This window comes from Nuphar pumila, chromosome 11, assembly GCF_984573655.1.
Source record: "Nuphar pumila chromosome 11, dmNupPumi1.hap1.1, whole genome shotgun sequence".
NCBI classification, from domain to species: Eukaryota; Viridiplantae; Streptophyta; class Magnoliopsida; order Nymphaeales; family Nymphaeaceae; genus Nuphar; species Nuphar pumila.
The window spans coordinates 38781641-38903536 of record NC_143259.1 but is presented as its reverse complement, the minus strand read 5'-3'; the positions used below and the strand labels follow the sequence as shown (position 1 = coordinate 38903536).

The 121896-nt window shown below is 40.3% G+C and overlaps 1 protein-coding gene across 2 annotated transcripts; it reads right to left on the bottom strand.

Annotated features, from left to right (window-relative positions):
* Positions 1–463: 463 nt before the first annotated feature.
* Positions 464–117624, bottom strand: LOC149822284 (signal peptide peptidase-like 4). Of its 2 annotated transcripts, XM_089980967.1 has the most exons (14): positions 117261–117624; positions 108075–108233; positions 107837–107948; positions 70112–70231; positions 67067–67218; positions 66731–66913; positions 53293–53327; positions 52594–52750; positions 52271–52324; positions 5538–5630; positions 5313–5455; positions 2386–2456; positions 990–1073; positions 464–929 (listed from the first exon to the last, which is right to left on the bottom strand). In XM_089980967.1, the coding sequence occupies exons 1-14, from the start codon at positions 117390–117392 to the stop codon at positions 829–831; spliced, it is 1596 nt and encodes a 531-aa protein (XP_089837093.1). In that variant the 5' UTR covers positions 117393–117624; the 3' UTR covers positions 464–828. The 2 variants fall into 2 exon arrangements, with proteins under 2 accessions (XP_089837093.1, XP_089837094.1); XM_089980968.1 differs by lacking the exon at positions 5538–5630.
* Positions 117625–121896: the final 4272 nt, after the last annotated feature.

Below are 121896 nucleotides of genomic sequence, written 5' to 3'. Positions count from 1 at the left end.
GAAGCAAAGCAATTCATGTTGATTTGAGCCATTTGACTTGCCAGTGCAAAAAAAAAAGATTGATTTTAGCACTGCAAGATTGGAGTGTGGGTAGATTAGTGCCACAGTAAATTCATACCAGCAGCATTTCGGCCCTGCCAGGCTGTTAAACGATGCTCTCCCCAAATAGGCATGTGATTCACTCCCTGGTCAAAATTTGCCGAGCAGAAAATCCTAGTAGTTATACACTATATGAGCATTTCTCGGCCCTGACCACCAAACAAATTAAGCAGCCAAAACATGTGGTCATGATGCGAAGCTTGAGGAGCCGACATTTCTTGTGTTTCTCCTGTGGAGGCAACAGGTTTGAAATTTTCTGGTCTTGTAGTTTTATACTGAACAAAGAAACCAGTAGGTCATCACGTTAGAAGACAATATTGATCCGCATATTTGTTTGGAAACTCGTCATGCAACTACTTGGGAATTTTCGCAACCACCACAATCCCATGATATGTAATTTGATGCAGAAACCAACTGTTTCCACGAGAATATGTTATGAATATGTTATCTAACATAAACTACACTTCCACTCAAGGTGGTGAGACATAATATCCTGATTTTGCAGAACATACAAAACCCTGGTATGAGAAGTTCACTATAGAACACACCTCTGCACTGATCTGCAGAACCAACTAGACTTGGAAATGTACATGACTAACTGTATAGATTGCTTAAGCCCTACATAAGTTCTTGATACATTAAATAGCTATGCTCAAGGCCCTACGAGTGGGCCACAAATTGGAGCTGGACCTACATATTCATGCTTCCCAATTTCGGCAACATAGGTACTCATTGGTTAAGTTGGATATGTGGGCACACCCTTTCTGGTTCTCCTCTCGTCCACAGGTTATGCAGTTCACCTCGTTTCCATCCCAGAGTCAAAACAATACCTGAGAGAGAGAGAGAGTAAATAAATGGAACAAGAGAAATAAAATTCGTAATCAACTTACCAAGTGTGAAAGGAACTATAAAGAGAAGGGCTGGCTGACCGGCACCATCCATTAAAGTCAGAGCAACATATGTAGTAAAAAGACCTGCTCGTGTAGGTTTTAGTTAGAGGCTGATTGCCACAGCTGACAAAGATTATATAACATTTCAATACAAAACAGTTCAAACATGTGGTTAAATCTATGGAGTAGAACAAAAGCATGCTTAAATCTATTAGAGAATTGTAGTGATGGTTTAAATCGATAAATCTATTAGAGGATTGTACTGATGGTTTAAATCGATTTAAGGATAGCTCACATACAAAAACTCTGCCTTATTCAGATCTCTGCATGCCTACTGTATACTTGACAGAGCTTATAATTCATTCTAGTATTTTCTGCTAATTGCATATTACATTGGAACATGATTGCTTACTGGACAGGTCTGAAAAACAAGAGCAGACAGTATACTGCCATGTGTAAGGGTGGCTGTTTACCCAACATGATACCTTGCTTTTCCAATTCAATTAGCAGTTGCCATGTCACAATCTAAAATTCCTGGGCATCAAGATATTAAATAAACAGACCAAATTACATGAGCAACATCATTCAATGTGGGGATTCTAAGGGAAGTCACTCTGTTCTGAATCAAGCTCTCACATACAGTCCCAACTATCAAACCTAAACCAAACAGAAGCATGTCAGTTCTATAATTTAATTATGGTTGAAATCTTATCCTGAGTTCAGTTGTGTACTACAGGTCCTTAATGTATTGCATCGGAGAGAAGGGACAGTGAAACTGGACATAGAAATGCTAAGAATAGGAAGTGTATCTAGTAAGATATACATGGACTCCCTAAGAGAAATGATATGGATGAATTACCTGGCCATATATTGACTGCTGAGAAAGTATCAGAAACAAGAGTAAAGGACTAAACTCAAATGAAACGTACAAAGACATGAAAGTTGCAGACAATTAAACTACATTTATACATGGATATCTAGATTTAGATCAGACATGAAAATTTCAGACTTGCAAAAGAGATAAAAGAGCTGCTGATTCATATCAATTCAGCTTATTTCAAGCAGAGATTTCTCCTAATTGTTCTAAATGTTGCTATGACCAAGGGTTTGACACTTTAGCTAATATTACCATTATCAGATCCATTTCAGAATATTTGTAAAGTTATCTACAAGAAAAGAATCTGCCAAGTAAACATATCAGTCACACTTATAAAGCTAGTTTTGGTGTATACACTCATCATGATAAAAGAAAATGACAAAACAAAAGTCCAAAGTTCAAAACTACATAAAAGAAATACTAAACCATAGTTTTTCAGAAAAACACAACACAGTTCACTTTTTCTTTATTTATTTGTTAACTTTTTTGTGTTCTATCAACAAAATGAACATTTCTTACCAAATCCATAGGCAACCAGCGACCATAGAAAATATCCATATCGCAATCTTTTCTTGGAAGCCCAATCATATCTGAAAATTTGCATCAAATACAATAACTAGATTAAGAAAATCCCCAATAAAAGAAAAGTATGTAGGTGTTTAAAATGACAATGAAACCCACAAAACATCAAAAAGAGAAACCATAACCCATGATTATGAAGCAAAGACATCACGTGGAGTCTAGGATAAAAATAACAACACTTCAGGGCATCAACACTAGGGGAAATCCTGGCATGATTATCTTGAGTGGAAACCAGAGTTCGAGAAGTATTAGATTATATTTACAGTTAATTGTTAACTGAGCTTTCAAAAATTTTGTAGTTGTGTGGTGTTCCATTGTGCCTTGTGTTTGTGCTATTGAAGACTCTTGGATTCACGACTCTTCAGTGGACATCACATTACACTCTCTCGATGCACCCATTTTGTATATTTTAGTGTTTTTCTTGTTTTTATTTTATATGGCTCTTAATACTAGATATTTTGTTTTGTTAGTTATTACATATCATTTCACATGTTTTAGTAGTTCACATCTATGTTTAGTTGATCATAATGCCTAAACTTGATTTTTTTTTATTGCATCCTATGTTCTTAGTTTTTTTTAAGGTTTTTTCTGTTTTTTGTAATTTTTTAAATTGTTTTTTTTTAGTATCGTATAATACAATACAATACACTTGTATCCCAAGACCTTCTGGTATGAGTTCCAATATGCTCTTTACAACATTACCACAACATTGCCAACTATGATGATGTTACATATAAGAGAATAGTGAATCTAGCACTACCAATTACTAAGAACTACAATAAAGACTAGCATAGTAACAATATCACTTTCAGATATGCTACCAACTGTTGATGCTATTGTTCATAACCTCAAGTTGTGCATATGTAATGACCAAATGATACCAAAATATGGATCATGCATGACTTCTAGGTCAGAACAGCTATTTACTAGTCATGAGCTGAGAGTTCACGACTTCATGCATTCTAGGCAACCGCAATCACATCCATTTAGAAAACTCTTTAGATATCTAAAATCGCTACATGTTTGTTTGAGGAACTTGTTCAAGCTACTAGATCAAACACTAAAGCAGAAGGGGACTGCGTGATTATGTCTAAAAATTGTGGATTATTATTTTATATTGGGAGAATGTTGTCCAAAAAATTGAAATGACAAACTACATACTCTGCCGACAGATATCTTTGTTAAGTCTCTGGAAACAATACACCATTGCAAGATAGAGGTTCTTTGTGGAAAACCAGCATAACACATCCTTGCGCCACCTTGAAGGGCAATCTTAAATGTTTTAAAAGGGATAGGATTAATAAAGTGAATTTGGGAGGTTTATTTTTTACAGTCACTCCATCTTGGAGAGACGTTGCTTGGTGAGATGGTGAAGTGCTCTCACTGCTAGCATGGAAATACGGGTTCGAGTCTGAGATCAGCGAATTTGTGCAGAAGGCTAGGATCGTCCCAAATGTGCCTATCTCTAGCATCATGGAATACTGAATTGCACTGGGTATATGTCTCTCCCCCTTTTTGTCTCTCGATCTCACTATTCTCATAGAGTAAGACTACAGAAGCATGAAAAGAAAATTCAAAATTAAGCAACAGCTGAAAAATAAAAAAAAAAGTGATACCAAATATTAGTGCATAAATGGTCACACGGGCAAAGATATGAATACAAACCACACCAAATGCAGTACCAGATATGTCCTGCACTCCCAAATGGGAGTACCCCTTATGCATGCACCAAAGAATCGAAAAATTGGAATCATATCCCCGCTCTATGTTTGTCATTTGGCATATGATGTTCTTATGAACATACATTAGAAAGTTGGCAAACCGAAGAGGGACAAATTTATAGAGATAGGAAGAACATTATACTTCAAAGCCAAGCATTGTATGAACAGACTATAATAACAAACATAAAATCATTTTAAATGCTTTTGAGTTTTCTATCTTGACACTTGTCATAATGATGATTCTTTCTTTATATCAACGAGCAAAAATAATGATGACTGACCTTCAACGGAAAATTCAAATAATCTCAAAACTATTCCAAAATAATCAAACTTCACTGATATTGCTTGCTAGGGGTGCACACGAGCTGAGTTTGATCCGAGCCTGATCTGGTCGAACCTGGCTTGCTTAAAAATTCCTATGTTTAAGATTGGCTCGAGCTCGGAGTCGAGCTGGAACAGCCTTGTCCAGACTCCGCTTGGTTCCAAGCTTGAGCTGAGCCAAGCTTGTCCATAGTTTTAATTTTGTTTTATCATTTTAAGGTGAGATTTGATCCTCCACCTCCCCAGAAAGTGGACAACAGCCTCACCGTGGCTGGCAATCTTGTTTATTGTGACCCAAAATAATTTTACACATAGAAAATGACTAGATTATTGTAAAAATATGAAAAGCTTTAAAAGTAGGAGATTCAATCTCTCCACCTTTTGGGGAGTCTAACACCCTATCAATAGGAAAACACTGACTTTTCTTTTAGTTTGGCAAACATATTTTATACATACTATTTATATGAGCTTAATTGAGTTCAGCAACTTGATCAAGCTCGCTCGTTTATGTAGACCGAGCCTGGACCTGTGTTCAAGCTCAGCTCATTTACTTTCATGAACAAGCTCGAGTTGAGCTTAAACAAGCTAAGCTCGAGCTAGCTCGGTTTTTTGTGCACCCCTATTACTTGCATAAAGGTTGTTTCACTATGAATAACCTCAAAACAACATCAGCTACAATTCCAAAGTAATCAAAAGACCGGAAAAAGGGATTTCTCTATCTCCAAAGTCCACCAAAGGCTAATCTCATACATCAAAGCTAGTGGCTCCTTTGCATGTGCAGGAGTAAAAAGGAAGCATGAATCATGAAAACTAAGGTTCTACCTTAATGAAAATCCAATTAATAATCCTGGCAGAAGAATGTCACCAAAACCAATGATGCCGTAACCACCCCATGGATCAAACATACGTGGTATTTTCAATAGCATTGGAACACCATCTTCTCCACTTTTATCTCCTCGAGCTACCTACAATGAATGACCTGTCATATGACTTTCAACTACACAGTTAACAGTTTTAAGTACAAATCTAACAGAATTTTTTGCTTACCACAATCATCACACTGTCATGAAACCACCTCGGAGAAAGATATACCCAGAAGATGTCATACAGAAAGGCACAACCAAGAAGGACTGTAGCAACCTAATTTCCACATTCAAATATAAATTCAAAGAAGAAGAAAATGCTTTGAAGTATACAAGAGGCTATTTAGATGCAAAATGTGATACACAGAAAATAATCATTCTATTAAAGAGGGCAAAGGTTTGCCTGGAAAGAGCAAAATATGAAGCAAACATTATAACATATATACATATATATATATAGAGAGAGAGAGAGGGAGGGAAAAGTTCTAATGGTGATAATGATATGTACAAGAATATTAAGGGTATGTTTGTTAAAATGTATATATACTATATATATGTATGTATTTATCTATAATGTATACATGTTCAAATATGTATATACATATATTAGATATATATGCATATACATATATGTATAATATCCTTTTTGTATTTTATCTTTCCTTTTTCTCTATTTTCTAGTCAACAGGCTGTTGACTAGCTGTTAGACATGGTCTAACAGCTAGATTTCTAGCTGTTAAACTGTGTAAGTCTAACAGCTAGTTGTTGCTCCCTCTTGTGAGTATAAATAAGGGGTGTTTACCCCATTGTAGGTATGCTTCTTGCATACTTGTGATCAATCAATCATATAATATTTTTTTATATTGTGAGCTTTACTTGTGTGTGCCCTGAGTGTGCCCTTAGTGGCCATTTTTTGTGTTTGCCTATTTTGATTCTTGGTGGACACTTTGTTTGTGATTGAAGGCCCTTGGTTCTTTACATGGTATCAGAGAATGGTTGCACTTGCTCATTTGTGATTGACGTTCAAGTGTTCATGTGATCGTGTATTGCCCTCTTAAAGATTGGCTTGATTCTTTAGTTCGGGTGCTCGTGGATCCTACTCAAAGTTCGTGGTGTGGTGCTCACACTCTCTTTCTCTACATCTATCTATTTTTTCACTTCATCTATTTCTCTCTCTCTCTCTCTCTCTCTCTCTCTCTCTCTCTCTCTCTCTCTCTCTCTCTTCCACTTTGTAAGAATGGATGACAAAGAAAATGTCACCATTATGCCCATTAAACTTAACAATACCAACTATATAATGTGGTTTTCAATTATAAAGCACCATATTTAGATAAAAGGATTCTGGAGATTAGTGGATGGATCCGACGCAGAGCCTCAACTAATTCTCACTAAGGTGGATAACGAGAATGAAGCTTCTCTTTTAGATGAGGAAAGAACTAAGGTCATATCCGACTATGAGAGAAAATGGAATGAGTGGATAATGAGACATGCCAAGATTATATCTTGGCTCATTAATTGTGTTGATATTAAAAAATGCTCTAATCTTGCAAAATTTGAGCATGCTAATAATGCTTGAAAATACCTCAAAAATATGTATTCCCTTAATGATATTATACATGTGTGCAATTTACAAGACAAGGTTTGAATCATGACCTAAGGTGATAAATGTAATGAAATGGGATCTTCCACAAAAGCACGAAAACTCACAAAGGGTGTCTATTGGAGACACTACAAGCACAACCCATAAAAGGGTATAAATGAAAGAACACAATAAAAATAATAATCTTTTATTTCTCACAAGAAATGCTTAAGAAGCATTGATTTACAATGGAAGGAATCACCCCTATTTATACAAGAAAAGGAAGAGTAGAGGAGAGCTCTCCTTTAGAGTTATTGGACCTAGTCCAACGACTCTAATTATAGCCGTTGGACTAGGTCCAACGACTATATGTCTACTCAAGTTCTAATTAAAACTTGACTAGATTCTAATTCTAATTCAAAATGAACTAGATAAAAATAAAAAATAAAGACAGAAAAAGAAATATTATATTATTATATATATTACATTTTATATTTTAACACTCCCCCTCAAACTTACGGGACAATGAGCGAAAGTTTGTTTAAGAGGAAGTGAAATCTAGGAGTAGCGAGAGGTTTGGTAAAAAAGTCCGCTAATTGATATTCTGATGGCAGATCAATGGTTCCACGTAGATATTCCTCTCTGACATAGTGACAGTCCATCTCAATATGTTTGGTGCGTTCATGAAAAAGAAGAAGTAGATTATAACTTATTTGATTTCTTACCACAAGAAGAATTAACCTCTTGTGGTGTTTCTTTGAATGATAATTCCTTAGTGATAATAATGGACATTCTAATATTGAAAATAATGAATCAAGTAATGATAATATTATTGATAAACCAATACAAGTGTATACCTGAGGTGAGCAAAGAAACCCTCTAAGTGCCTTAGAAAAATATATACATAATTCCTCTATAGAAAAAAACACACTTAGAAGATCCAATCATATCTCTATTCCACATAGTAGGTTTGTATCGTATGATACTTTGACACCAAATTATAGAGCATGCTTAATAGCATTACATTATTACTATGAACCATCACACTATAATGATGCTAAAAATATTCTATAATGGGTTGAAGGCTTAAAGCAATGAATGTAGAATTAGATGCTCTTAAAATGGCTAATACTTGGAAAGTAACTTCATTACCCTTAGGAAAGAAAGCTATAGGATGTAGATGGGTTTTTAAGGTTAAAACCAAGAGTGATGAAACTCTAGAAAGATATAAAGCCAGATTAGTCGCCAAAGGATATTCTCAAGAATATGAGAGTGACTATGAGTAAACCTTTCCACCAGTAGCTAGAAAGACCAGTGTTGAGACCCTCGTAGCAGTGACTTCAATTAAAAAATGGCCCATATATCAACTTGATGTTAACAATGCTTTTCTTAACGAGGAATTAAATGAGGTTTATATGAACCCTCCATCGGGAGTCAGTATTGAAAATGATAAAACTCTTAAACTGAAAAAGGCCTTGTATGGTCTTAAACAAGCTCCAAAGGCCTGGTATGATAGATTTAGTAGTGTCATGTCTTCTTTGAGTTTTTATTCCTGTTATATTGGCACTGCTCTTTTTATTAAAAATAAGGTATCAAAGCAGTTATACTTCTGCTTTACGTAGATGATATGACAATAACTAGGAGTGACAAACAGGGAGTCAGTGATATTAAAAATATTTTATAAGAAAATTTTGACATGTCTGACTTGGGTTATTTGAGATATTTTCTAGGCATTGAAGTTGATTACTCTTCTATAGGGTACATTTTGTCCCAAATGAAGCTTGTTGCTGACATTTGTGAAGAGTCTAAAATTTCAGATGATTAGAAACCCCAAAAGTGATCAATGCTAAGTTAAGGTTTGAAGATGAAACTCTCCTTGAAGATCCTACACTCTATTGTCTGCTGAACAGGAAACTCATTTATCCATCACCAGACTAGATATAGCTCATGCAATTCATTCTGTCAGTCAGTTTCAGCATGCTCCGACTACTGTGCATATGAGTTTTGTGTTAAGAATTATCAGATACATCAAGAATACCATCACTAAAAGGCTTTTCTTATCCTATTCCTCTTCTTCCTCTCTGGATTTATTTGCTTATACTGATGTTGATTGGAGAGGAATGTTAAAATAAATAATTAAAATGTATTTATATATATATAGTAAAATATACATGTATACCTTTATAATTAGTTATAACCCATAAGGGTATTTTGATCTTTTTATTGGATCTATAAATAGAATAATCTACTAGGGACTATATTGTAATTGTCCTTTTTCTTTGTTTTTGGTTTGACCAAGGCCTTTTTGGGCAACTCATAGAGCCCTTGGGAGCCACCCCAACGGTCACAAATATGACCGTTGGGGGGCTCCCAACGCCTCCCTTGGTCTCCCTTTTGTGTATAAATAGAGGGGATTGGACCCTCTTTACATTATTGCTTTTTCTCAAGCTATCTCAATAAATGCTATTATTTTTTATGTTTGTCTTCTTGTGTTTGGCTTAACCTTATTAGCAATTTCTTATGTATGAAGGCTATTGTCTTTATGTGTTTGTCCTCTTGTGTTTGGCTTTGTGCTTATCTTCTTGTAGTTGGCTCTTTGTAAGCCTTCCTACCAGTTTTGTGCTTGTCTTCTTGTGCATTGGCTCTTGTATAGTCCCTTAGTGGGCTGTTTTGTGCTTGTGCACTTATGTTTCATTACAAAGAAATCTCAATGATATAATCTCAACTACAGTTTTTTGTGTTTTTAAGAGATTCTTTAATTTCGTGGAGATGCAAGAAGCAACAAAAGGTATCCTTGTCCTCAACCGAAGCTGAATACATTAAGATAGATTGCCATTATGTCAGAGATGAATATTTGAGAGGAAATATTACATTTTCGTATGTCACATTAAAATACCAGCTTGTGGATGTTAAGATTAAATGTATATATATATATGTATGTATATATGTATATTGACTATTTGTATATATACTTATGCATATAGTATAGCATATATGTATACATTCACATGTATACGTATATATTTCTATATATGTACAATATGTATATATATATATATATATATATATATATATATATATATTTACAATATATATATATATATATATTTACAATATATATATATATATATTGGGGACTAAGTAAAATAAGTTGACTTAGTCCCAATGGCTAGAAATTCTATTTGTTGGGAGGCTTCTCCTTGGCTTATTTTCCCTACTTCTTTCTCCTCCTCTCCTCTATAAATAAAGGGTGTCTATGAATGCGTAAGGTTGAGAGAGTGATGGTTAGTATTAGGGTTTTGTATTGTTTTTCGTTGAGTGAATTATAGTGAGGCTTGAATGTAATTTTATTTTTGTATTTCTTTTAATGTGCATTGGAATCCGCACCATTTCGTGACAGCGGATTTCTTCACCAAAGCTCTTTCTACACCTCGTTTTATTTTTCTCCTTAACAAACTTTCGGTTATTTCACCGTAAATTTGAGGGGGAGTGTTAAAATATATGTGTACATGCATATATTCATATATATAATTATTAGTCTTGTAATAGTTAAATGTCCTATAGGGGCATTTTAGTCATTTTCCTTGTAATAAAATTGTTTATTAAAATAAATTTTTTCTTTTATTTATTTTTAGTTTTTTTATTTTTGTAATTAGTAGATCCATTGGGGGCTTTATGGTCTTTTTGACCATAGAGTCGTAATATGACCGTTGGGACTCCCAACAATTAGAAATATGACCATTGGGAGCTGTCAACGACTCTATAGGGAGCTCCCAATGGTCTCTCTTCTCTCATTTTTCATGTATAAATAGGGGTGTAATTCCCCCTATTCTTTATTCTTTTGCTCAAGCACTTCTTCAATAAAATCCTACATAATTTTACTCTTGTGTTTGCCCTTTGTTGGCTATTTGTGTTGTCCCATATTGTGCAAATTGTGAGTGTGATCTTGTTAGGCCCTAGTAGTATTAGCTTGTGCTTGTGTATACTTTTTGTGATTGCAATCCTGTAAGCCCTTAGTGGCATTGTTTTTATCATTTCCACTATTTCATTACATAGCCTTGCTCCTTGGCTCTTCTCTCCACCACCCCCTCTGCTGGGAATAGAAATCAGAGCAGCAGCAAGCAAAGTTGCAGATGCTGCTACTCCTTATCACTCAACTGAACTCACTCGGTTAACCATGCAACAAAACCCCCATGCCTTTCTTCCTCCCCTGACCCTGTGTTTGATTGAATCATCAATCAAACACCCGATTGCCTATACATTTTGGTTAATTGCCAGAACTTGTAAGAAAAGGAAAAAAAGAAAGAATTAAAGAAAAGCCAAATTCAAAAACACAAGAAGAGAACACCCTTCACCTGAGAGACAAATCCTTTCAAGCCAACCCCATGTCTCCTCTCTTTTGGCCTTGGTCAGTTTCCTGTCTGATAAAGAATGCGAGAAGAGATTTTTAACAAGGCCAGGGCTAGGATGGCAGCTGCCAATTGTAGTTGCAGGGCGTTCATGATCAGGTTCTGCCACCCAACTCCACTGGAGAGTCCCAAATCCCGGCAATGAATTTATGGGGAAAGGAGGAAGAAGACATTTGGGCTATGAAAGCCCCAATGTTCATTTTTTGGCAGACACCCCATGAATGAACACTAAGGGGTGTGATTTGGAATCATACGATTCAAAATGTAATATAGTGTGTTTTTATAATATATTAAATGCTAGGATTTAAAAAAAATTGGCTAAGTGTTGTAGTAACATATGTAAAATACTCGATATTAGGTGGCGTCAATTGAATCTGGGTTCGGCCCAGGTCTCATTGACAAGACCAATACGAGCCAAACAACATACGATAAAAACTTTTATTTTTGATCTTTCAAATCAAGCGAAAATCGAGTAAAATTCATGTTAAATTCAGGCGAAAATCGGGGTCAAAAATCAATATATATATATTTAGATGCGTCTCAAGATTTTGAATTCATCGATATTTTACTTTTCTGAATTCGAGCTACGGTTGGCTCGAAAATCACATTTTTTCAAAAAAGGCCCGCCTCAATGAGACCGGGTCTGATCCATATGATCCAAGTTAATATAGATCTGGACCCAGTCTAAGACCGATATTAATTAAGATCTGATCCAATTCAAGATCCATATGGATTTTGGATATGGATCCAAATCCAAAATCTAGGTCCAATGAAATTAAAGCTTTAAATTCAGTATAAAGGTTTAATTTAAGGAAAGTTAAAGTTAAAAAGACTCTCAGAGGGGTAAGACACCCTTTTAAACTTTCCGGACATTTATTAATTAATAAATAATTAATAATTAATTAATTAAATATTAATAATTAATTAATTCCAAAAATTATTATAAATATGGTAGTTACCAAATAAGTAGGGTTTTCACAGGAGGGCGTCACCCTCTAGAAGAGCCCAATTTGATAAGAAAACAAAAAGGTAAGTAGAGAAAAAAAAGAGAAAGCAAGAAAAGTCAACAATGTTTTTTTGAGAAGAATAAGAAAGAAAGTTGGAGATAGAATCCCATGTGGGGGAGGACTCTATCTCCCAATTCAAATGAGAAATTAGAGGGGCGTCACCCTCTTGAGGATCCCATCCTCTATAAAAAAACAAAAAAAAAGTAAAAAAGAAAGAAAGAAAGAAAGAAAGAAAGAAAGGAGAAAGAGAGAGTGTAATATCGCGTATTTTCACACTTAGTTAAATTTGAGATTTTTGAGAATTTGGCTAAGTATAGAAGAAAAATCGTTTAAACCTCGATCTTAAACAGATGCTTTTGAGTCTGGGCTTGGCCCAGATTTCATCAGCTAGGTCGAGACGAGCCAATCGGAACATGAGAATGAGTTTTATTATCAACCTTTAAATTCAAGTGAAATTCGAGCAAAATTCGTGTTATTTTTTAGCAAAATTCAAAATTTATATTCATGTAATATACTGTTGGATGTGTCTCGAAATACTGATTGCAACGATATATTACTTTTTAGAATTTAAGTTCCGGTTGGCCCGAAAATCGTATTTTTTTTTTAAAAAAAAAGAGCAATTTATCCAGTGTCGAGCGGGCACGCCTGCCCAAAGTGAGATCGCTGGCATCTGGGGCATACGCTGCCAGCCTGCTGCTTGGCTGGAGGGTTGCCTTGTGGCCGCTGACGCTTCGAAGGAGGATATCGTTTCCTTCCTCCTTCGCTCTTTACAGGAAGGAACGGTCGTTTGCCTGGGTCGCCAGAAGGTGTCTTCGGCTCACCACCCGTAGCGGGTGACCTCCTGCCCTGAGCACTCTTAGTGCGCTCCCAGGCTTCACTCAGAATGGTGGCGGCAGCAACTGCCATAGAGAAGGTCGAGGGCATGCTCGTAAGGACCCGATGCATGAGTCCCTCCTTCAGCCCCCGAACAAACTTTCCTGCTCGTTCACGATCATCTGCGAACAGGTTGGGACACTAGGGTTCCAAACTCTGGAATTTGGCGATGTAATCCGTCAAACTCGAATTGCCCTGACAGAGCTCCAAGAACTCCACCTTCTTCTTCTCCCTCGCGTGAGGCGGGAAGTAGTTTTCCAAGAAAGCCTTTCTGAAAGCTTCCCAAGGAATGGGCGAAATTCTCGAAAACTGCACACCCCGGGCCATGTCCCACCAACTGCGGGCATTCCCTTTCAACCTGAAGGTCCCGAATAGCGTCTTCTTGTCATCGGGCACTGACAAGACCTCGAACACTCGTTTCATCTCCTTCACCCAGTTATCGGCCATGTCTGGGTCGGGCTTGCCATCGAAGGTCGGGGGGTCAAGCTTCAGAAATTTCTCATACGTCACTGCGGTATGCGGGATCAGCTCAGGAACGGGCGTTGGTTCCCTTTGGGAACGAATCTGGTCTCGCATAGCCGTTGCCAGGGAACCTAGGGAATCCATCACGAATCCCCGCTGATCTGACCATTCGTCAGCAGACCCTTCGTTCGAGTTCCTTGCCATCCTTAGAGTAAACAAGGAATACCAATAATTAGAAATTTTAGGAAGCTCAAAACAAGCAAAAACATAAGTACTATTCATGTTTAACATGAGTAGTTTATGTAACCCCAGCTGGTACATAAGCAAAACGTGTCAAGCCACTTAACTTAACAATGCAATGTGCACCTACTAAGAAAGAGGAAAAGTATACTCACAGCGCGATGCGGATGCTCAATGGTCAAGAATCTTTGTTTCCTTTAGCTCTGATACCAAGTTGTAACACCCCAAAATTTCAAACTTGCAAACCTTTCAGAAAAACAGACAAGAGACTAAAAAGGAATCTCTTCATCTCAGAGATGGTTTACGAAATCAGCGGAAGACTATACTTTTGTTAATTTCAGAAAGGCAAGCTGACAACTTTGGGCGCGTTAGCTAAAAGGACCAAAACGCACATATCATGTTACTTGCAAACACTTGGAAAAGAACCGCTTTCATTTAAGAAGTTCTCCAAATAGTACAAAATTCGGATATCCCAAGGAAAATCCGTTACAAAAACCCCAAACAACAGGACGCGAGCTAAGAGCAGGAAGAAGGACGTCTTGGAGTCATCTTGTCATCGCGCCATCGCTTGTGGTGTACCTAATCATCACCTGTACCCATAGAATGGGTTAGTTTCGCGAAAAACTAGTAGGTGCACAAGAGAGACTACAAGGAACTGAATTATGTAAATTTAATTCAGTAGGTTACGCAGTTTAAAGCAGATATGCAGTTAAACGGGTAAGCAATGCACGCAAATAACTAGTGCAACCGCGTAAGTAGTGCAATCGAACAAGTAGTGCAAGCAAACAAGTAGTGCAAGCGAATAAGTAGTGCAAGCGAGTCAGTAGTGCAAACGAGTCAGTAGTGCAAGCGAATCAGTAGTGCAAGCGAATCGATAGTGCAAGCGAATCGATAGTGCAAGCGAATCGATAGTGCAAGCGAATCAGTAGTGCAAGCGAATTAGTAGTGCAAGCGAGTCTCGCGACCCAACAACCAGTAGTGCAAGCGAATCAGTAGTGCAAGCGAATCGATAGTGCAAGCGAATCGATAGTGCAAACGAATCGATAGTGCAAGCGAATCAGTAGTGCAAGCGAATTAGTAGTGCAAGCGAGTCTCGCGACCCAACAACCAATGTGAACAGACTTTATGTTCTGATATTACTGGCCTGCGGGTACGCGCATGCAAAACGTAGAAACAACTGAAACTAGTTCGGGCGTCTGTTATTCTATGTATTTTCAATAACCCGAATAGCTAGTTGAGTCCGCTCCAAAGGGGACGACTTTAGCCGAGAGAGGATTCCCCAGAGACTGAAAAGCAGTGCCACGGACGCATCCAACTTCTGCAGAAGTGTTGAGCTAACTAATGTAGCCCCTTTCCCCTAACTCCAATGACTGGGGAGGCCGGATCGTTGCCCGTAGGGTGGTTGTTAACAACCTGTCCATTGGAGTTTGTACCGCTCTGTCCTCTCCCTTGACAGACACAAAGAAGCGAATAGGTACGTTAGGGGTTGCTTAACTAACGACCCATTCTATGCTGTGGTATTTAAACCACTCGAGCATCTTGCCTGTGAAGGCGAATGTGAGGCCATTTATGTGATTACAACATTTTGCATTTAGCGTTGTTCGAGGTCGCACGACCGTCTCATCCGATCATCGCAGTACTAGACGTGTCGTGCATGACTACAAGTACTCTAGGATGAAGGGGGTATAGCTCCTCAATAGAAGCCTCAACAGGAGTGTTTCACAAAGATGTAAAGTTTATCAACTTTAATCTATCTTTTGAAACAGCAGTACCTTGTGCCAACATGATGCATGTGATTATCTCGAATCACATCCGTTATCGGGGTATCTACATGTCTCGCATGACTCGATACCGGCCTCGATAGACGGGATACGGGTTTCTCAACAGAACACCCGCTAAGAAGTTCGCTTGAACCCCCAATCCGGGATCACCCGAGATATGCCAAAAAGGCGAGCAGAACCGGTCAGTCACATCCTGCCAAATGCTTTGATTTGGAGCAGTCTTTGATGCTTTTGCGCAGCTCTCTAAAATCTCAAGTCGACTCTGCAGGACTGCGCACACGAAGAGCTAGGATCCTTGCAAGGTATCCCTCTCCTTAGACGAGGATGTGTCGCTCGCTCCCGACTGAACTCTTGTCGCAAGAGGGAGAGGGGTAAATGCCCCTTGCATCCTCCACGAGGATGCCTTTAAGGCATACACAAAGAGCAAGAACCTGCACGTCATCTGCAATAGCAAGGCAATACCAACACATATGCAAAGGCAAAAGCCTAGGCGCAAAGCGCGACGGCAAAGTAAAGGTGGTAAGCAGAAGTGCAACGCAAAACCTTCGCGCGATGCGCGACGACAAAGTAAAGGACAAGGATCGCGAAACCGCGTCCTTGAGTTAAATGTGTACTCGTATAAATATATATATATTTCTATATATATATATATATATATATATATATATTTATTTAATGGTCCCTTTTTAGTTAATTAAACTTAATTCAATTGTCCAAGTCTTCTGTGCAATCTTCCCCTACCTTTGAGAGTTGCAAGCTTGTTGTCGTCCGCGGATGTACGCGATTGGCGGCTCGGGTCGCGGAGCGCGAGCTGGACCCGTCGTACGAGCTGCAAAAGTAACGATCTTAGCAAGCTAATACCAAATTAGAAAGTCAGGGGCACTAACGTCGTCCTGACGTAAAGGAAGCAGAGGCAGGGACATCGTGCACATGCACACCTCCTATAAGCGCAAGAAGCAGGGGCAAGGGATGCGAGCCCCTGCTGACTTGCTGTCAGCGGACTCCGAGGAGACAGGGTGGTTGCACCCCTGCCCTCATAAAGCGAGGGCAAGCAGGGTTGCGCCCCTGCCTGACAAAGTAGAAGAGAGGCAAGGGCAGAGCCCCTGCCTGTCAGCAACGAAGGGGAGGCAGGGGGCTTCGCCCCTGCCAAACGACATAGAAAGAGGGAGGCAGGGGGCCTTGCCCCTGCCTGCCGAAGAACAACAGAGGCAGGGGGGATGCCCCTGCCTAAAGAGAGAAAAGGCACAGGGAGGGGGCTCGACCCCTCCCCTGAACGACGAGGGCACAGGGAGGGGGATTGACCCCTCCCCTGACCAAAAGAGGAAGCAGGGAGGGTTCGACCCTCCCCTGCTGTCAAAGGGAGCAGGGAGGGGTCGACCCTCCCCTGCTGTCAAAAGGGAGCAGGGAGGGGTCGACCCTCCCCTGCTGTCAAAAGGGAGCAGGGAGGGGTTGACCCTCCCCCTGCTGTAAGGAGACGCACGGAGGAGGGGCTCGGCCCCTTCCCTTGTCAACACAAAGAGCAGGGAGGGGGCTCAGCCCCTCCCCTGCCGTGATAGGGAGCAAGGAGGGGGTTCAGCCCCTCCCCTACCTAAAGGAAATGCAGGGAGGGGCTCGACCCCACCCATGCAACCAGAGGGCATCGGGAGGGGAACCGGCCCCTCCCTTACCAAGCACAACACAGGGAGGGGCTCCGCCCCTCCCTCGCTAAAAAGCGCCGCAGGGAGGGGGCTTTGCCCCTCCCCTGCGATCTAGGGCAGCAGGGAGGCAGCTCGGCCACCCTCCCTGCGCAACGGAGAGGTGAGGGAGAATTTGAAGGGCGAAGAGGCGGAAAGAAAAGGAGAAAGAAGGTGAGGGTACATACCTGGAGGTCGCCGGGGGTGGTGGCCGACGGCGGATGGGGGCCTCCAGCGGGATGACGAGGAGGCGAGAAGGAGAGTGCAGAGAGAACGAGAGAGCATCGGGGGGGAGAGGTGCAGAGAGAGACGGTGAGGGGGGGTTCGTATATGAAACCCCCTTGCCTCTCTATCTAATGAAGGCTCGAGGGAGGCGGTGAGGCTGTGCCCGACCGCCTCACCCTTTTGGATCCGGGTCGGGTCCAAATCTGGATCCAACCCGGGTCAAACAAATTTTTTTTATACGGGTTATTACACCTTCCCTACCGTACGGAAGCAGGGAAGAGGGGCTCGGCCCCTCCCCTGCCGTACGAAAGTAGGGAGGAGGCTCTGCCCCTCCCCTGTCATACGAAAGCAGGGAGGAGGCTCAGCCCTCCCCTCCCTGCGTAACGGAGAAACGAGGGGGAAGGAATGAGAGAGAGAGAGAGAGAGAGAGAGAGAGAGAGACGGAAAGAGGAGAAGAGGAAGAACGTACCTGGGGAGGCTGCCGAAGAGAAGCCCGTCGGAGTACGCGTGTCGCCGATGGTCGCGGGTCACCTGCGTCGGCGACTATGGACGAGCGAGAGGGAGAGAGTCGGGAAGAGACGAGAGGGTGAGAGGCGGTGAGGGGGTTTCGTAACCCCCCTCCCCCTGCCTTGCTGTCTTAAAAGGCAGGCGAGAGGCGGTGGTCTGGGTCGGGTCCAGATCCGGCCCGAACCAAAACAAATTTTTTTTTTCGTTACATGCCCGATAAGTCTGGAGCAAAAGAGGGATACAGGGGTTAGGGTTCTGAGAGAGAACCCTAACGGTATCGCATGGGGGAAAAAGGGGAGGAGGCCTTGAAGCGCCGCCGGCGGGAGGTTCGGCCCCGACTTTGTCGGGATATCCCTTTCAAAAGCAAGGGGTTCTTGAGTCGGTTTCCCCCTCTCGCTCTTTTTGTTTCCCCAAATCTCTCTCTCTCTCTCTCTCTCTCTCTCTCTCTCTCTCTCTCTCTCTCTCTCTCGCTGTGTGTGCGCACGCCGGAGGAAGGAGCCCATTACCAGCGAATCCCCGACCATCCGCAGGCGTCAAGGGCCCCTCGAGCATCTGTAACGCTCCAAAAATCCAGGACTTGTAACTTTTTAGAATAGTTAGGAAGCTTTGAAATCATACAATAATCAGAGTTTAAATAATACTTCAGCGAAAAATGATATTTTTAAAACCACAAGTCAATGGACCTTGAGCGCATTACAGCGTAAACTTTCCTTTTGTCAAATCCCGCACAACCATTGAAATCAAATGGTTTAGAAACGGAGTTTCAATAACTGAGAATTCGTTTGTTGAAACCAAAAAGAAGCTTACTAAAACAGTTTTATCAATTCACGGTTTAATAAAAGATAAATTTTGAAACACACTTTATACCAAATTCACCAACATGTCCTCAGGAGCGAAACGTCAGGGAAAAAGCTCTATCTTGACCTCATCACGCCATCGTGCCATCGCAGACTGTATTACCTATCCAAAACTTGCCCATAAAATGGGTCAGTTTCACTAAAAACTGGTAGGTGCACAGACATGACAATATTAAACATAATTAAGCAGAATAATTTAATATGTCAAGTAGACAGACAATTATATAGCAATTTAATTTCAACAGATTCACAGAGCAACTATCATGAACACAATGTTAAAATTATTACAAGCATTTTACTGGCACAAGTCGGCTAACTATTACAAGCAAAGTGCACAAGAAAGTTAACTAGCAAAATACAATGCTTCATCAACCACACACACACAATTCCATAAGTATTGAACCTGTTGTACCCTATAACTTTCATACGTGCATAACTGAACACATTGTGTGATCGGATTTAAATTATGTTTCGATATTAACTGGCCAAGCGGGTACGCACAAGGCACGACTCTAGAAACAGCCTAGACTGATCCGGGGGTTTATTATGCTATGTATTTTATGATAACCCGGATAGCTGACTGAGTCCGCACCTAAGGGGACGGTCAGTGACCAAGAGAAATCCCCAAAGCAGCATAAACAATGGATGCATCCCAAACATGGAGAGCTACCACCTAGGATAATTATGGTAGTCCCATTCCCCTAACTCCGATGACTGGGGAAGCCGAGTCTTTTGCTCGTAACTGCCATTAATGGCCTGTCTATCGAAATTTCGTACCTTCATGTCCTCTCTCCTGACAGGAGTCAGCGATTCGAATGAGTACATCAGGGGTAGTTAACTGAAGACTTATTCTACATACTCTGGTCTTTCGACCCACTCGAGTATCTTGCCGGTGAAGGCGAAAACATCACTTATTTAGGTGATCACAACATTTTGTTATTTGCGCTCATCGAGGTTGCCACAACCTACTCATCTAATCATCGCAACGTAAGAAGACGTACTTGTCAAAAAGTACGGTCGTACATGTCATAAGTACGACTACGATGAAAGGGATATGGTTCCACAAAAGAAACCCCAACAGATGTTATCTGCAAAAGAATTTATACAACACAGCCTGGCAAGATAAATCTTGAATTCACTTCAACAACATTTTTTATATTTCATGATGCAAGGTCATCTCGGATCTCTCGTCCGATCAACAAAGTACTTAACATGTTGTGCATGTCTAAAAGTACGCTATACTGAACCAGGGAGGTCTGTGGGCTTCTCAAAAGGAATACCCAACACACAACTTTATAACAACTCAAAGAATATAGGAGTGCTCATTTGACACGAAAAGCCATAATGCCACATTAAGTCATTCACACAAGACACAACACTATCAATCTTACATCCAAAATTTATCTTAGTATCGACATGTTACACTAGATTGATACATAAAGAATGGGTCCTTCAACAGAACCCCACTCATTCATATGCTCATGCCCCTGATCGGGGTTATTCGAATTGAGCCGCAACTTGAATCAAGGTTGTAAAACATTTCTCCCAAGTGTGTGGACTTGGGAGGGGCCAAATGTGACTTCGCGATCCTGCAAGACTTAATCATACTTTGCAAAAGTTGTGCATTTTGAAGAGTACCAAGTTCGCAGAAGGAAACTCGTTTTTAGAGATCTGAAATGCACAAGCACAACTTCTAGTGTTTTGAAAACAAGTGAAATCAGGATAGACGCAAGACTACATTTATGTAAGTACATATTTACCATAGGTGTGAGCGTATGCAGATTATAACATGACAACAAGCGACTCTCGACTTGCAATGCCACACCGAGCGAAAATACATAAGTAACACACGAGGTACCAAAACCATACCTTGACCACTTAGATAGGCAAACACATAAGGTCATGAGTAATACACGAGACACAAAGTCGTACCTTACTCAAAGGAACCGTGCAGGCAAAAATGGATGCAAGCAAACAAGGGCATATGTATTTCAAGAAATATGAAACCACACCTCAACTCAGAATCAACTTATGCAAAATAATGATCAAAGAATGAAATTGTACATCGACCCATAGGAACGAACAGGCAAGCATATATGCAAGCAATTAAGGGCATAAGTATTGCAAAAAGTACGAAACCACCTTCAACCACATAAGCAAATACGCAAATTAATACTCAAAGAGTAAAATCATACATCGACTTATAAATATGCAGACAAGAAAATATGCAATGCAGAAGCAATATAAATCTAAGCATATCTAGCATGGGAATCTTAATTATTTCAACTTAAATACGTTCACCAATTGCCCTTTGTGCGACTTTACCCTACCTTGGGATGTTGTGCAGCTGTGTACGCCTACGCGTGAGGATAATATGAGGGTTGAGCCGCGGAGTACGATCGAGACCTGTTGCGTAAATCTGCAAAAGTGCGAAACATTTAATTAAGCTAATCTAATTAATGGTGCGACGAGGACATGGGTAGGTTTAGGCGACAGGGACGAGCCACTGCCGAAAACAGCAAGGCGGCAGGGGCCCTCGGCTCCTTCCGACAGAACAATAAAATAGCAGGGGCTTCGGCCCCTGCCTGACGAGGAAGCGAAGGGCAGGGGCCTCTACCCCTGCCAAACAAGGTCACGCATGGCAGGGGCATCGGCCCCTACCTGACAAAACAGCTGACAGGGGCCTCGGCCCCTGCCTCACGAAGGTAACAACTGCCAGGGACACTGGTCCCTGCGTGCCAGCTCAGAATGGCAGGGGTTTCGGCCCCTGCCAGACAGAATAATGAAGGGCAGGGGTATCGGCCCCTACCCCGCAGAACAGAGAACGGCAGGGGCCTCGGCGCCCTTGCCTGAAGAACAGGATATGGCAGGGGCCTTGGCCCCTGCCTGACAAAAATAGGGAATGGTAGGGGCCCCAGTCCCTGCCTGACGAATCAAGGGACAGCAAGGTCCTCGGTCCCTGCCTGCAGAACCAACAAATGGCAGGGGCCTCGACCCCTGCCTGACAAATCCACGGAGCCGTAGGGGGTGACAAGCCCCCTGCGTGCCGAGAAACAAGAGGCAGCAGGGGGGATATCCTCTGCCCTCTCAGAAGCCAAGAGGCGGCAGGGGGTGAGCCCCTGCCAACCCAGCAAAACAAAAGGGCGACAGGGGCATCGCCCCTGCCAGCCGGAAAAACAGGAAATGGCAGGGGCATTGCCCCTGCCCACCGGAGATTGAGAGGAGGCAGGGGGGCTAACCCCTACCAGAGAGAGAGCTCGGGACGAGGGTGACATGGGGCAACCGACCTCCCGTCGGTTTCCCTATCACCCACAGGGGTGAGGAGGTCTTGCAGGGGCCATTGGCCCCCTGCCGGCACGCCGGCGAACCCCCACATGAGAGAAGGGGACGACAGGGGCCCTGTAGGCCCCCTGTCGGGTTTCCAATGGGCAAGGAGGGAGGTGGGAGGGCGCGACAGAGGCCGTGCGCCGCCTGTCGGCGTCCTGGCGAGGTGACAGAGAGAGATGGGAGGGGGAGGAGGAGAAGGTGGAGGCTGCATACCTGGAAGGAGAGGAGGCGAGGTGGCTGGCGGTCGGCGGCGTGCGCAGGGAAGGAGGAGGCGTCGATCGGGGTTGCCGGCGAGGTTGTGGCCTGCAGGGAACGAGAAGGGGGGCGGGGCATCGATCCTCCCCTCCCGCAACGCTCTTAAAGAGCTCGGGGAGGGACGACAAAAGGGGAAACCCCGATGGGTTTCCCTTATCGGGTCGAATGCACGGAGGGGGGCGCGGCGCACAGGAGAAGACCTCCTCTGTCGGGTTTTAAAACCCTAACGAAGATGGGCTCGGGTCGGGTCCGGACCCGACCCGGCCCGGGTCCGCTTTTTTTTTTTTTTCGGGTTTTACATCCTACCCCTCTTAAAAGAATTTCGTCCGCGAAATATTTATTAAAAGATTATTTGCGACAATCTGGTTCTTAGATAATCGTTGTTAATAAGGATACACTATATGTGTGAGTGATCTTGAAACACGTATGCTTATTAAAGTAATCAGGATAGCACATAATAAATTTTTGAGAAAGGTTCGAAGCCAACAACTCGATCGAACAAAATGTGAGCAATTTTGTTAATAATTTATGTCTTCGCAAGAGTTTATACGGAGTCACAAAAAGGGTTTGGCAGAAGACTGTAAGAATGTTTATTCGTCACCTTCTACTAGATTCGATACGAATGAAGAGACACAACAAGACATTGCTCTAGTTTGTTTACGTTCCTTGAACGGAGGTTTCTGTACTTTATCATAATCAAGTTGTCGTTCGTTACCCTTACTAATTCTAACAGACTCCTAGTCCGGAATAGCCACAACTTATCCCCATAACTCAAGGCCTTACATGGCCAGTTGTCCTAACTTCGCTTAAGTTATCATCCGTAGAATGGCCCTAACTTTCATAGAAGACAAAAACATAACCTCGCATCAAGATCTAGAATCAACAAGGATCCGATTCTCTAATCTAAAACCAGTATATAATCATGCTACAATAGAAAGCCAAATTTAAAGATTCATAACTAGCTATATCAAATGCTCTCAGAAGAGCATCGAAACACACCATAATTTCCTACGAAATCAAAATCTACAAGTTCCACGCTGGATCACCTGGTCTGGGAAATGTATGACCTCACAAGGAATTACCGCCCTAGATGGTTTACCTGGTCTTGGACAATATACTTCCTCACAGGAATTCGCCGTCTTTGCGGCTACCCGATCTTGGACAGTGTACTTCCTCACAGAGATTCACCACTCTAGTCGGATTACCTGATCTTGATCATACATACCCTTCACAGAGAATCCTTTGCGGACAAGGACCTCAACAGGTACCGAAATCAATGATACATGCATCAAAACAAACGACGACTCTCAGAGTCGATAGCCACCAATAATGAGCAAAAGTATATATATATCATCAATATGCATCATCACTTCATCTCATATGGTATTCAATTCATGAAATCACTCATTTCACCAATAAGGTTCCATGAACCATAGCTCACTCAAACATATATCGCATACTTTCAAAATTTGAGGTCACATGCATTTCAATCATATCATACAAAAGCATATTATCCTATGCATTATATCATTGCCACCAGGAGCATTGCATTTTCCAAATCTAACCTCAAAGCATGAGTTTTATACAATGTGATCATGTAATATCAAGAATCTTACTAAACCTCAAGATACGTAACTTGCACACAGGATTCAAATCATATATGCATCTAAGAGATCCAAATCATGGCACCATCATATGCATATATATTTACCTCAAAGCACATCGCATTCGACCATATCAGTGTGAAACACACGCACAGATCTACAAGACATTTTAGTCTAATATGATATCCATCAATCATGCTATACAGGTATGACATATTCTCACAAATAATCATAATGCAACACCCTGCAACACCGCTACGTAGGCGTGATGTATCATAAAAAAAAAACTAAGTGTTTGTAGTCGTGAGGTGTCATTCCTCTAAATAGTCTAACTAATGATTTGTAGGCGTATAAGTCAACAACCTAAAAGTTAATCATTTGTAGGCGTAACAAGTTAACTACTCAAAAACTAATCAGTTGTAGGCGTAACATGTCATTTACCTGCATAAGCATCATAATCATAAGGGTAAAGGCCAGACAAAAATTCATACGTAACTTCATTAATAAACTTTTACTACAAGGTCCGTACTGGAAAATAAAAAGTCTTACCCGAACTTATTAAAGTGTCTATTTGCTAATTCTCTACCTAACCTGTCATGATGAAAATAAAAATGGTTCTCTAGTTTCATTGCTACTAGTGAGGCAGCTTGGGTTGTTGCTGGCTTTCCTTCGTGGTTCGCTTCTTTAGATCTGCTTCCTTCTTGCGACAAACTCTGGCGAAATGTCCCATCTTTCCGCAATAAAAACAACTTCCAGTGTCTCGAGGGCATAGTTGTCCCGGATGGCCATAATTACACTTCGAGCATTTACGACTAGACGATCGATGTAGCTTGATTCCTTTGCCTTGCTTTTGTTTCTTAGATGGGGATCCCTGCATTCTATCATTGGCAAGTCGGCATTTGCTAACTTCCTTACTATCAACTGACTTTTTGATCTGAATATCTTTAACTTGCTTCCCTTGCTTCAAGCCTTGTGTGGCCAGTTGCCACCCATCGTACTTTCGCTTATGGCGACATTCTTTCCCTGAATGGTCCACGTTACCACAGAAAGAGCAAACAATAGAATTTCGGGAGTACAATAGATTAGGGGTAACTTGATGGTTATCCATCTGTTTATCGCACTGACCCTGAAAGGTGTTCTCGCAAGCCACACTATGACTCAGGTTCTGAACCATAGATTGGAGATGCATAACGGCTCCAGTCAAAACATTTATTGCCTCGCTCATCTCATTATACGACATCTAAATCGAAGCAAGATATTTTAATCAAATTAAGTACAAAACAACAAAATCAATAGTACTTACTGTGCGATGCAGATGTCGGATGGTCAAGAATCACTATTTCCCTGTCGCTCTGATACCAAGTTGTAACGCCCCAAAAATCCAGGACTTGTAACTTTTTAGAATAGTTTAGGAAGCTTTGAAATCATACAATAATCAGAGTTTAAATAATACTTCAGCGGAAAATGATATTTTTAAAACCACAAGTCAATGGACCTTGAGCGCATTACAGCGTAAACTTTCCTTTTGTCAAATCCCGCACAACCATTGAAATCAAATGGTTTAGAAACGGAGTTTCAATAACTGAGAATTCGTTTGTTGAAACCAAAAAGAAGCTTACTAAAACAGTTTTATCAATTCACGGTTTAATAAAAGATAAATTTTGAAACACACTTTATACCAAATTCACCAACATGTCCTCAGGAGCGAAACGTCAGGGAAAGAGCTCTATCTTGACCTCATCACGCCATCGTGCCATCGCAGACTGTATTACCTATCCAAAACCTGCCCATAAAATGGGTCAGTTTCACTAAAAACTGGTAGGTGCACAGACATGACAATATTAAACATAATTAAGCAGAATAATTTAATATGTCAAGTAGACAGACAATTATATAGCAATTTAATTTCAACAGATTCACAGAGCAACTATCATGAACACAATGTTAAAATTATTACAAGCATTTTACTGGCACAAGTCGGCTAACTATTACAAGCAAAGCACTGCACAAGAAAGTTAACTAGCAAAATACAATGCTTCATCAACCACACACACACAATTCCATAAGTATTGAACCTGTTGTACCCTATAACTTTCATACGTGCATAACTGAACACATTGTGTGATCGGATTTAAATTATGTTTCGATATTAACTGGCCAAGCGGGTACGCACAAGGCACGACTCTAGAAACAGCCTAGACTGATCCGGGGGTTTATTATGCTATGTATTTTATGATAACCCGGATAGCTAACTGAGTCCGCACCTAAGGGGACGGTCAGTGACCAAGAGAGAAATCCCCAAAGCAGCATAAACAATGGATGCATCCCAAACATGGAGAGCTACCACCTAGGATAATTATGGTAGTCCCATTCCCCTAACTCCGATGACTGGGGAAGCCGAGTCTTTTGCTCGTAACTGCCATTAATGGCCTGTCCATCGAAGTTTCGTACCTTTCTGTCCTCTCTCCTGACAGGAGTCAGCGATTCGAATGAGTACATCAGGGGTAGTTAACTGAAGACTTATTCTACATACTCTGGTCTTTCGACCCACTCGAGTATCTTGCCGGTGAAGGCGAAAACATCACTTATTTAGGTGATCACAACATTTTGTTATTTGCGCTCATCGAGGTTGCCACAACCTACTCATCTAATCATCGCAACGTAAGAAGACGTACTTGTCAAAAAGTACGGTCGTACATGTCATAAGTACGACTACGATGAAAGGGATATGGTTCCACAAAAGAAACCCCAACAGATGTTATCTGCAAAAGAATTTATACAACACAACCTGGCAAGATAAATCTTGAATTCACTTCAACAACATTTTTCATATTTCATGATGCAAGGTCATCTCGGATCTCTCGTCCGATCAACAAAGTACTTAACATGTTGTGCATGTCTAAAAGAACGCTATACTGAACCAGGGAGGTCTGTGGGCTTCTCAAAAGGAATACCCAACACACAACTTCATAACAACTCAAAGAATATAGGAGTGCTCATTTGGCACGAAAAGCCATAATGCCACATTAAGTCATTCACACAAGACACAACACTATCAATCTTACATCCAAAATTTATCTTAGTATCGACATGTTACACTAGATTGATACATAAAGAATGGGTCCTTCAACAGAACCCCACTCATTCATATGCTCATGCCCCTGATCGGGGTTATTCGAATTGAGCCGCAACTTGAATCAAGGTTGTAAAACATTTCTCCCAAGTGTGTGGACTTGGGAGGGGCCAAATGTGACTTCGCGATCCTGCAAGACTTAATCATACTTTGCAAAAGTTGTGCATTTTGAAGAGTACCAAGTTCGCAGAAGGAAACTCGTTTTTAGAGAACTGAAATGCACAAGCACAACTTCTAGTGTTTTGAAAACAAGTGAAATCAGGATAGACGCAAGACTACATTTATGTAAGTACATATTTACCATAGGTGTGAGCGTATGCAGATTATAACATGACAACAAGCGACTCTCGACTTGCAATGCCACACCGAGCGAAAATACATAAGTAACACACGAGGTACCAAAACCATACCTTGACCACTTAGATAGGCAAACACATAAGGTCATGAGTAATACACGAGACACAAAGTCGTACCTTACTCAAAGGAACCGTGCAGGCAAAAATGGATGCAAGCAAACAAGGGCATATGTATTTCAAGAAATACGAAACCACACCTCAACTCATAATCAACTTATGCAAAATAATGATCAAAGAATGAAATTGTACATCGACCCATAGGAACGAACAGGCAAACATATATGCAAGCAATTAAGGGCATAAGTATTGCAAAAAGTACGAAACCACCTTCAACCACATAAGCAAATACGCAAATTAATACTCAAAGAGTAAAATCATACATCGACTCATAAATATGCAGACAAGAAAATATGCAATGCAGAAGCAATATAAATCTAAGCATATCTAGCATGGGAATCTTAATTATTTCAACTTAAATACGTTCACCAATTGCCCTTTGTGCGACTTTACCCTACCTTGGGATGTTGTGCAGCTGTGTACGCCTACGCGTGAGGATAATATGAGGGTTGAGCCGCGGAGTACGATCGAGACCTGTTGCGTAAATCTGCAAGATTGCGAAACATTTAATTAAGCTAATCTAATTAATGGTGCGACGAGGACATGGGTAGGTTTAGGCGACAGGGACGAGCCACTGCCGAAAACAGCAAGGCGGCAGGGGCCCTCGGCTCCTTCCGACAGATCAATAAAATAGCAGGGGCTTCGGCCCCTGCCTGACGAGGAAGCGAAGGGCAGGGGCCTCTACCCCTGCCAAACAAGGTCACGCATGGCAAGCGCATCGGCCCCTACCTGACAAAACAGCTGACAGGGGCCTCGGCCCCTGCCTCACGAAGGTAACAAGTGCCAGGGACACTGGTCCCTACGTGCCAGCTCAGAATGGCAGGGGTTTCGGCCCCTGCCAGACATAATAATGAAGGGCAGGGGTATCGGCCCCTACCCCGCAGAACAGAGAACGGCAGGGGCCTCGACCCCCTTGCCTGAAGAACAGGATATGGCAGGGGCCTTGGCCCCTGCCTGACAAAAATAGGGAATGGCAGGGGGCCCAGTCCCTGCCTGACGAATCAAGGGACAGCAAGGGCCTCGGTCCCTGCCTGGAGAACCAACAAATGGCAGGGGCCTCGACCCCTGCCTGACAAATCCATGGAGCCGCAGGGGGTGACAAGCCCCCTGCGTGCCGAGAAACAAGAGGCAGCAGGGGGGATATCCCCTGCCCTCTCAGAAGCCAAGAGGCGGCAGGGGGTGAGCCCCTGCCAGCCCAGCAAAACAAAAGGGCGACAGGGGCATCGCCCCTGCCAGCCGGAAAAACAGGAAATGGCAGGGGCATTGCCCCTGCCCACCGGAGATTGAGAGGAGGCAGGGGGGCTAACCCCTGCCAGAGAGAGAGCTCGGGACGAGGGTGACAGGGGGCAACCGACCTCCCGTCGGTTTCCCTATCACCCACAGGGGTGAGGAGGTGTTGCAGGGGCCATTGGCCCCCTGCCGGCACGCCGGCGAACCCCCACATGAGAGAAGGGGACGACAGGGACCCTGTTGGCCCCCTGTCGGGTTTCCAATGGGCAAGGAGGGAGGTGGGAGGGCGCGGCAGAGGCCGTGCGCCGCCTGTCGGCGTCCTGGCGAGGTGACAGAGAGAGATGGGAGGGGGAGGAGGAGAAGGTGGAGGCTGCATACCTGGAAGGAGAGGAGGCGAGGTGGCTGGCGGTCGGCAGCGTGCGCAGGGAAGGAGGAGGCGTCGATCGGGGTTGCCGGCGAGGTTGTCGCCTGCAGGGAACGAGAAGGGGGGCGGGGCATCGATCCTCTCCTCCCGTAACGCTCTTAAAGAGCTCGGGGAGGGGCGACAAAAGGGGAAACCCCGATGGGTTTCCCTTATCGGGTCGAATGCACGGAGGGGGGCGCGGCGCACAGGAGAAGACCTCCTCTGTCGGGTTTTAAAACCCTAACGGCGATGGGCTCGGGTCGGGTCCGGACCCGACCCGGCCCGGGTCCGATTTTTTTTTTGTTTTTTGTTTTTTTTTATTTTGCGGGTTTTACAGCATCTCCTTTCACGGCAGTTGGAAGGAGCGTCACCAGTCGGCACCCCTCTGTGACAGCCGTCTCCGGCCACCGAAAAAAAAAAAACAACGTAAGAGGTACGGGTCCCCTCTTGTGAAAATGGGTGAGAAATCAAATTCAGGTTCGATTTTGTGTGGTTTCTTTTGATGGATTTTGTTTCCTGTGGGAGGGAAACTACGAACACAGCCGACTAGGGTCGACTGGGCTTGATGGATACCCTAGCCGACTGGGTCTAATTGAAACCTCAGTCGACTACGCCTGACTGGGCCTGGTGGAAACCCCAGCCGACTGGGTCGGCTAGATGAAAAAAAATAAAATAATAGATAAATAAAATAAATATAGAGTTTCAAAAAAAAAAAAGGGAGATTTTCTCTATGTTGTAGGTCTTGACAGCATACACATGCCCAGACCGGGCATGTGCATATGCTGTCAGACCCAGCCGACAGAGTCGGCTGGGCTGGATTTGTTTAAAAAAAAAAAAGATTTGGCAACTTATGGGGTAGGATTATTGTGTTGTTGAGGGGTATTGTCCAAGGATATCATGGTTGCAATACAACCCCCATGAATGGACTACGGCTGTGCAGAACCTTGGTTCAGTGTGTTTATTGATTATCGTAAAAGGGTTTTTACGTATATTGATTTTTTTTAAATCCTAAATTTTTATCCTCTGCCCTTTCCATTGGAGTGTGCTGGACCTTGTATGCATAATATGGATTACTCGATAATTTTTTTTGGTCTTGTATGTTTGGTTGCTTCAAGTAGGTTGTAGTTATATGTTTCAACTGTTGTTGGTGAAGAGATGGATAATAGTGACTTATGATTAGTATGTGGTTGAGAACTGATTGGTATGCTAATATTCACTCTTATTGTTGCTCGTTGGGTCTGGAAGTTTAAACTAATCGGTTTTTGAACTGTTACATTGAACCATATAACCTGGATATTACATTCCACCAGTCTAGTTAAAATATAACATGCTACGTTAATCCATGTAAGTAGGAATACTGAACACTTTTGTTTTACTTGAAAAAGGGCATGTGAGATGTCCATTAGGTGAAAGCAAGAATTACCTGTTTAGTGGTCGGGGTTGGGATGAAATCAGACTCTATGAAATTCTTTTCAAATGTGATAGTTGTGGAAAACTAGTTGCTACACAAGGTAATACCTGCCTAAGTTTGACTGCTTCCTGTGGAAGAGCTGTAAGACATATTAAAGAAATGTCCTTCTTTGGAATCGGTTGTGGCATGTAGTCAAGTTGATTGCTGAATGACCAATGGCTGGTAAATAGCCTGGTAGCCACAAGGGTGTAGGAAACAGAGTGTGATTGACTGTGGTTTTCTTATGGGAGTTTTTTTTTATAGATGCAGATTTTGATGGAAATGAGCAATGTTATGAGTATACCTGTAAAATGTATAGTCATGCTTCTATTAGATTAGTGATGCCTCATTTAACATAAGTGTGCGAAATTGGGGTTTTTTTCGCATGCACACACTCGTAGGAAATGTGCATTCGGGGATACCCGTATGGGATGGAGGTAGTCCATGTAGTGAGAATGTATATGATTAAAAAAAAAAACACATGCTTATGATTGACCTTGTTTTGTATGGTGCACATGCATTTGGCACAATAGTATGATGTTATATAACACATCACTTTGGTTTTGTTGTGTGATGCATTGATGGCCTTATGGATCATCACCGGTCTGGAGAGCCGTGAACTTGGTTGTGTTCTTATATGTTTAATTTGCCTCACTTTAACCACACAAGTTGGTAGGGCACACTACTACACTGTTCCCGTTGTCCTCATGGGCTGGAGTCCCGTAAGGGTTCCCGCAAGGGAGGATGCGGGTTTTCACTTTACTTTTGCATATGGTGTTGCAAACTTAAAGAATCGACTTTAATAAAAATATAAGAAATAAGAACAGTGTAACTTATGTTCTGGGATCTTCCATCTGGAGAATGACGATCTTAGAAACTCGGTCTTGGGGAGACTGTGAGGATACAAAAACTCTGTGTGCTTAAAATAGGTCCCCTGAACCCGATATTGAGGTTCCTTCTCCTGACCACGGTTTTAAGTAGAGTCCACCACTGTACCTGGAGGTGGTGTGTTTGTCACAGTTGTGATTGTTATGGTACCAAGGAAGTGACACTTGTGGGCGTGGGGTGTCCCTTGTGTCATCGGCATTAGATGTGGAGGTCTAATGTTCCGAAGGTGATTCGGTCGAGGGTTAAGTTGGAACCCAGTAATAAAATACAAATTTGTGTGCTAAGCTACCCTGGGAACCTAACTTGACCTCGGGGATTTTATCCGTTTGGTGTATCCGCAGGCGATGGAAATTAAAAAGAGAAACTTAAATTATATGCATTTAATAGGGCATGCATATGGAAACATGAACTTAAATGAAAGAAAATAAGGTGTTCATACATTACATATATATCATGCATAACCTTGCTATGCATTAATTTGATCATGCATAATTTTGCGTTTCTTCACTGATATATGTGTTGGATGAGTGATGGTTACTGTATGTGCAATACCTTGCTTACTCAAAGTGAATACCTGTTATTGATTAAAGTTTTTGCATATTTAAAAGATGTTGCATGAATGCTTAAGTTGGATTGAGTAAATGTAATAATTGTTTTTCCTCAAAGAGAATTGCATAAAATTGTACTTGTGTTCTTTATGCTCATTTATTTTCATTAGAGGGATCTGTACACAGAATCCTTCGGATTTTTGACCCCTCATTTTTATGTTTTTTCACAGGAGCAGGAACTCAGTGAAGCGACTGGTGTCTGGGCAAGTCACGGGTGTCACGCACTTCTGGATAAATCACAGAGGGACATCATGGCTCTACTTTTGTTTTCCCTTTTTGTTCATTTAATCGTTATTGCACTCTGAATAATTCATTTATGCAAGTGTCTCTAGACATATTTATTAGTATTTCAATAAATGAATAATGGTTTGTTTTGGTATGGAAGATAAGTGTAAGCTTTATTGTGGTGTGTGGTTATCCAGCGGTGAGTGGAACTGTAAAGACCCCAGGTCTCTGGGAATATTTTCACCGCTAGAAAAAAAAAATCCGCATTTTCGAGGGGCATGAGTTGGGGTCGTTACAGTTTCTTAGTTGCGGTGGAACTGTAAAGGCCCGGGTCTCTAGGAAGATTTTCGCAATTGATTTAAAAAAAGAAAAAAAATTCCGCACTTTTTCAAGGTATGAATTGGGGTCGTTACAGAGAGAGAGAGGAGAAAGAAAGGGAAAAGAAAAGAAAAAGGAGGAAGGGACCTTCTTCCTCTCTGATCTTTCGACGCATCTTTATTTTTTTTTTCGTTTCTCAAGAAAGGTACGGGTTCCTCTAACGATTTGAACGGGAAAAATGGCCTAAGTCGAACTTATGTGAAGTTTTTGTGGAAAAGAAAGTTAGGAACCTGATTTTTTATGAGTATGTATATATATATATATATATGCCAATTTGCACATGTGAAGGGCGAGTTTTTCCTATGCATTGAATATGTAGAGGCTTTGGTTTTCATGTACAGAATTGATAGGCATAACGATTATTTTTTTTAGCCTATGTCACATGGGTGCGGATGCGACACGGGTGCGGCGCAATTTTAAAATTTTTGGACACGGGGACTCGGCTATATATATATATATTATTTTTTTTAAAAAGTGCACAGACACACAATCTGTGTCTGTGACTGCAGCACTGTGCACAACACAGCACAACACAGACTGTGCACAGCACTGCACTGTGCACAACACTGCACTATGCACAGCACTGCACTGTGCACTGACTCTTTTTATTTATTTATTTTAAATAAAAAATGAAAAAAAATCGTTTTTAGGGACAAATGGACATTTTTGGACTCGGTCAAAGTTGACCGAGTCCAAAATGTGGACGGACTCGGCCTCGACTCGTTGACCGAGTCCGACTCGGCGTTGACCGAGTCTGACTCGGCGTTGACCGAGTCCGACTCGGTGTTGACCGAGTCCAGGCCAAGTCCGAAGCCGCACCCGTGTCGGGGCGTGTTGACTCGTGTGCGGCACCTCCCTAGCCGAGTCCGTGTGACATAGTTTTTAGCATATTCATAGAAAAAATAGGGCAAAAAGATATTTTGTACATGTCCTTAAGGACAGAACTTTCCGATTCTTCACATGGACAGACCTGTCCGGTCCCGCGCAGGAACAGATCTGACGTTATCCACCTACTGGCAGATCTGGTCCAGATCTGCAGATATTTTCAGTTTGGATCGAGTGTAAGGCTGCCAGTGTTGATGAAAAAAAATATAACAAAATATATATTCATGTGACTGTTTATGTATGTTATTATAAGACTGTTCACGTTTTATAAAGTACCACCAAAACACATGTTCATGTGACTGTTTATGCATGTTATAATAAGACTATTCATGTTTTATAAAGTGTCACAAAAATACATATTCATGTGATTGTTTATGCATGTTATTATACGACTATTCATGTTTTGTAAAGTGTCACCAAAATACATATTCATGTGACTGCTTATGTATGTTATTATAAGACTGTTTGTAATAACCTTAATTTTTAGGTTTTTATTTAAATATATTATGATATATATTTCTTAACAATGTGATTTGGGCCCGGGATCCAAGTCGCAGATCCGGGATCCATAAAGGGGTCTTTATATATGTATTTATCTCGTAAAACATATATGTAATTACATAAGTGCAAAAATTTTCAATTTGGCGAATTATTTAAGAGATAACTACGTATATAATGTATGTATGGGCATGGGATCCACATTTCGGATCCGATACCCAGATAGGACCCATTTGGATATAGGTAAAATACCCTATATATTCGTATACCTGATTAAATATATATAAAAATATATATTATATGAGAATTTTTAGGGGGATCCACGATTGGATCCAATCCATGGATCCATACCAAGTGGGAGGCAAGGGTCCGGTCGGGTTTGGATCCTGAGCCGCAGGTCGCAGACCCGGACCCGACCCTCTCGTTAAAAGAAAAAATTAAAAATTTAATTTAAAATGCAAGAAGCTCTTGGACCCGGGTCGGACCCGACCCGGATCCGTAACCCGATAGGGTTTTTAAAACCCTATATCGGGTTGTTTTGTTTTAAAAGAAGGAAAGAGCATGAATCGTGCTTAGGGCACGATTCCTGCCCTTTCTAAAGGAGGAAAGGATGGTAAGGGAGGGGGGGGTCGGCTGGCGTAACCGATCCCCACCCATCTCGGCTGGAAAAAGGGGGGGGGGGGGGGATCTACCGATAAGAGGGAGTGGAGAGGGGATCTCTTCCCTCGTCGCCCTCGTTTCTCCCTTCCCTCATCTCTCTCTACCCTCGTTTCTCTCTCTCCCTCGTGTGGACGTGTGTTGGGGAGGTGGAGGTCGCCGGACAGCCGCAGCCACCAGCAGCTACCGCAGCCACGATAGGTGCCCTCGTCACAGCTGCCGCAAGGGGCGATTCCAGCCGGCCCTACCCACACGATTGCAGCCGTTGATCGCCGGAAATTTCTTAAATAGGTACGGGTTCTCCTTTTATTTCGAATAGGGTGAGAAGCACATATTTGTATTCTGTGCAATATTTTAGAAGAAGATTTCCAGAGAGAAGTAAGTTGAGTACTTACTCTTATAAGAGTTTGATAGCCCTATCTTTTGAACTATATTTTGGGAAGAATATGTACTTGTGAGGACCTTGTTCGTGGATCCCTAAATCAGGATAGCTTCACATTTTATTTTCATACGCAAATCAGGTCCAGTTTTAGAATATGTAAGATCGTGGGTGTATGATGCAAGAATGAGCATTAGCATGCATACTTGCTAAGATACATACAGGAGCATGGAATTTTAGCTTAGAGATTCATGAAATGTATTCCAGATTTTTGATTACTTGTATAGATACATAATAAGAAGAAAACCTGTGTGTTCTGATTTATGCATGTGGGTAAAACCATATTAGTGTAAGCTATTTCCTGGGTAAACCAGAAATCTTGTCTGTGTTTTATAATTGAGAACATTTGTATTAAGTGGAATGTTTATTTTTCTCTTTGGAGTACTTGTAGAAAAAGTTTGGATTCAAAGGCCTATGTAAGCCTGTGGGGTTATGAAGTGAACCCACAACAGTTGTCATGGTTTCGTGTCAGATGTGCATGATTTGTCATGGTGAATGTCATTGGAGCACTTCGTTTTAGATCACATATTAAAAGGTAGCAGTTTTGGAAACAAATGGGTTGATCTATTGTGCAGGACTGACCTGGCACTGATACTTATTTCCATCGGTTTTATAGTGCATCTTCCCAGTTTATGTTATTCACAATCTTTTGTTTTGTTTGAGTCAGGAATTTATCTCTACATGTTTATTTTATTCAATTGGCATGGTTATTTCCTGTTTTATTTGGTGGTCTCATATTTTTCTAATTTTGTTTCTTGAACTTGTTTTGTACATTAATATCAAAGGCTAAGTTGCATTATTTCTCTAGACATATAGCATTTTTTTTATGATTCATAATTATTCGTTGTTAACTTAAATCCCTTCCTCGAACATCATAGGATGGATGCTGGTCAGGCTGAACCAGACCCATCTCCGTACCAGATGGACACCTGGCAGCCCAGCCGAGTGGTCGGTTTGGGCATGCCTGTAAAACCCACGTTTTTCAAAAAAAAAAAAAATTTATCGGACCCGGGCCGGGTCCGGACCCGACCCGGGCCCGCCTGCGATAGGGTTTTAATAACCCGACTCAGGAAGAGGATTTTAAATCCTCTTCCCGAGCACCACCCCCCTTCCACCTTCGTTTTCGGAAGATTAGGGAAACCCATCAGGGTTTCCCCATTCGTCGCCCCCCTGAGGCTTTTAAAAGCACTGCAGGGGGCGGGGGAAGGCACACAGCCCTTCGGCCCCCCTGTGCGTCTCCTCCTTCCCTGCGCACGCCGTCGATCGCCAGCCACCTCGCCTCCCAGGTACGCCCTCTATCTCAGTCTCCTCCTCCCTCTTCTCCCCCTCCCATCTCCCTCTCTGACACCTCGTCGGGATGCCGGCAGGCGGCGCACGGCCCCTGCCGCGCCCTCCCACCTTCCTCCTTGCCTTTGGAGACCCGACAGGGGGCCTACAAGGCCCCTGTCATCCCCTTCCCTCTTTTGGGGGTTCGCCGGAGTGCCGGCAGGGGGCCAAGGGCCCCTGCGACACCCCTTCGCCCCGATCTCTCTCTCTCTCTCTCTCTCTCTCTCTCTCTCTCTCTCTCTCTCTCTCTTCGGCAGGGGTTTGTTTCCCTGCCATTGTCCTTTCGCCGGACGGCAGGGGCTCGACCCCTGCCGATTCGCTGTCGTCGGCAGGGGTGTGACCCCCTGCCGTCTCTGTGTTGTCGGCAGGGGAGCGACCCCTGCCGATTCGTGGCTGTCGGCAGGGGCTAGCCCCCTTCCGATTCGCAGTCGTCGGCAGGGGTGCGACCCCCCTGCCGTTTCAGTGTGGTCGGCAGGGGAGCGACCCCTGCCGATTCATTTCTGTCAGCAGGGGCTAGCCCCTTGCCGATTCGCAGTCGTCGGCAGGGGTGCGACCCCCTGCCGTTTCAGTGTGGTCGGCAGGGGAGCGACCCCTGCCGATTCGTTGCTGTCGGCAGGGGCTAGCCCCCTGGCGATTCGCTATCGTCGGCAGGGGTGCGACCCCCTGCCGTTTCAGTGTGGTCGGCAGGGGAGCGACCCCTGCCGATTCGTTGCTGTCGGCAGGGGCTAGCCCCCTGCCGATTCGCTGTCGTCGGCAGGGGTGCGCCCCCCTGCCGTTTCAGTGTTGTCGGCAGGGGCTAGCCCCCTGCCGATTCGCTGTCGTCGGCAGGGGTGCGACCCCCTGCCGTTTCAGTGTGGTCGGCAGGGGAGCGACCCCTGCCGATTCGTTGTTGTCGGCAGCGGCTAGCCCCCTGCCGCTTCGCTGCCGTCGGCAGGGGTGCGACCCCTGCCACTTTAGTATGGTCGGTAGGGGCTAGCCCCCTGCCGATTCGTTGTTGTCGGCAGTGGCTAGCCCCTGCCACTTCGCTGCTGTCGGCAAGGGTGCGACCCCTGCCACTTCAGTGCTGTCTGCAGGGGCTGACCCCCTGCCGCCTCGCTGTTTTTGACAGTGGCTCATTCCCTGTCGCACCGTTGTCGTCGGTGCCGCCATTGCCTAATTCTACCCTTGCCCCGTTGCACCATTAATTATATTAACATAATTGAATATTTAACACTCTTGCCTATTTACGCAACAGGTCCCGATCGTGCTCCACGGCTCAACCCTCGTATTATCCTCTCGCGTAGGCGTACGCAGCTGCACGACATCCCAAGGTAGGGTAAAGTCGCACAAGGGGCAATAAGATCTAATTAAGTTGAAATAATTAAAATGTCTATGCTAGTTGTACTTAGATTTATACTGTTGTTGCGTGACTTATTATTCTTGTCTCCATGTTTATGAGTCGAGGTACGGTTTTACTCTTCGAGTATTAATTTGTGTATTTGCTTACGTGTTGAAGGTGGTTTCGCACTTTTTGCAATACTTATGCCCTAAATTGCTTGCATGTATACTTGCATGTACCTTTCTATGGGTGGATGTACAATTTCATTTTTCGATTATTATTTTGCGTAGTGTTTATGAATTTGAGGTGTGGTTTCGTATTTCTTGAAATACATATGCCCTTGTTTGCTTGCATCCATTTTTGCCTGCACGTTTCCTTTGAGTGAGGTACGACCTTGTGTCTCGTGTATTACTTATGACCTTATGTGTTTGCCTGTCTAAGGGGTCAATGTATGGTTTTGGTACCTCATGTATTACTTATGTGCTTTTCCCTCGATGTGCGGCATCGCAAGTCGAGAGTTGTTTGTTGAAGTTGTTTGTTGACATGTTATAACCTGCATATGCTCACACTCGTGGTAAATGTGTACTTACATAAATGTAGTCTTGTGCCTATCCTGTTATCACCTGTTTTCAAAACACTAGAAGTTGCACTTGTGCACTATAGTTCCTTTAAAGAGGATTTCCTTCTGCAAACCCAGGGCTCTTCAAAATGCACAACTTTTGCAAAGTATGATTAAGTCTTGCAGGATTGCGAAGTCACATTTGGCCCCTCCCAAGTCCACACACTTGGGAGAAATGTTTTATAACCTTGACTCAAGTTGCGGCTCATTTTGAATAACCCCGATCAGGGGCATGAGCATATGAATGAGTGGGGTTCTGTTGAAGGACCCATTCTTTATGTATCAATCTAGTGTAACATGTCGATACTAAGATAAATTTTGGATGTAAGATTGATAGTGTTGTGTCTTGTGTGAATGACTTAATGTGGCATTATGGCTTTTAAGGATGAATCGTGCCAAATGAGCACTCCTATATTCTTTGAATTGTTATGAATTGTGTGTTGGGTATTCCTTTTGAGAAGCCCACAGACCTCCCTGGTTCAGTATAGCGTACTTTTAGACATGCACAACATGTTAAGTACTTTGTTGATCGGACGAGAGATCCGAGATGACCTTGCATCATGAAATATGAAAAATGTTGTTGAAGTGAATTCAAGATTTATCTTGCCAGGCTGTGTTGTATTAATTCTTTTGCAGATAACATCTGTTGGGGTTTCTTTTGTGGAACCATATCCCTTTCATCGTAGTCGCACTTATGACATGTACGACCGTACTTTTTGACAAGTATGTCTTCTTACGTTGCGATGATTGGATGAGTAGGTTGTGGCAACCTCGATGAGCGCAAATAACAAAATGTTGTGATCACCTAAATAAGTGATGTTTTCGCCTTCACCGGCAAGATACTCGAGTGGGTCGAAAGACCAGAGTATGTAGAATGAGTCTTCAGTTAACTACCCCTGATGTACTCATTTGAATCGCTGACTCCTGTCAGGAGAGAGGACAGGAAGGTACAAAACTTCGATGGACAGGCCATTAATGGCAGTTACGAGCAAAAGACTCGGCTTCCCCAGTCATCGGAGTTAGGGGAATGAGACTACCATAATTATCCTAGGTGGTAGCTCTCCATGTTTGGGATGCATCCATTGTTTATGCTGCTTTGGGGATTTCTCTCTTGGTCACCGACCGTCCCCTTAGGTGCGGACTCAGTCAGCTATCCGGGTTATCATAAAATACATAGCATAATAAACCCCCGGATCAGTCTAGGCTGTTTCTAGAGTCGTGCCTTGTGCGTACCCGCTTGGCCAGTTAATATCGAAACATAATTTAAATCTGATTACACAATGTGTTCAGTTATGCACGTATGAAAGTTATAGGGTACAATATGTTCAATACTTATGGAAGTGTGTGTGTGTGGTTGATGAAGCATTGTATTTTGCTAGTTAACTTTCTTGTGCAGTGTTTTGCTTGTAATAGTTAGCTTACTTGTGCCAGTAAAATGCTAGTAATAATTTTAGCATTATGCTCATGATAGTTTGCTCTATGGCTCTGCTGAAATTAAATTGCTATTTAATTGTCTGTCTACTTGACATATTAAATTATTTTGCTTAACTATGTTCTATATTGTCCTGTCTGTGCACCTACCAGTTTTTAGTGAAACTGACCCGTTTTATGGGCAGGTGATGGATAGGTAATACAGTCTGCGATGGCACGATGGCGTGATGAGGTCAAGATAGAGCTCTTTCCCTGACGTTTCGCTCCTGAGGACATGTTGGTGAATTTGGTATAAAGTGTGTTTCAAAATTTATCTTTTATTAAACCGTGAGTTAATAAAACTGTTTTAATAAGCTTCTTTTTTGTTTCAACAAACGAATTCTCAATTATTGAAACTCCGTTTCTAAACCATTTGATTTCAATGGTTGTGCAGGATTTGACAAAAGGAAAGTTTACGCTGTAATGCGCTCAAGGTCCATTGACTTGTGGTTTTAAAAATATCATTTTCCGCTGAAGTATTATTTAAACTCTGATTATTGTATGATTTCAAAGCTTCCTAAACTATTCTAAAAAGTTATAAGTCCTGGATTTTTGGGGCGTAACAATGCCAGGCCTTGTGAGGCTTAGTCCAGACCGGTTGGACTGGTGCAAGCTGGGCAGCATTCTGCCCGGCCTTGGCAGTGTACTCACTGGCCCAGCTGGGTGTGTATGGTGACTGCCAAGCTCAGCCGACCGAGTCAGCTGGGCTGGAGCCGAGTCCCAGCCGACTGTTTGTCAGCTGGGTGCTGGAGCAGTCTCCCTTTTTAAAAGCATATATATATATATATACATATATGTATATATATATATATAATATATATATGCAGTTTGGTATTGGACAGGCCCAAATTCTCTGTTTATGAAAAATGAATTGGTTAGGCTATGCCTGCAAATATTTCAGATTATGTTAAGTGTATTGAGCTTAATCATATGCATACAAAAGGGGTGTTTTTCCTTATGTGAATGAACTTGTTGTATAATACTTATTCAAAATTGTTGTTGCAAGTAGGCTTACTTGTGCAGGTACATATACGAAATTTAGGTGCTTTTGCAAGATCAAAATAGCATGAGTGTTCGTACGTTTTAACTGAAATAATTCATTAATGAAATCATGCAATTGGCAGGGATTGTGCAATGAATGAAAGTATGCATTGCATTGTTGGTGTGGAAACTCGTGCTCATGTATTAAAATATTATTGATTTTGGTCGCAGAAGAATGTGCATTGAAAAGTGTGTGATAAGAATGCCTAAGTGACATACTCTTGATGATTTTTGCTTATGAAGGCATTGATGGTCAATTGGATCATCAGGGGCTGGGTGAGCCTCGAGAACCAGTTGTTCTCTATTTTAGTTATTTTTGATGCATTGCAACAAATCAAAGGTGATATTATTGTTCTACCACACTGTTCTATGTGATCACGGGCTGTGGTCCCATGAAAAAGCTTAGCATGCTGATGTGCAAGCTTATGTTATTAATTCTGCATGTAAATTTGCAAATGTAAAAGGAATGAATTAATAACCAGATAAAAGAAAATAAAGAACAGTGTAATTCACTTTTTCCTTGATGTCCCTGCTTTAGCGTGGGAATCTTGGATATTGCGGTTTAGGGGAAACCGTGAGGATACAAAAACTCCGTGTGCGTTTTGTTGCCCCTGAACCCGATATTGAGGTTCTTCTCCTGGCCACGGTTTTAGGGAGAATCCGCCACTTTACCCGGGAGTGGTGTGTTAGTCACAACTGTGAGTTTGTTTTGGTATACCAAGAAAGTGGCGCCAGTGGATGCTGTTTTCCCTGGTGTCCCCGACTTTGGATGTTGTTTTCCAAGGTTCCGATGGATGGTGTTGTTTCCTGATATCGGTCGAGGGCTAAGTTTGGAACGCGGTAATAAAATACAAATTGTGTGTGAAGCTACCCCGGGAACCCTACTTGACCTCGGGGATTGTACCCGTTTGGTGTATCCGCGGCCACTGTAATTAAAAAGAGGAACTTAAGGACGTGTGCATTAAATAGGACATACATATGGAAAGAGGGGGGCTTAAATGAAAGATAATATGGGTTCATGCATTATACATAAATCATGCATATTCTTACTCTGCATTAGTTCATGCATGATGTTGATCTTTGTTGCATTAAATTTCCTTTTTGATTAAGTTGTAATTAATGTTAATTACTTAGCGTTCCCTCATGCTAAATATTTATTTTATTATGCATAACTGGTTAATTGCCTTATAATTTGGTTATAGTTGTAACTTCCTAAAATATTACCTGAATCTTATTTATGCTATTTTCCTTATTTGATTCATTAGGGAAACCTGTACGCAGAATTCTTCGAATTTCTAACCCTCTTATTTTATTGGTTTTTCCCAGGCACAGGTGATCAGTGAAGTCGACTAGCTTCTGAGGGATACGAGGGTCACATTTATTTCAGACGGCTTCACTTACGGACAGAGTGGCTCTACTGTTATTTTCTTTTAGTTCTTCTGATTTCCTGCAATTTGATATTTCACTTTTGACATGGAACATATTACTCTTATTGATTCATTAATAAAAGAATTCAGTGGATTGGTTATGATTGATAGATGTAAGTTGCTTTGTGGTGTGTGATTTGGAACTGTAGGGACCCCAAGTCTCTGGGAAGTTTTCCGCGACTCTTAGAAAAAAAAATATTCCGCATTTTTCAAAGGTAGGAGTTGGGGTCGTTACAGGTTTGGTATCAGAGCAACCACAAAGACTTACACTTTTATCGTCTTTCTTGTGTTAAATTTCTAAATTTTGGTATATGAGCCCTGTCCTGAAGCGTCTACAAGTGTGACTCGTCCTCCAGAGCAGTCTTCTTCACTGGTATGGCTATTTAATACTTTTACTTTAAGTATGTGAATTTTGTGCGATTGATTGAAATTATAGTTTAATATTCTATTGGTATGAATTTAATAAGTCTTGGTATGATTACGGGAACGATCATTTTTCGTGATCAACCCTAAGGGGGTAGGATAAGTAGGAGTCTAATTTGTAGAAAGGATGTACGTTGTAGATGTCGCATTATACTCGCAGAGGTGCTTCGTCCTCTACTGCTGCTCCCTCAGACTGGCAGGAGGAAAGGGATTTCATGATGGAAGCCATTCATACTTTGACAAAGACTATGACGGCTCAAGCAACACAAACACCGCAGGCGCTGCAAGCGGCCCAAAACCTCCAGGCGGCACAGGCTGCACAAACGGCGCAAGCGGCACAGGCTGCCCAGGCAGCTGCGCAGGCAGCCGCACAAGCAGCAGCTCGAGATCCTCCTGTCAATATTGTTCCAAACGTGGGTGGAGTTTCCTTTGAAAAGTTCCTGAAGTTGGATCCGCCAACTTTTTCAGGAGAGGCAAACCCAGAGGCAGCGGAGAACTGGGTTGAGGAGTTGGAACGGGTGTTCGACGTCTTGTCTGTTCCTGAAGACAGAAAGACATCTTTTGGCACGTACCGTCTGAAGGGCGATGCCAAGAAGTGGTGGGACACCCTGCGGAGAGTGAAATTCGCCGATTGGGACGAAATCCCCTGGGAGACGTTCAGGGAAGAGTTTCTGGACACGTATTTCCCCGCGTACGCCGAGGAACAGATGCAACGGGAGTTCCTTGATCTGACTCAGGGAACCATGAGTCTGGTAGATTACACTACCAAGTTCCGGAACCTCGAGAGGTACTGTCCGAACCTCTTCAGAAATGAGAAGGCAAGAGCGTCGAAGTTCGTGCACGGACTAAAGGATGGATTACGAGCTCGTGTACTGTCAGGTTGGCCTCCTACCTTGGCCGATGCGATCGAGTCAGCCACGGTTCTGATCAAGGACTGGGAGAGGTCTAGGAATGTATCACAAAAGGGAGGCACGGATGGAGGGAATGCTTCGGGCGGAAAAAGGAAGGACCCGCCGATAGGCGAAAAGACTCAGGTTGGCAAAAGGCAGCGGACCCAGGAAGGACGTCAGCAGGGTGCGCATCAGGGACAACCTCAGCAGAGGCAACAACAGGGGAAAGCCCAATCAATGTGTCGCAGATGTAATGAGAGTCATCCTCAGGGTTTTTGTCCGATGTTCAAGGGAGTTTGCTACCGGTGCCAGCAGCCAGGGCACATCGCTCCCTACTGTCCAAACCCGCCAGCAGCTCAGAGAGGACAGCAGCAGCTACAACAGCAACAACAGAGACCTCAACAACAAGGAAAAAGAAAGACCAACGGGAGAGTTTATGTTGTTACAACCTCTACGCAGGAGGATGGGACTGTTTTGATCGAAGGTATCCTCTTGGTTATCGACCTTTAGGCCTATGATATATTTAATTTTGGTACTACTCACCTTTAGTATGTTCTAATTTCGCAGACGAAATTCTTTTAAGGGGGTAGGGATGTAATAACCTTAATTTTTAGGTTTTTATTTAAATATATTATGATATATATTTCTTAACAATGTGATTTGGGCCCGGGATCCAAGTCGCGGATCCGGGATCCATAAAGGGGTCTTTATATATGTATTTATCTCGTAAAACATATATGTAATTACATAAGTGCAAAAATTTTCAATTTGGCGAATTATTTAAGAGATAACTACGTATATAATGTATGTATGGGGGTGGGATCGACATTTCGGATCCGATACCCAGATAGGACCCATTTGGATATAGGTAAAATACCCTATATATTCGTATAACTGATTAAATATATATAAAAATATATATTATATGAGAATTTTTAGGGGGATCCACGATTGGATCCAATCCATGGATCCATACCAAGTGGGAGGCAAGGGTCCGGTCGGGTTTGGATCCTGAGCCGCAGGTTGCAGACCCGGACCTGACCCTCTCGTTAAAAGAAAAAATTAAAAATTTAATTTAAAATGCAAGAAGCTCTTGGACCCGGGTCGGACCCGACCCGGATCCATAACCCGATAGGGTTTTTAAAACCCTATATCGGGTTGTTTTGTTTTAAAAGAAGGAAAGAGCATGAATCGTGCTTAGGGCACGATTCCTGCCCTTTCTAAAGGAGGAAAGGATGGTAAGGGAGGGGGGGGGGTCGGCTGGCGTAACCGATCCCCACCCATCTCGGCTGGAAAAAGGGGGGGGGGGATCTACCGATAAGAGGGAGTGGAGAGGGGATCTCTTCCCTCGTCGCCCTCGTTTCTCCCTTCCCTCATCTCTCTCTACCCTCGTTTCTCTCTCTCCCTCGTGTGGACGTGTGTTGGGGAGGTGGAGGTCGCCGGACAGCCGCAGCCACCAGCAGCTACCGCAGCCACGATAGGTGCCCTCGTCACAGCTGCCGCAAGGGGCGATTCCAGCCGGCCCTACCCACACGATTGCAGCTGTTGATCGCCGGAAATTTCTTAAATAGGTACGGGTTCTCCTTTTATTTCGAATAGGGTGAGAAGCACATATTTGTATTCTGTGCAATATTTTAGAAGAAGATTTCCAGAGAGAAGTAAGTTGAGTACTTACTCTTATAAGAGTTTGATAGCCCTATCTTTTGAACTATATTTTGGGAAGAATATGTACTTGTGAGGACCTTGTTCGTGGATCCCTAAATCAGGATAGCTTCACATTTTATTTTCATACGCAAATCAGGTCCAGTTTTAGAATATGTAAGATCGTGGGTGTATGATAGAATGAGCATTAGCATGCATACTTGCTAAGATACATACAGGAGCATGGAATTTTAGCTTAGAGATTCATGAAATGTATTCCAGATTTTTGATTACTTGTATAGATACATAATAAGAAGAAAACCTGTGTGTTCTGATTTATGCATGTGGGTAAAACCATATTAGTGTAAGCTATTTCCTGGGTAAACCAGAAATCTTGTCTGTGTTTTATAATTGAGAACATTTGTATTAAGTGGAATGTTTATTTTTCTCTTTGGAGTACTTGTAGAAAAAGTTTGGATTCAAAGGCCTATGTAAGCCTGTGGGGTTATGAAGTGAACCCACAACAGTTGTCAGATGTGCATGATTTGTCATGGTGAATGTCATTGGAGCACTTCGTTTTAGATCACATATTAAAAGGTAGCAGTTTTGGAAACAAATGGGTTGATCTATTGTGCAGGACTGACCTGGCACTGATACTTATTTCCATCGGTTTTATAGTGCATCTTCCCAGTTTATGTTATTCACAATCTTTTGTTTTGTTTGAGTCAGGAATTTATCTCTACATGTTTATTTTATTCAATTGGCATGGTTATTTCCTGTTTTATTTGGTGGTCTCATATTTTTCTAATTTTGTTTCTTGAACTTGTTTTGTACATTAATATCAAAGGCTAAGTTGCATTATTTCTCTAGACATATAGCATTTTTTTTTTATGATTCATACTTATTCGTTGTTAACTTAAATCCCTTCCTCGAACATCATAGGATGGATGCTGGTCAGGCTGAACCAGACCCATCTCCGTACCAGCTGGACACCTGGCAGCCCAGCCGAGTGGTCGGTTGGGGCATGCCAGGCCCTGTCAGGCTTAGTCCAGCCCGGTTGGACTGGTGCAAGCTGGGCAGCATTCTGTCAGGCCTTGGCAATGCTCACTGGCCCAGCTGGGTGTGTATGGTGACTGCCAAGCTCAGTCGACCGAGTCAGCTGGGCTGGAGCCGAGTCCCAGCCGACTGTTTGTCAGCTGGGTGCTGGAGCAGTCTCCCTTTTTAAAAGCATATATATATATATACATATATGTATATGTATATATATATATAATATATATATGCAGTTTGGTATTGGACAGGCCCAAATTCTCTGTTTATGAAAAATGAATTGGTTAGGCTATGCCTGCAAATATTTCAGATTATGTTAAGTGTATTGAGCTTAATCATATGCATACAAAAGGGGTGTTTTTCCTTATGTGAATGAACTTGTTGTATGATACTTATTCAAAATTGTTGTTGCAAGTAGGCTTACTTGTGCAGGTACATATACGAAATTTAGGTGCTTTTGCAAGATCAAAATAGCATGAGTGTTCGTACGTTTTAACTGAAATAATTCATTAATGAAATCATGCAATTGGCAGGGATTGTGCAATGAATGAAAGTATGCATTGCATTGTTGGTGTGGAAACTCGTGCTCATGTATTAAAATATTATTGATTTTGGTCGCAGAAAAATGTGCATTGAAAAGTGTGTGATAAGAATGCCTAAGTGACATACTCTTGATGATTTTTGCTTATGAAGGCATTGATGGTCAATTGGATCATCAGGAGCTGGGTGAGCCTCGAGAACCAGTTGTTCTCTATTTTAGTTATTTTTGATGCATTGCAACAAATCAAAGGTGATATTATTGTTCTACCACACTGTTCTATGTGATCACGGGCTGTGGTCCCGTGAAAAAGCTTAGCATGCTGATGTGCAAGCTTATGTTATTAATTCTGCATGTAAATTTGCAAATGTAAAAGGAATGAATTAATAACCAGATAAAAGAAAATAAAGAACAGTGTAATTCACTTTTTCCTTGAAGTCCCTGCTTTAGCGTGGGAATCTTGGATATTGCGGTTTAGGGGAAACCGTGAGGATACAAAAACTCCGTGTGCGTTTTGTTGCCCCTGAACCCGATATTGAGGTTCTTCTCCTGGCCACGGTTTTAGGGAGAATCCGCCACTTTACCCGGGAGTGGTGTGTTAGTCACAACTGTGAGTTTGTTTTGGTATACCAAGAAAGTGGCGCCAGTGGATGCTGTTTTCCCTGGTGTCCCCGACTTTGGATGTTGTTTTCCAAGGTTCCGATGGATGGTGTTGTTTCCTGATATCGGTCGAGGGCTAAGTTTGGAACGCGGTAATAAAATACAAATTGTGTGTGAAGCTACCCCGGGAACCCTACTTGACCTCGGGGATTGTACCCGTTTGGTGTATCCGCGGCCACTGTAATTAAAAAGAGGAACTTAAGGACGTGTGCATTAAATAGGACATACATATGGAAAGAGGGGGGCTTAAATGAAAGATAATATGGGTTCATGCATTATACATAAATCATGCATATTCTTACTCTGCATTAGTTCATGCATGATGTTGATCTTTGTTGCATTAAATTTCCTTTTTGATTAAGTTGTAATTAATGTTAATTACTTAGCGTTCCCTCATGCTAAATATTTATTTTATTATGCATAACTGGTTAATTGCCTTATAATTTGGTTATAGTTGTAACTTCCTAAAATATTACCTGAATCTTATTTATGCTATTTTCCTTATTTGATTCATTAGGGAAACCTGTACGCAGAATTCTTCGGATTTCTGACCCTCTTATTTTATTGGTTTTTCTCAGGCACAGGTGATCAGTGAAGTCGACTAGCTTCTGAGGGATACGAGGGTCACATTTGTTTCAGACGGCTTCACTTACGGACAGAGTGACTCTACTGTTATTTTCTTTTAGTTCTTCTGATTTCCTGCAATTTGATATTTCACTTTTGACATGGAACATATTACTCTTATTGATTCATTAATAAAAGAATTCAGTGGATTGGTTATGATTGATAGATGTAAGTTGTTTTGTGGTGTGTGGTTATCCAACTGAATTTGGAACTGTAGGGACCCCAAGTCTCTGGGAAGTTTTCCGCGACTCTTAGAAAAAAAATATTCCGCATTTTTCAAAGGTAGGAGTTGGGGTCGTTACACTGTTCATGATTTATAAAGTGTCACTGAAATGCATATTTATGTGACTAGACATGCTTTATAAAGTGTTACCAAAATACATGGTTATATATGATTGCTCATGCTTTATAAAGTGTCACTGAAAAACATATTTATATGACTACATGCTTTACGAAGTGTCACCAAAATACATGGTTGTATATGACTGTTCATGCTTTATAAAGTGTCACCAAAATACATGGTTATATATGATTATTCATGCTTTATAGGGAGTTATCAAAATACATGTTTTTATGTGACTCTTCATGCTTTGTAAAGTGTGTTTAGATTCAATACATTGTAGTTTTGATATTCATCATGCATCGAATCTAATCAAGAAAACATGTTTAAATTTAATGTGCACGTTGTATTTGATGTTCAGCATTGCACTTATTCTGATTAAGTAAGCATGTTAATACTTAATGCCTGCAGTCTTGATTATGTGCCTCAGTTTCCGCCCAGCCAACTGTTGTCAACTGGGCAGTCTTCGAAAGATTTTAGCCTAGCCAACTATCATCGGCTGGGGTTGATATCATGTATTTTGAACCCAGCTGACTGCCATCGGCTGAGACTGATATTAATCACTTTTAGCCCAGCCAACTGGCATTTGTTGAGGTCTGTTATCAAACATCGTTTGATGCTGCCATTTAAGCTGGTATCAAGACCACCTTCAAATTTAAATTTCTAGCTATGATTTTCTGTATGCTGTCATGATTGGACTGAATATCTAGTTGTTCATATTGTTGCCATTTGACCTGTCATAATGCTATTACATGTGCTACATTTATGCGTTATGTGGGCTACTATGAGGCAGATCAGTACTGCACCTTTTTTGTGCAGTATTGCCAAATGTCCAATACTATTTGGCTGCATTTTCAAGCATGAGAAACATGCTGCCAATAGTATGCTAGTATTGTCCCATGTGCGGGAGCAGCACAACTTCGAGCTCTGTAGTTACGTTTTGTATCCTGAGCATGCCCAAATTAGAAAAAATAATTATTGTTTACATATGCTCATGAAATTTAATATTATGTTGGCATAAATATGCATGGTATGAACACGTAAATTCTGCAATTATATTAATATTGCATTAACATGATCATGTGCATGTTTGCATGTTATGCATGAGATGAATCATGAAGACAAAAATGTATGTTGCAAGCATGTGTTCGTATACATATGTAAATTGTTTTACATGTACATTCGTATTGTTTGTGAATAAATTTGCATTTGTAGGCATGTAAAATTATTATGTGATTACACGTTCACTGAGGATTTTTGCATAAGATGCATCAGTGGTCAGATGTGAACCATTGTAGGCCATGCGGGCCAGGAGCATGTGTTTCTCCAAGATTTTGTTTTATGCATTGCAAAATCCATTATAAAATAATTGAATTTCTGAATTAATTGCACTGTTAAATTTTGTAACGGGCCAAGGTCCCGTGTTGTGTTTTGCATGTTGATTTGCAAAACGAAGCTTTTGTAAAAAAACTGTCTTTTGATAAACAGATAAAAAAGATAAAACAATGTAATTAATGTTGTTCTTCCTGGATGTCCCTTCCACAGTGTAGGAGTCCTTGATGGCGGTTTTGAAGAACCGCGAAGATACTAAAACTCTGCATGCGATTGTGTCCCTGAACCCGATATGGTGGTTTGCCTCTTGGCCACTATTTTAGAGAGTTTTTAGCCACTTTGCATGAGGGTGGTGTTGTAGACACAACTGTTGTTATTGGTATACCACGAAGGTGGTATCAATGAATGTTGATTTTCCTGGTGTTTCGACATCAGATGTTGATTTTTAATGTTCCGATAGATGGTATTGATTCCTGATATCAGTCGAGGAACAAGAGTGAAACTCAGTAATAAAATACAAATTGTGTGTTAAACTACAACTGAGAATCTATCTTAAACTTCCAGAATTGTTGTGTCTGTTTTGAGTATCCGCGGGTTTTAATGAAAAGTGAAACTAAACTTGTATGTATTTAATAGAGACATGCATGCAAAAGAAAACTCTGATAATAATTTAATAAGTTATTCATGCATGTGCATTGGAATCATGCATATTTACTGTTCTGCATTAGTTCATGTATTCTTGCTTGTTCTATTTCATGTGAGATATTGTTGTTGCATGATAATTATTGTTAAATGCACGAATGGTTATTTAGATTATGAGATAGTTGTAATTTATTTCCTCTAAAAACTTGCATAAATTTGATTTACGTTGTTTCTTGTCTATTTGAATTTTTAGAGGAATTCGTACAAGAATCTTTGATTCTTATCTAGTATTATTTATATTTTGTTTCACAAGATCTGAGGCCCAGTGATGAGGACGTCTGCCATATGGAGCTTACGAGTCTGCGTGACTACTTCTGATATTTTGTTTGGGACAATATGGCTCCATAATTTTAGACATTGATTTGATTATGTTCTTAAACTTTGATTAGTGATTAATAAAGTTAATTATTTGATTGTTGGTTCAATGTAAGATCCCTTGTAGTTTGAAATGTGTTAAGTTTGTGAGGCCCCGGATCCTTGGGTTTTGGTTTCCGCAATTGTTTTAAAAAAAAGAAAAAAAAAATCCACTTTTCAACGAGGATGAGTTGGGGTCGTTACACAAAATCACATGACAACCTGTGAGAATCTGAATCTCATGGGCTGGTGAGAAACCGAATAAAAAATGATTTGGTTTCTAGTGGGCCCATTTTGTCTTTGTTTGGTTATCGTGAGAAAGTGGAGCCAAATGAGAATCATATTCTCATTTCCATGAGAATCTGAATCTCATGAGGCTCAACCAAACATACCCTTAATATTGCTATTGTTTGTGTTTTCACTATCCCATAAAATTGCTAAAAGTTGACAACTCCATAACCAGCTTAACCAACCATCAGTTAAACATCAGTTGCCACTCTCTCAGAACATGTCTCATAAGATATCAATCGCACATGCAAGGTTAACCAAACATCTTAATAGAGTATTTACTAAGGGATTCAAATTTCAAAGCCTAAAATTTTACAAACATACTACAGTCAGTCCAACAAATAGTAATGCAATGCATGATAACTAATCATGTTTTAAACTTTTTAGAGTAGGGGGTTCCATCTGAAAGATTATTTTTGGAACATCACCTTCAGATTAGGTAGGCAGACAATCTGGTAATATGGTAATGATAATGATGCGTACAAGAATTTGATACTACTGATTTGTGTTTTCATTATCCCATAAAATTACTAAAATTTGACAACTCCATAACCAGCTTAGCAAACCATCAGCTATACATTAGGTACCACTCTTCCAAACATGCCTCATAAGATATTGATCAAACATGCAGGTTAATCTAACATCTCAATAGAGTACTTACTAAAGGATTAAAAGCCTAAAATTTTACAAACAGAAAGTTAATCCAACAAATAGTAATGTAATGCAGGACAGCTAATCACATTTTGATCTTTGAATTAGAGTAGAGGATCCCATCTGAAAGAATAATGTTGGAACATCAGTATATCACCTTCAGATTTGGTAGGCGGACAATCTGGAGAACAGTAATGATCAATGCAATACCCTGTGGAAAGAAACAAGAATCACATTTAGCATCAACAGTTTAAATCATGTATGTATGTGTGCATGTGAAGAACTTCTGTTGTGAAGGTTTCTGTAATAAAGCTTATTGAAGAATCAACATTGTAGTGCTAATTGAAGCAGACAACTGGACAGAGTGGATGGTGGTTAAATGTGATTTGAGTAAAAGAAATAAGAAGTCGATCTTTCATTTCCCCAAGGAAAACTGAAACATAAATTAATATAAGGTAACCAAACAATGAGCATCCTTACAAGTATATCTTGTCCAACCCAGGCAAAAGAGATGCGCCGGTATACTGCCCAAACTACAGCAAATGCTATGCAGAATGGAGAAATGGCCAAAGTAAGGTATGAAACTGCTCCAAAGAAAGGTAATTTTATATAGGATTCTCCAGGACCCTTGAACCACCTGAAAGCATGTAAACAGAACTGCCCTTTAGAACATAAATTATCATGCAAAGGAAAAGGCACTGCACTTTTAAGCATAAAAGAGGTCCTTGTGTCAAAATATTGGACAAAAGTTCCGTTTGACTGCTTAGGACATAGTTGGCATGGCTTTTGCCTCCTTTTATCTTTGAAGGAATTCTAGACAGGGTATTTTAGTCAGTTTTTATTGCTTTATGTAACACTAGTAAACAGGATTGACTGCTTGCATCCTCTACCATGGTGAATATGATTCATAGAGCTTTGGCCCTCCATCTTCTTGCTCGCTCTTCTGTTGATTTTTCCTTAAAGATGGCACCAAAGCCATCAAAGAAAAGCATTAGAGGATAAAAATATATATAGGTCTTCAATAAGCTAGTTTCCATTATTTTGATCCTCTAATGCCTTTCTTTCATGGCTATGATGCTGAGGAACCTTCCTATGACACAAGTCACTTAATGGGCTTGTAAGCTATTGTCTCAGAGAATAGAAACATATGAAGTGCTATTGATGCACAAAGAAATATACCTTGCCAACAAGGCTACCAGGCAGGTTTGAAGGCCCTGTAACATACAACAAACTAACGAATCAGCCTTGAACCTCAAAAAGAAACTCCATGCCTGAGCATGACAAGTAAAAAGTTGGCATTAAATATTAATCTGTTGGCTAAAGTGTAAATTATTAAATTCATTTTTTTGAGGCTAGTAAAATCTCAAATATAAACTAATTGCAAAATGATAGCACTACACAGATCCCATATTGACAGACAAGTTCATGCATTAGGAAAAATAGGTAGAAGCACTTCAGTGCTCACCATCTGCCACATGAGAATGCATTTTTGGACAAGCACTTCCTCATATGGTCAATATAGGTTATTGCTGTTATTCTCCAAAAGTGCAATCTCTAAACTGAGATTCTCTGCCTAACTGAGTGATCACCTTGCTTTGGAACATTATCCAATCTTCTAAACGAGAGGAAAGGCGGCACAACCACTAAGACCTCATGCATGTAGGCTGTAGAAAATAATGGATAACCTGACACCAGTTAAATAACATATGCCCTTGAGCCTGGAAATCATTTGCTTTGCTGTATTCTGAGGCTAAATGCTGACTCCTGACAAGGTTGTTCCATTTTTCCCTTTTTTGATAACGTAATGCAAAAGAATTAAATATTGGAGGAAGAAAAGGTGAATGTTCTTATGCCTACTGCAAATGGCAGCTAGTATCATATCTCATAACACCATCAGGATGTTCAACTTTTCTTGAGCTTTGTCACACTCATCTCATCCAAAATTTACTTTTTCAGTACTAATCTTCTCATGCTTTCGCATATCCAAAATGAACCCTTTTCCATGAGCTGATTGGATCTCCCTAAGTGGGATTAGAACCTGGAGTTTCAGTAATATAGTCAGCTCCACTAATCCTTCTTACACTTCAATCCGTTTTGGGTCATGTAGTATGCTTGGTCACAAAAATAGAAGTGCATGGTACCATCCGTTAGATGTCTTTTTTCCAGATTAATCTTGGCACAGACCTGCTTGAGGTTGAAGCTATCATACTAGTTATTTTATTTGAATCCCAAGATGAAGATATAATGGATTAGCATTCTTATCACCACTCTTCAAGCTGTGATGGTGCAAAAGTGACGAGAGACTCATCTCTGGAAAATCATGTCAAATGGAAGTCAGATCTAGTGCAATCTTTCATAAACACATCAGCAATTTGATGGTGCAAAAATCATAAGAGTCTCATCTCTGGAAAACCATGTTAAATGGAAGTCAAATCTAGTGCAATGTTTCCTAAACACATCAGCAATGCAATTTCATTTGCTTAAACTTCGGCTCTAACCCTTCATTCCCCACCTTCTCACAAGAAAATAGTTGGCTGGTTTCTACTTTCTTAGTTTTCCCATGATACACCGGGTTCATATCAATTGGAATTTTGTTTGTGGTTATCACAACAAAAAAAGATGGAAGATATAATGTAAAGACCAGGACTTTTTTTCAAAAGATACAAAAAGGGCTTTAAGAAAATGGTGGCATCTTTAATAATTATAGTTGACATGGATAGTACTCTGGCATATTGGACTTTGTACCATAATTGTACATCGCAGCTTATTTCTCGGAGGACCAGCCATCCCTGAGAGAACTTAGTTCTGATGTTGGAACACATTCTCTAATGAGTGATAGTGGCATCTTTAATAATTATAGTTGACATGGATAGTACTCTGGCATATTGGACTTTGTACCATAATTGTACATCGCAGCTTATTTCTCGGAGGACCAGCCATCCCTAAGAGAACTTAGTTCTGATGTTGGAACACATTCTCTAATGAGTGATAGTGGGGTTTCAGCCTTGCAAATATTTCAAGTTATGTAATAAGCCAAAAACCGTGATATATATATATATATATACTTGTATATATATAATATATATTACATATATATTTATTTAATATATAAATAATATATGTAATATAGGGAGAGTCTGTAATACCCATGAATTTTATCAGGTAAATAAATTTGAAATTTATGTCCTTAAGCTGGTACAAGGATATTTTTGCTATTTTATTATTTTATTCGTATTTGGATCTCAGATATCATGTTTGGATCTCCAATGTTGAATTCCTAATATCCTGTTCGAATTTTTGGTATTCCATACGGATTTTAGATATCAGATCACGAACATTAAACTGGATATTTTCGGTTAAACGAATCAGATCTCTGGTTTCAGATCCTCAATATCATGGTCAAATTTGATATTGGATCCAGGTCGAATTGAGTGGATCTGTGGAGTTTACATCGTATTTTTAATGAGAAAAAATGTATATATTGGACGTATAACACTTTAGAGGGATTCATAATAGCACATATGATGGTTGGATCTACATTGCTCCATTTGGATCCTGGACATCGGAGAGGTAAATAGGGTAGGGATCCAATTAAAATTTTACTTTGATCCATTATAAGTCACTTGGAATCCACGCTAGAGTATTTTGAACCCATGAACAATTTACTTGGATCCATGGGTCCAAATCATAGAATGAAGAAACTTCAAATCCTTAGATCCGAATTTTTCTTATGGGGTTTTATGAACTCAACGGATCTTGGATCCAGAATAAGTTACTTGAAATCCATATAAATTAAGTGGATCCTTAATTGAAATTTTATTAATAAAACTTTAAAAAAAAAATCGGATCCACGGATGAATCCAGGACAAGTTCCAAAAAGAGGACCCAAACAATAAGTAAGCTACGGGTCACGGGTTCGGTCAAACCAAACCCGCATCCGTTGGTGCGTTAAAATGAAAGTGTGAGAAAAAAAAATGACATGCGTTAAAACGTAAAATATGAGTTACAAAAAAAAAACGTAAAGTGCGTTAAAAAGAGTAAAGGGTCCAATAGGAAACCCTAATCAAGCATAATGGAGGGGGAGGGCGTTAAACCCCTTTCACGAAGAACGTGGAGAGGAGGGGGAAACAGACCCCCCACTCCTCACCCACGATCTCCCTCCTTCACCCATTCCCTCTCTCTAACTGATTTCCCCTCATGTGTTTTCCTTTTAAACCCATCTCCTCAACACTCTCTCTTTCGTCTCTCTTCCCCTACCTCTTGTTATCTCTCTCTCGTTCACGGTTCAAGGAGGAGATTTTTCAGATTCACGACTGCTAGAGAGCACAGCAAAAGAGGGAAAAGCTTTGATAAAAGGTAGGATTTACTGTGTTTTCGTAGTGTGCTTGTTTTAAGCATGTAAAATAAAGCTGCACAACTCATCTATTTGGGTTTAATTTGTGCACAAATGCAAAATTTCGGTTATGTGTGTGTGCTACACACAAAGAAATGATTTTTTTTACACAAATAGAGTTTGGGAAAGCTATATTCAGCTCCTCAGTGTATCATATTGTGAGCAGTAGGATTCTATCTGCGTTCTGTTTTGATGTTCCAGGCTATTGTGCTATGAAATTTCAATATATACCTGGAGGGAAAAAGATTTAAAGCTTAGCAGCCTGCGTAGTGTGATACTGGGTATGTTTTTTTTTAGTGTTCTGATTAATCAGTACCAAAATCGATGCCTTTATAATCAGTTGCACATTTTCTGTATAATAAGTGAATGCAGAAAGCATTGAATAGCGGCATAAGACACTAATTTCTATATCTCGAATACTTGATAAAAATTAACCATTTCATAGTTTTTGAAAGGGGTTCTGCATTTTTACAGTTAATATAGATTTCCTGTGTTAGACGTATATGTTATGTTCTTTTGTCTCTGATTGGTTTGAATTTTTTTTTTATTTGTTACTTGTTCTTTCTCTTGTTTTATAGGGTGTGGGTTTGTGTTATTTTGTATAACCAATTTTCTTTTATCTCTTGCATTAATACTTATTCGTGATAATATTGTTTACCTATTACGGCGTTGTTCACTATCCTTGTTTCACCTTCGCCATGATCACCCTCATGATTTATTATCTTTTTCCGATATTATAATATGCAGTTTATGTCTGTCACAACACTATCGTTTCTAACTTAGTTGTAGGTATGCATCCGCACGTCCCAAATTGAGTTTCCAGAAAACCTTAATGCCTGAACAAAAAAAAAAAAGAGACCCAAATCTGCTAAATTGTTAGTACATTTAATCTTGGAATTTCGTTTCTTCCAAAATATTCTTTTCAAGTTTAATTGTTTCCAGATGGAATAATTTAGGACGTGCAAAATCATCATGCTTGATTTGTTTTAGCCATCTCTTACACTACCTTTACAGACTTATTCCTTTTCATTCCTCTTCTTAGTTGAGTTAACGCAGTAGTTGAAATAAATAAAATCTGCACTCAGACTTGTACTCTGTGTGGCTTTATTGCACATTCTCTCATTATTGCTATTTCAATCTTTTAAACAAATGAGTTGTGCTAATCTGAAAAAAAAAACATTGTGATTGTTGGCTGGAGCTCCAAGGAGCATCTGAATCTCGTATAGATAGGAATTCTGTTTGATGCAGCTATATTATCATTTTGTCAGTCTCTCGTAGTATAGGTAGGACATGAAGCTTAGAATTGATGGAAATGATGGTGAAGATTAATTGTAACATTTATGCTACAATCTTAATAGTTCATTAATTATAGTCACTTGTTATGTGTAAATGGTGTATTAAGTTTAATAACAATTTGGAATCTCTATGTTAAATGCATTGACTGTTCGATTTCTGTTTTATACTCAAAGATACAATGTTCAGTACATAACAAATTTCTTTTTTTTGTGTTATGTTCAATTACCAAATTCAAAACTCACGTGTATACCTTGAATGTTTTTCTTCTTACATAATGTTAAATAGCAAAAGTATATTAATCAGCCTCTCTGTGAATCCAAGAATGAAAATTAGTGACTATGGGTTAACTTTAGAAATTTTCAGGTTTAAGCATGTTAAAACAGAAGTTTTGGACTGCGTATATGTCTTACTACTAAACCACCTAATTTAAGCCCAATAACCGACTGATTGCATGTACTCTGCTCATATAAGGTGTTAAATCCAAGACTGAGTGATAACAGGATTTTGTCTGATGAAATGAATATAGGGATGAAACTTTACAATTACATTCATATGATCGACTTGAAAGTGTATCTTACCTAGAAATGAACTCATAACCGAGCCTGCGGGTCGGCTGATGCTGGCACATATGTTGCCAAGCCAGGAAATCGGAGTTTCAACATTGGCACCCCAAGTTGATAAAGTTAATACACAAGTCAATGTAAATTTAATATACCTGTCTGACTCGTTTAAAGGTACTGAGACATTCATACTTGACGGTTTAAAGGTACCAGAACACTCTGGGTGGGTATGCACAATTAAATGGATAAAGATCTGGTTAACATACCTATTTAAGGTATGAATGGTTGGGGATCTACTACTCCGGTGGTATAATTTAAATTGTGAAGAACTCCAGTGTTTTTTAGCGACTGAGACAAATCAAGTAATACAAATTAATAAGATAGCAATCCACCTAGACTCGGGCTTACCTTGAAGAGGGTAGGTGGTACACAACTCCGGGGATAAGTGTTTTTTGCTTCGAGCGGCAATGGCTTGATGGTCCCCAATTCTCGGAGTTAGGGGACCTGGACTACCAACTTGTCCTAGGCGGTAGCTCCAAGTTCTTCTGCAGAAGTTACGGATGCATCCTGTTGTTTTGTGTCTTTGAGAGGTTCTCTCGTTCATTCAACCGCTCTCTTAGGATTTCAATTTCAGTTAGACATTCGGGTTCATAAAACACCAATGCATAATAAACTCTCAAATGTTCTCTTCTGTTACGATTGCTTTGGTCTGTGAGTACCCGTGGGATAAATCAAGAGAAACATTAAATTTTACTTCTTATCAATCGGACAAAATATTGTGAGCTTTGTGCTTGAACTTGTTAACTTGTGATTAGATAATTAAGCATGTGATCAAGTATTTAAACCAGTGTTTGATTAGATGTTAATTCATGTTATATTTTTGTGAGTTAGAATAGTGATATGCAATAAATTATTTTATGTTACTTGTTTCTTTATGCCATGTTTAGTATCATGCTTCACTGTTTATAATTAAGCAAACACATTGCAACTTGTTACATAGTACATCTGCAAAATCATAGTATTCTCCTACGCAGACTGGTTGTAGTCTGACACAAATTATTTTATTATTTTTCAAGAGAAGAGTAAAAGATCAAGAGTGGTTGCGGGATGGTGTGCGAACCAAGATATATGATTTATTGTGTTCTCGGGATGTTATATTTCAATTTGGTTATTGTAAAATGTGTCATTCAGTTGTTTAGAACTCTAATCTTATGTTTTAAACTTTTACTAGAAATAAAATGAATGTTAGTTACTTTGAGGATCCCTGTGACGTGCCTGAAATGCTTAGCTTGTTTAAATTTGAATATTTTCGTTGTCTTAAAAAAAATCCTCAAAATTTGGGTTAAATTTTGGGGCGTTACAGAGTCAAACTAAGTTTGACTGCTCCCAACGGCTAGAAATTCTAGATGTTGGGCACACAGTTTGACTGCTCCCAATAGATAGAATTTCTAGTTGTTGGGAGCCTTGCTCCCTCTCTAATTATGATCTCTCTCTCTCTCTCTTTTAATCACTCACTTCTCTCCCTTATGTATAAATAGGGGTGTTCTCTCTTTTGTTCTGTAAGCCTTTTGGCACAACTTCTTTGTTGAATAGATTATATTTTATTCCTTTCATGGGTTTGTGTGTTTTTTAAGAACACTTTGCGGTTCACTTTGTGAGTGTTGTAAGTGGATTCCTTAAGAGAGCACTTTGGCTCATAATTGAAGTCTTCTTGTTTTATTACATGGTATCAGAGCAAGGTTGCTCTTGACTTTTAAAGGTTGCTTGCTGCCTCATTTTCTATGGTCAATGGAAAAAAGATAGACCTTTTTGGTGAATCAAGACGCAGAATTATGCAAGTGTGGCTTGTTGTTTCATGTGATCGTAGAGGTGTACTTGTGCTTTTTCATCCTCTCTTTCCTCCTTTTTTTTCTCTTCTCTCGTCCTCTTTTCTTTCTTTCTCTCTCTTAAGCCCTTGTAAAAATAGATGACAATGATAATGTCACCATTAAACCCATAAGGCTCAATGATTTCAATTATATAATATGGGCTTCTATCATAAAGCACCTTATTTGAGGAAAGAAATTGTGGGACTAGTAGATGGATCCGATCCAAAAACCAAGCTAGTTCTCACTAAAGTAGAAGGTGAGAAAGAGGTTTCCCTAATAAAAAATGAGAAAACTAAAGCTATAACCACTTATGAGAAGAAGCGAAAGGAGTTGAGGATGAGACATGCCAAGATCATGCCTTAGCTTATTAGTAGTGTAGATGTAAAAAAATGTTCAAGTTTTGCCAAATTTTAACATGCTAACAAGGCTTGGGATTATCTTAAGATAATGTATTCTCAAAGATATTGCACATATATGTAATATGCAAGATAAAGTTCAGACTATGATTCAAGAGGATAAAACTATTGGAGAATATTATAATGACCTATCCAAACTTTGGGAAGAATTTCTCTTCTAGAGCCAAAGTAACATTGTCCTAAAGACATAGAACTCTACCAAAGACAAATAGATGTGGATCACTTTTATCAATTCATTAACGGTAAGGCTGAAATTTGAATCTACCAAGTTTATTCTTCACTTTAGAGGAAAAGTGTCCTCTATTGAAGACACTATAGAAGAGTTGTGTATGAATGAGAATAGATTGAAGTCATATAAGCAAAAGTGAAGATGACTTGATCTTAGCCGTTTCTAAACCGAAAAATCATGTCTATGCATATAAGCCACCTCACTATAGAAGACCAGGAAATGACTATGAAAGAAAGAAAACCATTTGTTATTTTTGTCATAAACCGGGACACACTAAGCCCCAATGTGTTAAACTAAAAGAGATATTTGAAAAGAAGGTTGTTTCGGTTGACTCTCTTCAAGAGTCAAAGGACAAGGACTTTCCCACATCTCAAGAATCATTTATTAGAAGCATGTTTCCAGCTCAATTAGTTGAAGCTCTTCAACCTTTTCTTAGAGGGTCTTCCTCAGCTGGGGTCGCGGATCCAGGTAAGATTCCTTGGCTTCTTAACTATGGTGCATTTTTTCACATGACCCTAGACAATGATATTTATCCGAATGATATAACAACTCAAGTGTATTAAAAGTTTTTACGACCGATGGTACACTTCTTAAAATCAAAGGAATAGGAAGTTTTGAAAAAGATCTTTCAAACTCCAAAAAATTTCTCATTCCAAAAATTAGATACATTCCTAAATTAAATTTGAATCTCTTATATGTATCTCAAATATTCGATTATAGTTATAATATTGCCTTTCTCTTTACATGAATGTTTGGTGCAGGATCGTCTGTCAGGGAAGCTAATTGGGCAAGGCTATAGAGAATGAGACATCCACTATAGATTTTTTGGAGATACCAAAAGATGACTTTTGTTATAATGTCCAAAAAATGGATTTAAAATTGTGGCATAAAAGATTAGGACATCCCACTGTATCTAAAATCCAATTTTTTCCAAGTTTGGAAAAGTTTTGTAATATTGATGATTTCACTTGTGAAGACTGTCTTCTTGAAAAAATGAAAAGGTTGCCATTTAAAAATAGAACTTTTATTTTCTCTAGACCATTTGAGTTGGTTCATTCAGATGTTTGGGGTCCAGGTTATGTCTAAAGGTGGATATGCATATTATGTTATTTTTGTGGATGACTTTACTAAATATACTTGGATTTACTTTCTTAAATTCTGAAATATTTTCTCATTTTCAAAATTTTCATAAGACGGTCAAAAAATAGATTTGAAAATGATATTTTTATATTTCATACTAATTCAGGAGGAGAATTTTTGTCAAAAGAATTTAAAAGTTTTCTCTACTCACATGGCATCACGCATCAAAAATAGTGTACACACACACAACAACAAAATGGCGTAGCTGAAAGAAAATATCGGCACATTATTGAAACTTCAAGGACTTTACTTATTGGTAGCTACATGCCTAAGATTTTTTTGGCAGAAGTTGTCCTGACTGTTTATCTTATAAACAGAATATCATCCTCTTCTTTACACAATATCTCATCAACTGAAAAACTCTTTAAACTCTTTCTTGATTAATCAAGATTATGAATTTTTTGTTGCAAATGCTTTATTTTTACCAATAAGAATGACAAGTTTTCTCCTAGAGTTATTCCTTGTGTCGTCTTTGATTATGGCGATAACAAAAAAAGGATATAGGTGTTATGATTCTAAAAATGAAAAATTATACATTTCTCGAAATGTTACCTTCTTGGAAAAAGAAAATTTCTTTGATAAGGATCAACCGAAGAAAGTAACCGAGTATTCTTTTTTGTTTGACCTTGTTTCAAAACAAGATATTAACAATTGTGATTGTGGGCATGATTTTAAGAGCATTATTGAATCTAGCAATTTTGAATCACTTGATGAATTGCCTCACAATGATCAAACTTTTGTACAATATTCTAGGCGAGGAAATCAAAACCCTCCATGTACACTTGAAAAGTTTTCTAACCTTAGTATAGATGAATTGCAAATTAAGAAATCATCTAGAGTATCAAAACCCCCATCAAAATTGTATCTTATGATTCTTTTTCTTCAAAATGTAAAGCATGCATAGCCCTAATTCACTCATATGCAAAATCCTCATCTTACGCTCATGCTAAAGAACACCCTGAAGGGGTCAAAGCTATAAAGGTAGAACTTGAAGCCTTGGAGAACGCTCAAACTTGGTCTATTCAAAATCTTTCACCAGGAAAGAAACTCATAGGTTGTAGATGAGTATATAAAATAAAAACCAAGAGTGAACCTTGTAAAGTTAAGCTAGTTGCAAAGGGATATTTGCAGGAACATGGCATTGATTATGAAGAAACCTTTATACGGGTTGCCCGCATGACCATGGTTAGAACATTTGTTGCAATAGCTTCAATTAAACTGGTCTATATACCAAATAGATGTCAAAAATGTCTTTTTAAATAGAAATCTTATGGAAGAAATGTATATGGAGATACCCCCTAGTACGAGTCTTCCTCAAGGAAAGATTGATCGCCTTCAAAAGGCATTATATGGGTTGAAACAGGCACCCAAAGCCTGGTATGAAAGGTTCAGCAAAGTTATGTTTGATATTGGTTTTAGATCTTGCTTGACTGACATTGCTTTTTTTGTTAAAAATTCTGCTACTCTATATAGATGATATGATAATCACTGGAGGCGACAAGCATGTAGTTTAATATATCAAAAATATTCTAAAAACTAGTTTTGAAATGATTGATTTGAGTTTTTTATGCAACTTTATAGGAATAGAAGTCGGTTATTCTCCCAGAGGGTATTTATTATCTCAGTCTAAGTTTATTTATGATATTATTATCAAGTTTGGAATATCAGAAGATAAGAAAGTTGACACTCCTGAAGTAACAAATATTAAGATGAGAATTCATGTTGGAGAGTCGCTGGATGATCCAACTCCTTATAGACAGCTTATCAGAGCTCTTTCTTACCTAACTATTACTAAACCTGATATAGCACATGTACACACAGCCAGTCACTTTCAGCACGCTCCCACATTTTTTCACATGGAAGTTGTTTTGCACATTATTAAATATCTTAAAAATTCTCTTTTTAGAGGCTCATTTATGTCTTCCTCTTCTGCATTAGATTTACTTACCTATACAGATGCAGACTAGGGAGGTGATCCAAACAATAGACACTCAACCATAGGTTTTTGTGTTTTCTTAGGTGAATTGTTGTTATCGTAGAGGTACAAAAAACAATAAAAGTTCTTTATTTCCTTAACTGAAGCCAAGTACTGGGTCATGGCTGTAAAAGTATCTTCAACAAGATACTATAACCGATAGAACAATATTCTTGAGAATAAATGTGTGAACATACGCACACCAAGAACACTTGTGCACAAAAGCACGAAATCACAAATTTGCAAATGCACTCATAAGTTTCATAAACAATAAAAGGTTGGGCAATAATCCCTAAAACCTTGAGAGGATACAAGAGGGAGTGCCCATATTTATAGGGCAAAAAGGAGACCTTGGAAGGGGCTCCACATAGTCGTTGGAGCCCCTCCAACGGTCACAATTGTGACCGTTGGAGGGGTCCAACGACTAGTGTGTTGGGCCTCTCCCAAGGTGAGTACACTTTGCTTTATTAAAAGAAAAAGAAATAAAAAGAAAAAAAAGGAAAATACAAAACATATTCACGAAAAAGAATATGTGTAAAATGCCTAAACTACCCCTAAGACTAAAGATAGAAATATATATATTTTATATATATAATAGGTAGATACATATACATATATATAATATATGTATATGTATTACCTTATATATATATAATATATATACGAAATTACAAGTATGATTTACATAATTTAACAATGGCTACTACCATAATGGAAGTAGTGTGGCTGAGAAGCTTGCTGGCTGATATGGGAATCAAGATTCTAAGAGCTTCAAAGATGTGTTGCGACAATAAGAGTGCTATCTACATTGCCAACAACAATACGTTTCACAAAAGAACGAAACACATCGAGATGCACTGCCATTATGTTCAAGAGAAATATCTTCAAAGAATTATCGATCTGCCGAGTGTTAAAATGTACATATAATTATACTTATATATATAGACTTGTATATATATAATGTATATTACATATATATTTATTTAAATATATAAACAATATATGTAATATAGGGAGAGTCGAACTAAGTTTGACTGCTCCCAACCGCTAGAAATTCTAGCCATTGGGCATAGTCAAACTCAGTTTGACTGTTCCCTCTAGCCGTTGGGAGCCTTGCTCCCTCTCTAATTATGATGTCTCTCTCTTTTAATCACTCACTTCTCTCCCTTGTGTATATAAATAGGAGTGTTCTCCCCTTTGTTTTGTAAGCCTTTTGGCACACCTTCTTTGTTGAATAAATTATATTTTATTCCCTTTAATGGGTTTGTGAGTGTGTTCTTTTAGAACACTTTGTGGTTTACTTTGTGAGTGTTGTAAGTGGATTCCTTGAGGGAACACTTTAGCTCGTGATTGAAGTCTTCTTGTTTTATTACATACACCACGTAAAGTAGAGCATGTTAACAAGAGTGAAGGGGATGTCAGTTTGAAGATAGTTGCATCTCGTCAGCTTCTTTTCCTTCACTCACTTTTCAAGTCTATTGTCACATGGTACTGTACCAAGTTATCATCATCATGACCTACAATAACTAGCCATGATAATATCATCATTTTCTTGCTCTTTTTTGCTTGAGCTGTTCTCTCACCTTCTTCAGAAAGTTATTTGCTGATCTTCTAGTATTCACTTTCTATATTTTCCTATTCATGCCTACACTATAATTAAAATTGTCTTAACACATGATCTTCTCAAGCCCTATAGTTAAATCATGATTATGAATGCCCCATAATTGTGCATCGCAAGTCCTTCCCCAGGGGACCAGCCATCCCTGGGAGAAATTAGTTCTTATGCACACATTCTCCAACGAGTAACAACCAAAAGAAGCAACCATGATGAAAAATGAAACTGTATCCATTCAGGTCTTTTCAAATGGTACATGCTTCATCTCCTTCAGCCTTTTCTGGCTCTTCATTCCTTTCTCTCCCAACCTCAGTAAGTGCCAATTAACTCTAGCGATCAAATTTAATCCTTTTATTTTTTACTTACTTTCCTGAAAGCCACCAAACTACCCATGTGAAGGATGATTTCAAACTTAATTAGATAATGATGAAGGGTTCACTGCCAGCATTACTGATAGATATCCAAAAGAGATAGATAATGATCTATTTTCTCCTTTATTTGAATTTTCTATTAAAGAATTTTCTGAGAAGAACCGATTTCACAAGGAAAAAAATGAAACCCTGCTTTAGAACAACTTGGTGCACAACGCAAACTTGTTGCATGGAGTTTTTTTTTGTTTTCTATCCCATAGTACTTCCAAATTTTATGCAACTTATTGCTAGATTTTCATAGCTTTTAGCAATTATAAAATTTTAGTCTAAAAATATTTTTGTTTGAAGATTTTGCAATCATCTAGTTATCTTTTAAAGGAGCAAAACATCAATTATTTGTGTTAGGTCGTCGTGCATTGTCTCGGAAGATTTGAAAATCTGCAATGTCATATAAAAAAACAATGCCTATTGCTGCAACCCTGACATCAACACCAAAAAATGCAGGAAAAGAAGACATACCAATAGTAACATCTTGCTAAAATCCGCTAGCTACCAAGAGTTCTCAGTAAAGGCATTTTTAGTTTTAGCTTTTTTATTGTTTTAGTAGAAAAACAGAATTTTGTGCTAGGATATGTTCACATAATCCAAGTAAAAAACAACGGGAATATGACAACATATCAGTTTCCTCAGGAAGCATTATGCATGATCATTTCATGCTTTGCAACAAAATTAAAGGGACAGAAAGACCACACACCTCAACCCCACCGATGCAAAACAGAACCACCAAAAGCTCCACAAACCAGAATGACATGTATCTGTAAAGCAAGAACAAGAAGCATGATGCTATAACAACAAATAGGACTGCTGATGTAGTGGTAATGTCGACAACGCCACTAGAGCCTGCGCCTTCCATGTCAAGAAAGTTGTCGGGTGAATCCTACAAGCACAGAAATGGCCATCTATTATCTAAAAAATAAAGAAGATGCCTTTTCCATATCATAGAACTCCAAGTAATCTTAACACAAAATATCCTCTTGGACTGGGAACCATTTAAAATAGCTATCATCATAGAGGGTGAAAAGAGAAAAACCTTCAATAGTTTGTCATGCTCATTGGCTGCTTCTCTGGCACTCCACGCAGACCAATAGGATGCACATAATATGGTACCAATGGCCATCAGCCATAAAAATACTTCAGCAGTATCCACTACTGGACGCTGGGGAGAGTACAACTGCACGGTCACTGAAAACAAATGCAAATCATCACCAGATGCATAGAAATTCTATAGCAGTATCATAGCAGGAGAAAGAGAATTGACACCAGTCATCATATGTCAGAGTACAGAATCATATCTACATGATTGAGTAACTGAAAAGCAGAATGGCAGTAGTCTGCGACTAAATTAATAGCTTTATCTATTAGAGAATAAAGGTGAGTTCATCAAAAATAAAACTTTAAGCCTTCGGATTTTTCTTCATAAGCTTGAAAATACAACACACATATCTCCAATATTTTCAAACTATCACAATGTTTTAGCAGTATTTTCATGAAACATTATTAAAGTATTTTGTCATCATTTTTTCAAAATAATGAAAATTTGAAGCATGCAATGATATTATCATGAAACATTGTGATATTTCCCCTTCCTAGATTTCTGATTTAACATCTTTTTCTCAATTTCATATTATTTCTATCTATTATCTTTTTTCTATTTTCCATAGTTTGGCATGAAAGACAGCCTATTTCTATTCTGTTTCCTGACTTTTCCATTTTTTCTCTCTATCCACAATTGCTAAGCTTTTCTCATGGAAAATAGGTGTGTTTGAGTTATCTCATCTAATCGACTCACTGAACATTGATAGTGATATCATGACTAGCTCAAAAATTATATCTTAGTCAGTAGGTTATGTATCCCCTCCACTTAAATGTTAAAGTTTAGCATAAACATGCTACAAGATCAACAATAGCACCTCAACCAAGGTGACTGCAGTCAATCATGTCAAAAGGCTCATCAGAAGCAGAAGAGCTGTGGCACTCCACAATCATCATCATGACTGATTGGTGACTATGCCCTCAAGTAGCAGAGGCTCTAAAATGAACAAAGTCCTTCACACTATTAAAAGCTGATAATCCAAAAGCCATTGAAGGAAGGCAAAATGTCAGCCAGCCCTTTTTAATTTTCCTTTTTTTTTATGATATGCAGGCTGGGGTTAGCCTCTCAGGTCTTGAACCTGAGACTCTTTGTTGTGATAGTGCTACTTTACCATCCAGCTATCTCATTCTTTTAGGCCTGTCAACATGTCACCTAGCCCATGTCGACAGACCTAAACAGAAATTCCACACGTTCCCATGTTGATCATCTATGTCACATAGGTGTGGGTGCGGCGATGCGGCACTTTAAAAAAATGTGGTTGCGTGAGGGTATATATATATATATATATATATATATATATATAGAGAGAGAGAGAGAGAGAGAGAGAGAGAGTTTGGGTCTAGATTAAGTGTGGATCTATATTAAGATCCACATTTGATCCAGACCCACATTTTTTAATAAAAAGGTGGGGCACGGTGTAAAAATACCTTCGAAGATGTGCACTATAAGCACCAACACCTTAAAGAATATGTCTTCAAACACACACCAAGAACACTTGAACAAAAGTACCAAAAAAGTACAAAGGGGACACCCACAAATGCATAAGTTGAATCCAATAAGAGAGGGTGAGCACTAAAGGCTCTCACAAGAATACATCTTAAAGGGGGGGAAGCCCCCTATTTATAATACAAAAGGAGACCAAGTGGGAGGGGCTCCTACTGGACGTTGGAGGGGGTCCAAGGTCTACCCCCTCCCACTTTGACTTAGTCAAAGCAATAAAATAAAAAAATAAAGAAATGAAAAAGAAAGAAATAGAAAAAGAAAAATAATAAAAATTACATGCATGTTCACAATTGTGAAGATGCGTAAAAAGGGAGAATGCTGAAATGACCGAAATGCCCCTAGGGCTTACAAAATAATATATATATATATATATATATATATATATATATATATATATATATATATATATATATATATAAAGAGTGACACATTTTAACATACGGAACCCCCTTCTCTTTCTCTCAGTTTGGGTTTAGATCAAGTGTGGACCCAGACCCACCTTTTATAATAAAAAGATGGGGCACGAAACGATAATGAAACCCCCTTTTCTCTCTCTCTCGAGTGGGTTTTGACCGAGAGGGCATCCTCTCTCTCTCTCTCTCTCTCTCTCTCTCTCTCTCTCTCTCTCTCTCTCTCTCTCTCTCTCTCTCTCTGGCAGATTGGAAGAACGGGAAGAAGAAGAAGAAGAGGAGGAGGTAGTTTTCTACCGGTACTCTCTCTCCCTCTCAGATTGGAAGAAGAGGAGGAGGAGGTGAAGGTCCAACCCTTCCTCTTCCTCTTTCTCTTTCATCTTCTTCTCTCTCCTCCACTTCCTCTTCCGCTTTGGTCTTCTTCTTCCTTTTACTCTTTCGTCTTCTTCTTCCTTCTCCTCCTCTTTCTTTTTTTTTTTCCTTCTTCCTTTTCCTCCTCTTTCTTCTTCTTCTTCTTCCTCCTCCTCCTCTTCCTCTTTCTTCTTCTTCATCCTCCTTTTTCTTCTTCCTCCCTATTTCACCAACATAAAAAAAAGAAAAAAAAATGTTGGGTCAGGGTTTTTTTTAATGGTCCAAAATGGAATCGGTAAAAGTTAACCGAGTCCATTTTGGACAAATATAACCTTGGGTGCGGGTTGACCGCACCCAAGGTCATATTGACTGCACTGGGTGCCGCACCCGCAACTGTGTCGCATCGCATCGACGTGAGTGCGGCACCCAGCTTAGCAAGTCCCTGTGACAGTTGATCATATTAAACAGACCAGACTAAAGAAAGCACTATCTCACCAAGAATCCCTCTCAACAAAATCCAAGAATGAGAAGCTTTTAATATTTGACTAACGCCACAAGAAGTTATCCAACTAGAGATTTGACACCAAACTCCTTAACATACACCGCCTACACAAGCAGGGAACTACAGCACAGAGAAAAAAATACACAGACTGAACAAGAACATTTCCATTAAAAACAAAGCCATATGGAAGTCATTTTTTGACAAGAGAGGACATACCAGCTTTGCCACTTCTTAGACTCTTTTCTAAGCTCTGACCTGCACTTTTTGGCAGCATAACAGAAGGTATCTTTATATCCAGATTTGTCTCATTCCTCTCACAGACCATCTTGAATAGTTCTGCCATAAACAGTTGAAGTTAGATAACGAAACAAAAGTTAAAAATGCTGTTTAGAAATGCTCCAAAACTGAAGGATGGTAAACAATGATTTTCAAACACTCAAGGCTTAAACAAAAAGACCAAGAGACTAAATACTTTGGAAGAAATATACTTCATAGTATACATTCATCTGCATGTGGCAACATGACAACCTCAGATGAAAACTAGAAACCAACAAAAGACAGAAAGGGGGAAAATATTACCAATGGTTAAGAGCATGAAGCTAAGAAATTCTTTCCAAAACTAATCTACGTAAGAAATGGATGTAAATATATGATAAGATGATATACATGGTGGCATTATTTAAGCAGTGGTTCAAACTTCAAACAGATTGAATCCCGTCTGGATCATGCCTTAGTCCTTGAATAAGCACAGCTGTGTCTTGATCCAGTCTGGGTCCACATTCATTGATTGGGTAAGCAGATCTTCATCTTGATGCCTGAATCTGAAAATATTGTCTCATGTCGAGAATGTGCATTGTCCAGGTCAAGGTCAGATGAGGAAAGAACCAGCTCCATGTTGGGCAGGTTGGTTATGACCGATCAATGAAGTGAATATGCAACAAACCCTGTTTTAGAACCATGTTTTTCTTCATATCTGATAATGAGTTGGACCATGGACACACATTGACCACGTGCTATATTTAACCTGGTCTTAATGTGTTCGTTTAAAAAATGAACATATCGGTTCTATACCTATATAACATGGGTACTTCAAAATGCACAGCGTAACTGTGTCCATGCAGGTACTTCTTGCTGGTTCTGGGTGCCAACACGTACACATCCAGCATGATATATAGGGTATATTTATATTTCTAAATATATTATAATTTCCATCCTCTTTTATGTTTTCTAACATAGATCTTCATTTCTAGGGTGTGTATGGGAATAAAATTATGTAGATAATGTGTACACGTGTGCAACAAACATAACCGATGTGCACTGTAATATCTCACAAATTTTGCCTAATTTTAAAATTTAATAAATGAATTTTTATTATTTAAATTGATATATATATATATATATATGTGTGTGTGTGTGTGTGTGTGTGTGTGTGTGTGTGTGTGTGTGTGTGTCTGATGTTGATGGATCCAGATATGGATCTTGGACCGTAACGGCCAAGATCCAAGATCCATGAGTAGCTGGAAAGATAAGCTTTTAAAAAAAAATAGATAATATATATAGAGATATATATTATAATTAGTGTTTAGTTTAGAAAGATTTCTATTGAATAGAAATCTTTCCAAAACATTAGGGGACGTCCTCTTTAGAGAGGAGTCTTATTAGAACTACAAGAAGAGGCTCACCCCTCCCTCTTTTAACATCGAGTTTGAGAGAGAAAAAGGGAGGCTGAACAGAGAGAGAGAGGGGGGGGGCTGGAACACAGAAAAAATATATATAGAGAGAGAGAGAGGCATTACCTCCTCCAACGTGTTCTCCCTTTAAGGATCTTCAAGCAAAGGTATGAGATTCTCTCCTTTTTTTCGATAGAAGAGAATAGAGACATGGATCAAATCCAATATGGGTTTAGGAGAATACAGATTTAAATCCCAAATCTGCAAAATCGTGCTTGGAAAAGAAATAAAAAGAGAGTCCAGGCCTATCAAAAATTCCTAAATTTGTGATTGTTTAACCCACCATGTATTCTTTTGCAGATTTAATGCCCTGTTCAGAAAATTAATCTGATTTTCTTTTGTATGGAAATTAAATAGGCAAGAACAGTATTGTGTGTTAATTCTTGAATCATCAGGATCTGTTGCAGTGAATAGAGGAAGACACGATGGGAAGGGATGATATCAACTGTATACCCACAACAACAATCGTTAGCTGCCGATCTGATTTCATTAACATATATTTTGGTTTACAATAATTTAGGGTACTAAACTACCCTACAACAGAAAATAGAAATTACAACAAAGCCATTATTAAGTGGCTGACGCATAACACACACGGGTTTGGATCTGGCTCCAATAAAATCCAGTCCAATAACCAATTCTGGTTTTCACCCCCCTTCAAGTTGTGCATGGTCTTGCACCATGAACAACTTATTTTTTAGGGTCCAAAACCTGTCTTTAGTTAATCCTTTAGTGAACAGATCTGCTACTTGATCTTCGATTCTCACAAATTCAGGTTCAATCACCTTTTCTTCAACCTTCTGCCACACGAAATGTTGATCTATCTCAATATGCTTGGCTCGACTGTGGTGGATTGGATTAAAAGACATGTTGATAGCACTTTGATTATCACATAGCAAAGATGATCGTGAAATTTCTTCCTCTACTTCTGTCAATATGTGCCTGACCCATGTAACTTCTGTAGTGGCAACTGCCATAGATCGGTACTCCACCTCAGTGCTTGACCTAGCTACAACTTTTTGTTTCTTACTACTCCAGGAGACCAAATTTTGTTCAATGAAACACAATACCCTGAGACAAATCTTCGCTCATCTGGATCCCCGGCCCAATCTGCATCAGTGTAGACAACAATTTTATATGCGCTTTGTCCTGTCGGCCTTTGCCTGTAGAGAAGTCCATCACCAATTGTCCCCTTTAAATATCTAAGGATTTTTTTGACTGCCTCCATGTGTCCAGTGCGCGGTTGATGCATGAATTGAGACACCTGGTTGACTGAGTAGACAATGCCAGGTCGGGTGAACGTAAGATACTGTAACATCCCAACTAGGCTCTGATATCTAGTAGGGTCCTCGTATAAATCCCCATCTTGGACGCTCAATTTTTGATGAAAAATGCTCGGAGTGGCTAAAGGCTTACAATCCTTCATACCTGCTTTGCTCAGGACATCCATTGTGTATTTGTGTTGGGTGAGTGCCAACTCATCTCCTCTTCTATCAACTTCCACCCCAAGGAAATATCGCAAGTCTCCAAGGTCTTTCATTTTAAATCTCTGACTTAACAGTTGTTTCACCTTTGCAATGTGATCCTTTGAGTTAGCTGTAATAACAATAGCATCCACATATATAACCAGTAAAGTAACTACATCTTCACTTTTGAATATAAACAAGGAATGGTCTAGAAGAGATCGACGAAAACCATGTTTCTGTATCTCAGATGAAAAACTGTCAAACCAAGAGTGGGACACCTGCTTCAGCCCATAGAGGGCTATCCTCAATCTACATACGTAGTTCCTAGGATCCCCTTCTGCATATCTAGGGGGTTGTTCCATGTAGACCTCCTCCTTTAAGTCGCCATGCAGGAAGGCATTTTTTACGTCGATCTGACTGAGCTTCCATCCATGTTCAATTGCTAGGGAAATAATAATTCTAATGGTCCCCATTCTCAGAATTGGGTTGAAGGTCTCGTCATAATCCTGACCTGGCACTTGTGTAAATCCTTTAGCTACAAGTCTTGCCTTATACCTTTCAATGCTTTCATCTGGCTTGTACTTTATTTTATGCATCCACTTGCATCCTACCACGTTCCTGTTGGACGGTCTGGGGACAATCTCTCATGTTCCACACTCATGCAAAGCTTCCATCTCACCATTCATGGCTTCCACCCATTTTTTAGAATTATTTGCTTGATAGAATGTGAGGTTCATCCTCTTTCTGTAGAGCCGTCAGGAACAACTGAAAGTCCATAGAGAAATTGTCATAACTAACCCATCTTTCAATTGGGTGATGAACACGAGTAGACCTCCTGTCATCAAGAGTACACGAGGAAGTGGATGATTGTTCAGTCCCTTGTCCCGAAATAGGTGGATCCTCCCCATTTCGTTGGGTGTAAATGATGCCCTTATACCTGTCTGGTCCAAGCGGTAATGTCATTTCTCTTGGAAACTGTGTCTCATCCTCTGTGCTAGTACATTCTTGTGGCTGCATACAACTCGAAGGACAATTATCATCAACTCTACTAAAAAAAGTTCTGAGCTGAGCCAAGAATGATAGATTTCACCTGGTGGGGAATCTGCAAGAGTCATGTTGGTTTGAAGATCAAAATTCAGCTCATCAAAGATAACATTCCTTAATATCTTGATGTGTTTGCTTATGGGATCATAACATCTGTATCCTTTGTAATTGTCTACATACCCTACAAACTTGCACTTTAATGCCTTGTCCTGAAATTTGTGCCTCAAGGACCCATCAATATGAACATAGCAAACGCAACCAAAAACATGTAAGTCATGGTAGTTGGGATGGACACCAAAAAGGGAGAAATAAGGTGACTTATTCTCCAAAATAGTCATAGGTAATCTATTTATCACATGCACAGCAGAATAAAAAGCTTATGTCCATAAGGAATTAGGAAGATTGTTGTCATGCATCATACTCATTGCACTCTCAACAATGTGTCTATGCTTTCGTTCAGCTATCTCATTTTTTTGTGGTGTATGTGGGCAAGACACTCTTTTTCCTATCCCATTAATTTAGAGAAAATGTATGAAGTCACTGGAGAAAAATTCACCGCCTCCATCAGATTGGAAATGTTGAATAGATTCAGAAAACTGATTTTTGACTAGAGAATGAAAGTTTTGGAATAAAGAAAAAACTTCAGATCTGCTTTAAGCCCTTTACTATTTTCTATAGTGATGGATGAGCTTACGAGATCAATTCAAGAAAATGTATTGTGGTGTAAGTTGTTTGCTGATGATATTGTTTTGATTGATGAGTCTAGAGCTGGGCTAATGCTAAGTTAGAATTACGGAGATAGACATTGGAAGCAAGAGGTTTTAAGTTGAGTAAGAGTAAGACAGAATATATGGAATGTCGGTTTAGTAAGCAATGAAGTAGTGATGGGAGTGTAGTGAAGTTTGGTAAGCAAGAAATACCGGTGGATGATTGTTTCAAATAATTGGGATCTATCATTCAAAAGTATGGAGAAATAGATGGAGATGTAAATCATAGGATAAAGGTTGGGTGGATGAAATGAAAAAGTGCAACTGGAGTGTTGTGCGATCGTAGAATGCCATTGCGGTTGAAGGGAAAGTTTTATAGGACGACTATTAGGCCCGCTTTACTATATGGTACGGAATGTTGGGCTGCCAAGAGACATCATATTCAAAAAATGAGTGTAGCTGAGATGCGTATGCTTAGATGGATGTGTGAAAATATAATAAAAGATAAGATTCGGAACGAGGAGATACGTAAGAAGGTAGGTGTTGCACCCATTGAAAATAAGATGAGAGAGAATCGTTTACGGTGGTTTGGACATATTCGGTGAAGGCCTAATGATGCTCCAGTTAGAAGGATGGAGAAATGGGAAAATATATTAGTTAAAAGAGGTCGGAGTAGGCCTAGGAAGACTTGGATGGAGATGATAGGAAATGATATGTATGCTTTGAACCTCACCGAGGACATGGCATTGGATAGAAATGATTGGAGGAGAAGGATTCATGTGGAAGACCCAGAATGATTTTCTTTGTTGGTTCATATCGCCGACCCCAATTGTTTTGGGATGAAGGCGTAGTTGTTGTTGTTGTTGGTGGTGGTGTAAAGTATATCTAAGTATAACGAGAGTAGTTATTGACAAAGATTAAGTAGTATCTGCTTCCAGAACCAGAAGTAAAAGGAGCAGGCCCCCACACGTCAGAACAAATAATCTCAAAAGGCTTTGAAGCTCTTTTATTAACAGAATTAAAAGGCACTACATGACTCTTGCATAGACGACAACTGGAACACATTTGATCACTCATCCCTGTATTCAGACTATCTTTAAGAATGAGATTATTGGAAACAAGCTTTTCAACAAAATGACTCCCATAATGACCCAACCGACTATGCCAAAGATGTGGCTCATTACATTCAAAGACATTCATAACACACTTAGTCGACGTTGAAGATGACACGGGTGAATTCTTCGAGATGGAACAAGCAGGATGAGCAAAATCCAAGATACGTTCTTGGAAGACGTACATGTTCCCTTGTCTTTTTCCCTCAGCGAATGTTTCCCTCGTGCGAAGGTCCTTGACCTGCACAGAAAAGAGAGTGAATTCAACTGAGGCATGATTATCATCGACAAGCTTAGAAACAGAAACAATGTTTTTCTTAATATTGGGAGCATGAAGAACATTAAACAACTTAAGAATAGAGGTTGACATAGGAACATTGGAGTTTCTAATATGAGAGACAAGGTGATGAGTTTCGTCTCCAGTGACGATGCTACTTTTACCAAAATAAGGGATAGGATTAAGAATCTTACCTGTAAAATCCAAGGCAAAAAAAAATTTTAGTTGGACCCGGGTCGGATCCGGATCCAACCCGGATCACCCTCCCTCTCTTGCGCCTATTTAAAGTAGTGAGGAGGGGAGGGGTTTCACATTCGAAACCCCTTTCCCCTCTCGCTCTCTCGTTCCTCTCGCAGCTCCCTGCCTCCTCTCTCTCCCCTGACCCTCTCTCTTCTGCTCGTCGGAGGCCGTCCGGTGACCCTCGCCGCCTCCTCCTTCCCGTTTCATCCCTACACCTCTGTAATAACCCGTAAAAAAAAAGTTTGGATTCGGGTCGGATCCGAACCCGACCCGGACCCGAATGGAGGCACCGCCTCCCGTGTTTTTAACACAGGGAGGCAGGGGTTTCAAAGAGAACCCCCGCCCCCTTCTTCCTCTCTCGTTCTCTCTCCCCGATTCTCCCTCGTCTTCGGTGATTTGCCGAAGAGGACTGTTAGGCCGTCGCCGGCGACAGCCCCCCCTCTGCGACCACGCCGACGCTGCAGCCACCTGCGACCTGCCACCGACGCCGCCGCTGCCGCCGTCGGCGACCACCAGGTACGCCCTCTTTCGTTCGCCACTCTCTCTCTCCTCTCTACCTCTCCCGTCTCTCTCTCTCCCTCACCTCTCTCTGTGGCCACGGGAGGGGTCAAATCCCCTCCCTGTGCCCCCTTTTTAGCAGGGGAGGTGCACGACACTCCTCCCTGCCTCTTGTTACGGCAGAGGAGGGGTTCGGCTCCCTCCTCTCGGCTGCTCTCTGTTACGGCAGGGGAGGGGCCGAGCCCCTCCTCCCTGCCTCCTGTTACGGCAGAGGAGGGGTTCGGCCCCCTCCTCTCTGCTCCCTCTGTCACGGCAGGGGAGGGGTCGAGCCCCTCCTCCCTGCCTCCTGTCACGACAAAGGAGGGGCTCGACCCCCTCCTCTCTGTGCCCTCTGTCAAGGCAGGGGAGGGGCCGAGCCCTTCCTCCCTGCCTCCTGTTACGGCAGAGGAGGGGCTCGGCCCCCTCCTCTTTGTCCCCTCTGTCACGGCAGGGGAGGGGCCGAGCCCCTCCTCTCTGCTCCCTTTTAGGCAGGGGAGGGGCTGAGCCCCCTCCCTGCCCTTTCGTTTGGCAGGGGAGGGGTTGAGCCCCCTCCCTGCTTCGTGATACGGTAGGGGAGGGGCTGAGCCCCCTCCCTGCTCTTTGTTTTGACGGGGGAGGGGGTTGAGCCCCTCCCTGCTCTTTGTTACGGCAAGGGAGGGGAGCGAGCCCTCCCTGTGCCTCTTTTCTCGTTAGGCAGGGGCATCGCCCCTGCCTTCGCTGTTTTTCGGCAGGCCGGGGCAAGCCCCCTCGCCTCGCTTTTCATTGGCATCGGGCGAGCCTCCGTTTGTTGTTGAAAGGCAAGGTGCGGCCTCCTGCTTCCCCCTTAGTGGCTCGCAGGGAAGGGCCTCGCTTTCTTGCTCTCTTGGCTGGCAGGGTGAAGCCTCCCTCGTTGTCTTCTTCGAGCAAGGGTGCGACCCCCTGCCTCCCCGTTGTTCGCTGACAGCATGTCAGCAGGGGCTCGTGGCCCTGCCCCTGCTTCTTGCACTTATAGCAGGTGCGCATGTACACAATGCCCCTGCCTTTGCTTCCCTTACGTCAGGACGACGATAGTGCCTCTGACTTTCTATTTTGGTATTAGCTTTCTAAGATCGTTACTTTTGCAGCTCGTACGACGGATCCCGCTCGCGCTCCGTGACCCGAGCCGCCAATCGCGTACATCCGTGGACGACAGCAAGCTTGCAACTCTCAAAGGTAGGGGAAGATTGCACAGAAGACTTGGACAATTGAATTGAGTTCAATTAACTAAAAAGGACAATTAAATAAATATATATGCATATATATATCATATATATTTATATGAGTACGCATTTAACTCAAGGACGCGGTTTCGCGATCCTTGTCCTTTACTTTGCCGTTGCGCATCGCGCACAGGTTTTGTGTTGCACTCCTGTTTACAGTTCCTTTACTTTGCCGTTGCGCATCGTGCAAAGGTTCTGCGTTGCACTCTTGCTTACAGTTTTTACTTGCCGTCGCGCGTTGTGCGAGGATTTGCGTTGCACTTCTGCTTACCGCCTTTACTTTGCCGTTGCGCCTAGGCTCTTGCTTTTGCATATGTGTTGGTATTGCCTTGCTTTTGCAGATGACGTGCAGGTTCTTGCTCTTTGCGTATGCCTTAAAGGCATCCTCGTGGAGGATGCAAGAGACATCTATCACTCACTCTTGCGACAAGAGTTCAGTTGGGAGCTGGCGATACACCTCCGTTTAAGGAGAGGGATACCTCACAAGGATCCTGGCTTTTCATGTGTGCAGTCCTGCAGAGTCGACTTGAGATTTCAAGGAGCTGCGCAAAAGCATCAAAGACTGCTCCAAATCGAAACATTTGGAAGGATGTGACTGGCTGGTTCTGCTCGCCTTTTTGGCATATCTCGGGTGATCCCGAATTGGGGGTTCGAGCGAACTTCTTAGCGGGTGTTCTGTTGAGAAACCCGTATCCCGTCTATCGAGGCCGGTATCGAGTCATGCGAGACATGTATATACCCCGATAGCGGATGTGATTCGAGATAATCACATGCATAATGTTGGCACAAGGTACTGCTATTTCAAAAGATAGAGTAAAGTTGATAAACTTTACATCTTTGTGAAATACTCCTGTTGGGGCTTCTATTGAGGAGCTATACCCCCTTTATCCTAGAGTACTTGTAGTCGTGCACGACACGTCTAGTACTGCGATGATCGGATGAGACGGTCGTGCGACCTCGAACAGCGCTAAATGCAAAATGCTGTAATCACATAAATGGCCTCACATTCGCCTTCACAGGCAAGATGCTCGAGTGGTTTAAATACCACAGCATAGAATGGGTCGTTAGTTAAGCAACCCCTAACGCACCCGTTCGCTTCTGGTTGTCTATCAAGGGAGAGGACAGATCGGTACAAAAACTCCAATGGACAGGTTGTTAACAACCACCCCACGGGCAAAGATCCGGCCTCCCCAGTCATTGGAGTTAGGGGATAGGGGCTACACAAGTTAGCTCAACACTTCTGCAGAAGTTGGATGCATCCGTGGCACTGCTTTTCAGCCTCTGGGGAATCCTCTCTCGGCTAATGTCGTCCCCTTTGGAGCGGACTCAACTAGCTATTCGGGTTATCGAAACTACATAGAATAACAGACGCCCGAACTAGTCTCAGTTGTTTCTATGTTTTGCCTGCGCGTACCCGCAGGCCAGTAATTATCAAAACATAAGGTCTGTTCACAATGGTCATGGGTCGTGAGATTCACTTGCACTACGGATTCGCTTGCATTACTGATTCGCTTGCACTACTAATTCGCTTGCTTGCTCGATAGTTCAGTATGCTACTCGTTGAACTGTGCACGCCTGTCAAGGCGTTACTCTAGTAGGTTAAACTGCTTATGCAGTTCTTTGCGGAGTAATAAGGAGTTTCTCATGCTAGTTAAATGCTTATAATAATAGCATTATACCAGTTACTATATATTAGCATGTGACTTGCTTTATCCCTTGGTTGAACTGTTTGGTGCTTATTGTAGCGTAACACTTGTTGGTTTGCATCTCTTATGATTAGTGTAATTGCATACAGCTCGTAATCTACGAACTAGTGACAACCAGGATTGATGTGGCTGCTTGTCTTATAAGCTGCTTACATATTTTGATATAATTGTTGCCATATGATTGCTTATGAATGACTTGTGATGTAATGGTTTATGCCTTACGATTAATTTAATTACTTGTTCATGGACTGAGCCATTCTATGGTAATTATATGTTTTACGAGCATTGTTATGAGTGCTTGTCTTATTCAGTGGTTTTGTTTGGCTGACGGGTAGAGTTAGTTACCCTTCGCCCATAGAATCAACTGAATTGCCATATCTGCGCGTTCTCATGTGTCGTTTACACATGCTTTGAGGGCCTATTTGAGGATTGCAATATTCCTCGTGGCAATCATATGATGCGTAGGATTATATGCTTCTGTGCGGAGTGATACAATGCATATTGCTGATATACATGCTTGTGCTCATATTGTGGCTACTGACCTCGAGAGCAGTCAATTGTTCAGAGCAGTTGATTGTATAGATGCGTGTATCACCGAGTAGGGTGTCTGACAAGCACCTGATCTCCAAAGGATTATCTGCGAGGGCGTGTATGATCAAGACCAGGTACCCGGCTAGAGTGGTAGATTCTCTGTGAGGATGTACACTGTCCACGAACGGGTAGCCGCAAGGACGGTGAACTCCTGTGAGGAAGTGTATGGTCCAAGATCAGGTATACCATCTAGGGCGGAATTCCTTGTGAGGTTATACATTTCCCAGACCCGGTGATCCGGCGTTGATCTTGTTGTATGTATTAGTAGCTATCGACCCCAAGAGCGGTCTTTTGTGTTGATGCGTGTATCGCAATGATTTTCATTGGATATGGCATATGTTGGGGATCGGTTTCCCAAAGGTTTCGCTGTGAGGTTATACATTTCCCAGATCGGGTGACCCGACTAGAGTGGGAGATCTCTGTGAGAATGTACACTGTCCACGAACGGGTAGCTGCAAAGACGGTGAACTCCTGTGAGGAAGTGTAGGGTCCAAGATCAGGTATACCCTCTAGGGCGGTAATTCCTTGTCCGGTCGTATATCTCTCGGACCGAACGATCCGACGTGGATCTTGTGTTTTCGCTTACCATAAAAAGTTATGGTGAGCTGTGACGATCTTCTGAGATTGTTTGTGATAGCCAACTATGAATTCATAGTTTCGGCTTTCTGTTTTAGCATGATTACGTGCATGACTCAGATGTGAGAATCAGATCGTTAGTGATTTGAGTTAGTGATCATGTTTTGGACCTTCTACGGAAGGGTGAGATTCTTTGAGAAAGTATGACGCCTTAGTGCGTCATAACCGGTGACAGTTAGCCGCGTAAGACTTTGAGAGATGAGGATAGATTAAGGTTGTTCAGGACAATGCGTTTGTTAGAAGTAGTGAGCGACAAACGATGTCCTGATGGTGATTAGATGCAGAGACCTCGTTCTAGGAACGAGGACAAGCTTGTTGCGTAGTAGTTCTCAACTTACGATCAAATGGATCATATGCTGCGTTGGTCAGTTGCACTGCTTACTTGCGTTGAACTGCTTACTGTTTGCACTACTTACGCATTTGCACTGCTTACTCGCTTGCACTACTTACTCGCTCGCACGCCTTATTCGCTTGTACTGCTTACGTGTTTGCACTATTCACCTGCTTGCATTGCTTACCTGTTTAACTGCATATCTGCTTTAAACTGCGTAGCCTACTGAATTAAATGTACTTAATTCAGTTCCTTGTAGTTTCTCTTGTGCACCTACTAGTTTTTTGCGAAACTAACACATTCTATGGGTACAGGTGATGATTAGGTACACTACGGGCGATGGCGCGATTGCGAGATGGATTCAAGGCTTCTTCTTCCTGCTCTTAGCTCGCGTCCTGGACGCTTGGGTTTGTATCGGATTTCCCTTAGGATATCCGAATCTCGTGAGTTTTGGTTCTTTTAGCTAATGTGCCCAAAGTTGTCAGCTTGCCTTATGATTTATCAAAGAAAAATCTTCCGCTGATTTCATAAACAAACTCTGAAGGAAAGAGATATTTCTAGTCTCTTGCCTGTTTTTCTGAAAAGGTTCGCAAGTTTGAAATTTGGGGCGGTACAACCTCTCTCAGCTCTCTCCTGCTGTCGGGATCGGCGCAGGCGACCCCCTCCAGGTACGCGTCGCCGCCTCTTCACCTTCGTCTTCTTCTTTTTCCCTTCTGTGGTCTTCCTCTTCTCTCCCCCCCCCTTTCTTCCTTTGGGTGTGTCGGAGAGCCGACAGGAGGCCAATGGCCCCCTGCCATGTTTTCCCCCTCCCTCTCGGTGTTTCCTTCGTGTCGGGGAGGGGTCAAGCCCCCTCCCTGGGTGCTCTTTTTGCAGGGAAGGGGTTGAGCCCTTCCCTGCGCTCCCTCTGTGGGCAGGGGAGGGGTCGAGCCCCTCCATGCTCCCTTTGACCGCAGGGGAGCGGTCAAGCCCCCTCCCTGCACCCTCCAGCGATAGGGAAGGGGTAGAGCCCCCCCCCCTGTATGCAAGGGAGCAGTCAAGCCCCTTCCCTGCGTACCCTTTGGTAGAGATGGGGCCAAGCCCCACCCTGTGCCCTTATTTTGCAGGGGAGGGGCCGAGCCCCCTCCCTACACCCTCAGTTTGGCGGGGGAGGGGCCAAGCCTTCTCCCTGCGCCTTCTTCTTCTAGTAGGCAAGGGCGTCGCCCCTGCCTTCACTAATTTCAGCAGGCAGGGGTGAAGCCCCCTGCCTCCCCCTTTGTGACCAACGGGCAGTGGCGTAGCCCCTTGCCTCCCTCGTTGTTTCTTGTTAGGCAGGGTCTTTACCCCTGCCTCTCTTCAACCTTGTTAGGCAGGGGCACAACCCCTGCCTACTCTCGTTTTCGGAAGGCAGGGGTACAACTCCTGCCTCTGTTCGACCTCTCGGAAGGTAGGGGCGCAACCCCTGCCTCTGTGTGAACCATTGTTAGGCAGGGGTGCAGTCCCCTGCTTCCCTGTTTTTCGCTAACAGCAAGTCAGCAGGGGCTCGCAGCCCCTGCTTCTTGCTCTTCAGCTGGTCTGCAGCGGCACGCTGCCCCTGCCTCTGCTTTTTCCACGACAGAACAGTGGCAGTGCCCCTGTCCTCTCTACTTATTTGATTGAGATAGCTTGTTGACGCCTCACTTTTGCAGCTCGTACGACGGATCCAGTTCGCGCCCTACGGCCCGAGCCGTTGATCACATACACGCGCCAACGATTATAAGCTCGCAGCTCCCCAAGGTAGTGAAAGATTGCATGGAGGACTTGGACAATTGAATTAAGTTCAATTAATTAACAAGACAATTAAATAAATATATATATATATATATATTTATATGAGTACGCATTTAGCTCAAGGATGCGGTTTCGCGATCCTTGTCCTTTACTTTCTGTCATGTCTTTCATTTGTCGCCGCACATTGCGCTTAGGCGTTGCTTACGTATTCCTGCTTTCAGTCTTTCATTTGCGTTTGGACTCTTACTTTCAGTATTTACTTTGCCGCCGCGCATTGCGCCTAAGCTTTGCTTACGCACTCCTGCTTTTAGTATTTACTTTGCCGCCACGCATTGCGCCTAGGATTTGCTTACGCACTCCTGCTTTCAGTATTTACTTTGCCGCCGCACATTGCGCCTAGGCTTTGCTTACACACTCCTGCTTTCAGTCTTTACTTTGTCGTTGTGCTTTGCGCTCAGGCTCCTGCTTTTGCAAATGTGTCGTTACCGCCTTGCCATTGCACATGACGCTCATGATTTTGCTCATCGCATGCACTATTAGATGCATCCTCGTGGAGTATGCACAAGCATTTACCACTCTCCTTCTTACGATAAGAGATGAGTCGGCGGCTTAAACGATCCATCCACGACTAAGGAGAAAGATCCTTAGCAAGGATCCTGACTTTTCGAGTGAGCAGTCCTGCAAAGTAGACTTGAGGATTTTTGGGAGTTGCGTTAAAACATCAAAGACTACCCAAATTTACGTAATTGGAAAAGAGGTGCTTGTCTACTTCAGTTCGTGCATCTGATACATCTCGAATAACCCCGAATTGGGGCTCGAACGAACTTCTGGGCGGGAGTTCTGTTGAGAAACCCATATCCCGTTCATCAAAGCCAGTATTGAGTCATGCGAGGCATGCAGATACTTCGATAATGGATGAGAGATTATAGAAAATCGCATGCCATATGTTGGCACGAGTTGTCGACTGTTTCGAAAGATAAAGAATGTCAAAAGTAAAGTTTGAGAAACATTATATCTTTGCGAAACACTTCTGTTGAGGCTCCTGTTAAGGAACTATATCCCTTTTCATCATAGAGTACTTGTAGACGTGCACTGCTCGTTAGTACTACGATGATCGGATGAGATGGTCATGTGACCTCGAACAGTGTTAAATGCACAATGTTGTAATCACATAAAATGGTGATTGATCGCCTTTACAGGCAAGATGCTCGAATGGTTGAAAGATCAGAGCATGTAGAATGGGTCGTCGGTTAAACAACGCCCGACACACCCATTCACCTTTTGTTTCTGTCAAGGGAGAGGATGAATCGGTACAAAAACTCCAATGGACAGGTTGTTAACAGCCACCACACGGGCAAAGATCCGGCCTCCCCAGTTATTGGAGTTAGGAGAAGGGACTACCAGACATTATCTTAGGTGGTAGATCCTATGAACTTCTGCAGAAGTTGGATGCATCCATTGCCAAGTAACTGCTTTTGGGGAATCTTCTCTCGGCTAAAAGCCGTCCCCTTAGGAGCAGACTCAACTAGCTATTCGGGTTATTGAAAATACATATAATAACAAACGCCTGAACTAGTCTCAGTTGTTTCTACGATTCGTCTGTACCTGCAGGTTCTTTTTAATTTTTGCCACGCCCTAACTTCTATGTTCTGGTTATGGTAGTGCACAGATTTTGATTCTTGATTTGGTAGTTGTCGATGTTTGCATTAACAACTTTAAATTCGTAGACACTGAATTTATAAACGGTCTAGGTTTGAAGCTGCCTAACTATTTTAACAATCTATTTTCCAGATTCTTGAAAAGGAAAATCTGAATAGCCCTGAACAAAAATTTTTATTGAAAAACAAAAAAAGAGAATGTCTGTTAAATACCAAATTTTCTGAGCTGTTCTCAGTGATCAGCAGGAACGAATCTCGGTACGTAAAACTCATGTGTGCTTGCTGAAATAGGCCTGTCAACACATCAGTTCTGACTTATATATATATATATATATATATATATATATATATATATATATATATATATATATGTCAATATTAGTTTGGGTTTCTGTAAGAGTCGGGCATGCTGTCGGTGCCTTGGTTTAACTCCGAATTAAAATTCAATTTTTTTCCTATTTTGATAAATCTGATTGGAACTTTTACTAAGTAGGGTCTTAAACAAGAATTCTTCTAAATTAAGTTTCAGTTTATGTTTAATTTAAAAGACTGGTTTCGTTTAACCAAATAAGGTTTAGCTGCTGTTTGGCTAATCAAGCCTGATTTTTTTAGAGGACTTGATAAATCAGATTTTTGTTTTCTTCTGTTAATTCTGAACCGAAAATTTGTTTGGATTGATCTCCATCAAGAAAAGTAGATTCTTGAATTGAAACTAAGAATCGATGGTGTGGATTTAAGACCGATTCTTGGGCTGACAGATTCAAGACAGAATCTTGTATTAGCTAGTGTATATATATATATGTGGATTAGCATGTATGTATATATATGTATTCAGAGATACAGTTAATGTTTTCTGAAGTTTTTGGTGTTTTGATTCCTTGACTAAGGATCTGATTATGCATACATTGCCTATGTTCCTATGCATAAAATGATCTAGCCTTACAAATTCAGTTATGTGTTGATTATGCTGTTAATCTGATTTCAGTATATTGACAGACAAGCTTTAGAAATCTGGTTACAGTTTCATGTATGGAATTTGCTTTCTCCAACCTGAGTAAATCGTTTTGTTAAATCATTTAGAAACCAGATTTTTTTTAAAGAGGTTTTGAAAATGCTGAAAATCTGATTTAATTAAATCTGATTCTGGAAGCAAGTTTGACATGTTATAAAAATCCGATTTCCCGTATGCCATAAAATCTGATTTCTGGCATGTAAAAGAAATCTGTTTGAAAATCAAATTGAAACCTGAATTTTTAGTTGCCTATAACTATGATTTCCATTAGAAAGTATTGAAACTAATCTGTCTTGGACAGTCAGTCAAATCTAAGGATAATAAAAGTTGAATTTGAATGGTTATAAAAGTTTTGTGTTTTCGGTTGGCATGGTAAAATTGATATGCTTAGTTCAATGATAATTCATTTATTTGCTAAGAACATGCATTGATGTTGTATCGTGAACACAAAATTTGAATATCTATGTGTGATTGTTGTTCCCTGAAATTCGCAATGTCATTTAAATCTTATTAACTTGTATAGTAGTTATGTGTGAACCACTGATGGGCCTTTGGAGGCCAAGAGCATGTGTTGCTCATGAGATAGTAAACTCTAAATGCATTGCAAAACGATTTTTGGTATTGTTTTTGAATTAGTTACACTGTTGATTTGATAGGACAAGGGCTCAAATATGTTATTGCATGATGATTTGCATAACAATTAATTAATTGAGATTGCTAAAAAAGACCAAAAAATGTAATAACTTTTCTTCCTTGGTGTCCCTTTGAAAGGGTGAGAACCAGAGTTACTGGAAGCACCTATACATTAGGGAAAGCGTCCTTCCCCGATACGTGTTTCGGAAGCACGAAACTTTGTGCTTTCGAAATGCGTGAGGAAGCGTCCCTTTTTTTGAGAAGCTCGCTTCCCTCTTTTTTCTTTTTTTTTCTTTTTTCGCTTCCCCCTTGCTTCCTAGGTTGCTTTTGGTTCGCTTCCGAGACGGTTCGTGATTCGCTTCTAAGTCGTCCCACGCTTCCCGCTTCCTAAATTTTTGAAAGTGCCTCGCTTCCCGCTCCCGCTTCCCGTATCGCTTCCTGCTCCCGCTTCCTCGACTGGCAACCATGGTGAGAACCATGGATAGGGGTCATAGAGGACTGTGAGGATATTAAACACTGTGTGTATTTGTTTTCCTCAAGAACCTGATGTATTGTTCGTGTTCCCGGCCACGATTGTATGGAACTTCTGCCACTTTGCCTAGAGGTGGTGTTGTTAGACTAGTTATTGGTATACCAAGAAAGTGACATCAATGGATTTTGATTTCGTTGTCATCCCGACATTAGGTGATGATTTCTTATGTTCGATTGATGGTGATGATTTTTGAAGTCGATCGATGAACATGTTTAGAATCTAGTAATTAAAATATAAATTGTGTATTAAGCTACCACTAGGAACTATCTTGAACCTTGGAAATTTGGCCCATTTTAAGTATCCATAGGTTTTAAGAAAAGTGAAAATTAAATTGTGTGCATTAAGTAGGACATGCATGCAAAATCAATACTGATAATTAAACTTAAAAAGTTATTCATGCATATTACATTAATAATGCATCCCTAAATATTTAATATAGCATGAAATTGATGGTTGTGTTATTTGAATAGCTTAGATTGTAAGTTTGTTCTAAATGTGTGATGTATGCAGAACCTCAAAAGAAGTCGTTATTGGATCTTGGATCCAAGTCGGGTTTGGGCAGTACTAGACCCGACTTGTATACTAGACCAAATTTTAGTAATGTTGTATTTCTTCTATTCATTAGAGGGTATTTTTGCACCCTAAAATTGTATTAGTCATGTACTTATAACTTAATGCTATGGAAAACACACTGAGTTGTTCAAACGTGAAACTGCAGCCCCTTCTCTTCCATATTACTCTTCTTCCTTCTTGCGCAGGTGAGCGTGGAGGCCATCACGTTTTAACATGGTATCAGAGCAGAGTTAAAACTGGGCCTGAGATCGTTTTTCAGAAAGAATGACCAAGGAGATGATCTGAATCTTCAAATCTCAAGAAAACTCGTCCCTCTTCAAATCTTGTCCTCTGCATCCTCTCACTCTCTTCAGATTTTCGGTCTGGTAAGGACTATCCCACCTGTCTCCTTCTCAAATCTGATTTTTCTTTTAGGATCAGATTTCTGCAACCTCTTTCTTCCTTTCTGTTTTACCGACAGGTAAGGGCGTCAACACTTTTTTGTTTTACCGACTGATAAGGGCGTCAACACCCATCTGAGAAAACGTTATTGGATCTTGGATCCAAGTCGGGTTTAGGCAGTACCAAATCCGGCTTGTATACTGGACCCGATTTCAGTAATGTTGTATTTCTCCTATTCATTAGAGGGTATTTTCATGCCCTAAAATTGTATTAGTCATGTACTTATAACCTAATGCTATGGAAAACATGTTGAGTTGTTCAGACATGAAACTGCAACCCCTTCTCTTCCATATTACTCTTCTTCCTTCTTACGCAGGTGAGTGTGGAGGCCATCACATTTTAATATGGTATTAAAGCAGAGTTAAAACTAGGCCTGAGATCATTTTTCAGAAAGAATGACCAAGGAGATGATCTGAATCTTCAAATCTCAAGAAAACTCGTCCCTCTTCAAATCTTGTCCTCTGCATCCTCTCCCTCTCTTTAGATTTTCGACTGGTAAGGACTACCCCCCTTGTCTCCTTCTTCTCAAATTTGATTCTTCTTTTAGGATCGGATTTCTGCAACCTCTTTCTTCCTTTATGTTTTACCGACTGGTAAGGGCGTAAACACTTTTCTGTTTTACCGATTGGTAAGGGCGTCAACACCCATCTGAGAAAACTCGTTCCTTTTCAAATCTGGTAAGGACGTCAACACCCATCTGTTTCTTCTCTCTCAAATCTGATCTTTTCTTCTTTCTAAAAGTTTAGAATCGGCTGATTGATTCCAAAAAGGCTGACATTAATCCAAAGGTTTTTTTTTTGCTAACTGAAAGGGATTCTCATTTTTTTTTTCTCGACATGAACAGACGTCGATTTCCTCTCTACTGTTACTTGAATAATCGGTTCTCCAGAATCAATTTCTGTGCTGCCTTAATTTACCAACTCGTTCGTCTCAAAAATATTTACATCTTTGTTTCACGGTTTGCTTAATCTAGAATGATCTGGAATGAATTTTGCGTTGAATCAATTTTGATCAGACTCTCTCTTAATGCTTTCTTATCATACTCTAATATAATTTTTGTCACAATCTTAAAAAAAAAGGTTGAATATTCGAGTGACTGATTTCTTCGTTTTGGTCCAGAAAATTTCTTCTTTCATTCAAATGGATTCATCTTCTTCACATTCAGGCCTTTCTTCAAATTTTCTTAGTCAATTGGTCTCTGAAAAGCTAAATAATTCTAACTTCTTGACCTAGAAAAGGCAGATTGTTCCTTTTATAAGGAGCCAAGATCTCTCTGGTCATCTGGATGGATCGATCTCAACCCCTCCAGAGTTCATTTCGCAAGAAAAGAAGGATGATAAAGGGGCGTTATCTATTGTTCTTGTCAGAAATCCAGATTATGTTGTTTGGGTGAAAAAAGATCAAAGCATTAGTGGCATGCATCACCTCTACACTCTCACAAGAAGTTCTTGTGGCTATTCATGATGATTGTTCAACCGAAGAGTTGTGGGACAAGCAAGTTCAGACATATTCACAGATGTCTGAGGGGAGGATCGTGTTTCTCAAGCGAGAATTTCAAATGTTGAAGAAAGATTCGATGTCCATTATGAAGTACTTGAATAAGATAAAAGGCATAACAAATCAACTAGCTATTGTGGGATGCCTTGTCAGTGATAAAGACAAAGTACAGCAGACCTTGAGTGGATTGGGGCTCGATTATCATGTTCTGGTAACCTCTTTATTGTCTCCCAAAACTTTCAAAATTCAAAGATCTTCATGCAAAGTTACTTCAGTATGAGATGACCCTGAAAGTGTTTACTGAGGACACCTATGTGCAGTCAAGGACTCAAGATGTGTTGAGCACGGGACTAACTTATGGTAAAGGAAGAGGAGGAAATTCTTTTTGAGGAAGAGGACAAGGGAGAAATATTTCTAGGGGTTGTGGGCTCCTTCCAACGCCTAATATACAAGGCCAAAAGCCCATTCCTACTTGTTTTCTATGCAATAAGAGAGGGCATATTAAAGCAAATTGTTGGTATAATCCTCAAAATAATAAGGGAAAACCCTCACAAACAGAAGCCAAAAGGGATGGAGGAGGAGAAGTAAAAGAGTTGTTAATAGCGGCCTTTGCAGGGTTGAATATAAAGCAAAATGATAAGGGTGTTTGGTACGTCGACTCTGGAGTAGCGACCAACATCATGGGTGATGCAGGTAAGCTCGTGAATATTACTCCTTATGTTGGTAAAAATAGCATAGTCACAGGAGATGGTTCTCACCACTTCATCTCACACATTGGAAATGTCATTATACCCATGTCTAAGTCTCTTAATCTTTCAATGTTCTTCATGCTCCTAATATTCAGAAGAACATCATATCTATCTCAAAACTTGTTGATGATGTTAATGCCTCAGTTGAATTTACTCTCTCTTTTGTTTATGTGAAGGATCTTCGCACGAGGGAGATATTCGCTGAGGGGAAGAGAAGAGGCAACATGTATATCTTCCAAGAAGATCCATCTTCCTCTGCCTATTCTGCATGCTCGTCCTTGAAGCCTCATCAGTGTCCATCATTGGTTTCTTCTAAATGTGTGTTTGTTGTCTCTGAATGTAATAAGCCAACTCTTTGGCACAATCGTTTGGGTCATTGTGGTCGTCATTTTATTGAAAAACTTGTCTTGAATAATTTCATTCCTAAGTACAGCCTGAGTTCGGAATCAAGTGATATAAAATGTCCTAGTTGTCATTTATGTAAGAGTCGTGTTTTGCCTTTCAATTCTATTAATAAGAGAGCTTCAAGGCCCTTTGAGGTCATGTGCTATGATGTTTGGGGCCTTGCCCCAATTGCTTCTGTTTCTGGTAGTAGATATTATCTTATTCTCATTGATAGCTATTCATGCTATACTTGGATATTTTTCATGAAACATAAATCAGAAGTTTTTGGATTGTTTCAAAAATTTCATGCTTTTGTCAAAAATCATTTCTCCACCAACATTCTCCATTTCCAATGTGATGGAGGAGAATTCTCTTTTAGTGACTTTGTTAATTTCCTTCAACATAATGGAATAAAGAGAAGAGTGTATTGCCTACATACACCTCAACAAAATGGGATTGCTGAGAGGAAGCATCGACATATTGTTGAGAGTGCAATGAGCATGATGCATGGTAGTAATCTCCCTATTGTAAGAAAGTGAAAAATACGCTACAACAAATGTCTCTCAACAAGTTCTCACAAATACATCATAAGAACCACAAAGGTTCACAAAGAGAACTTAAGAATACACACAACCCGAAACGGGTATAAAAATAAAAAATAAACAATTTTATTGATTTGAGATAAAAACCCAAAACAAGAGTAAGTATTTACAAGGGGAATAGCCCCATATTTATAGAGAGGTAGAGAGAAGCCTTAAGAGAGTTGTTGGACTCTCCAACGGCTCTAATAGAGCTGTTGGGGAGTCCAACAGCTCTTTTTGGATTTACCTTTTTGACTTGGTCAAAAAGGTACCTTTTTGACTAGTCAAAAAGGTAAAGGCCAAATCAGTCCAATGATGGACTGGTTTGGCTAATTCTAGTTGTATTTTAACTAGAATTAATTAAACGAAAAATCCTAACTAGAAAGGAGATAAAACATTACATGTCTATGAGATTACATATGAGATATTATATGAGATTACATATTTTAACACTCCCCCTCAAACTTACGGTTGGATAACCGAAAGTTTGCCTAAGAGAAAGTGAAACCTAGGAGCAGCGAGAGGCTTGGTGAAGAAATCGGCCAGCTGATATTCTGAAGCAACATAGGGAAGATTGATGGTGCCACGCAAAAATTCCTCTCGAACATAATGGCAATCCATTTCTATATGCTTGGTGCGTTCATGAAATGTCTGATTGCTTGCAATATAGATAGAGCTCTTGTTGTCACAACACAGATTTGATGCTTTTGGACTTTCAACTCCCATATCGGAAAGTAGACGTCGAAGCCAGACTAATTTCATAGTAGTTGTAGCCATTGCCCTATATTCAGCTTCAGTTGATGAGAGAGAGACCTTTTGTTGCTTCTTACATCGCCAAGACACCAAGGATTCTCCTAAAAAGACACAAAAACATGTAGTTGAGTGGCGGTCATTTGGATCACCACCCCAATCTGCATCAGTATAAGCAAGCAATTTTAAGTTAGAGGAAGCAGATAAAAATAATCCTCGAGAAATAGAATTTTTGATATATCTAATAATACGCAAAATTGCTCACATATGAACAGAAGTTGGAGCATGTTGAAATTGACTGGCTGTATGGACCGCATGTGTAATGTCAGGTCTTGTGATAGATAGATACGATAGAGCCCCAACAAGTTGCCTATACGGAGTCGGATTCTCGAGTGGCTCTCCATCATCAATCTTCATTTTGACATTCACAGTCTCAGGAGTATCAACATGTCTTTCATCTGAAATACCTGACCTGGCAACAATATCTAATGCAAACTTAGATTGAGTTAGCAAGTAACCTCTAGGTGAGTAGGCAACTTCTATACCAAGAAAATATTTCAAAAAACCCAAATCACTCATTTCAAAATGTGTTTTGAGAATTTTTTTTATATCATAAACTCCTTGTTTATCACTTCCAGTGATGATCATGTCGTCAACATAGAGTAGAAGGATGATAATACCTGCATCAGAATTCTTAACAAACAAAGTTGTGTCAGTAAGACAAAATCGAAAACCAAAATCAAGTATAACCTTACTAAACTTATCATACCAAGCTTTTGGAGCTTGCTTGAAACCATATAAAGCCTTGTTTAGGCGAAGTGTTTTCCCTTTAGGTATATTCATTCCTGGTGGTGGGTCCATGTATACTTCTTCAGCTAAAGTTCCATTTAGAAAAGCATTTTTAACATCCATTTGAAAGATATGTCATCCCTTTATTGATGCAAGAGCTATTAGGATTCTAACAGTGGTCATTCTAGCTACTGGGGCAAAGGTCTCTTCATAGTCTATTCCATATTCTTGAGAATAGCCTTTTGCCACCAACCGGGCCTTGAATCTTTCAAGAGTGCCATCACTCTTGGTTTTCACCTTGTACACCCAGCGACAACCAATAGGTTTCTTGTTGTTTGGAGGATGGTCTTGAATGGTCCAAGTATTTGTTTTTTCTAAGGCTTCTAATTCGACTTTCATAGCCTTGACCCATTCTGGTTGATCCTTGGCTATATCATAACTGGGAGGTTCTTCATAGGAATGAATTAGAGCAATAAAGGCTTGGTGTTTTGGTGAAAAAGACTGATATGACACAAACTTTGCAGGAACCCTCGAGATCCTAGTGGATTTTCTAGATGAAGAGGCAGATTCATGTTCCCTTGTGTATTTATCCAGGGCACATTGTCTTTCTAAATTTCCTCGTCTAGAGTATTGAATACAATCTTGACTATTTCTATGAGGATCAGAATCAATCACATCCATCTGATCATCTACATCAATTTCTCTTTCACTATCCTTTGAAACTAGATCCAACAAGAAGGAATACTCATCTATTTCAGTAGAATTTTTTTTTTCAAAAAAACTTTCATTTTCTAGAAAGGATACATTCCTTGAAACGTATAACTTGTTTTTAGGGTCAAAACATCTGTATCCTTTTTTATTGTTTGCATATCCTAAAAAAGTACAGGGTATAGCATGGGGAGAGAATTTATCATTCTTATTTGTAAAAACAAAGCACTTGCACCCAAACACCCTCAATCTAGAATAATCAGGTTTTTGTTTATAAAGCTTTTCAGTAGGAGAAATATTCTTTATTGAGGATGAGGGCATCCTATTAATAAGATACACAGCAGTTAAAATAGCTTCGGCCCAAAAAACTTTAGGAACTTGATGTGTGATAAGTAATGTTCTAGTTGTTTCTATAATGTGTTTGTGTTTTCTCTCAGCTACCCATTTTGTTGAGGGGTACAGGGACAAGATTTTTGGTGTGAAATTCCATGTGAGTTCAAATATTCTTTAAATTCAGTTGATAAAAATTCTCCTCCTGAATCAGTGCGAAATATTGAAATATCATTCTTAAATTGATTTTTGACCATATTATGAAATATTTGAAAAAAAGAGAACACTTCAAATTTGTGTTTGAGAAAGTAAATCCAGGTATATCGTGTAAAGTCATCCACGAAAATTACATAGTATAAAAACCCACCCTTTGACGTAACTGGTGCAGGACCCCAAACATCAGAGTGAATTAATTCAAGTGGTCGAGTGAAGACAAAAGTTCTTTCTTGAAATGCTAGTCGTTTCATTTTTCCAAGAATACATTTTTCACAAGTGAAAGTTTCAAAATTAAAATTTCTTTCCATGTTTGGAAAGTACTGAAGCTTGGATATACAAGGGTGACCAAATCTTTGGTGTAAAAGATCCAAGCCTACTTTTTGAACATTGCAGCATAATATTTTCTTGGGTAATTCCAAAAAATCCATGTAATATAAGCCTCCTTCTCTATGGCCTTCCCCAATCAGCTTCCCTGACTGGTGATCCTGTACTTGACAATCATGAGAAGAGAAGGAAACATTACACCCATGATCAGTTAATTGAGAAACAGATAAGATATTTAGATTAAGTTTGGGGATATATCTAATCTTTGGAACACAAAATCCTTTTGAGTTTTGAGAGTTATTTTCGAAATTTCCTATTCCTTTTATCTCAAGGGATGTTCCATCCGCAGTAAAAACACTCGATCCACTTGAGTCATAACAATGCGACAGTAATTTTAAATTTGGTGTCATGTGAAAAGAAGCACCAGAGTCAAGAAGCCATAGGGGTTTACCTGGATCGGAGGTGCCAACAGAAGAGATCGCAACTCCAGCTGAGGGAGAAGTTCCTTTAAGAAGAGGTTGTAGAGCCTCCACCAGCTGAGACAGGGACATGTTTCCAATGGATGTCTCATTTGATTCTTTTGATTCAACAACAACTACCTTCTTCGCATAAGATTTTTTCAACTTTGGACAGTAAGTTTTAACATGTCCGAGTTCATGACAGTAATAACAAATAACTTTTCTCCTTTCAAAATCGCCTCCTTGCCTTTCATTGTTTATTCTCCCAATATGTGGAGGTTTGTATGTGCGAATGTGATTACCTGGTCTAGATACAGCTAAAACTGTATCATCATCGCTTTTGTCGACTCGTTTCTTGAGTCTATTTTCTTCCATACTTAGCTCTTCAATGGTATCTTCAATAGAGGGAACATTTCCCCGATGTAGAAGAGCGGACTTGGTTGATTCAAATTCGGGTCTCAACCCATTTATAAATTGAAAAAAATGCTCCGCATTTACTTGATTTTGGCGAAGCTCAATGTCTTGTGGACAATGCCACTTTGGTTCAAGAAGAGCCAACTCTTCCCATAGTTCGGATAAGCTATTGTAGTATTCTCTAATATTTCTCTCTCCTTGAACCATATTCCGAACCTTTTCTTGTAAGTTACATATATGAGCAATATCTTTAAGAGAATACATTCTCTTAAGATATTCCCACGCATCATTAGCATGTTCAAATTTTGCGAGACTTGAACACTTTTTTATGTCTACACTAAAAATTAGCCAAGACATGATCTTGGCGTGACCCATTCTCCATTCTTTCCATTCCTTTTCATATGTGGAGATGGCCTTAGTTTTTTCCACCTCCGAAAGAGGTACTTCTCTTCCACCTTCTTCTTTAGTGAGCGTTAGTTTAGGTTCCTTATCGGTTCCATCAACTAAGCCCCATAGACCCTTTCCCCAAATAAGATGCTTCATGATTGAAGCCCATGTTACATAGTTTGAATCGTTGAGTTTTATGGACTTAATGGTGACATTATCATTGTCATCCATTTTACAAGCTTGGGAATGAGAGGGGAAGAAGAAAAGCAAGTGGGAAGAGGAATATTTTAACCACAAAGATCGAAAATAAGTAGCCTTCCACGCCCTTCAAGGCTACACACGAGCACTTCTTCAAAGAGACTTCACTTTCTTGAAGAGTAGTTGCATGGCACGCTTCCCAATACACGTCCACCGACCTTGCTCCGATACCATGTAAGAAAGTGAAAAATACGCTACAACAAATGTCTCTCAACAAGTTCTCACAAATACATCATAAGAACCACAAAGGTTCACAAAGAGAACTTAAGAATACACAACCTAAAACGGGTATAAAAATGAAAAATAAACAATTTTATTGATTTGAGATAAAAACCCAAAACAAGAGTAAGTATTTACAAGGGGAATAGCCCCATATTTATAGAGAGGTAGAGAGAAGCCTTAAGAGAGCTGTTGGACTCTCCAACGGCTCTAATAGAGCTGTTGGGGAGTCCAACAGCTCTTTTTGGATATACCTTTTTGACTTGGTCAAAAAGGTACCTTTTTGACTAGTCAAAAAGGTAAAGGCCAAATCAGTCCAATGATGGACTGGTTTGGCTAATTCTAGTTGTATTTTAACTAGAATTAATTAAACGAAAAATCCTAACTAGAAAGAAGATAAAACATTACATGTCTATGAGATTATGTATGAGATATTATATGAGATTACATATTTTAACACCTATCACCCTATGGACGAAAGCTTTTCACTCTACCATACAACAACAACAACTACGCCCTCATCCCAAACAATTGGGGTTGGCAATATGAACCAACAAAGAAAATCATTATGGGTCTTCCACATGAATCCTTCTCCTCCAATCATTTCTATCCAATGCCATGTCCTCGGTGAGGTTCAAAGCATTCATATCCTTTCCTATCATCTCCATTCAAGTCTTCCTAGGCCTACCCCGACCTCTTTTAACTAATATATTTTCCTATTTCTCCATCCTTCTAACTTGAGCATCATTAGGCCTTCGCCGAATCTGTCCCAACCACCGTAAATGATTCTCTCTCATCTTATTTTCAATGGGTGCAATGCCTACCTTCTTACGTATCTCCTCGTTCTGAATCTTATCTTTTATTGTATTTCCACACATCCATCTAAGCATACGCATCTCAGCTACACTCATTTTTTGAATATGATGTCTCTTGGCAGCCCAACATTCCGTACCATATAGTAAAGCGGGCCTAATAGTCGTCCTATAAAACTTTCCCTTCAACCGCAATGGCATTCTACGACCGCACAACACTCCAATTGCATTTTTCCATTTCATCCACCCAACCTTTATCCTATGATTTACATCTCCATCAATTTCTCCATACTTTGAATGATAGATCCCAAATATTTAAAACAATCATCCACCGGTATTTCTTGCTTACCAAACTTCACTACACTCCCATCACTACTTCGTTGCTTACTAAACCGACATTCCATATATTATGTCTTACTCTTACTCAACTTAAAACCTCTTGCTTCCAATGTCTGTCTCCATAATTCTAACTTAGCATTAACCCCAGCTCTAGACTCATCAATCAAAACGATATCATCAGCAAACAACATACACCACGACACATTTTCTTGAATTGATCTCGTAAGCCCATCCATCACTATAGCAAATAGGAAAGGGTTATAGGTGCTAGATCTACCATTCATGTGATAAATCGGCTGCCCATGACCATTTTAGAAAATAGGTCACCATATTTCTCTCTGTTCGGTATACATCCCAATTATCACGAATTGCGTGTTTTTTGATATGTTTGTTATGTTCATATTGACAGCTCATTGAGACATAAGTTTCAGGACAAAGCCTTGAAGTGTAGGTTTGTGGGATATGCTGAAGACTACAAGGGTTATAGGTGCTATGTCAACTAAACAAATGAGTCAAAATATTGAGGAATGTCATTTTTTATGAGATGAATTTTGATAACCAGTCTGCTAACCCAAGTCCCAATGTTACTAATCCAAGTCACAATGTTGAGGTTTACTGTAAAGCCCGTGAAAAAAAAAAATCGCGTCTGACTCGTGTCAGACACGTGCCCGGCACGTGTCGGACACGAGTCAGGGTCTGACCCCTGTGTCGGGGCCGGACCCGAGATCAACCCGGACCCGGGTTCTCGAACTCTCGAGAACCTGCGTCTTTTAAAAAGACGCAGGTGTCTCGGGCGAGGGGTAAAACCCTCGCCCCTTCTCTCTCTCCTCTGCTCCAATCTCCCGCCCCTCACGCTGCCGCCGGCGATCGGAGACGCCGACGAGTGATTCCGTCCAGCCGGCCTCCCTGACGATCGACGATCCCTGGGCGTCGACGACTCCCGGTCCTCGACGCCGCCGCCTGCGACCTTGGTTTCCTCGGTGGCCACCCGTGACCCAGTTGACTGCGCGGGAGCCCCCGTCGTCGGAGCTTTTCGCTGCTTGCATCCCCAACGACCTCGAGCACCGAGGAATCGCCGACGACCTTCGAGCCTTGCCGACCACCCCTCTTCCCCTTGCTGTCTCCTCTTCGCCTCTCACCCTTCGAGCGAGGGTTCCTTGCCATCGGCCGCCCCTCTCTACTCCCCCTTCGTCAGAGGCTGCGCCAGGGACCCCGAGCGTGCCGTCAGCCTCTGCTTCCGTTCGGGGTGCTGCAGCCGCCACCGTTCATCGCCACCGCCTTCCTCGTTCTCCTTGGAGCCTGTGCTGTCGACCTTCCAGCCCCGACAGTCACGACTCCCCTCAGGCGGTCCCGTTGCTACGGTCTTCTGAGGTATAAAACCCTCCCCTCTTCGTTGCTTCTTTTCGTCTGTGTGCAGGGTGGATCGACAGGGGGGCTGAGCCCCCTGTCATCACCACTTGTTGGCAGGGGGGGCTAAACCCCCCACTGCCTCCCTTTGTTCTTGGTCGACAAGGGGTTGAGCCCCTGTCGTTGGCTCTTCTTGGCAGGGGGTTCCGCCTCCTGCCACCCTTTTCTTTTTGCTGTTGGACGACAGGGGGGCTGAGCCCCTTGTCGCTTCTTGTTTTGGCAGGGGGTTACCCCCCCTGCCTTTTGCTCTTGGTCGACGGGGGGGCTGAGCCCCCTGTCGCCTCTTGTCGGCAGGGGGTTACCCCCCTGCCTTTTTGCAGTGGGTCGGTAGGGGGACTGAGTCCCCCTGCTCTTTTGGTGCCTCTCGGCAGGGGGCTTTGCCCCCTGTCTTTTGTTGCCGGCAGGGGGGGCGGGGGGCCCCTGCCTTCTGTTTGTTTCCCCTGCAGGGGGCGGAGCCCCCCTGCTCTTCTGCTGCTCCTCGGTAGGGGGTTCTGTCCCCCCCCCCCTGCCTCTTGCATTATGCCGGCGGGGGCGGGGCCTCCCCTGCCTCCTGCGTTGTGCCAGCAGGGGGCGAAGCCCCCCCTGCTTTCTGGTTTTCGAGCAGGGGCTTGCCCCCTGCATCTCCGTGTTCTCTGGCAAGGGGCTCTGCCCCCTTGCCTTGTTCTTGCTGCCGGCAGGGGACTGCGCCCCTGTCTCGTGTTCTGACAGGGGGTGCTTCCCCCCTGCCTTGTTGTGGCAGGTGTGTCAGGGAGCTTCTGCTCCCTCCCCTGCTTTTCCTTGTGCTAGTAGACAGGGAGCTCCTGCTCCCTGCCTCTGCTGTTGTTGCCAAGCAGGGCTGAGGCCCCTGCCTCTGGCACCCTTGTCTGCAGGATGCAGAGCTCCTGCCTCTGCCTCCTGCAGGCAAGAGGCCTGGTTGTCTTGTTGCTTCTTGTTTACCTTCGGCATATGCTAATGTTCTGAGATCTCCAGGTTGAACGGTGGATCCAACTCGCCCTCTGTGGCTCGAGCTCTTGCTTGCCTACGCTGCATGCGTACGAGGACCCGCAACCCCTTAAGGTAGGGGATTCTTGCGTGAAAGGACAATGAACTGATAAATGCTAAAATAAGAAAGATAACTAAAAGAGGATGATATATGTATACGTATAATATATATACGTATGTCTTTACCTTCAAGGACGCGGTTTCGCGATCCTTGTCCTCTTTACTTTCTTGCACTTTCCTTTCTGTCGCCGCCGCGCTATATGTGCCTAGGCTTTTCATTCATATCTTTACATTCCATGTCTTTTAACTCAAGGACGCGGTTTCGCGATCCTTGTCCTCCCTACTTTCGCACTTTACTTTCCTGCTGCCCCGCGCTTTGCGCCTTGGCATTTACTTGCTTATGTTTGCCTTGTTCTCCAGGATGCCTGGTCCTCCTTTACGTTCTTGCACTTTACTTCTTGTATTTACTTGTTGCCCCGCGCTTTATACGCCATGGCTTTGCTTCTGCTTTACTCTTCGTATTTTACTTTTCTGTGCTGTTGTGCTTGCTCTTGCACTTACCTTTTGTATGTATTCGTCTTTACTTTGTTGCTGCGCTTCGTGCATATGTCTTGTTCGTGCATGTATCCTATCTTTGTCGCACGCTCCTTTTCCTACTTGCGTTTATTGATCTATCGAGGTGCAACCCCATGCCTCGTGAGTCGTCCCTTACACTCGCGTGGTCAGTATAGGATCTCTTACCTCACGAGTTGCTTACGGGTTTGCCTGCTTGTGCGTTACGATGATCGAGGTATGATCTCATACCTCGTATGGAGCTTTAGCGTTCTACCCTCGCGGTGCGGCTTCGCCCACCGAGTCTTGTCCCTCGTTTTGCCTTTGTATTAGTATGTGCTTGAGTTTGCCTCTTGTCAGCTTACACTCCCTGCGTGCAGCTTCGAATGTATAGTGTACATCGTTTCACTTGGCTTACAAGCCACGACACGCACTTATGCACTTCAGTTCTCAAAAGACATTGTCTTAAGTGCGATCCTATTTTCAGGAATGTATAGCTTGTAAACTATGTCACAGGGACTCGGCAAAGCAGGTGCCGCACCCGCGTCGACGCGACTCGACGAGGGTGCGCGTGCGGGTGCGGCACCGGGTGCGGTCAACACGACCCTGGGTGCGGTCAACGCACCCAGGGTCATTTTGATACATTTTTTTGATTTTTTTTTTTTAGTTTGCCCTATGAAATGGTACAAGGGTGATTCTTTGGACAAATCAAAGGTGCCGGAAAAATGCAAAGGGTGTTTTGGAAGGGGTGTTGTTTTAGAGTTGATACCTGGGGATTTGAAGGCAATAGGAAAAGGTTGCAGAGTCATTGTTGCAGTAGCTCCTGCTGCAACTGCACCACCAGGGACATCGTATAAATCGCTCAACCTGCCCTCACTGTTATAAAAGGTGGGGCTGTTGTCACAACGGGAGAAGGGAGGCATCCTAAAGGGGAACGCGTCGGTGCGAGACAGCTTTTGAGGCGCCGGACTAATACCTTCCCTCTCTTCAGCTCTCCTTTGAAGCCACCAACCTAAAGGGAATCATTCACGGCCAAGGCTGTTGCTGTTGCGCCTGCAAAGCTCCCTGCTGTGCCTGCGCTACTACTGCCCGTCTCTGATGTGCAACCAATCTCCCCCCATGCTTCCAACATTCGGCCTTTGGGACAAATTAGTAAAGCTAACGTTGCTGCCCCTTATTACTTCAAATCACATCACATTAACCCTTTACATGTCTCGAGTGTTGCACCCAACCAGGGTTGGGGACTCTAACCAAAGTTCCTTCACGTGATGCACTAACTAATTGCCCCCAACTAGTCTCCCCTCCACTTCCGGAAGGAAAAAGCGCAAAACACAAAATCCCCTCCACTTCACGTGATGCACTGACATTTATTATATGTCATAAAGAACTGACATATCTTATTATATGTCATAAAGAAATCTAAAAATGTAAAAGAAGAAAAGATGGCTGGAGACGGTACAATCCCTACCTATTGTGGGTAATAAGATATAGAACGGCCTTGCCCAGGACCCGCGTCGGGGGAACCCGGACCCCTTATATATATATATATATATATATATATATATATATATATATATATATATATATATATATATATATATATATATATATATATTTTTTATTTTTTTAAAATTTTTTTTTTGCCACACCCCCGCACCCGGGTTTTTTGGAAGTGCCGAATCCCCGCACCCGCACCCATGTGACTTAGCTTGTAAAGTGATAGCGGCCAGATCTCCCAAACCGATGCATTCGGGATAGGTGTGTTACAACCTTAGTTCACCTATTCGATATGACTCAGATAGCCTGGTTTAGAAGCCTGTGCACGAGTAGGGGCGGGAATCCTAGCAAGGTACTTGCGCCATCACTAGATCGGCGTTACCTCACCTCTGATACAAGACCTAGTTTCTAGGCCTTTCTGGTTCAACCGAGATTGTAGTGCCTTTCTTTGTGAAGGTATTGTTGGATCTCTTACGAAGGGACTCATGTTCCTCCTCTTGTAGTTCTACCCTTAGTCACGTACGATATGTTTGGACTACGAGAGCAGATCGAGAGGTCTATAGTAACTTCTAAGCGTGTATTGACACATTAAGCTAATCCTGTTATGTTGCTTTCGCCTAATAGACAGATTGCTCGCGATTGTCTAAAGGACCCGAGCACGATCAGTTGGAACTGGAATGAGTTCACTGCGGGCTTCTATAAAGTAGAAGCATTGGGGATTTCCTGCCAGAGATCCATACCCCTCTTATCGTGGTTGTACTTTTGAATAGGTACGTTGCGTACTACGATGAGTAGGATGAGAGGTTTATGTCTGCCTCGAACATGCAATGGCATGTGTTTGAGATCACAAGAGTGATGTTTCTACCCTCACTAGGGATTGACCCCTTTCAGCGTGATTATGCATTTGAATAGTTACGACGCGTACTGCGGTGAGTAGGATGTGAATTTTTGGTTGCCTTGAACGCGCAATGGCGCGTATAACACATCTAAATAATAATCATGCGCCTTCACAGGCAAGATGCTCGATTAGGTTGAAAGACCAGAGCATGAGAATGGGACGGCGGTTAAGAAACCCTCCGTCGTGCTCATTCGGGACGGTTCATCAAGAGAGAGGATGGATGGTACAAAACTCCGATGGACAGTCATATATGGCAATCTCGGGCAAAGATCCGACCTTCCCCAGTCATCGGAGGTTAGGGGAAATCCTTCGGGCCACTTCTGCAGAAGTACGGATGCGCATCCATTGGGCCTTTGTTTGCCTTTGGGGATTTACTCTCTTGGTCACAGACCGTCCCCTTAGGAAGCGGACTCAGTCAGTCATTCGGAGTATAATAAAATACATAGCATAATGGACCCCCGAATCAATCTCGGTTGTTTCTACGTTTTGCCTTGTGCGTACCCACAACGGCCTGCTCAGTAATGAGACAAGATATAACTTATACACATGATCGTGAGATACACATGTTGTGATGTGCTTTGCTTGCTTGCTTGTTAGCTCGGTAGTTCGGTATGTTATTCGTTGAGCTAGGTACGCCCGTCGAGGCGTTACCCTTGTTGGTTAAACTACTTACGCAGTTCCTTGCTTGGTAATAACTAGCTTCTCATACTAGTTGATTGCTTATCTTATATTGTTTAGGAATTGCTTGTGATGCAATAGTGTGTGCCTCACAATTAATGTAATCACTTGTCGATGGACTGAGCCATCCTATGGTACTTGGATGTATTACGAGTGTTGTTATGAATACCTGTCTGATGAAATTGCTTTGCTTGGCTGGTGGATAGAGTTAGTTACTCTTCACCTATTATATTTAAGAAATTGCTATAGTTGTTTGTTCAGCACTCTGATCCTTCCTGCTCTTTTACGTAGCTGTCTGCTTTACTAGAGCTTTGCTTACTCCACAACACATTTGGTTAGATCTGCTAGTCTTGCTTGTTTCTGCTTGAGCTAGCGTTTATCTTACTTATTGCAGCTTCTGCTCTTTCTTGTTCTTTGCACCCCTACTAGTCTGTTGTGTGACTGACCCATTTCCATGGGCAGGTGGTGAACAGGTTGAGACAGCTTGCGATGGTATGATGATGCGATGCATTCGAGGCAATGCCCTTTCCTGACATTGCGCTCATGGGGACTCTTTTGATAGATGGTACAAGGTTTCTTTGAAAGTATCTCTTTCGATTATAACTCTGCATTTCTAAAACTGTATTACCAAAATGTGGTTCTTCTTTAATTTCAATAAAATATATATTTGAACTGCAAATCGGTTTGTAAGGGGGAATCTGTTTTTGGTTGTAATGTGCTCAAGGTCTAGGGACTTGTTGTTTTGAACCTGATCTTCCGCTGAACTTCTGTTTTAAACTCTGATAAATGATTGATTTCAAAGCTTTCAACCTTTTCATAAAAGGTTTCAAGTCCATGATTTTGGGGCGTTACATTTACTATCCATGGTTAAATTCAGAACTCTTCTCCAATAATAGCAATGCTTGCCCTACAGATTGCATTCAGAAAGAGACATGCGAGGAATCAGCAGATGCACTTCAACCAGAAGAGGTTACTACTCAAAATTTGGAATCAGGGAGGTATAAGGGTGTTGTCTACACTCGGCGAGAGAAGGAACCTCCATCTTTTCCTTTCACAGACATTGGTTCTCCTACCTCTGTTTCACAGATGTTGGATGTTACAAGATCTACTCGGACCCGACATCCACTTGAAAGGTGGGTGAGCTATAAGAATTTTTCTTTGGATTTTCAATTGTTCCAAGCGCCTGTAAATAAAGAGCATGAGCCTCTCACTTTTTATCAAGCTGCAAACTCTAGAAGATGGGTTGAAGCGATGAATGAGGAAATGGAAGCCTTACATGAATGTGGTACATGTGAAGCTGTGCCTAGACCACTAAATAAAAATATGGTTGGGTCCAAGTGGGTGTACAAGAAAAAATATAAACCAGATGGGAGCATCAAAAGGTATAAAGCTAGACTTGTAGCTAAAGGATTTACACAAGAACAATGACAGGACTTTGATGAAACCTTCAGCCCTGTTGTTAAGATGGGGACCATTCATATTGTATTGAGTCTAGCCGTTGAACATGGATGGCCATTAAGCCAACTAGATGTCAAAAATGCCTTTTTGCATGGGGATCTAAAAGAAGAAGTTTATATGGAACAACCCAATGGATATGCAGAAGAAGATGCCAATCAGTATGTATACAAGTTGAAAAGAGCACTCTATGGATTGAAGCAGGCCTCCCGATCTTGGTTCGAGAGTTTTTCGCTGGAGATACAAAAGCATGGTTTCTCTCGGTCTCTTCTAGATCACTCATTATTCATTTACAAGGAACGAAATGTCACCACTCTTCTATTGATATACGTAGATGATATCATTGTCACAGGGAACTGTAGAGATCATATTGAGGAAGTAAAGAAGTTATTAAATCAGAGATTCAAAATGAAAGATTTGGGAGATCTGCGCTATTTTCTTAGAGTTAAAGTTGATAAAATGTGTGATACACTTACTCTTACTCAACACAAGTACACGATGGATATTCTTAATAAGGCAGGCATGAAGGATTGTAAGCCATTGGCAACTCAAGCATCATCTATCAGAAATTGAGTTCTGAAGAAGGGGATTTATATGGAGATCCCACTAGGTATCGTAGCATAGTTGGCATGCTGCAATACCTGACTTTTACTAGACCTGGCATAGTGTATTCGGTTAATCAGGTGTCAATTTATGCATCAACCTCATATATCACACATGGAGGCAGTTAAGTGGATACTATGGTATCTAAAGGGGACGGTTGGTGTATAGGAAAAAACGAATCAAATCAAGGTGCACATGAAATTACTATTTATGTTGATGCTGATTGGGCAGGTGATCCAGATGAGCAATGATCAGTGTCTGGTTGTTGTGGTTTTATTGGATCGAACATGATCACTTGGAGTAGTATAAAGCAAAAGGCCATTGCTAGGTCAAGTACAGAGGTTGAATACAGGTCAGTGGTTGCTGCTACCGCTGAGGGTACATGGATAAGACATCTCCTAGCGGAGATGGGAGAACCAATTGCATGATCACTATTGTTGTGTGATAATCAAAGTGCTATTAACATGTCTTTTAACCCCATTTATCATAGCCGAGCAAAGCACATTGAGATAGACCAGCATTCTGTCAGGAAAAAGGTTGAAGAAAAAGATATTGAACCTGCTTTTGTGCGAATTGAAGAGCAAGTTGCGGATATATTCACCAAAGGGTTGACAAAGGACAAATTCTGGATGTTGAAAGGCAAGTTGTTCATGGTCTAGGACCATGTACAACTTGAGGGAGGCTGAAAAGAAGTCGTTATTGGATCCAAGTCAGGTTTGGGCAGTACCAGACCCAACTTGTATACTGGACCCGATTTTAGTAATGTTGTATTTCTCCTATTCAGTAGAGGGTATTTTCGTACCCTAAAATTGTATTAGTCATGTACTTATAACCTAATGTGATGGAAAACACGCTGAGTTGTTCAGACGTGAAACTGCAGCCCCTTCTCTTCCATATTACTCTTCTTCCTTCTTGCGCAGGTGAGTGTGGAGCCCATCACGTTTTAACAGAACCCTCTTAAACTTATGTTTGATTTAATATATGCTAATTTTCCTTTCTTTTGGATTTCAAGAGGGTTTCGTACGAGAACTTTAGTTCTTACCTGTTTTTAAAAGTCTTTTTCAGGCACCGAGGCACAGTGATGGAAGGACCAGCTTACTGGAGGGAGTGAGGGTTATGATGGGGTGGCCTGGGTTCTGACGTGTTCGAGAGTTTTTGTTTTTAGAAGCTATGTGAACCCTCAATGAGGACTATTGAATTAAATCAAATTAAATTCAATTTTAGATCATGGTTTGATTTATTTTATGTCTAGAATTATTGTTCGGTTGTGCATTTTAAATCTATAATGTGCCCCTAGTCCCTGAGATATTTTTCGCAAAGGTTTTAAAATTATTTATTTAAAAAAAATACAAAATTTCGAGGGTCAGTTTGGGGTCGTTACATGCACCCTCACATCCTTCTTTTTGTAAGAAAATTATGTGGCCCCAGCTATACCTGTGTCCTAGCACATACCAGCACAAGTACCCATGTGACCAGTTCTATTATTCATGATTGAGTCTTTTTTTTGTCCATGTAATCAATCATTAGGCTCATGGTAATTGGCAAAAACATACCAAAATATTTCTAATAGTTTAAATTCATATCCATAAATTGTTATATTGCACGTTCATAACCATGTTTACCTAACATAAGTTTAACTACAATTAATTATCAAATATAGGAAATACCCAGTACACATTCTTATAAGTTAATCTGTGTTTGCATGCATTTTTGTGTTTAGATCCCACATTCAACACGGCAATCCTATCTCTGTCCCAGAAAGTAAATAGGAAGAGATTAGATCCTATTTCAACTTCTTTGTCATTTCTGGAAAACTTATCTTTTTGATATCACTCATATTGATGGTTTGTCACTCTTGAGAAATCAAAATTATATGAGCCATGTGGTGGAGGGTTGGAGGGGCGGGAACACTGTCAGTCACGCAAAGGAAACATGAGAACAGATCATATAATGGAACTTCAAGTATCATTTTGGTTAACCATAGAAAAAAGAAGGCAAGCTTTTGAATTAAATCAATTGTTGGGTATGAATTTGAATTATGAAAAACCTTGTTAATGTGTTTTTGCCAATGAACGCAGATTTATCTGAGGAATGGATCATTAACCACTACCTCATACTGGTGAAAGAGAAGTACCAACTACTGGAAATTGATATGAGACAATGACACCAACTGCCTTGGATGGCTTTATGTTTGTCAGAGCCTCCTCAAAATCAATGATAGATATGACCATATCTTAAAGCTCCAAGCCTCCAACCAAGATCAAACAATGGAGCATGGTTTTTCATTCCATTATTTACCTTCTTGATCACATCTTTTACATCAGTGTAGTTCATCCTATCAAATCAACCTCAAATATGAACCTATAAACATGACTCATTTAACCTAACTAGTTTTGATTTTAAGATGGTACCAATGAATTGGATCATAGAATGAAAGGGGAGTACCTTCACGATTATTGGTAACAAGAAGGGCTACTGCACCAGCATCCTCTGCAATATTTGCCTTTGATGTAAAAGTGCAATTACCTCGATCAACCAAGACAATATCGCCTGTAAGCTGAAAATAGAGGGGCAATGGTCTACCCACTGATTAAGATCTACACATTGGAAACACTATAAAGTAGTAGTTGCATAACAGAGTTAAATTAGTGCAAAAATGGCTGAAAGTGAAAATGGAAAGGACCTTATTTCCGGGTTTGCTACAACCATCAGAAGGATCTGATAGAGAAAGACGAGTTCGGTTGGCATGTTTTTCTTTTGCTTCCAAGGTTACACCGAATCTTGCTCCAACACCAACAAACTCGCTGTCAGGTTCATTATCCACCCAGGTTTGAATTTTTACCTGATAAACCACATGAAACAGATATATCAATAATCAAGCCAAAGAGAAGACTGGAACACCTCAAAAATCATGAATTTAACTAGGATTTTTAAATTAAAAATACTCAAGATCATTATATAAGTTTTCCTTAGCATGCGACAATTATAATTACTCTGCGCTTTCATTGGTATGCAAACATATAAGCACCGCAACAAAGTTCAGATAAAATTTTGCCACAAACATAATCCAAAGCATGTACTGGTGAAATTGACAAGTATATATTAGTGTCATAAGTTCAATACGTAATCTCATATACAAGGTATCAAACTTATTTTAACTCAAGAAGAGTCTAATTTGTGCTCTGTATGCTCAAGATCCTCTCAAGAACAAACCACATATATTTGGCTATTGGAGTGAAGGGTGTGAGTTTATGAAATCCATAAGAGCCAATATAGGACAGGGCTGACAACCAGCAGGTAGAGTAGCACAGGATTGCTAAATCCTGCTAATTCAAGAAGTTGTGTTCAATAAAAGGTAGATTATAGCTTGCTGAGCAAGCAATGAAAAGATGTGATGATGATGATAAGGGATACAAAGGCAGCTGAAGAGTTGAAGGCCTACCTTAGATAATATTACGTAGAGAATCTTGGACATCAAGGTGCTTTTTTCAATTAAATTATTGGACATCAAGGTGCTTATTGCAATTAAATTGACTAAATAAGGGGGAAAAATTGCTATCTCCCAGTGAAAGTATACAACCTCCTGCTCACAATCATCTCCAGCTCACTGATTTTCTGTCTTCAATAGCAACTCAGAGACACAAACATTACATAATATGTACAATAATTGTGAGCAGATACGTTCATACCATAGCCACCTTTATCGTTAAAGGCAATTTCTTGGCGAGGGTATTTCTCGGAGAGATTTTTAAAAGTTGATAAATCTCGGGAATATCTCGGAAAAATCTCGGGAGTTTAAAATATTGAAAAAAATATAAATAACAACAAAAAACCTAAGAAAATAATAAGTTTTGTATTATTTTTCTTTCAAAAATATAAATAAACATGTTTTAAAGGTTTTAAAATATAAAAGAAACAAAAAAATAGGAAATGCAAACTTAAAAAAATTTTAAAAAAAATCAAAAAAATATAGCAAAAATATCACAATCTTTTCTATTTGCCGATATTTTGAAAATATCGTGATATATTTCTGATGTAATATCATGTGGTTTTCTATAATATTAAATTTTGAGACTTCATAAAATTTGGCTAAGTGTTTCGTAAAGTCAATACAAATCTTAGGTTTTAGGTGGAGTCAGCTGAGTCTGGGCTTGGCCCAGGACCCATTGACAAGACCTAAACAAGCCAATTAAGATTTGGTAAAACTTTTTATTTTTTACCTTTAAAATCAAGCGAAATTTGGGTTAGATTCAGAAAAAATTCAGAGGCGAAATTCAAGTAATATATCATTAGATGCGTCTCAAAATTCTGAAAACATTGATATTTTGTTTTTCTGAATTCGGGCTACGATTGGCCCGAAAAACACATTTTTTCAAAAATGACCCGCCTCAATGTGACCGGTTCTGGATTGAATCTGATCTGTATGATCCAAGTTAATATGGATCTGGACCCAATCCAAGACCCATATTAATCAACATTTGATCCAGTTTAAGATCCATATGGATAATGGATATAGATTTGGATCTTGAATTCAAATCCAGATCCAAAATCCAAGTCCAATGAATTTAAAGTTTTAAATTTAATATATAAGTTAAATTGAATGAAATTCAAAATTAAAAAGACTCCCAAAAGGGTGAGACACCCTCTGAAACTTTTTAAAAATTTATTATTTAATAAATAATAAATAAATATTAAAAATTTAATTAATTCCGAAAATTTATTTTTTGTATGGCAGAGTTATACATTTGTGGAACTCTACCTAATATGTAGAGTTTCTAGAAGAGCCCACATGGGGGTTAAAATAAAATAGTAAAACAAAATAAAATACCAAATGGATAAAAAACTAGTTAAAAAGGGAAGAGATATGGGTGAGAAACTCGAGGAGGGAGCTCACCCTCTCTCTAGAAGACAAAAAAAAATTTATAAAAAGGGTCTAACTCGCCCCTCTCTAGATTTCATTTTCTAGAGAGAGAGAAAGAAGGAAGAAGGGAAAAGAAAGAAAAAAAAAGCGAAGAGAGGAAAAGAGGAAGGAAGAAAGGAAAAAGAAGGAGAGGGATCTCCTTCTGTTCCGGGCATCCGACGTATATTTTCGGTCCTTTTCCATCTCTGATCGAAGGTACGGGTTTCTCTCTTGATTCGAACATGGAGAAATAGTTTAAATCAGATTTATGTGGGGATTCTAGATGGAAAAATAATAAATCTGATTTTTCTTTACATGTTCGATCACATGCCGTGATGTACGTGGGCATAAAACTTGATTTTTACAAAACACATAGCTTATTTCTTCTGTTTTTCATGTTCTAACTATTGATTTTTCTTTGCAACACCATGTTGCTTATATATATATGTGTGTGTGTGTGTGTGTGTGTGTGTGTATTTTTACCTTGGAATCGACCCTATTTTGGACCAGCCAATGCAGTTCTGGTTTGGGCCAAATGTGACCCCAAACTAGGCCTGTCGCAGGCCCTAATATATATATATATATATATGGGTGTGTGTGGGACTGATCATGCGAGGTCTGGTTTGGACCATATCTGATCCAAACCAGACTTGTTATAGTTTCCATCATGTCGTCCTTGTAAATGTTGTGTTCTGCAGACCAGTTGATCTAAGTGCTTACTTGTCCAGCATTATTTATGTTTCATAGTAAAACTATATTACAACTGTCATTAAAAAATTTATTTCTTTGGTAAACCGATATGCTGACTACGATTGGTGATCGATTTGATGTGTTTCTGGTCAGACTATCGGCTGGGAACAGGTCTGATCAGATTATGTACAATCTGATTCCCAGTTGAAAGTCATCAATCTAGTATACGATGTTAAGAACAAGAAAAATATAGACTGTCAGGTATTTCTGCATATAAAAAATATATATATTTGTTGTCTGGACAGCGTTAATTTTTTTTTTGGTCATGGTATCGGCTTGACTTCACGACATATAATCTATTTTTTTTATCATGTATTGTTTCCCTTTAAGGAAACATGTTCAGATTTAAAATGTATATGCAGTTTCTGTTTAAAGAAACATGTTCAGATTTACAATGTATATGCAGTTTCTGTTTAAGGAAACATGTTTAGATTTAAAATGTATATGCAGTTTCTGTTTAAGGAAGCATGTTCAGATTTAATGCATTTGCAGTTTTTGATGTTTATCATGTATTGTTTTCATTAAGGAAACATGTTTAGATTTAAATGTATATGCAGTTTCTGTTTAAGAAAACATGTTCAGATTTAAATGCATATGCAGTTTCTGTTTATCAGGTATCGTTTCTAATTAAGGAAGTATGTTCGGATTTAATGCATATGCAGTTTTTTATTTTTATCATGTATTTTTTTTACATGTTCAGATCGGTTAAGTGTTACATACATATCCAGCTGAAAAATAAATTTTTGTTCCTATTGTTATCAGATCTGTCGGGCAAATGAGTGTGGAGATCTGGAACATATACCTATATATATGTGGAGATCTGGCCTAGATCTGCCAAAACTCTAGCAGGCAGATCCGGTACCGATCTGCTGAGCTTAGGCTCGCTGTTCCGGTCAGATCTGTTGTGCTTTTGCATATGCAGATCTGATGTAGATCCACCAGGGATTTTGCACATGTAGATCTAGTCTAGATCTGTCATGTACTTACCCCTTTGGGCAGGGCAAAATAAAAATACCTTTAGAGCCAATTTTTCTGTTATAATGCAGGGCAGAGTTAATTTTTATTTGTCAGCAATGTTAATGTTGCACAACATAGCTACTTCGAGGTTGTCATAATTGCTTTTATATCAAAATTGTATTTGAGGTCATTGGGTTGGTAAAAATTGTTTTTTATGTTGTCTTATGACATGCAGTCTTGATTAGCTAAATTTTTAATTGTTTCTTAATGCTGCCCACAGTATGATAATGGTGTCTTGTGCATGGGGACAGCATAGCTATTGCTCGGTAATTATGTTTTGTATCCCGAGTCTGCCCGAATTGACAAAAGTATTTATTGGTTGTGTATGATCATACAAATAAATATCATGTAGGCATAGATGTGCATATCATGAACACGTGATTCTGAAGTGAGTTTTAATGTTTGTGCATGTTTGGATGTTATGTATGAGATGAATCATGAAACCAAAATGCATGTTGCAAGCAAGTGTTCACATGCATATGCAATTGTTTTATATTTATATTCTTGTTGTGTATGAATGAATGTGTATTGTGGACATGTTTGAATAGTTGTGTAGCTACATGTTCACTGAGGATTTTTGCATAAGATGCAACGGTGGTCAGATATGAACCACTGTAGGTCATGTGGGCCACGAGCATGTGTTGCTCTAAGATTTGTTATATGCATTGCAAAATCTATTTGAAATTATTGGCTTTCTAAATTAATTGCACTGTTAAATATTTTAACAGGCCAAGGTCCTGTGTTGTGTTTTGCATGTTGATTTGCAAAACGATTCTTTTGGTAAAAAATTTGATTATTGTTAAAAAGATAAATAGTGTAATTAATATTTTTCTTCCTAAATGTCCCTTCCACAGTGTGGGAATCTTGGATGGTGGTTTTGGAAAAACCGTGAGGATACTAAAACACTGTGTACGATTATGCCTCTGAATCCGATATGGTGGTTCGCCTCCCGACCACGATTTTAGAGAGTTTTCAACCACTTTGTCTGGGGGTGGTGTTGTGACACAATTGTTGTTATTGGTATACCAAGAAAGTAGCATCAGTGGATGTTGATTTTCCTAATGTTCCAATATTAGATGTTAATTTCTAATATTCTAATGAATGGTGTTGATTCCTGATATCGGTTGAGGAGCAAGTGTGAAACTAGTAATAAAATACAAATTGTGTATTAAGCTACAACTGAGAACCTATCTTGAACTTCAAGAATTTGTTGTGCCCGTTTTGAGTATCCACGCGCTTTAATGAAAAGTGAAACTAAACTTGTGTACATTTAATAGAAACATGCATGCAAAAGAGAACTCTGATAATAACTCAATAATTTATTCATGCATGTGCATTGGAATCATGCATATTTACTGTTTTGCATTAGTTCATGCATTCTTGCTTGTTCTGTTTCATGTGAGATATTGTTATTGCATGATAATTGCTTTTAAATACTTGAATGATAATTAAATTATGAGATTGTTATTGTTATATTTCCTTTGAACACTTGCATGAATTTGATTTATGCTTTTTTCTTGCCTATTTGGATTTTTAGAGGAATTCGTATAAAGAATCTTTAATTCTTACCTAGAACTCCCTATGTTTTTCACAGGGTCTGGAGCTCAGTGATGAGGACGACTGTCACAGGGAGCCTACGAAACTGCATGACTTACCTTTTGATATTCTTGGACAGTGTGGCTCTATGATTTTAAGTTTTAATTTAATTATGTTCTCAGACTTTGATTTTTGATTAATAAAGTTAGTTATTTTCATTGGATGATTCAATGCAAAGATCCCTTGTGGTTTGGAATGTTATTAAGTTTGTGAGACCCCGGATCCTTGGGTTTTGGTTTTCGCAATTGTTAAAAAAAAAAATCACTTTTCAACAGGGATGAGTTGGGGTTGTTACACCCGATATTGTCAGCAACCTTGAAATTGCTGATAATATCGCCGATATTTTCAAAATATCAGCGATATCAGTGAATGGTTCATACAACAATTACCAGTATCCACATGGGCTACAACATGTTCTCCACAAGGCCTTTCTTGATAGAAAACAAAATTAACTCATTTTTCTTCAGAAAATCCACATGGATTTGACTCAAATTTGATCCATTTTCATCTTATTCACTTGCATGTGTGTGTGTGCAAAAGTGCACATGCATTATCTTAGCTGTGAACAGTTTCCACCCCAAGGCATGTCATGTACGCTACAAGGAAAATCGTCAAGCTTCCTCTTTCAGGCATAGCAGTTCAGTAAAGTTATGCCAAGGGTTATTATTAGAAGATTACAAAATCCTCCAGGATTTGTTGATGGACCATTGAAGAACCCCTCATGATCTATGTAGTCAAAAGCGCCGACTAGGCACCTAGTCGGGTTAGGCATCAGGAAAACTAGGAATAGGTCAGATTCCTAGTTTTCTTAAAAAAAGCTACATTTTTTTCCAACTAGGCATCTAATATGCCCTCGCCTAGGCGAGAGGGCAGTACTTTTTTTTTACAATAACATGGGGGAGGGTTATAAACCTCTCTCTCTCTCAGGTTGTCACCCTTGCCCGCCACCATCGCCCTCCGCCTCCAGGTATGCCTTCTCTCCCCCTTCCTCCGCCTCTTCTTCTTCTTATTCTTCTCTCCCCTCTTTTTCACTCTCCCATTTTGTTGCCTCTCTCTCTCTCTCTCTCTCTCTCTCTCTCTCTCTCTCTCTCTTCTTCTTATCCTTCTTCTCCTGCTTATAGATCAAGTGCCATTGAGGCTTTTATCACCTCGGCTTTGTGAGATTTCTACTTTTATTCAATTTTGTATGTACAGTTGTTCATGACAAGGGTTCTATTAAGCATACTTCTTTGCCTATTCTTCCTAGATTATTGTTTAAGCACGTTCATTTATGTGGAAAATTAATTGTTATTCTCTATTTCTTATATTTCTATATCAATGATAGTAATCAAATGCATAATTTTTTATAAGTCAGCTCCTGTATGTACCTACTCTTATATCATGAACCAAATGTGTTTCTTTCTCTCTGCTGCATATGTAATTTTATTATTTTTTTTATGTGAATGTGCAGATGGATTCACCAATCTCAACTTGAGTTTTCCTAACACAAAACAAATGCAATACATATATATATATGTGTGTGTGTGTGTGTGTGTGTGTGTGTGTGTGTGTGTGTGTGTGTGTGTGTGTGTGTGTGATTCTTTGATTCTAATATATTTTAGGTTCTTTGATCGTTTCATTTATGTATATTTTATTCTTTCGGTCTTTCATTTATATACATTTATGTTAGACATGTTTTTTTAATCTTTTGCTTATTGTTGATTTATTTATGTTGCATACATGTTTGTTATTAATTATAACAGTTCATTCGCATATTTTTTATTTTTTTAATTAAGGTACCGACTAGTCCGCCTAGTCTCCGACTAGTCTTTTTAGGGTCCACCGACTAGGTACCGCCTAGCATTTTTTACTACATAGTTCATGATCCACCTAATTCAACCTTACGACTCCAGTTATATTCTCAAAAGATGGCTGAAAACACTGCCGAGGACATCTAGAAAGGAATTCTTCCTACTACACAAAGGGAAAAGCATGTAATTGTTGTAAACAGGCTGCATAAAAGGACTCTACCCTTCTATAGGCCCCAGGACCTTTGGAAATTAAATATAATTTTTATATGAGTGTTGTGTATCTAATAGGCCTGAAAATTATGAATAAAGCCTTTCCTACTAAGGCCTCATTAGTATCATTATCAGGTTGTGTTGTGCCAACAAGGATATGCAAGGGTAAGTGAAGTGTCTCAATAACAAATTACAAACAACTTCGCAATAAACATTAGCCTTCACTGTTTCATTTTGCAGAAATTTCTGATTTCCAATCTCAAAATGTCCTAATAAGTGCTTAGATCGAGACAATTACCAAATATGTAGCTCAAAATATCTAACAAATTTGCAACTAAAATGCATCTAGAGAAAGTGCCCAAAGCCGTTTCATTAAACAAGTATCAGGTGATAGCTCACAGTTGAGTTCACCATTTCACTTCAAGCCAAAAACATGTCCTTAAGATGAAAAGTCTACTACAGGATCTCAATGTCATATTTATCAACATAGCCCTAGTCCTGCGCTCAGAAAGAGTCTCTCATCAACTACAGAAGAAAACAAATCCAAAAAAGAAGACACCGAAAAACCATGATAAACAACAAAGATAACTATAAATTTCCAAGAAAAACGGGACACTAACTCATAGTGAAACCCCCAAAATATTTAACATTTGAGAGCAATTTTCCCACTCTAAAAGACCAGGATTCGCCCTTCTTTGCAAAAAAAAGAATGCATTTTTACACTTGGAACATGTTCTTTTCCACTCTGACAATCAGGTTACCTCCATTTTTCGCAAGAAAAAAAAAGGGCGGAGGCTCATAAAGGGAAAGAAAAGAAAAAGATATCCACAGAAAACAAAAACTATGGAACATATGCCAAAAAATTGGTTAAAGAAAACCCAAAATCCTGATCGACTGACATCACTTGCAAATTGCACAGAAAGAAAGTGAAAAGAAGAGGCAAAATGGGCCAAACCAAAACAACCAAAGGAGATTACCCAACAACAGAAAAAAAAAACATAAATTCCACTTATAAACAAAAGAAAATAACCACCATTAAGTCCCATTAACTCATCTTATAAAATTTTCCAGTTCTACAATCACCAAAATCTCTGCCCAACTGTTTCTGAAGCAAAAATAATAATAAAAAAGAACAAAGCAACGCCCAATTTGAAGAAAAAACAGACGTCAACGAATGGACCAATCAAAAGCAAAATTAATTCCCTGGATTTTCAACTCTGGCAGATCTCAAAAACAATCTACAGCAACACCAACTATAGGAATAATAAGAAGCACCCGTTTCATGAAATCCTAGAGCGAGAGAGAGAGAGAGAGGTACCAACAGAAAGCATAATTACTACCAAATTCCCTAGATTTTCAATTCCGACAGATATCGGAAACAATATATAACAATACCAACAACCATAGGAAGAATAGGAAGCACACACTTCATGAAATCCTAGAGAGAGAGATAAAGAGGTACAAAAAACAAAGACAATTACTATCAAATTCTGCGGATTTTCAATTCTGGGAGATCTCAGAAACATTACATAACAATACCAACAACTACAGGAAGAATAAGAAGCAACCATTTCATGAAATCCTAGAGAGGGAGAGAGGTACCAACCAGAACAAACTTGTTATCACATCCGGGCTTCTTTGGGGCATCCTCATCATCATGAACGATGTCTCCACAGAGTGCAGGAGTCGAAGAGACGACCACCACCAAGAGCACAACCCACCACACCCTCCCCTTCATCTCTTGTTGCTTTTTGGTGTGTAGAGAAAGAGAGAAGATGAAGGTGAAGAAGAAGAAGAAAGAAAAATCCAGCAACAAAGATTAGAGTTTACTTCACCGTTACAATAAACAGGAACGGATTGTCATACAAATGAAGAAAAATAATAATTTTTTCATTTTTATTAATTTTGATATTTTTTTACTTTGATAATAAAAATGGGAAGTGCGTGAGGAGGGGCTAAAGCTTTTTACCTTTTTGACGAGGACGGCGCACTAACGTACATATTCTTGTCTCCACGTTACTTAATGCCACCATTTCTAGAAAACCTTGCAGAAACGCCATCCCCTCGGTGAAACGGTTTGGCGATCTTACTGGATCTGGATCCAGGTTAAGCAATGATCGATTCGAGGAACCCTGACCAAGCTCTCTCACACGCTCACTGAACTTTTGAGTCAGTTCAATTTACAGGTCTATAATTGAATCCATCGACTGAGTAGATATACCTTTAAATTTCGACATAAAGAACCAAAACTAGGGAAGTTAATGGATCAGATTTTATACTATATTCGACCAAATCCTATTGGATTTAGTCATATTATAATCAGATGCAGATAAGTTTTTATTTTTTGCTACCCAGTTTGACAGATATCCAGATTTTACAGATATTTGAATCTAATTACATGTAAAAAAAACTAGATTTGGTACAAGCTTTCCACTCCAATCTACATTTGAATCCGTTTAGTCAATATTCAATTAATCGGATCTGGTATTGGCCATATCCTACCCAAACCCAAACCTTTAGCCAAAACTCTTTTGGATCTTGGGTCATATTAAAGCCTAGTTTAAAAAAAACTTATTTTTGCAAAATAATTTGAAACCATTAAATTCACTTCAATTTTTTGTTTGAAATATCACATAAGTATTTGGTTCACAATCCTAACTTGAGGAATAGGATGGTAGTGGACCCGAGGAAAACGGGACCCCACCCCACCTGACCCTGTTTGGATTGGGGATGGAGGTTAAAATCAAAAGTTGTGTGAGGATGAACTTATGCTTTTTTCCGCCCCGTCCCATCCCTGATTTCAATTAGTAAAATAACTAAAATATCTTTAGGGATGGCAGTGGACCGGGGGAAAACGGGGTTCCGCCTCATCCCATCTGCACTGGGGATGGAAGACATGAAACAGGGATGAAGGTTAAAATCAAAACTCGTACAAGGATGAAGGCGGGGCGGGGGGTGGAGACCTTGCCCCTGCCTCCTCCCCGGTCCAATGCCATCCCAATTGAGGAAGCAAACGCCACATAAATTGCACGGTTGTAAGGATGTAAAAGTTTTGGATTTTGGTTGGATTTAGCATTACTGAATCTGACATTATCGGGTCTAGCCTAATCAAGTTCAAATCCAGATTAATAGTGAAATGAAAACGGGGTAATACCGAATCCAAGCCCCATTAGCTATCCATGACCAGATAGAATTTATGCGTAACCAGGTAGGACACATTTGGGTTTGGTTCAGACCCACACTTAGATTCGGATTCATATCTGTGCACCGAATTCGAATCTGGTTATTAATTGGATTTTATTTACTTTACCGGATCTGATTAAAACGGTCGGATATAAGACGTAAAGCCGGTGGCTTTCCCCCATCTCTAATGGGGAATGGCATCTAGGTAATTTTATTATAAACCGTGGAGATTTTTTCCACGATCACCGAGATGGGAATTTGTACAAAACACAATTCGCTGTCTTTATCTTAAGCCTGCGTACGGTCTAGCACGGTGGTAAGAAGATGAGTACGTACGGTGCCCTTTTACATAAAGAAAATGACAAACACACCCTTAACCTTAAACAAATTGCAGCTTGATCTCCGATTAAATCTTCATTGACCAAAATGCCCGTAAAAGAAAATTGATGGACGAGTCAGACTTGGATCTTATTAGTTTTTCGATTGGAAGAACGAAGAGTGCAGCGAGAAGAGAGAAGGCAAGAGATCCTTGCACGTGAGCTCCTAGGGCACGTTTGAAAGCCGAAAAATGCTAGAAAGAAGAAATGACAGCTATTCCGATCATTCTAAACAAGAAAAAAAAAATTTAAATGTGACTTTTGATGGAAAAAAATTCTCACTTGAGATGTGAAAAAATTTCTTCTTTTTTTTTATCAAAAATTATTTTTGATTAGGGCAATCATTCACCCACAGCATATGTTATCCCATGAGGCCAGCACAAGAGGACCTTTCTCCATCTTCATTACCCTCCACCATGTCCATGTCTCTCTCTTGAGTGAGGTTGACCATCTATCTCTATCTCTCTTTGAGAAGGCTGATCGACCCCCTCTCATTTTTCTCATATTTTCTATTTTGTTAATTGCTACAAGTAAAATTTTTTTATTTAAACAAATTATCATACTAAAACTTCTCATAGGCAATTTTTTTTTCTATAAAAATTTTCCTTGCTTCCAAAGGTGTCGTTAAAGCACATTTGGAAGAGAGAGACTCTCATAAAAAAAGAAAGTTTTGCCTATTAGAGCTTGATATGAAAAGTTTTTAAAAAAAAGGCTTTTCGCTTGTTTGTGTAGCCAAGAAAAATAGAGTGAAAAAATATAAAAAAATAAGAGAGGAGGAAGGTGGTGGTGATGTGAGATGTTGGATGGTGGTGGTGGTGGTGGCGGTGAGTGTAAAAATAAATTTTCTCTTGGTAGAAAATATTCCTCCACCCCTCTTATTGAGGAATATTTCATGTCAAAAAGTATACTTTTTAAAAAAAACTCTTTTAGCAAAAAAGTCTCTATGATAAAAAAATTTATACTATTTTTTTTTATTTTGCATCACTTTTCCTACATCTATCTCGCTTTCAATCATACTCTTAATCCTCATTTGTTTCATTTCCACCAATAAGAAAAGATCCAAGATGGAAAGGTTATCCCATGTGTGAAAAACTCCGTACATAAATCAATTCACATGAGATTAAATGCATCGTCAACATGAAAAAAATTTGTTTACTATGGGCCCCACAAAAAAAATGAAGGCATGTTTGTTTCACCTGTATACAAAAAGTGGGGAATTTCATTAGTAAACTCCCATTTTCATGTGTAAAATGGGTAAAACAAACCAACCCATAGGGTACATTTAGAAGTGAGAAAAATATGTAGGAAATTAAAAGTGAAAGTATGGAGAAAAAATATACAGATTTTCTTATCATTCCAAACAAGAGAGAATTTTTCTCTAAGAAAGTTTTTCTAAAAAATATATTTTTTAATAAAAAGCATTCCTCCACCTAAGAGGGTAGAGGAATATTTCTTACCAAAACAAAAATTTAAGTTAACACTATTTCACTACCACCCACCACCAGTGTTTTGTTGTTGTTGCTCCTCTTCTAACCCCATCTCACCGCCACCACTCAGCGATGTTTAGGGTCCTCATCTCAAACCTCTGCAAGATTCACAAAATGCAGGAGGCACTGGAGCTCTTTCAGAAAATGCCAGAATGGTCGTGCTCACCAGTTTTCAACACTTTCATTACCCTCGTGAGGAGTCTACCAAGCGATGAGGGTCACTGAGGGGGGCGAGATGCTTGATGCCATGAAATCGATAGGGTTCCAGTTTACTATCAAGGATTACTACGGATTCATTCAGATTCTTTGCGGAATTGAGCGCATGAAGCACACAATGGTGTTTGCAAGCATGGAGGAGGATGAGTTTGAGTCGGGAACACAAAACATTTGGGCTCTTGATGCGGAGGTTGTTTGCCCACGAGATGGTGGAGGAGGTGAACGCTCTTTACAAAGAGGCGGTGAAAAAGGGGGTAATGATCACAACCTGGCGTATAGGATTGACTTGAGGTTCGAGAAGAAGGGTTCCCCCACCCACCAAGTTGACGATGCACCCAAAAGAGAGAAGACGATGAAGAAGAACCACCACCAACACCAACAGTTTTTCTTCCCTACATTTTTCTAACATTTTCTATTTTAGTTTTCTGATGCTACACAAACAAGTGAAATGTTTTCATTTAGAAAAGTTATCATATCAAAACTTCTCATAGGCAAAATTCTTTTTCCTATGAGAGTTTTTCTTGCTTCCAAACGTTCCCTTAAGGCATATTTGAAAGCAGAAAAATACTAGAAAAAATGCTAAGTAAAAAAGGAAAAGTTGCAAACTTTTCATTTGAGGATTTATTTATTTATTTTTCATTGATTTTTGGCAGGAAAGTTTTCTCCATCTCAGAGATAGAGAGGTTTTTTTCTATCAAAACTTCTCAATTATGAAGGCAACTTTTACCCTAATCACGACACTCTTGACATTTTTTCAACTAGATTTTCTCATGCAACACAAACAAGAAAACGTTTTTCATAAAGAAAAGTTCTCATATGAAAAGTTCTCATACACAAATTTTCTTCTCCTATGAGATTTTTTTCCACTTCCAAACATGCTCTTAACAAGCATAAGACTAGAAGTCTAGGAGGGTAAGAAATCATTGTAAAATCAAGTAAAAAATATCATAAAATAATATTTAAAAATGTTTTTTTTACT

Bases quoted from the DNA above. Each gene is read 5' to 3' on its own strand.
- LOC149822284 (XM_089980967.1), bottom strand. From the start codon at position 117,392: ATGAAGGGGAGGGTGTGGTGGGTTGTGCTCTTGGTGGTGGTCGTCTCT. The intron at 1,074-2,385 runs GTAAGAAATGTT...CTACACGAGCAG, and splicing joins GCTGGTTGCCTATGGATTTG to GTCTTTTTACTACATATGTT. The intron at 930-989 runs GTAAGTTGATTA...TCTCTCTCTCAG, and splicing joins TATAGTTCCTTTCACACTTG to GTATTGTTTTGACTCTGGGA.